The sequence below is a fragment of the Enoplosus armatus genome, chromosome 15, assembly GCF_043641665.1.
Source record: "Enoplosus armatus isolate fEnoArm2 chromosome 15, fEnoArm2.hap1, whole genome shotgun sequence".
NCBI classification, from domain to species: domain Eukaryota; kingdom Metazoa; phylum Chordata; class Actinopteri; order Centrarchiformes; family Enoplosidae; genus Enoplosus; species Enoplosus armatus.
The window spans coordinates 1255605-1384621 of NC_092194.1; the positions used below are offsets into that span (position 1 = coordinate 1255605).

Sequence of the window (129017 nt, forward strand, 5' to 3'; positions counted from 1 at the left end):
TCTACATTGATGATGATGATGAGGATTAGCATTATTCAAATGTCCATGCAAATTGTATCTATGAAGGCAAAAAAACAAAAAGGCTGGAAAGAAAAGCAAGTTGGAAGCAGAACGAAGCATCTATACTGATATTGTGTTAAACTCACATTGTACTCCGACATGATTCCAATCCAAAGTCACAAAGCACTGACAGCATGGAGCTTGGAGACTGTCATGAATCCAAATTGGCTTTTTTTTTATCAGAGCAGTTCTTTCAGTCCCCCAAACACAAAACATACCCTTATCTTGGGGGAAAATCTATAAATCTATGCATTTATTTGTTGAAGTTGCATGGAAACGGTAGCATTTTGCTTCCATAATTCAGCACCTTTTTCCAGCTGTAACAGGACGTTTGGATAATATATAATACAGGGAGAAGTTGTTCAAAAGTGAGCAAGTGAACGTTTTGGAGGGAATTCATTTAAAGTTTGCAATAGAATATCAAGAGAAAGCTGCATTTTATAGCTACATGCATTACTAAAATAATTACGTAAGCTATTAGACACAACATTTTGTTTGACATGTTTTTGTTCCATTCTAAATGATACGACATCGCCATAGCAACATATCGTCCTGCCGTTCTGTCAGACTCTGTTTGTTGGTTTTTCCCGTGCCGTCCGCGAGGTGTTGTCCGCCTGCCGCGAATCCATGTGAACGCAGCACAAGGCTGATGGGCCTGAACGACCCAGGCGGTTTGTCCTTTTTCAGGATGAGGGTTAACATCGAGGTCCATTCCTAAAGTGGTCTGCAAAATATGTCGCGAAAACTCCCCTCATTCCTTCGCCAGTTTGTTGTATGTTATGTTGCTGTGAGTTTCTTGTCTTGGGTCCCTGTTGCCAGTGTTTTTTGGACCTTACTGTTTTGGACTTTGCCTGTTCATTGGACTTTTGATTCTTGCCATCTCCAAGGTTTTTGACCTTTGTTCTGTCTCACCATCCCATAAGTCTTTGTGGGTATGGTTTTTAAATTGTTGCTCTAGCTGTTTTGTACTTTCTAAAACAGTAGTCAACAAAAGACAGGCTACTCAATAAAGAAGGGTTCAACCTCCAGTGACGTGAAGAGGGGTCAGTATAAGGAGGACAGATACTGATATGGGAGGGATCGGACAGTGTACATGTACTTATAGCCCAGTCCGGTACTGCATCCAGAAGACATCAAGTCTAGAAAGGTTTTATGAGGTCGGGGGGAAACCTGTAATCCTCCAGCACTGATTGTCCTCCAGGCGTCCAACAGTTCTAAATCAAGGCAAAACTCTTCTTCTTTTTTGAGGAATTTGACCGAACTTAGGTGGCGACCGGTCCACTCCAGGGATCAGGAACATAGTTAAACTCAGTAGACCGAGTGCTATATATGGGGTGGATATCAATGAGTTTAGGAGAGAAGGTGGCTTCATGTGTATTAGGGCCATAAACAGACCCTATCAGAATATGTTCCCCATGTAGGGATCCTGAGACAAGGCCGGCACAGCGAACCTCGTGGTCCTTAATGGTCCATGCTAAGGTAAAACCTGCATAGGAGGCAGCCCTGGGTAGCTTCTACAGGCTCCGTGCAGTCCCAACAAGCTCCGCTAACCAGAGGGTTGGGCGGCAGGAGCAGCATGTAACCTGGGCGGTAAGACCTGGGGCAAATAAAAAGTATAATAACTGTAATAACTGAGGGCAGCCCAGGTGAGCAGAGCAACACTTGTTAGGTGCTCAGAATTTCTCTCACCTGGATCTTGGCAGCTGGACAGTCAGAGGACGCCGTTTAGTGAGATTCCAGTCAGTAAAATCAAACTGCATTTGTAAAAACAAAAGGGAGGTGAACATTGGACAGCCCATTTTAAAAAGGCTCTGCTCAGAAAACTCCAGCTTTCATGTGAGTAAAATGAGCGAGTTCCAGCCTCTAGATGGAAGATGGGGAGTCGTGGGAGGCGGGGGGGGGGGGGGGGGGGGGGGGGCTTGTGTAATGACATCATTGGTTGGAACATTTTAGCGCACACCCCACGGGAAACACGCTGTACTATGGGGCAATGAAATGAAAGAGATTTTGATATAAAAAGGTGATAATGACGCGAGGGGCTTTTCGTGCACAGCGCCGCAGTCGAGCTTCTTCATTTCAGGCTGCGAGTCCTCACAAATAATAGATCCGCATTTTATGTGAACGTGTGTTTGCTTTCCGTTTTGTGGGTCTCTGCTTTGCCAGTGTGAGAAATGTACATGACGCCGATTGCGCATGTTGAGGAAATCAGGATCAAATCTTTCCGGTGTACTGGACTGTGTGAGTGACATTAAGGCAATAATAAAACTTTCAATGTACGGTATTATGTGAGGAGTAATCACCATAAGTCACGCATTAGTGATGCGTTCATTAGGCATTATGATTTGTACCCTTATTATAAAGCCGATCAGTTTTTCAATAAAAAAAAAAATACAAAAAAAAAACACCTCACCATGAAATACGAACTGGTGACCAGATTACAAAGAAAATCAAGCCATCGTGGGCCCACACTCACACCCACCCACATGCAGGCTACTTAAACAAGGGGCAAAGTGATGCAGCTGACTCCGCTGTGAGGCACATTCGATCAAACGGCCTTACGCAGCTACAGTACAATAACACCAATCAAGTCTCCAAACGGGTCTGGACGGGGTTCATTGTCCTGGATAACGGCCATGCTTTAAAGGTCCCACGTTGTAGAAAGTGAGTAATGTCCATGTCTTGTTTGACTATGAAGCAGCTCTGGGTGCTGTATAAATACCGGGAAAGTATCAGAATGCTCGGCCCACGGCGAAAAATGAAACACAGCAGCCGTATGAGACGCATGAAGGGCGGTGAAATTGAAAGTTGTTATGTAGTTTCAATGATTCCAACATCACAGGACATTTCATGTCAGAAGTTTCAGGGTTCGTTAACCTCCTCTCTGGTTCACACGTGGATTGGGAGTCGAGTTGTTGCTGTATTTGTGTCTTCACAACGCTGACATTGTTAGCGATAGCATGAATCGTGTTAGCGTTACTAGTTCGAATGAAATGATTCAGTTATCCACGAACGTGCATGGATGCAGACATGCGAGCTGCGGGCCGTCAGGAGGTCATCGGATGTCTTGGCTCTGTAAGTTCATCAGCTGAAAGTCCGAGTCCGGACCCAGACGCCGTCCTGTACGGACCCGGGCGCTTCTGTTTTAACCGGCGCAGCTTTTCTAGTCTGTACGGCACTGGTTTAGCGGATCAGGACCAATCGCGTACGACTTACGCCAGCCCACGTGACGCTGCTCGGCCAATCAAATCTGTGCATTCCAGGCGATAAACATCTCGACTCTGAATCCAGACGGACGAGAGAGGCGAGAGGCGAGTGACCGATCATAAAGACGAGTGAACTGAAAAAAGGGAAACTCAAGCTGCTGCTACACTTTATTTTGTTTTTCTAAAATTAAGCACTTTATTTGATTTGACAGGCAGTTGTTGATGACATGCAGACGTTGATACAACTGCCAGGCTACTTCAATATATAATCACACAAAATCACAACGCGAGTTAGACATTAGGACGTTCCGGACCTTCGCTTGAGGACATTTTCTCTAACGTTTAGTTGAATACCCCCCAGTTTAGAGGGTAATGTTTGAGCATTGCCGTGATGGTCAGTCGTGAACGCACCATTAAACCTACATAATACGTAATGTCCTGAGGGCATTTTTTTTTTTAGCTTACCTTTCCCTTTTCCAATTTCCTATATGATTATTTCCGTATATTACCATTCATTTTCATTGTATTGTTGTATTATATGGTATTTGTTCAGCACCTTGTATTGCAATTTTGCACAAAAAAAGGAGCTGTATAAATACAATTTGATTTGATTCGGCAGCAATACAAATATGTATTATAAATAAATATATATATATAAAGTCTCGACCGCAGACGTCATCGCGTTGGACAGCCGCCATTAAATTTTTACATCCTGCACAAACGTGGAGCTAATCTTGACCGTGGCCCTCGTGTGGCAGCCGCCATTCATTTTATGCCTTGCTTAAGATTAAGTGCAAAAATAAAGAGGAAATGTCGTGCTGCTGACACGTTGAACCAACATTAAGGCCGCTGCACAGCCAATTTCACGCTCCATCGGAAAAAGAAGCCCTTGGTTAATTAGTGAGGTGGAAGGCACGGCGGCCCCCCCTCTAATACAAATCTAACGATCCATCCCGCCACTATTAAATGAGCAGCCGCGCGACAACGTCACTCCATTCACAGAAAGGTACGCGCTTTTGATTAAATATAATATGAATAGGGATATATCATCGTTTCAACCGCGGTTCAAAATAAACGTCTCCCCGCCTGTGGAAGCCAGGTTTGAGCTCTGGCTCCTCCAAGTCCAAATCACAACCCCCGACAGAGGGGCTCCAATGATGATGATGATGATGCAGGAGATGAGGACCATTTGTTAACCGAGCAACCGGCTCTCCACTTGACTCCTGGTTTGCTGCGAATGAGCACAATGTGGCTCTGGAGATGCAAAATTCAAGACCTCAAAACCTCAGCAGCCAGTTGGATGGGTTTCCATGACGTGTTTGTTTGTACATTGTATGGTTGGTCCTGGCATGTTGCTGCACTGGTGTGTGTGTGTGTGTGTGTGTGTGGGGGCTACCTTATGTATAGATAAATGAGTTTCATGAGATTCATTCCTGAACCGTGTTGCTTTCGTTTTTTTCCACAGTTCAGTTGAATAACGCAGAGGATGGGATTAAAACTCGCTTTGCGGTTTGATTACCATCCGACGCCATACGTCCAATTTGTCTCGCAGCGAATCCACTCCACTTCAGCCACGTTCGTGTGTGCAGCTTCAATTCATGTAGCACGCAGCATGCAGGTGCCAGACCGACCTGCTCCCGCTGCTCCACCCGCTTAGCATCATTGATTCTTTTTTAAGCCAAATTATTCTCCACAGATCTCGTTGACAAAAAAACAAAAATACATACAAATGTCTTTTTGACACATTTCACATATGAGCTCATCCGATTTTGTGCGCACGCAGAGTGACATCAGCGTGATGGAGAACGGACCCGTGCCCTTGTTTCTGTCTGTAGTGAACGGTGGCGCGCGCGCGTTGTGCTGACTTCACCAGACTCGAACGCATCGCGCGCGTGGCGTTTAGTGGCAGTCAGTGAAGCTGAGAAGCTGAAAGCCTTTTGGAGATATCTGCCGATCGCTGCGAGGCAACATGGAACCGCTTCACAAAATGACCCTGGCTGTGAGATGCGACAAACCAATCCCCCCGGCAGTCAGATATGCTGCACGTCCGCGCTGCATCCGCAGATGCTGCATTCATTCACGCAGCAAAGCGTTTCAGATTAGCTATAGTGTAAGAAATATAAGGAGCCTGTGCCAAAACTCCAAAAAGTCGTTCTTTTCTCATCATAAAGGCTGTGTGTCGCGCAACATTATAACTAAATACATATGCCTATCACATAGATGGTCCGTCCGTCTTTATTTATGACCACCGCGAGTTTAGTGTCAAACTGACTCGCGACACAATGTAAGCAGTGGTGCAACAGGCTGCGGGGTGGGATATCTCAGCAGCTACTGGCCAGGTTGCCATCAAATGATTGTGTAATGACTTTGTTGTCATTACCACCGGTCACCCCAGATGTTTCCCAACCAGCCAGGAGCGAAATGTACAGATTTATAACTTATTTAAACCTGCAATGACTTATTTTGGCCACTTGGGGGGGGGGGGGGCAACAGTTGCTTATTCCCAAAACAAAGGCATGTTCAGGTGACCATCATTATTAATATCGCCGCATTGAATGAATGCTAAACACACGGAAATGGATGGTCTCTTCACCCATGCCATCTATTTACCTATTAACCCTTCAGTTATCAGTGTAGCTACAACCATAATGTAGCTTTAATTAAATATATATATATATATATATATGTGCGTGTGTCATATGCTACTTTATTTATATTTCTAATTCCTTTTGTGATTCATTTCCGCAGTCACAGGGAAATAAATGAGTAAATGAAACCTGTTTTTCTGCCTAATTCCATTAAATGTGCCTTGTAGTTTCACACTTTGAAATTATTCTTTTTTAAAAAAAAGTGAAAAGCTTGCACAAAGGTGAAAGTGCCATATAAAAGGTTGCAGTGGAATAAATGACTTTCTCTGGGTCAAAGGCCGAAACAGAAATGCTAAGCCGAAATGGAAACACCTTTTGTGCTTGGCTTTTGTAAGTTCAGGAGTGCTAGAATGCAGACACTACGACTTATTTGGAGTGTACATACTGACATGATGAAGTTTGGCTCTCTGCCTGCACCTTTGCAGCCTCGTCATCTGGATGGAACATGTTTTTTTAGGTTGTTTTTTTTTTTAAGAGAAAGCCAATAAATGTTGGTTTTGAAATATGTTATTTCCTGACGCTAGTCAGTATCACTGCATAGTCACTATCATGCTGGTGTCACAGTGATGTAAAGCTCCATGGAGTACCGAATAGAGGTAAAAAGTGATTTCCTGGTGATGAAGATACATTTCCCAGTAGGAAATGAAAGCAGTGCTATAAGAAAAAAAATAAAATAAAAAAACTCATTTGAATGTGATGTAGTTCCCGAGCGCTGCCCTTCATCGTGGAACTCAAAACTCTCGTCGCAAGTTAACTTCAGAGGCAAATACTGTCGGTCACGGCGGCTTCTGAGCGTATTTGAACAGTCGCTATCAAGCCGGCGGCGTGCATTTAATTTGTGAATGCGATATGGTGGTCGTCACGGACGGGAGTATCTGCTCTATTCATAGCAGTGACGGATGATGACGCTGGTTGGTGTACTTCACGCGCTTCCTCTCGCCGTTTTCCGGCACTCGGACCTGCAGAGCTGTAAGCACACAAGGCAGACATTTCCAATCCTGCATTCCCACGCCAGCTGCTGTAGCCATGTAAAACACTTGGTTAAGGTTAGGGGGAGAGGCAGATCGTTACTTTCGTCGTGGCCCAGCCAGCTCTTATAAGACTATCTCTTGTGTTCCAGCCTGTTTTACCTGCCTGAACCCATTTTCTGACCCTTTGCCTGCCTCTTGTCTGGACTTATCTGCCGTGTTTCTGTGCTTACCTGTTGCTCGTGTTATCTGTAAGCTTTGTTTTCACTCCATCTATTAAGAAATACAGAAGTACAAGAAGTTGAAAGGTCACCAAACTCTCCTGCCTCTTCCTGCCAGCTGAGAAAAAAGAAGTGGACACTTCAGTACGGGCGAGAACGGGCTGTGGCTGGGGTGGGTCTCGTCTCTTAGTATCCTCTGGTCTCTGCGCTGGCAACTCACTCACTGATGCTCAATAGACGGGTACCAATGATGTTCTGGGCGGTAGGGCCCTCCTGTCCCGGGCCATGCACATCCCGCGCCGGTTCATAATGTCTACAAAGTTTATAAAGTGTCGTTTATAAAGTCAGGACGCTTACGACTGCTCCTTCAATCCCCGGACCGGCGGGACCGGCGGGATAAATGTGGGAAAGGGAAAAAGCAAGCAGCGCTTGCCCCTCCCTCATTACCACCAATGAGGAGCCCTTAACCCCCAACTGTTCAGTGGCCAGCACTTCAAAACTGTCGTTGTACTGGGCAGCTTCCAGGTGTGGATGTGGGACTGTGTGAGTGTGATCGAGGCTTTCCTGCTCTCAGTGAAACTCTCCTGAATAACCCCCCCCCCCCCCCCCACCTTGGTCTCTCTCTATGTATAAATTGAGATGAGACCGACAATCGGTCCCCATTTTCCTTCAGCTCAAGACTTCAGCAGCAACTGACAAAGCAAGTTGTCCTCCAGCCCCCAACACCCCCACCCCCCACTCCCCACTCCCTCTTTCACTTACATAGCTGCTGCAGTGGAGGATGTGTGGCCAGTCTGGGACTCTTTCTGCATTGTTTCAGTGGGTTGAGCTCTCTTGGCCACTACAAGTTGCACCGACTGAGCAGCTCCACTGGAGGAGCAATTGAAGGTTCGCTTACTTGCTCACAGGAACCCTAACAGTAATTTGACTGAAGGGTGTCATTCATTCACCTTATTTAACTATGCTTTGCCACCTAGCCCAGGGATTTAAACCATTAGCCTTAGGTTGTAAGCTACAAGGAGACACAAACATGTCCCCCCCCTCCCCTTCCACTGTGTGCTTGCTTTAACGACATAGCAAAGGTACGGTATACGTGTATTCTGGAGGATCCTTGCTGCTGCTCCCCACGCTCAAAGTCAATATTTAAGAGAAGCTTGTTTAGTGCCTGTCAGAACGAAAAGAAAGTCTTTCATGAAATACACAGTAACGTGTGGGGAAACAAAATGGCAGGGAGGGGGCCATGTAAAATGTTTTAATTTCTTGAGGGGAACCGTGCCCGATTCTATAACATCTGGCACGGCTTTTCAGAGGGATTTATTCAACCGACCTCAAGTGCCTCAAGGAATCAACAGAAGTATAAACACTTAGTATTAGTAAAGCCAAAGCCTTTGTGAGTTACGTTGCGTTGGTTCAAAAATTGAGTGCAAAAGAGGATATCAGATGGATATCGAAGCTTTCTCAAACACAACTCCACCAACACAGTTCACACAGCACGACATCAGTTTACTGGTCACTGGAAAAGCACTGCTCGGTTTGTGAAAACGGCTGTATAATGTTTAAAGTTGGAGAAACTAATGACACAGAAATCTCAGCTTGGAGGTTAAGGTCATTAGATGAAATAAGTTTAGGAGTTGGTCTTCCCAAGAAAAATGGCCGAATTGGTTGGATTTCCGAAAATGTCCCAAAAAACGTGGAAGAAGTTGGGTGATCCGCCAAGTCCCCATACTGGGTAGGTCGAGGTGGACGGACGGGTTTCCTACCAAACGCAGAAAACACAACCAAATCTCAGGACCACTGCACATTACAGTTTTCAAACCCCCAAAAATAGTTCAATATGATTCCGCACAAGCCCAATTACCACCGCCTCGCCCACATACTGGGGTTTTATAAGTCATCCGTTATCAGCCTCTGTTCAGTCTCTCTTGGAGTTTGCTAGATTCACGTTGGGATTCAAAGTCGAGGCACGGGAACCAAACAAGAATTAGAGCCCCTCCTGGGGCCGCCCTGGTGATTTAAAAGGGAGGGAAGACAGAAGCCCTGAGCTGTGGCTCCGCAGTGGATTCACAACTCACGAGTTCGTCAAGACGGCCCTTCAGCTACGACTCAATCATCCATCCATCTACTGCCGATTCGCGAGTACGCACCTCTGATCAAAAGGGCGATGGATTCAATGGCAACCAAAGTCAACTGCTTCAAAATGTGTCAGAACATCCACAAAAACGTTTCAAACCCCACGCTAAATACTCTACTTCCTGCAGGAAGATTGACTCCCTTAATAATAGTAATAATAATAATGTGTCCGTTATGTGAAGAAGTGAAAATGAAGGGTGTGGAGCTTGGGGTGGTGGTGGTGGATGGGCGTGTAGGACGCCTCATAGGAGTTCTGAAATCGCCGTAATTCAGACGTGCCTACATGAAGGACTCCAAAGAGAAACAATATTTCATTTTCATTTTGAGATGGGGGCCCTAAACATCGTCATGTTTCGATGTAGTTTACTTCAACCACTGTTTTGTCATGAATCTCACCCCCCCAGCATGTGTGAAACATATATGATCATACTATTCTATTCTATTTATATAGCGCCAAATCACAACAAAGGTTATCTCAAGAGACTTTACATATAGAGCAGGTCTAGACCGACTCTTTATAGTGTTATTACAGAGACCCAGCACTATGGCAGAAACCTCGAGCAGAACCAGACTCTAGGTGTGTGTGTGGGGGGGGGGGGGGGGGTCATCAGCTTTGAACGGTTGGGTTAAGAGAGAGAGAGAGGGAGAGAGAGAGAGAGATGTACCGCAACAACAGTAATAACAAAACTATAAATAATAGAAATATGACTAATAATAATAATTGTATGATGATCCACAGGAACCTGCGAGACGGGAAAGCACAAAGAAACTCCAGGGGAAGATATAAAGTTAGTAACATGCATTGAAAGCTCGGTGCATCATGTGAAGCCCCCCCCCCCCCAGCAGTCTAAGGCCTATAGCAGCATAACTAGGGGGGCTGATCCAGGCAGGCCTGAGTCAGCGTTCATGTAAAATCTTCATTTTAAAAGTAGCTGCCATGCATAGATATTGTTGACAGCGAGAATTGCTTTTGCATCATAGTTCCATGTCGACTTTCTTGTCTGGCGATGGGGGTCGGGATCAGTCCTGTGCTAACACGGTTTATATGCAGCATTAAAATAGAGGGTCAGGACTTGGTTTAATGTGAGGCATCTGTGTTTGCGTGCTTTGCAGACTCTTCCGTATTGCTGCCAAGTTTGAGACGTTGGAAAATCCAGATTCCCTGGTTGTATTTACCGCATGGACATGGATGTGAACTGCATATACAAGTCCAAAATGGTAATTAAGTGACTTCTCAATGAACCCAAATGAATGTCCTTGGTGTCCATCTGTCTGTCTTATCATGTGGCTTTTATAGTTCTGTTTCGCTGATCCAGAGTCTTAAGATGCCACTGTCTCAGACTTTGCAAGAGGAGGCCTTGAGCGTATCTCATCACAGTGCCGTGCAGTGGGGGGAAAGCTGGCACTCCAAAGGGGCTATTCACTTTCCTTACACCCTCCCAAAGGGAACAGTAGATCAGTCTCCAGCAGACCTGCTCATCTCCAGGGAGCCGTGCCCCCCCCCCCCCCCCCCCCCCCCCCCCCCAGAGGACAGCAGAGCAGCTAATCCGTTATTCTTATCCGTGGGACGTCTCTTATTATAGGTTAGACTATTTCAAGAATACAGTCATCATGTATAGGACTCACCTTGCGGGTGACGTGACACACCCCCCCCCCCCCACACACACACACACACTCACACACACACTCACACACACACACACAAACACAGCAGTGTTAGTCCCCTGATTTATCACTGACACCAGGGCTGTACCGCTGTACACACACTACATCCTACCACACAGTAATAATGTGCAGCAGAATCTACTGGAGCTCAACAGTACAACAGGACCGATGATATGGTGTCCATCAGAATGGACTACTGCCTCTAAAAATGTGGTTCAAAATAGTCCGGACTTGTCAGGCTTCACAAAATGGAAGACCAAGAACCCAAGAGTCAACGACAAAGAGTAGCACAAGTGTGGGCTAGAGCTCAGTCTTAATCAGAGTCAAATACCAGGTGATCCGTCCACAAGGGCAAACAAATCCAAACGGGGGCTAGGCAAAAGGGGAATTCGTAGTCCAGCGGTAGTTCCTGAGGGGGGTTAGGAGTTCAGATGTAGCATTTGGGTCTTTTGTCAGACTCATACTTAGGTAGTGTCTTCAAAACCACGACATCATTTTTGCGCCGCGTGACATCAACGTGTGTCTATTGCTGACGTTGAATTGAGCCACCCTGGTTTGGGGCCCCTATGTGCCCCCCCCCCGAAGAGAAGTAGCCCTGCAAAGGTGCTGGAAGGTTGGGCTTGAGTATTCCGGATGGTAGTGTCTCTGTGAGGCCCCTGTATAAGTTTGTGGAGCTCAACTCAGAGTTGAGTATATACGTTGAGAAAGTGGTCTTAAATGACCGTCTGAACTCTGGGGTCAAATTTAGGTCACTTCCTGTTGCGTTAGACAGACATGTCATGGGTCCTAGTGCTCAGTTAGGCCTCAGCTTTACGGCCAAAGTGACCGCAAATTGAGCAAGTCATAAGCATCTGGAGACACGGGACCAAGCGCTCTACAGCGGTTGGTCATGATCGGACCCCATATGTTACAAACCTCTGCAGCTCAAGCTTGTCAGCATTGAAATATGAATATTTCTACTTTCCATCGTCATTGGTAAGAGTATATGAAAATGTGTCTGTTCTCTTCAGATCTTTTTTTACATAGGAGACACCTAAAAGTAGTTGATGGGTGTTCACGATTAGACCTCACATGCACAAGCCTGTGAACACTCAAATATGAACCTTTCGGGCCTTCCAACCATCATCATTGGCAAGAATACATGAAAAGGTGTATTATACAGTAGTTGTGCAGCACCCAGAGGAATTGAGAAATACACCCAGTAATCTTTCAATATGAACACCCCAGTAAAATACAAAATCCCCCACAATTCATTCTTTCCGGTGCCTGCCAAATAAACATTTCAGTGATCTCGTTTTATTGTGTTCTTTGCGCCGTCTTGCTCAGTCCGTACTTCTTAGTGTCCAAGGACCTCCACTGCCTTCTCCTTTTCTTTGAGGGGCTCCTCCTGGATCTTTGCTACCTCTCGCTTTGTCCTTCTTCACCCCTCGTCTGACAGCCACTCCCGGGAAACGCTGCTTCCCCCCCGTGGGTCCTTTTTTATTAAAAGAAAATAAGGATTGGTGACAAATTGCTCGGCATTGATACGGTCAATCATGTTTACCTGAGGTGATCATCTGTGCAGACGGGGATCCGACCTGCTTTTTTGCTGTTATAGCCTAAAATCATATATATACACACACAACTTTACTCGACAGGTCGCTATCACTGTATTTCGTCGTAACTGTTTGTTTCCAATCACCAGATATCGGCGTGTTGACTTCAAAGTGGCTTGACCGATGAAAAACACGCCTCTTCACCGGGTTGATTTTGTCAAACACAGCATTTTCTGAACGACAGCGGGAAAAACAAATGCAAACGAGAGCTCAAACGCATATTGGAGTTCATGTAGCTTCATCTAGCTGTAATTTTTATTTTATTTTTTTTAGGATTGTTCAATTGGAGTGCTCTCACATCAGGAGGGACTCTCTTCTGCAGTCGTGTCCTTCTGTGAGGAAAAAAAGGTCAGAGAATTGTTGAAGCCTTCTAGAGATCACTTGCTTCAAAAGAACGCTTAATATTATATTTTTTTGGGGGGGGGGGGTTTGACATGGCCCTTTTTATTGTAAAAATTGGACCCAGTTTCTCAGTAGAAGTCCCTTTATTGACCTTTACTGGAAAAGAAATTGTTTAACCACGTATGAGTTACAGTTTTACTTCAGTTGTACTTCCTGCGGGTGTCTTGAGAGTCACAAGATCCAGTGTGACAGTGGCTTTAGTCCGTTGTAGGACTCGGGATGGGGCTCATAACATAAATGTAAGAAAAAAGAAAAAAAAAAGATATATGAACCAGCTTTGTATTGACATGTATTGTTTACGAATACACAGAACTAACAAGGATGGACTACTTCAACCTCCAATTAGCAGGTTTTCTTCTGCTGAGGTGTTAAAAATGATAAGTGTTTATTCATTTATTATCGGCTGTGGGGATTTATTAGCCATTTTAGAACAGGGGGTTAGGACTGGTCTTTTAAATGAGCCTCCACCATCATTAGATTCACGACAAGCTTCTGCTACTCCTCGTGACCTTGCTAAAAAAAAAAAAAAAAGCTCTTCCCACCCTCTCCAGATGAGCCCACCATCTGTTTCCGGGAAAGGATAAAGACACATTTTGCTCAATTTGGGTCGAAAGATTCTTGTACGTGTGGAAGCACTGAAAACTGGTGACAGCTCTCACCTGTCTTCGCAGGACGGGGCGGGGGCGGGGCACCCCAAAACCCCCGCCGATCGTGCGTGTCCCATCCTCTCCAGATGAGCTCTCCATCTGTTTTTGGAAAAGCGAAAGGAAGATCAAAAGATTCGTCACAATTGATGATCACAAATGATCCAAAACGTGCCCTTCCTTCGTACCGCATCATTTCATTCAGTGTGGTTTCCGCATCACCCACGCCCTCCTCTTCAGGTGAGCTCACCATCTGCGTCATAGAGATCGAATCACGACACTTCACCTGTGGGCAGGGGCGGAGCTAGACTCTCAGCTTCCCCTCTCGGAGGGGGGGGGGGGGGGGGGGGGTGGGGGGGGGGGGGGGGCGGAGCTAGACTCTCAAGGGGCCCTTCCGATAAAGAGTCATTTTAAAATTCAAAACTGATCTATATAACAGCTGATGTGACCTAAAGGGCTGGAATCCCCTCAGTCTTCTTTTCTTTTTTTCCCCCCTTTGTCAGTCAGTGTGCATTGAGGTGAAAATGAGTTTTTTAGCCTGGCAGGCTTGTGAACGCCACAATTTCGAGTCTCCAAATCCCCCACAAACCGCAAGACTGGCAGTGAAGAGTGACAGGGTGAGGGAGAGAGCGATGACGCGCAGGTTGACCCCCCCCCCCCCCCCCCCCCCGATTGTTTGCTGGTGCTCGTTTTTTTTTTGTCTCTTAAGTGTCTGACAACATTATAGAAAAGAATTGCGACAGTGTGAGTAAGTTTTGTAACCCAGAAACAGCTGTTGCAATCTCTCTGGTGATTGTTAAAATCGATCCTTCACAGCGTGAAGGGAGGCCCATTTAAATACTACTAATTCAAGTACATCCACAACGCCACAGGGGGGCGACACAGTGCCGACGTTTTCAGAACCCAAATTTTAGTTAATAAATATACAAATTGTGAAATGTTTCGCTCCCCTGTTTGTTGTCCCGGCTCAGCCTGCTGTAGTTTAGTGGTGTCCGTTTTTGTGTTCCGCCGTCCTCCGAGGAACAAAATCACCTTAACAGGTAAACAAACTTTTATGGTCCTTCTCCTTCATGATACAATCGTCATTTTTGCGCCGGTTTTATAATTGTAACTGTGAGTGAGGTGGCTGTTAACAGTTCTTGACTATTCGTAGTAACATGGTAGCTCAGCAGGGGGGGCCCCCTACCTATCAGGGGCCCTGGGGGCATGGGTTCTCTGTCCTCACTTTCATCCTCCGCAGAGGAGATCTTCTCTCTCTTTTTCCTTTTCTTTGCCGCGTATGTCGAAATTGCCTGGAGCGTGACCTCTGCTGGGTCATCCGCTGTGCAAAGCCATCGGTAAAATAAATACAAGTTGATGGATACTACAACATAAATAGGTTTGGCTGCTGTGTTGGCATCATGACACATAAATGTCGCCACTCTCTGGTAGGTTTTATGTCCCAGTTGCCGCTTGGCCTGGAGGAATAAATCATGTAAAAAAAATTTAAAACATGCAAGACTAAAATGCATGCAACTTTTCAAGTGTGTTCAGTGTGTTCTGACTTGTGTTTTGAGTTATGTAATGTGCGTAGATGTGAGCGTTATTCAGTTTGGGGTGAACATATGCCGACCCGTAAAATCATAGACGCATACAATTTTACCACATTTCCACATTAAGAGACCCAGAGAAGCTCATTTGGTGGAAGCCCACACAGCAGGAAGATGAGCCCCTGATAACTGCACTCCACCAAGGCTGGGGAGGGTCTGGAAAAACGAGAAAGTAACGAGAGCGACGTTATATAGCCTGCGTGTATTTTAGGCTATCGTGAGATTGCATTAAGGTCAGCGAGCTGGCTGCAACTTAGCTATGGCTGCATGGATCTAGCGTCGGTTGCTTCGTAGCGTTAGCTGACAGCTATATATATATATATGCATGTATAGCCTTATTCTGTTTTGGCAACAGGATGCTGACTGCCGTGCGCTTTCTGAAAACCGTATGGAACCTTTTTAAAGGAAACGCAAGTGTGCTTGCTCCGTTCGTGGATTTCTTTCACCTCCGCGAAACCTGACCCGAGAAACAACCAAATAAATGGCCAAAAAAAAAAAAAAAAAAAGTCCAGGCTGCTCAGCTCCACTAAAACTGGATCCACTTAGCTCGTCAGATCTTGGACAGGACAGCCACGGAGTAGGACAGAGCGAGGGCCCCGGCTCTTCAAATGAGTGACAGGTAATGGACCCAAAGCTGTCCATAATTCAACCTGATCCAAGAGGCTGCCGTCCTTTGGGGCGTGCACAAGTATGCACAGCCGCAGAGTAAATAAATCAGGTCTCCGTTTCAACAAGTCATGCCCCGCTGGGTGCAAAACGAATATTCAGACTCGCCTGATTGCAGCTGGAGAGCCAATCAGCATCGCAAAAAAAAAAGAAAAGACAATTACAAAATGTAAATACTGGACACACTGTGTGTGAGTGTGTGAGTGTGTGGATGAAAAAGCAAATTCAGTGGCTGATGCCTTTTTTTTTTCCGTCAGATAACACTGACATCAAGTGGCCGGTTGTAGGAATTTCACCATGTAGGAGCTAAACTGCCTCCTGTAGTCAGAGAACTGGCTCACTGGGAGTCGTGGTGGTGTTTTTAGAATGCCCCCAGCCAGCAGGGGGGTGGGGGGGGGGCACTCAAAGTGTTTTTAACTGAAGAGACAGAGCAACAGAAAAGCAACATGCTCCGCCGTCTTTGATACTTTTTTGTCCGCTGACCAGATGTGGGACGAGGGATCCAGTTCATCTCTGACGACCGTTTCATTGTAAATAATTTACAGTGACTGGATGATCATTAAATGTAATTTAATTTTTAATTTTTATTTTTTTTTTTACTTCATCACAGTAAATCAAGTGCAAAATGTAAATAAGCGTATTTAAACGACACGATTCAAGTGTATTTTTGGTCCCTTTCGAAGTTTTTATGACATTTTGATCCCGAATCCGGATTTTGTTGGATGGAAGTGATCCCAATCCTACTAAAAATAAAAAAGTTTTGAACGACACAAACTGAGGGGATTTTACCCAGATTAAAAACAGGATTTGAGCTGAATCCAGACTTCCTTTTTTGAACGAACCCCTTTTCAAGATTCGATCCGATCCGACAGCCGTAAATTTGACCAACTGGCCCGCAGCATGTTATCAATTACAGGTAGTAGGTTTGTGAACAACTATTTTTCAGCCATAGAGGCCACTTCCCTGCAAAAGTGCAAGAGGCCGACAGAGAAAAGTCCACATGCAGTTCATAGTTGTCATATCTTCATTGCGGTTCGCGCTGCTGGCAACCATTCAGCGCAAACAAAGGCAGCAGCAGTCAGTTCGGGGAATTCTCATGCACATGAGAACAGAGAGAACAGCCATCGATTACTGGCAAGATAACACACTTGCAGTGTTAATGTTGATGTAACGGGCTTCACATAAACGCGCTGAAAGAAAAAGGCACGGGGGAAAAGAAATGTCGTCAAGTCGTCGAGACCTGTTCCCAAAGTTGTTCAAGTCGAGTTGAGTTTGTCAGCACGTGTTTTCTTAAGTTTTTCCAGGACCCTTTTTTTTTTTTTTTTTACCTGCGAGCGCTGTCCTGGAGTCAGTTCCGCATGAAACAAACACAACAAGGGCTGAATATGCTTGATGTATTCATGTTTTATGTACCTTTTTTTTTTTTTTATGTTTTATGCTAGTCCGCGCGCCTAAATCTCTACTGGCCGCAAGACACATTTCCCCTCAGGGACAGTAAAGCTCAAGTTGGGGAGGCATGCAAGTTCCCAAGAGATTTTTGTAAAAGCACCAGGAACTGGCTGAAGCCATTGCCACCTTTAAAATCTAACAAACAGAATCATTTCTGTATAGTTTCAGGAAGACGAAAGCTGCACGAAGGAAGGGAGAGCACCATTACTGGCAGCAGGTGGAAAATATAAGATAAGGGGAAACAAAGGTCTCTAGGTCATTAGCCAGAAATTTTTTTTAAGTAAGACTTTTCTCCTTTATTCCTTTACTTAACTCAGCCCCCTCCAAACCCTTTCCCCCCCCCCCCACTCTGAAATTACTTTCATTCAGACATCCTTGGACAAATAAAAGTAAAAAAAAAAAATCGGCAACTATTTTGATAAACTGATTGTTTCGGTCTTTTTTTTTTTTTTTCTCAAGGAAATAAGTGACAAATATATTGAAATACGAATACAAATATTGTCGTACACTGAATATATTTCGGTTTTGGACTGTTGGCCAAACAAAACAAAGGCATTTGAAGATGTCACCGTGGGCTCCGGGAAAGTTGCATGTTTTGACAATTTTTCATGAAAAGAATTGTTAATCGCTGCCCTAATATAGAATATAAGGTAGTTGCCCCCACCGGGTGGTAGGAGTGTGGATCTCTGCAGGAACCGGGAGGGTTATGAGTGAGGAGGAAAAGTTTTTCCAGCTGAGGAAGACCACATCGTGATAAAGAAATCAGGATGACATTATGATTCTCTATTATACACTTCAGTTGCCTTCGTCTTCTTTAACATGTGTTTCTTTCTGGGCAATCTGTGGTTTTATTAAAGAATACGTATGTATGAATAATATATATGCAAGTGTGAACGGACTTCACAGGGAAGTAGGAGACACCTTGCGCTCAGCAGGAAGTGAACAACGTTTGCATATTCATATTCATAGATTCTGGAGTTTTTAAATGAGCGAGAAGGAGTAGCTGCAGCTTTTAAGGATTTTAATGAGGAAATTCTACTTTTTTTTGTGTGTGTGTGTGTGTGTGTGTGGAAAAAAACATGCCTGACACACATTATTGTTCCAAGCAGACTATTTGAATACGTGTAAGAAGAAGTAAAAAGAAGAGTTCATTTTCTTTCTTTCTAAGAGAAAATGAACAAATCAGTACAGATTCCAACTATGGATTTTTTTTTTTTTCTTGGCTTTTAAAAGTCATCTTGATTCAATAGTAGCAGTATTACAGTCAATTCGTTTTAATTTGGGAAGTGGGCAGCGGCAATGATTGGGGGCTGGGGGGTGGACGGGTAGGAGGAGGCTCGACTGAAAAAGAACAAAATGGATGAACGTAAACGAGCTGTTTCCCCATGTTTCTGGTCCTTTATGCTAAGCTAAGCTGAGCAGCTGGCTGGCTGCTGGCGTCAAGTGGTATCCCACCAAGAGATGATGAGAAGGCGTGTCGAAAACACTATTCCTTAAAGTGAATGTGGCTGTTATGTGGTAGGCCCCACAGTAAGTACATAAGTATGAGGGAGAGTTTCTAACACTTGGGTAATGACCCTAAGTGGACTCTTCCTTATTTACCGTATGTACAGGGTGATGTTTCTACCTATATTCTAAGGCAACACAAAGGTAAATGATTTTAAATCTCCTTCCACTCCACCAGAAAGAAGAAAAAGGTCGGGATGCTCCCAGTCCTCATCACCTGTCGGACAACTTTGCTCAGCTCTGTAAACAAAGGAAATAAGAGCGTTGAATCTCCGCTTCCTCTAAACAAGTGTCTGACTTGTAACAACAACAGAAAAATGCTAAAACGCTGGCACACAGACCTGCCAGAACTGGAGTTTCATGTTCTCTCTGTCAACTGGTCAAAGCAGATTTTGTTGTGATTTGGCGCCATATAAATAAAGTTGAACTGAATGGAGTTGAAAAAGGAGAAGTTCAACGCAGGAACCTGTACGAGGTGATGAGCTCCAGCTGTCTCATAATCTACGACAACACCAGTTTTTTTTTTTTATTATCAGGATGTTTGGTTACATTTGGTTTAGGACAAGAGGCGGCACCTGTGCGACTGGATGCTTTCCACATTCCACACTTCAGAGTAAACGCCTTAAAAACATGCTGCACTTCCTTGTGCTAAGAAAAAATTCCAGTCCAGCAGAGAGAGAGAGAGGGAGAGAGGGAGAGAGAGGGAACGCCCATGTGGAGGTAAGACTGACGAAAAAAAAAGGTGCCTAGAGTGACATGACACACATCACCAGGATCCTTTTGGCTTCTCAACATGGCATACTATCAAGGTAAGAGTCAGGTGTTGAGCGAATGACTCATTTTCATTTTATGTTAAGAGAGTCATTTATATTGCATATTATATTTATTCCTCTGGATATACTTTTTGATTCATTCTGGGTTTTTTTTTTCCCCAGCATAGTTCATGTGAGTTAAAAACGGTTCAAGTATGGCCTTAATTCACACCATTTATCTGATTTTTTTCTTTATTAGTGTGTCATTCACAGTGTTGGGCGGTGCCTACTTGGCAACACGTTGCAGTGTAGGTTTTTGTTTTTTTGTAACATATGTTGCAATGTGTGCAGGCCATATGGCGTGTAAAGGATTCAAATTTGAAATTCGGTTATTGCAGCTACAGTACAGCGCTAACACTCACCGGTAGTTTGATGGACTACCGATTGATTAGACTGGTCTGGGGACGTGGTAGCTTTGTGCAGGGGCTGCGGTGGGGTCAAAGAAGATCATTTTCCGCCGTGGTGACTCCAAAGCTGTCATATTAACACGTTATGTCCTTTTATCTGGTGATCCCAATTTCAGGCAGTTAGTGAGTCAGAATGTTTCGTCTCATCAAATTACACCGTGGCTTTTGGGGAGCCCTATGTTTTTTTCAGGGGGTGGGAAGGTACTGTACACATGAATGCGCCCACCAACATGCAGAAATATATATATTTTTTTTTCAGTTCATACAGTGAATATTTAGCCTGGGACAACAAAGAAACAGAAAGATTATTCACCGTTTATTTCAGGAACCTAAATATGGTTTTCTGTAAACCATTGTGGAGCAGTTTACTGAAGCAGAGCAGGGTTATATAAAGCTACACAGCTAATCGGCAATGACGACTTAATCTGGCACCAAAGTAGAAACTCAACGCAGGCGTCCCACCGGAGGGAGCTCGGAGTAGAGCCCCCTGCTCCTTCGCGTCGAAAGGAGCCAGTCGAGGTGGTTCGGGGCATCTGGTCAGGATGGGCTCCTGGGACCCTTCCTTTCCAACTGGTTTGGAGCCTCCTGGGGTAGACCACAGAACACGCTGGAGGGATTACACATCTCATCTGGCCTGGGAACACCTTGGGGATCCCCCAGGAGGAGCTGGAAAACGTTGCTGGGGAGGGGGACGTCTGGACTACCTTGCTTAGCCTGCTGCCAAGCGGAAGAAAATGGAATAGAAGGTTATTTGTGATTCAAATGCCTTGAGTACACTGTTGTGCTGTGAGGATAGATGTTCAAATCATTCTTTTAATGTGGGCTTGATGTTTGAATAACAAACATATTTTTATTAGATCACTAATAGACCAAGAGAGTGGATCACACCAACTACTGTTGGTTCAACAAATTCCCAAGAAAGGTTCAAGACTTTTCTGTTCCCCACTGCATTTTATTACATACAAGTTTGGACTACTTCTTCATATTTTTGCACTGCGCTGTGGCTACACTTTGAATTCCACTGTTTAATCTGCCTTAAGCCATGAGTCGAGAGACTTATTTGGCTTGTTGGACAGCAGAGCATTTCCAAACCAGTCGGATAACATCAAAAATGCATCGTCATCAAGCTAAACAAAAGCTGTTTTTTCCTTGTAACCTGACTGTCGGCTTGAAGTGGTACCGTCTCGTGAGAGGTGACTCTTATCTTTCATTTTCAAGAATGTAGTCAGCTGAGACATGTTTTTTTCTCTCCATCTGGAGTCTGCACACAGCAGCTGTTTGACAACGCAGCACTGTATGATGAACGGTGTATCTCTCTCCAACAGGGTTCGGAGGTGCCACGGATCCAAATGAAAGGAGGGTCGTTCTAGTCGGGAAGACCGGAGTGGGCAAGAGCGCCGCGGGAAACACCATCCTGGGGAGAGAAGCGTTCGAGTCGGAGCTGTCTCCTACTTCCCAGACGTCCGAATGCCAGAAAGCCAAGGGGGACATTGGTGGTCGAAAGGTCGCTGTCATCGACACTCCGGGGCTGTTTGATACCAATTTCACTCAAGAAGAAGTGTTGAAGAGGATCAAGTTCTGCATCTCCCTGTCTGCCCCCGGTCCTCACGCCTTCCTGGTAGTTCTTCAGCTGGGCAGATTCACCCAGGAGGAGAGGGAAACCGTGAAGATGATCCAGACCACTTTTGGTGAAGATGCAGCAAAATACACAATGGTGTTGTTCACACATGGGGACCAGCTGAGGAAGCAAACCATTGAGGGCTACATTTCAGAGAGCCCTGACCTGCAAGCCACCATTCGGACATGCTACAATCGATACCATGTCTTTAACAACGAAATCAAAGACCTTGAACAAACCAGTCAGCTCCTGGACAAAATTGACAAGATGACTATGGCTAACGGTGGAAGCCACTACACCAACGAAATGTTCGTGAGGGCGGAGGCAGCCATCCAGAAGGAGAAGCAGCGACTCCTGAAGGAGCTGCAGGCGCAGAGGCAGAGAGAGCTGGATGAACTGAGAGCCAAATGTGCGGAGGGTTCCTACCGTAGGGAGGAGAAGCGGCTGCATAGGAGATACGAGTATGAAGCCAGAGCCCGGGCCGAAAGATCGAATGAGTTTGTCGCTGCTCCGGTAATAGCTATCGCAGCGGCCTGCGGCGCCGCCGTCGGGGGCCTGCTCGGAGTTGCGGCAGGCCCAATCGGTTTGGCGGTCGGAGCTGCAGCCGGAGCAGCTGTTGGAGCTTCCGTCGGTGCTTTGTCAGTGAAACTCTCAGAGCATTGCCATGTGCAATAAGGACTGTAAAGTTAATGATGACGAAGAAAAATATAGTCCTCTACTCAAGTGTAATCTGCAATTGCTTCTCAGTAAACTCTTTGCACAAACTCTTTGCACTACAGATGACTAATGATCACTTTTTGTCAATAATTGAAATATATATATATATATATAATATATACCTGAAATAGGTAGCACGAATCAGCTTGTATTATGCTGCGTCTTGACTGTTTAATATTTGTGTAATATGATTAAAATAATTCATGTATTTACCATGATGGATCGTGACTAAATGATTGCGCATGTACATGTGTAGCATTTAAATAACTGTGTATGAGGATTCTGCACGTTCATTGCTTGAATTGATTTACAAATATATGTTAGATAGGAGAAGCGAATGTTTCCAGGCTTTTGTAACTACAGACGACTCTCTCTTAAAGGATCCTCGAAAGACCAAAACCGATAACGCGCGGGTCCGTCTCTCAATGCGCTCTGACTTCCTGTCCGTGGCTCTCCGCTCCAAGCCCATTGGTTCCTACGAAATCTTTGAAAAACAGCTCACAAATATATTGTTTCATCTTTCAAAGAAAGACTCGTTTTTTTTTTTTAGCGAACTTGACTCAAACAGGAGGAAGCAGTGCATTTGTTTTCAGTGGCTGATTAATCCACGTTTGGTGCTCTAGTTAGTCTAGTATTTCTGGCAGCACGGTATATGTGGGTTTTTAAAATTGTATTATTATTATTCTGTATGTGGTGTGTTGCGACGGACCTACACTGATGTAAACAGTATGTTGAATAGAGCCTTGCTGTGCCAAAGGTTCTAGATTAAAGACTAAACTTAGAAAAATACCCTGCGAATACATTAGTTGCTATTTCTTTTACGACCACAGTTCAGAGGGAAATATTGTGCCTCTTACTTTTTATCTGGCAGCTGTAGTTACTGGTTAATTCATAGATAGACTGAACTGCCTGTTAGAGCTCATTAATCAGTACTACTTCGGTAAGTGAGTTTCAGTTGTTGAAGTCAATTTTCATGCAAAAAAAAATGACTTGGACGTTAAACATTAAAAACATTTCATGGACGCTTATTAAAGGTCAGTATTTGCTGCTTTAGCTGCATTTGGTTGCATTGGTTGGACAAAACAAGCATTGTGAAGATGGTGTTTTTGGGCTCTGGGAAATTGTGAAGGGTTTTTTTTTTATTTACAAACCAAACAATGAATTGATAAATCGAGAAAATAATCGGCAAGAATGAAAATGATCATTTATATAAGAGAGTTCAAATTAGCTCTGGCTCAATCAACTACAACAGCAAAATGCTAATAATCTAATAATGCCGCTTGTAACAGTGGGTTGCCGTCACGTACATAATTACTCCCACAGCTACAGCGGACATATAATGCTATGCTACTATGAAGGCCTTTCTATCGATAGTGAGTTCTGCTTTAAGGTTCAGTATTGTATACAGCGCAGCGGCAAAAGAACAGAAAGCTGAAAAGATGTTGCTGTGTTTTCTCTCGACAGGATCTCGGAAGCAGAGGAGCGGTGAACTCCGAATCATCGTGGTGGGGAAGACCGGAGCGGGGAAGAGCGCAGCGGGAAACACCATCCTGGGGAGGGAAGAGTTTCAGTCTGAACTGTCCTCTTCCTCCTGGACGTTTCGATGCAAGAGAGCTGAGGGAGAGGTCCGAGGTCGAAACGTCACCGTCATCGACACCCCCGGCTTGTTTGACACAAATTTCACCCAAGAGGAAGTGTTGGAGAAGATCAAGAGGTGCATTTCTCTGTCTGCCCCTGGTCCTCACGCCTTCCTGGTGGTCCTGAAGCTGGGCAGATTCACCCAGGAGGAGAAGGACACCGTGAGGATGATTCAAAGAACTTTCGGCGAGGAGGCAGCTAAATACTCGATAGTGTTGTTCACGCACGGAGACAAACTAAAGACGCAAACGATCGAAAGCTTTATTTCCAAGAGCGACGAACTCACAGAGCTCATACGGGCGTGCCACGGGAGATATCACGTCTTCAACAACCAAGCGAAAGACCAGGGACAGGCCGCTCGGCTCCTGGAGAAAATCGACCGAATGACTCTGGAGAATGGCGGCGGGCACTACACTGCACGGATGTTCAGAAAAGCCGAAAAGGTCTCCAAGGAGGAGAAACGGAGACTCGCAAGGGAGCTGAAGGCAGCAGAGCAGCAGAGGAGGAGTGCCCTGAAGGCTGAAATTGAGAGAGAGATTCAATTAACAAGAGGGTCAATGAAACACGGTAAATGTCTCCTGCAGTAGGAGACGGAATGGTATTCTGGATATTCAGGAGGAAGGGGATGTTGTGGATAGATAGTGGTGAGCTTTTAGGGCTGAGGGCCCTTTTAAAATCCACTGACTAAAGGTCACTTTCTACAAACCTGTACACAGCCGGGGAAGCTTTGGTGGGACCGCGTCTCCCCAGGATGCCTTTGTACTGCATACGCATTTGTGTGTTGATTTATGCCTATGGAGTTGTTGGAGTTCTTGTACAGAAGTTTTATGTCTTCCTGTATCGATGGCCGAAAGACCAGAACGCCATGGGCATTACAGTATTTTTGGGGTTGTAGCCAACAGTTATTTTCAGCATGGATTAATCGACCTATTATTGTGTCAATTAATCAGCTGGTCTATAAAATGTCCAAACCCCAAGTTTAGTTCGATGGATCGATGGATCGTTTCGGCTTCACAGTATTTTGCAATGGCTTTGGCTCAGTTTGGCACAGTCCATGTGTACGCAAGTGCTAACCCCCCCCCCCCCCCCCCATACACACACAATTGGTCGGACACCACCCACCAGTACACCATCCTTGCAGCCCCCTTAAACATGCATGCTGTCCTATTCCCTGCTGTGGACAAGTGGACCAGCGCAAGTGGACCAGCGTACCCACTCACTCTCTTATTTTATGCTTTCCAGCATTACAATATTACTGCAGCTTCTTGCATTTTGGATTACCACCTACGTACCTATGGTTTGGTGCCTTAAATAAGAGCTAACTTTGAGGTAGATACAGAGGAGGAAAAAAAGTCAACTGATGCTGATCAAGTACAATCGTAATCATCATTTTGCAGTGTAGGTGTGTCGGTTTACCTTGAAACAGGAAAGGGACAAACACAAAGTGTTGACACAAGGTTGGAAGGTTTATATGTAGGCCTGTATTGTATAGACTTCAGGGGTTTAGCGTCTTGAGCTCTCCTGTGTTCATATTATATTCTATTGCAATTTTGTTGACTCGGATTTTGATGCAATTGTTTATGTGAAAAAAAATTTTGGATAAAGATGGTGTCGATTTATTCCGTGTATTTTTTTTATAATGTGTTGGGCAGCTTGAATATTCTCTGGTGCTCTTTATGAAGTGGTACATTTGGTGGTACATACGCGTAAATTGTTATATTGAGATATTTCAGTCAGACAGTCGATATGTGTGTGTGTCAGCCCTGAGACAGTGCAAGAGGCAGGTGTAAGTGGTAAGTGGGCTTCACTTCTCAACCTTAAATTAAAGATTCACACACGGATGGCGACCGAGCTGCCATGCAAAGTATCAGAATCAGAATCAGAAATACTTTATTGCACAAGTTAAAGGTGCTCCCATTCAAGAGTAGAAAAGTAGCATACATTTAGAATGAGCAGTATTTACAAATAAAGACATAAAAATAAAAAATATATATATAATAACAGTGTATATGTATATGTACATATATGTATTGCACTGGTAAAATGCTCCGTTGTGCATTTGGGAGGAATGAGTCTCCCACTGAAGGTGCTCTTGTGTCCGACCAGTACGTCATGGAGAGGATGTGAAGACATTGTCCAAGATGACCCGCAGCTTGGACAGCATCCTCCTCTCTGACACCACCGTCAGAGAGTCCAGCTCCACCCCCCACACAACGTCACTGGCGTTGCGGATCAGTTTGCTGCCCCCAGCATGCAGCAGCATAGAGGAAAGCACTGGCCACCACAGACTCATAGAACATCCTCAGCATAGTCCGGCAGATGTTGAAGGACCTCAGCCGCCTCAGAAAATAGAGACGTCTCTGGCCCTTCTTGCAGAGGGCATTAGTGTTCTTCGCCCAGTCCAGTTTATTGTCTATGTGGACTCCCAGGTACTTGTAATCCTCTACAATGTCCACACTGGCCCCCCCTGGATGGAAACAGGGGCCTCACTTTGCCCATGATGAGAATGTATGCAAATGCATATATTTCTGTATTTTCTATTGCATGTTTAACATGGTATTATATTTTATAATGACTTAGAATGTGCTCTGTGTTCATTTGCATAAATAGGGGAAATTGGTAGTGTTAGAGCACTCTCAAAAAAACAACAACAACAAATCTTTAATTTATAATATTGAAAATGTATCCAGTGAAGTGGAGCCCAATGATTGAGGATTGACACTACAATGAAGGACTAATGATGCTTCACGCCCCCATGCCTCTAGATTTACCCAAACAGTTCAGCTGTATATTCATGCTGGTCAAGTCTGTTTGGGCGGACAACAGTGACACCCGGTGACTGTGTCCTTTATTGCACCTCATGGAAATTTGGCCACAGCACAGACTGGCTCACAGCAACCAATAGAAAGTCTGGCTTGTGAGAAAATGGACGTTAATATTATGAACACACATGTTGCATATTGTTCACATATAAAGCACTGGTTGAACTTCGCCAGCGTGTAATGCAGTAGACGGGCACAAACCTTCTACAGAGTGTACGTTCCATATAATTTCTGCCATTCTGTTAATCGCTTTATGATTAAGCGTATCATTTTGTAGTGGGCTTTAACACACGAAGGCCAAGCTGCCATTGTATGTATGTATGTCACCGACAGTTGCCAAACTACACCGAGTTTTCATGATTTGGGTGTCACTTTAAAAATGTCCCAAAATGTTTTATAGATATCTTATGATACTCTTTTTATTTCCTGTTTTCAAATGTCAATTTTTTTTTAAACGAGACAGATTAATCAGAATCAGAAATACTTTATTGATCCCCGGGGGGGGGGGGGGGGGGGTTGTACAGTACCGGTGCTCCCATTCAAGAGTAGAAAGTTGCATAATTTAGAGCTAAAAGTATGTACAAAAAATATAAAAATAAGACATAGAAAATAAAAATATACACATTTACAGTATTTAAGTGAAAAATAAAGTAGAAAATATATACAATAACAATGTATATGTTAGTGTATATATATATATATATGTGTGTGTATATATTGCACTGTTGATAAAATAAAGCAGGAAAAAGTTTTAAAAAAACAATCATAGTTTGTTGTATTTTGTTATCGGTTTAGAAAAACGCGTTAACTAGTAAAAAAACACTATTTGAAATGAAAGGTGCTTAGTTTACTGACTTGTGCTGAATAGGATGTCGCGACCACGTGACCTTCGCAGCGCTGTCATGTGACGCACAGAGGGCTCGAGCGTCGGCGCGGGCGTGCATTGATCTGTGGCGCGCGGCGTGCGGACAGCAGAGCTGCCAGCCAGTCGACGGCCAGGATGGGCTACAGAGCGGCGGCGGCGGCGGCGGTTGTCGTGTTCCTCGGTTTGTCCCTGGACCTGTGCTCCCCTCAGTCGTACGTGCTGGACGACAAAGCGGGCCTGGGCAGAGTTTTAGACGGCATTGGGGGCCTGAGCGGCGGAGGGGTGAGTTCTGTCGCTTCGCAGCCACTTCCTGGTGCGACGCCGTCCGCGTGAGGGACGTCAAGTCAGCCGCCTGATAGTATTCCTGTTTCCGTCACGTAACGTTTTGTCCGCTGCTTCCTTCAGGCGACGTCCCGTTTGCTGGTCAGTTACGCCGAGCCGTACCGCAGCCAGATATTGGACTACCTTTTTAAGGTATGATACGAGGCTTGTCATTCACACAGTCCAGTTTAAAGTACCGGGAAACTCACTGTCATGCCCTTTTGTTTGTTTGTTTGTTGTTTTTTTGTTGTTGCTCTCTTCAGCCAAACTTCGGAGCCTCTTTGCACATACTGAAGGTGGAGATTGGAGGAGACGCTCAAACGACTGGTGAGTGATGTTAAGTGACACTGCAGCTTTCTTACTTGGTTTAAATGTTTCAACCGATTTATTCATTGCCGGAAAATAGTGGGAAAAACGCCCAATAGAGGTTCCATGACCCCGAGATGTTTCATTAATAGGGGTTTAAAACTGAGTCGAGCTGCAAATCCTCACATTGACGCCGTCGATTCATTTTCTCTTACTTAAAATTATATAGTTATAATTTGATAAATGAATTAAGTGTCCACACGAACAATTAGTGATGAATGTATTGACCCCTGGAGTTCCCAAATGTATCCCAACGTGTGCAGGAAATACCAGGATTATTAAGTTATTTAAAAATAGTAATATAACCTTGGTCAAATAATCCGAAATGGCAAGTATAACATTACTTTTAAAATGTATAAAGTCGTGAACAATGGGGGCTGAAATATTCCATCTATGTAGTGGGAATATTTGCTGTTATACACTAAATATGAAACAGTGGTGGCGAAATGGCTTCATACTTGCATTGAGTTGAACCCCTGTGCTCATATTCATATTTTTCCCCAGTGCTGATTAGATTTATAGATCACGTATGGTAACGGAATGTACAGAACAAACAGACCTCGAGCAGTGGGAGCAGTAGAGAGAGCAGAGGAAGTGTATTGCATCAGGGCCATGGATAAAACCCTGGATAAACTGTGCATCTGTAGACGATTTACTGAAACGCTATCTCGTGGTGTTCGAAATTACACAATTGACATGTTCTCTTTCTCCTCCGAGATGGAACGGAGCCGTCGCACATGCACTACGAGAACGACGAGAACTACTTTCGAGGCTATGAGTGGTGGCTGATGAAAGAGGCCAAGAAGAGGAACCCAAACATCACACTTGTAGGTAAGAACGAAGTGTCATTCGCCCTGCCCTGCACTCTGGAGAAACTCCCACAAAAAGCTGGCAAAAAGGAAGATGAGATCACATGAGAACGTAATGCTAAGACACTGAGATCAGTTAATGATCGCCTCTGTGAAGGGATATTGGATGTACCATAAAGGCTTTTTTAAATGCCTATACTCGTTACGTATGGCATAACAAGTTCAGTCAGTGTGTATTCATTCAAGTTAAGCAGTGCTGAGTGGAAATGTAGTTTTACCGGGCATTCAGGCTGAAAACAGACTCTGTGTGTGTGTGTGTGTGTTCATGTAGGTTTGCCCTGGGCGTTTCCTGGTTGGGTGGGCCACGGTAAGAACTGGCCCTATGACTTCCCAGACATCACTGCAGGGTATGTGGTGAACTGGATCCTCGGTGCCAAGCAGTACCACGACCTGGACATTCAGTATGTTGGGGTGTGTACTCGGTTGCTTTGAGCCTCCTTCCTGCTCAAGCTCCATGCTATGTGTAGTAACTGCCCTTTTTACATCAAATCAAGCAACAGGTCACATGTTAACCTGGACGAGTTTGCGGGTCTAATTTAAAATTCACTTTCTCCTCTTTAGATTTGGAATGAGCGAAACTTCGACAGCAAGTACATCAAGGTAATCCCAACCTCCCTTATCTTTCCAATGTCCTGTCGTTGTGTGTGTGCGCTGTGGGTAGCCTAAACTGTGAATTAAAAGGAAAGAAAAACAGCCACCAACGCAGAGTTGTGTCTCACGTGAGAGACGCAGTTTGATTCAACAGTGGTTGAGATGATGTTGAGTCCTAGCTGGGTTCCTCCTGAGGGCATGTCTTTGTTGCCAAGGTGCTCCGGAACACTCTGGATAAAGTTGGCCTAACTGGCGTTGGCATCGTCGCGGCAGACGGCGATTGGAGCATCGCTAATTCTATGATGGTTGACCCGTACCTCAATGATTCTGTTGAGGTGATAGGGTAAGTACAATCGGCTCGAAGTCACACTCAAGAGGTGGCACGCAATTGAAACCCTATAAACTTTTAAAACGATATAAAGGCGTGGGGGTTTCACCATGTGCTGTGAGTTCACTGGAGGACAATTTGATTGGCCTGGCAACTGATTGACCAAACACGTGATGCACAGATGGTGAAATGTGAAAGGTGTGAAGTTTTCTTCTTCTTCTTCTCTATAAATCTAACTGCCGCGCTGAATCAAAGCTTGGATGTTTGTGGCTGTTTTTCGGTCGGACTTGCAGACTGAAATGTGTCGGTTCAATCGTAGACTGTCACTTGATAAGCTGCATACGTGCATGCTCCTGTATGGTACGCCCATGTGCATGGGGAAAGTCATTCCCTATATATTTTTCCCCCCTCATTTTGATGTATTTAACTGTACAGTAATTTGCTGCCATCATGAAAAAAAAAGTGGTTTTAAAGCTGCACCTATAAATGTTTTTAGATTAATAGTGTAATGTGAAAGGTGTTGCCACTATTGACAAACCCACAGACAAAAATAATCAAATTATTTATTTTCCGGTTGAATTATCCAGTATTGATTCCTAAATGATGCTGTAGAATTGTGAAGAGATGCTGTTAGTCTAGTTAGCTATGCCTGTCAGGTAGCAAATCTAGCGGTCACATCAAATTGGGACTTTCTGAATTCAAATCCAGTTGAATAAGGAGATAAAGTGCTGATATTCAGCCTTAATAATCACCCAGCTTTGCAGTTTCCCTCAACTCCACAAAGCCTTTTAGCCCGTTTTAGGTAATTGTTTTGGTTTTTGGTGAACATAGAGGAGCATTTAGCAGGAGTTGGTGTGTTAAGCTTGGCTAGCTGCCCCGACGTGCCCAAAAACAAAAAAAACATTGTTGAGTTTTACATGGTCGCAGCAAAACTGTAAAGCCCGACAAAGTCAGACCTGTCACAGCTGTGAATGTGTCTTCCTCTGCTCTCCGTCTTCCCATGTGCGACTATGACTATGGCTGTACCAGCTGCTGCGGTACACTCTGGATAAGAGGGGTCTGGAGGGGGTCAGGATCATAGCCAGTGACAACCTGTGGGAGCCCATTGCCCTGTCTCTGCTGCTAGACCCCGAGCTCAGCAGAGCTGTAGATGTGATAGGGTAGGATCACCCCCCTTCAGTGCATGCACGGCCTCTTGTCGCCATGTGCTATAACATAAGCTTGTTGTTGTTGTTAGAATCTGTCTCTAACTTGCTTTAAATAAATAAATAAATACTGAGCCATTAACAGGTGATACTGAATCTGTAGTACTAAAGTAGCACTTAGTCTTTACCTGGCATGACATGATATGTGCAGTACTAACAATAATAATAATAATAATAATAATAATAACTATGCCTGTGATTGCAGCGTTTCTGTTGGGTGTGTGTGTGTGCATGATTTTAAGATAACATTTTAAGGTAAGGTAACGCACTTCTCAAACACATCTGTGTTTAACGTTTTTCTTAACATAAGCAGCCAAACAAGAACTTTGGCGAAATAAAAAATGATGTATTTCATTACGAAAGTTGATAATCAAATCAGGGTCAAGATCTGATTGTTGATTGATTTGGCTGCCTTGGCTTTTGGCTAGTTGACTGGCGCGTCCGTAATACCTACCAGTACTGTCCTGCACAGCCAAAAACCCAGTAACTCTGTAACTCTTTGGTCAAAAGTTTAGTTAAGACTTGAGTCTGACTTTAAAACGTAGCCTCTAGTAGCAGCAGTCGCGCTGCACCGCTAAAGCAAGAGAGGTAAAGTTGGGTAATGTGAGCCGCGGCTAGCCGCGGCTAAAGCTAAGGCTGAGCTTCCGATCCCTATCTGTGATTTTAGAAATATCCGTTTGGATGAACTGCACATCTTGGGATTCCCATTTGTTACTCCACATGGCTATATTGAACCATGGTGGACAAAAGGAAAAACTAGCTTAGCAGAGTGGCAGTAACGGCAATGTCCGCCTCTGACTTACGTGGAATTCATGCAATTTCTTCAGGCAAAGTTAAGTTACCTTTTTTAAATCACACATTTAAATGTATTCAGTTGTAATTGATGTATTTCTATTATATTTATTTCAACAGAGACATGTTTTATCTCCTATGAACTATGGACTGAAGGAGCAAAATAAAGGAAATAAACTCTCTTAAACAAACTAGTTCAAATAGACAATAAAGCTCAAAAGAGCACATATTGTTAGTAGATACTGTCTTCTTCCCCTTTCCCTGAAGATCATCCAACACCCACCTGACACCCACACGTTAATAGACCTCTGTTATTTCCTTATCATATTGAACTTGACCATGCGTGTGTTTTGCATATGTGTGACGCTCAGGGCCCACTACCCAGGCACCACCACAGTGAGTGACGCCCTGAAGACGCAGAAGAAGCTGTGGTCGTCGGAGGACTACAGCACTTTCAACGATGAGGTGGGGGGAGGCTGCTGGGCTCGCATCCTCAACCAGAACTATGTCAACGGACTCATGACGGCGTAAGGACATACACAAAGCAATACTTTGTGGTAAAGTAATGAGCGATTCTGACCAAAATGCGTTTACTTCCATTAGGATTGCAGGATTTCATCAAATGCTTTACCTCAAACCAGTTTTTGGAGAATTACTTTAAGTCATTAAAGCTACAGTAGGCAATAATATTGAATTATAATTTCGGTTGAAATAACTCATTTTGACCATTGCATATCACTAACAATATTTAATTGAAGGTGTCTGTGTTTTGATTCCTCTCTTCCAAAGTGATTGGCCAGTTACGTGCCAATAACCCTGATTGGTTCTTTGATTCAGACCTGGTCCAGTTTTTTTTTTTTTTAAAGACTAAATACAAAGGGGGCAGGTGCTCACAGACACCGATTTCTTTTAAAGGAGCCCTTAAATTAGATATTGTGAGTAGAATGCAATGGTCAAAATTAGTTATTTCAAGTTATAATTGAATGTAGCTTAAATTCATAACTTGTATGGAAGAAAAGTAAAAACACACTTGTTATCAGTTTACGGAAAGCAAACACAAGCCAAAATATTTCATGTTTAAGGTGTAATGAGGTTAGGAGTGACCGTCACTATGCAGGGAAAGCCTGGGTTAAGCCCTGACTGTGATTCTTCTTCCAGCACCATCTCCTGGAACCTGGTGGCCAGCTACTACGAGGAGCTGCCCTTCGGCAGAGATGGGCTACTGACGGCTGAGGAGCCCTGGAGCGGCAACTATGTGGTGGAGTCCCCTATCTGGATCACAGGTCTGCATTACATCTCGCACTTAGATGGATAGAGAGGATTTTTTTTTTACATTAACTGTCCTGTCCTCCATTCAACATGTTGGACACAATAGCCAACCATAGACCAGATAAATGAATTTACATTTATGAAGAGTTTACCAGTGTAGTGCCACCTCAATTACTTCCTGGCGAGGAGTATTTAACCCATACCAGAAGATTCTGTCGGGTAATGGATCCTAAACAAGAAACTATGCTTACCTACATTAATGCAAGTCAAGTTGTGCGTCACATTCAATGTGGAGTCTGAGCCCAGGCGGCGCCCTCGCCCTCGGTTTCCCAGGCAATGGAGACAGCCTCGCCTTATCAGGACAGCTGCCCCATGACCAGCCTTTCCTTGCAGGCCAGAGAGTTGAACTATTGCTCCATGCCCTACTACTTTTCAGTGTACAACTGACCTGAATGTGACCGTGGTGGAACCACTGTGTCATACTTCCTTTTCAGCCTAAAGAAGGAAAATGCCTTCACACTCTGATTATCTAATAATAAAGTGTTCATTTATCTGGTCTATCATTTGCTTCTGCTTTCTCCTAAAAGTCAAAAAGCAGTTTTGTGAGTATTGTGTAGAAAAGAGAAGTACAAAATATATTCAGACGGAAAAAAGAAAAAAAAAAAAAGAGCTCTACTATGTAAGGTCATGGAAATAACTAGGGTAATCTTAAGCTGTTGATTGTGCTGGGAGCCAGTGTAAAGGGGACATTGGTTAAATCAAGTTATAAGATACTGTGCGATGCTTAGCTGTTTGATAGCGTACAGGATGCAGTTTGGACTTTTATTGTCGAAACAGGAGAAAGGCAGCTTTGTCCGATGTCCAATAATATCATGGGTTCGGTTGCCCTTTTTATTGGGAACCGCACAATGTCTTACTAAGTCTGTTGCTTTCTCCATCTTATCGAACAATACAGAGTAACTGCAAGTATATCAGACTCAATGCGTCGCAGTGGCTTACGGGTTAAGGCACCAAACATGGCCGGGGGACCGCCTGTTGCTTTCAGCCACCCCCCTTGTTGCCTCTTATTAAATAAACTGGGATACTACTAGCAGAATTTGAGGGTGGACTAACAAATAATACAAGTTTGAGTTAGCTATTCACATACAAAACATTAAGTCAAACCCTTTATTATTATTATTATTATTATTATTATCTTTGTTATTATTGCAGCTGTAACTACTATTATCAGTCATATTTCCATTATTATTATAATTATAGCTGCTATGGCTACTGCTAGTACTGCCTCTGTCTGTCTCTACGTCTCTCTCTCTCTCTCTCTGTCTGTCTATGTCTCTCTCTCTCTCTCTCTCTCGGCGCTATACAAATAAAATTGAATTGAATTGAACTTTATTGGGCTACACATTTTGGATTCTAGAAAAAGAATCTTTCTTCTGCTCTACAATAAAATGTCCTACCTGTATTTCCTGTTTGACACACACCCACACACATACGTTTTGGAACCCCATGTGGGATGGGCCAGATGTTTGACCGGACACAGAAATAGCTCATTCACTTTTAACTTTTTAGCTCTTGATATCAGAAATCCTTTCATAAATGAATGGCTCAATATTGCACTTGTATTGTTTTCCTCATAGCCCACACAACGCAGTTCACCCAGCCTGGATGGGCCTACCTGCAGACTGTTGGACATCTGGCACAAGGTGGAAGTTATGTAGCCCTGACTGACAGGAAAGGAAACCTCACTGTAATCATAGAAACCATGGCAAGTTAGGCTTTCCTATTTTTATTTTTATTTTTTTACGTTTGGCTTCTAACGTCTTCATCTTCTGGTTCTGTCATTTGAGATACTTGTTTCAAAATGGATCTTTTAAACTACATTTTTAGGTTCCCATGTTCAAATGGCAAAGCAGCAAATGCACCCAAAAACACTAAAACCGCTCTTGAAATGACATGAACATCTTTTTTCACATTTCCCTTTTTTACAGACTCACGATCATTCCGTGTGCATAAGACCTCCACTCCCTCCCTTCAATGTGACATCCCAGAATGCAACTTTCCAGCTGGGCGGATCCTTTGTAAGTTCCTTCCAAGGCCTTCGTTGCACTGTTAAAAATCAGCGAGCAACACCTTTTGTCTTATTCAGGGGTCATTTCGTTTCCCTAGGCCTCCATCAAGGAACTCCAAGTGTGGCGGTCGCGGTTTAACTTCAAAACAAAGAAGCCCTCTTTCTTTGAGAAACTAACTCCACTGAAGGTACAAGAGGCAATTCCGAAAGTACTTCTGAACTGTTGGCGCTATTCAACAACTTCCAACACAGTTGTTTATTTGTTTACGATATGATTTCAGCTTTTAGATGGATCATTCACCTTAGATCTGGCTGAAGATGAGGTTTACACATTAACAACAATTACAACAGGACAGAAGGGCTGTTACCCTGACCCACCTCCTTCTGCTCGCTTCCCTAAAGTCTACAAGGACAACTTTAACGTTGGTAAGTATAGCATATATATATATGTACAATTCTGATAGGTGTACACTTTTAAGTGCAATAGATGACGTTTTCTTGGCCAACTGAAACAAAACCAGAGAATTAAATCCTTTTGGAAAAAATGGTATGAACAAAGGCAGAATAAAATTCATGGTGCAAAGTTCAATTAAATTCTGATGTGAAGTCTTTTAAATGTTAAGAGAGGGCCATAGTGGAAACCATATCAAGAGGAATGATGTTGATCTTAAACTATAAACACATGTAGTACTTGTATTTGTCCATGTACTCTGACCTGATATCTTAGAAACACATATATATATATATATATATATATATATATATATATATATATATATATATATAAAAAAGAAACAAAAGGCCTCACTAGTCTCCATCCATCTTCTCCATCTCTGTACGTGACCTCCGGTAGCAAACCCTCCTTTCTCAGAGGCCCCAGACTTCGCCGACCAGACGGGGGTGTTTGAGTACTACACCAACCTGACTGACCCCGGACCTCATGTCTTCACCTTGCGCCAGGTTCTGACCGAGAGGCCGGTCACATGGGCGACGGATGCCGACCAGACTGTCAGCGTCATAGGAGACTATCAGTGGTGGGGTGATGGCACCACATAGTGTTCGTTTAAAGAATGGAACTTGGCAAAAGCGCTAACCGTTTCTTTCGTTGCGTTACAGGCAGGACCTGACGGTCACATGTGACGTCTTCATGGAGAACGTTAAGACCGGCGGCGTGTTCATAGCGGCCAGGGTGGATAAAGGGGGCCAGTCAATCCGCAGCGCTAAAGGAGTCTTCTTCTGGGTGTTTGCAGATGGCACATACAAAGTTACCAATGATCTTGGTCAGTCCTTGCATTAAAATGCCTTGTCAGTCACAGTTGGGAGTGATAGCAGATTTCCCGTCCTTCATGGAATTTGTTGCATTAAGAAAAGTATCAGAGGTATCACCGGACTCTGAAAGAGGTCGTCTCAGAACACTGGTTTTAACTTTTTATTTTTAAAATATATTGTGCAGACCAACCCAAGTACAAGGCTGAATATGTGTCATTGCTCTACCTCCTTTATTGGCGTGTGTTGGACTGTTTTGTTCCTCTTCTTTTGTCAACAGCTGGACAGACCGTACTTGCAGAGGGACTGTCTGGTACCCGAGCTTACGGCTGGAACACCATTTCACTTACTGTGAAAGTAAGTGGAGACTTATTGTTGTTGTTGTTGTGGTGGTGTTTGGAGGGGTTTGCTGCCGACACTCCTTTTTGTGTTTGTCCTATTCAAACGTATTGAAGACCAGAGACAACAGCAGCTTGACTGAATCCAAATACTCATGCTCATGAGGACTTTGAGACTACATTAGATTCATTTAGATTAGATTAGAATTTCAAGTCGGAGCCCTTTTGCCTAAAAAGCAAAAATACCAAAACATCCGTGTATATTACCAGCTTCTCTAATGTGAATATCTACTGATAGTAAAAATTAATATGTTTTGGACTGACAAAGACGTTTAAACAAGTCAACTTGGGCTCAGAGAAATTGAGAAGTGAGACGTTTCCTGGACTAAACAACGAGAAAACAATCAGCAAATCAATCGACAATTAAAAGAAGCGTTAATTGTAGCCCTACTTGAGAGTGTTGTTTTGGTAATATTTAGCCGTTTCTAAGGTTATATAGAGAGCTAATAGCTTCAATGGCTTGAGCTTCTATTTGCATTTTGTATATGTTGGGTCACATTTGAAGTCCCATTGATAAATAAAACATGAACCTTGCTTTTGAGCGAAACAATCTTGCTTCATCTGCTAACTAGACTGGTTGTTTTGCCGGTTGCTCAGCTGTGTAGGAACTGAATGGACCTGTCCTGCGGCGACTGCATGTTAATGTCGGTTACAATGTAATCACATGATAACTGAACCTCTCAGCCACATCTCCCATGTTTTTTTTTTGTTGTTTTTTTTTTGTCACATCCATGTGACTGACTGTCAGGATAAAGCAAGCAGATAGTCTATAAAATTCCCTGGACCTTGTCACTATGATTCCCCCTCTCCCCTGCAGGGCCAGTATGCGTCAGGGCTGCTGAACGGATACACGCTGTGGAAGAACGCCGCGGTTCTGACACCGAAGAATGGCTGGGCTGCCATAGGAACGCGCTCATTCGAACTGGCTCAGTTCGACAACTTTGCTGTGGTGGCAGATGAACGAATTTGAACCGTGAAATAATGGATCTCCACTATGCTGTGAACGTCGTGATTAACTTATTGACTTGATCAATGCATTGATTTTAACACTTCAGCGTGCTAAATTTAGATGGGATTTGAAAGGTCTCACACCAGAATTGAGGGAACAAGAGGGCACATAATGTAACATAACATAACACCCTTGAAATCTGCTGTCTGATATGATTGTAAATGATTTTGCACTACTTGGTTTTTATGGAATAAAAAGTTTTTAAATGTTTTATGTTTTTGGAAGAAAACCCTGCTTTGTAATGATTTAAAATCATGTGTAGTAAGGGCTGAAATGAAAACTAAAAAACAATTTTCATTATTGTTTCATCTGTTTGAGAGCTCACGGTCCATTAACTCGCAGTGAAAGGCTCTATTTTACATCTGCCCATAGTGTTTCACATCAAAGATCCGTACGGTACAGTCATTACAGCGGTAACCATGATCCAGGCAGTGTTAACATATTAGTAAAAAACTACCCCGAAGCCACGCTTAACAATATTTTTATATTGACATTGATATTATTTGAGCAAATGACAACTTTGACCTACTTTTCAGCTGTGCTCATTGTTTTGTTTTTACTGCCTGCCGCTTCACTGTTTGCATCAGATCACTGCGCACCAAGCGGGTTCATTTGGCTTCAACAGCCAACGTGGGACCTGTGCGTAGGCTTCAGAAGTAAAAAAAAAATCCCAAAAAAACGATATAAAAGTGCATTTGGCCACACGGAGGCATGCGTTGCATGTCATAAGGCGTGTGCTGGAGTTTCTCCACCCCTATACGACGGAAACCGCGTTTTTAAAAGGCCCGTTTGCGCCACGTACACCAACAGGTAAATGGGGAGCATTTCGCGCTGCCTGAGGGCCGTCTCCACGGCAACGGGACAGCAACAACACTTGCTAGCGGCGGCGCACAGGTTTAACACGGCGCAAGCAGAGGATGGAGAGACTCAAACAGTCGCCCAAAAGAGTTTTTATCAACAACATAGACTCGTACGCTTCTAAGTGTATTGCCAAGGTGAGTACATCCAACGCGGAATGTCAGAATTGAACTCGTCAAGCATGGCAGTGAAGCGTCAATGTGAGCTAACAGATGTAGCAGCAGGCGCGTTCGTGGACAGCTTCGGTCGGCTAAGCTAGTTGAACATCTTCTTCTTCTTCTTCTTCTTCTTCTTCGCAGGTTCTGTCCGAATCTGTGGTCGGGCCCGAACCCGAAGGAGGGACGGAGGCCGGGGAAGAGGAGGAGAGGGTGATTTCCAACCCCAGCGGAGCAGGAGCGTTTCAGGTCGTTGGGACAGTTTGTGACACGTTCGAGGGGGGCAGACCGTATGTGCTGGAGGAGTATTTAGTAAGTAACCTAATTAATGCAGAGCTGTCCGGCTCTGTGTAAATGATCGTTATTAATGTTCATTTGTGTGTGTGTGTGTGTGCAAGCGCCTGAGCAGGGGCGAGCTGCTGTCCAAACTGAAGGACTGCGACGTTGTCGTCTACAACATTACCCAGCATGCTGATCAGGTGGAAGAGGCCTCCTGGGCTGTCTCAGGTGAGCGGTTCTTCAGTCCCTGTTGGGTGGTTGGTGGCTTGGCAGACTGTTCATAGTTTTCTCCAGACTGTTCACGCTTAGCTGGTTTGTTCCACTTCCAGACAGTCCTTAAAGCTACAGTAGGCAATTTTACGGTCACTAACAATACTTAATTGAAGGGCTCCTTTAAAGGAATGTGTGTCTGTGAGCACCCTTTTGTATTTAGTCTGGACCAGGTCTGAATCAAACAACCAATCAGGGTAATCGGGCGTGTTTTGATTCCTCACTTCCAACTGGTACTCGTACACACTCCAGTCCATTACGTGGGACCTTCTGTAGAAGGCCTTGAGTGGGTTGCACCAACTGGTCTTCACTAAGCCAGGTCGTAACTGCTAAGTCGGTCTCCGTTAAGACCAGTCTTTTACGCCGGTTGCACCAACCAAACTTAAGCCTAGTCTTAACTATGCCTGGATTTAGCGCTGCGTGTCCATGAGAATGCCTCGCAGCGTGCGACGCTGGGATACGTTGTTAACAGTCTCCCACTGTCGTGCAAACTAATAACTTACTTGCTGAGATTCGGAAATAAATGGAGCTGCTCAACCTGCATAAGAATATATTCGGCAGATTCGGCCAGCCTTCGTTCAGAAAGCGATGTGCGCAAGAAGTGGAAAGACCTCCTGGTGTTTTTGGAGAGGACTCCCCTGCATCGACCATCCGCTGGAAGAAAATGATGTGGTTCACATTAATCATACCAGCGACGAGAGCAGTAACGTTGCTGAGGACTGTGAAGGTGTGTATTCCACATAAACTACCAGTTTATGTATTTATTTAGTTTCATAATTGGTAAAAAAAAAATTAGTAATAATATAATCCGCCAATAAACTCTGCTTCTAGCTAGAGTGTAATAACGTTAGGCTAAGTTTTAGAAACTGTAACATAACTGCAGGGCGGATTTAATGAATTTGCTTATTGATTTCAGACTCGCCCGATACCACTCCTCCAGAACGTGGTCATAGCAGCGGCGGAGCGCCACCTGCGAAACGGAGGAGACAGGGCGATCTTCAGCGGATTCTGCTGGAGAAGGAAATCCTCAGAGTGGAGGCGGAAACTAAGAAAAATAACAGGCGGAGCAGGAAAAGCTGGAAAGCTTGAAAAACAAAGAAATGCATTAGAAATACAACTGCCCCAACAACAATAGTAATAATAACAATAACAATAATAATAAAATAAAATATTCCATATATCTTTATATATATATAAAGACTAACCCTAACCCCTAACCCCATGAGGCGATGGTTTAAAAGACGAGAAGTGCATGTGTCAATGTGTCAGCACCATGGATAGTCATTTTTCTTTCTCCCTCTCCGCCCATGCGGCCCATGATGCTGTCCATGGTGCTGAAAGCATTCATCGGGACAGGTCACCGCACAAAGCAGAGCTGACCAAGATGTGCACCAACTTTGGGACTTAAATCCATTCCCCCTTTTTTTTGTTTACTTTATTCGTACCCTTATTTTTAATCTTCGTAACCCGTGTGAAAAGGCTTAAGCCTGATGGTGCAAACGGCGTAACTGTCAGGTTCGACTTAGAATGCCAACTTACGACCGACTTAGCTTAAGACCAGGCGTACGCCCTGTTGGTGCAAGCGGCCCCTTGTTTGTTGAGTCGACTGGTTGTTCGATCGGGACCGGGTCCAGTTTTTTTAAAAGACTAAATACAAAGGGGGCGGGTGCTCACAGACACACATTTTTTTAAAGGTGCTCTTCAATTAGATATTTTTAGTGGCATGCTATGGTCAAAATTCATTATTTCAACCACGTTATAATTCAATAATATTGCCTACTGTGGCTTTAATATTAATTCAGAAATGAATATTATCTGCCCTGTAACGATTCATTGAGGTACTGTCTGTCTTTCTGAATGTAATATTGCTTTTACTTTAAGTGTGTGCTGTATTTTCTGGTACCTACTATCAGGCGCGGCATCGATTCATTTTTATTGAAGCAGTATATACGTTACGGAGAGATTGATCTGCAGATTCCCCTTGTGTTTGCAGCTCTCCATAATGAAATGGGCCATTTTTCTGGACCAAAGACGTTCATCCTGGTCTCCACTGTGATGACCTGGGCGTGCAGCAAGCCGGTTGATCCTGTAAGTGCACACACACACAGTACCTCTGGCTAGCCTGACATGGTTATCTTTTTCGTGTAGCATGAAAATCCCCTTTTATTCCTCTTTACATGTCGCAATGAAGGCCGTAGGGCTGGAACAGCTGATTCCTCCCACCAGAGAAGTGGTTCCCAATCTTTTTTGGCTCGTGACCTTCACAGATTTCATTTGTTTACTGGCTGTGACCGGTTCAAATTATTCAAATAATAAGTGCATCCTGGTTTGTCCCAGGTCTGTTTACTCACCAACTCTGGCCATATCAGATTTAATGTTTAAGCGGGATGCTTTGTCATCTGTGTTGCATAACAGGACGATCCGGAGCTTCCTTTCACCGATGAGATTTTCTGGAGAAGAAGAGCACATCCCAACTTCAAACGACACATTGACCTGGAGAAGAGGGTGGTCAAAATGGGCAAAACGGTCAGTTTCCTCGATTCCTGAGTTGTTACATTTTGTACAGGAGGCACATGCGATTGACTCATCACCCTGTCACACCCTGTTGTTGCTTGCAGAATCCGGCGCTGTTCTCGACCTACGTGGTGGCGTCAGGACTTCAGTACGGGATGGGAGAGCAGGTCTTCCACTTCTTTTTCAAGGTGAGATTACTGCAGGCTACTGTACATTGTTACTTTGACTAGCAACAAGATCCATTTTTAGTTCCCTTTTATACAGATGTGTCTCTCTATTTCTCATGGAAACTGAAAGTTCAAATGGGAGTTCCATTTGGTTCCCAGTAACTGAAATCCAACCAGGGACCCGAGTCTGGCCAGGTCCAAATTATACTTAGTCCTATTGGGTCAAGCACAGTGTTAATTTTGTCACCTGATTGTGATTTAGTGAAGTCAAATTTCAGTCATTTCACTTTTGCTATTTTTAGTCAACAAAACGAGACAATTAATTCGAGTTAAATTTTTTTATGTCCTGTAAGCATTTTGAGGCTACAGCTGTCGCCATCTTTGTTATGTACAAAAAACAATGAGGGGGAGACATCAGCCCCTGTCTATTCCATCCCTGCCTCCCAAGTCTCAAAAGTCAGACTAGACGAGATGCTTTTCCACTTGCAGATACTGTTCTGTGCACTTGTATCACACCTGGTTTTCGATGTTCGCAGGTTTTGAGACTAATTAAATGCCATACGAATCTCTACAAGAGAGGTAGCGAGTGCAAAGTTAGCCCTACCTCGAGTTTGAAATATACCAATATATACACGACTGACTCAGGTCATGCTAACTACGCTAATGACAGATCTTTTTTTTTTTTTTTTTTGGCTTTTTTGCCGCTAGATGTCAAACAAAAGCCAGAGCCTAAATCACATTAAGTTGCTGTGAGCTGTAAATTCACCACCTCGAAGCAGAACCGGGCAACTGCCTCCATCTTACCAGGGACTCACCCTGGGTCCTGGTCCACAGCTTGCCTGTACCCGTCGCAGAATGATTTTACTCTAGAGAGCAGCGTGAAAGTGAGGAGCTCTCACTCTGCAGCTATTTCTGGGGACGGAAATGTCCCTGGGATACCTGGCTCCGGTCAAAGTGTTGGAAGGACCAACAGGCCTCATCACAAACAGTGCAAAAAGTGTGAATTTGCTCCACATGTGTAACTAATAGAAATAATCTGCATTATTAGACATCATGGCTTGGACGTGACATACCGGTCTTTGGAGACGGCAACAACATCGTTCCCACAATTCACGTCAATGACCTGGCAAGGTTGGACACATGCGCGCATGCACACACACACACACACACACAGTACATGTAAGATGATTGTATGTATGTATTGTATGAGTCCTGCTTTGCAAAAGGCTTTAAGAAATCTGATCTATATTACCTTAAATTGGCATCAATGTATATCTTGGAAATTAGATATGAAGTCAATATTTATATGCTGTGAACAATGTCATTTGTTTGTGTTAAAAGAGTGATTCAGAATGTGATCGAACATCAGCCCAAGCCGTATTACCTGCTAGCTGTGGACCACTCCACCAGTACCATGGAGGACATTGTGAAGGTGTGTGTAGCAGCAGATCAAAACATCTTTTGTCACAACTTCATTGAATTACACAAACAGAAGAATGTATCAGGTTTTATAAGTGCTTGCTCGTGGTGGGAACTGTTGGGTCTCTGTAATAACATCATAAAGAGTCGGTCTAGACCTGCTCTATTTGTAAAGTGTCATGAGATGACTTTTGTTGTGATTTGGCGCCATATAAATAAAAATTGAATTCATTTGAAAAGTGAAATTCCACATATGACACTGTACTCACCTACATTCATAATATATGTTCGTTCATATAAATTATGATATAATGACACGTGAGTTGTTTCTCCACCAGGTAGTCGCCTCTGTTCTTGGGCCAGGGAAGATCCAGAAAAAGCCATTTGAGGAAGCCTTCCTTACCCAGGACCTGAGTGTATGTTGATGCCTAACTTACACTTACTTCACCTCAACTTCATGTTACAGCGATGGAGGACAATAAGTTAGCTATCTAGCTAGCTTAGCATTAAGAGTTGAAGCAGGGGCAAGCAGCTAGCCTGGCTCTGTCCAAAGTTAAAAAAAAATATACACCCACCAACAAAAGCTACTAATCACACAATATATTGTTGTTTTGTTTAATCTGTACACAAAAGCAAATGTAAAAATCACAATTTGTGCTTTTTAGGGGAGTTTTGTATTGGAACTATTTGGAAACAACAGCTGGGTGCAGCGTTGGTGTGCAGCTTCCTGGAGTCTTGACGTCACAGTGAGATTGCCAGGTTTGGGGTCATTGTGCCTGTACAGAGACCAAAAACCAAAGCCTGTGCTCTAAGACCATATCGGACAACCTGCCCTATAGCCGGAGACGCTGCACCGAAGTGCTGGGCGGATGGACAAACTGCTGTCCGTTAAGAAGTAGTTCCAGCCTGACAACCCCAACATGTCATTTTTATATATCTGTTTGTGTACAGATTAAATAAAAGAGATACACCCAGTTAGTTAGTGAGCTTTAGAGGTGTTGGTTGGTGTACGTTTTTTTACTTTAGACAGAGCCAGGCTATCTGTTGCTTCTAGTTTTTATGCTAAGCTAGGCTAACAACGTCCCAGTTGAATTATTCCTTTAAGATCTGTCCGTCTGTTATTTCCCCTTGAGGTAATGGAAATTGATTCCATGACGGTCAACCTTCGCATGGAGAGTGTCCATCTCAAGGAACTGTTCCCTATCAACTGGTTGTGTGAGTCTGGTCTGGTGGAGAACATAGAGCTGGTGGTTGAGGAATACCGGCAGACCAGGGGACTGCTGGTAGGTGCTATGCAGAGAGCAGAAACCTGTCCCTGAATGTCCAATGAATACAACTAACATGATATGATCATAGATATAGTGTTGCTACTTTCCCCTATGTCCGAAAGTTGTAGATAGTATGATAATAGTTGTAAGTGTAAGTGTGTTCTCTCCAGCCCATCCGTCTCTGTGTACTGGGTCCTCCTGCGGTTGGGAAGAGCACAGTGTCCAAACGGATTTGCGAACACTACAAACTCCATCACATCACACTGAAGGAGGCCATCTCTGAAACCATCTCACAACTGGTGAGCTTCTCCTAAGGCACACAAACGCACATGAGCTAGCAAAACAGACATCCATTTCCAGCACATCTACGTCTTTTACAATTCCAATTTCCATCCCCATTTCTAGGAAGACGCTGCGAAGGACGCTGATCCAGATGCAGAGAATGAGGACTCTGCAGCAGAGGCCCAGGAGATGCTGAAGGCCCTGAAAGACAGCGTGGAGCAGGATGGAGGTATGTGCTGAGACAACCAGGCTTTACCTGCCCGGTGAAGTGTAGGATCCAGTGTTTTCGGAGCTTGGTCCCTTCTATCAGAATCAGAATCAGAAATACTTTATTCTAGGGACTAAAGGTCAGGATATCCTGGACTCTGATGCTTTGATTTTGACCATTCTTCTTTTAATCTGTCTTTAACAAGTCCCCTGACTTTATGGACGTGCAATACTAAATCATTGAAGGTCCCATATCAAACTGAACAACCTCCAAAAACTTGAAGAGTCGTCCTGAGCAGACCGCTCCAATAACTCAGACAGACTGAGTGGGTGGATGAGTCAGTCCCTGTACTTGGTGGGTGGTGCTGTGCCTGGAGCAGATGACCTGCTGGGGGGGGGGGGGGGGGCTGAGTGCGGTGACTGTATAGTTGTGACATCACAACCTTACGGAAGTCCCGACGGCTCGTTTAAAGGCACAGTGTCTCAATACTGGCTGTGTGCATTTCTCTGTGGACTGAGCGTTTTGATGCTTTCCCAGTATTTATGCAGCGCCGAGACCTGCTTTATAATCCAACAAGACATGGACATCTCACTTTCTACAACATGGGGCCTTTAAGATTATTTTGCCACAACATAATGTCAACTCTTTTGTCCATTAGGTCTTTTGGATGACCAGCTGTTGGTGAAGGTGGTGAAAGACAAGCTGATGTCTAACCCATGCAGAAACCAGGGTTTTGTTCTGGACGGCTTTCCCAAGACATATGAAGAAGCTAAAGAGCTCTTCTACAGTGAGAGACCGAATCACACACACTCAGTACAACAGGGATACATACATACATGCATACACATCCACATGTTTTCTTTTTTTTTTTTTTAGCTGAAGAGCTTGAATCAGAAGATGGGGCGTCCCAGATTTCTTTATACGGCAAGAAGATTATGCCAGGTCTGTGTAGTGCACTCATTACAATCCTGTTATTATCCATGAAGAGAGAGAGAGATTAAAGCATGCTCGTAGACCTTGTAGCACTCAGAACCACAAATATTTCACCTTTCAATAACCACAAAAATATCCAGAGAGATTGAGAGATTGATAACCGGCCTTGAGCCTTTGAGTGTCCGGTGTTGCAGTATTTGTGATGGTTTCCTTGTGTGTGCCACAGAGCATGTGCTGTGCCTGGATGCGTCAGATGCTTTCCTGAAGGATCGGGTGATGAACCTGCCCGAGAGGCTGGTAAAGGCACACGACTACGAGCAGGAGCACTTTCTGCAGCGACTGGCCGGATACAGAAAGAACAGTTTGGAAGATGAAACTGTTGTCAACTACTTTGAAGAGCTGGACATCGCGCCTCTGTACCTTGGTAACACCATGGCTCATGTCTAATCCTGTGTGTGTGTGGGGGGGGGGGGTGTTCGCTGGTCGGGCTGTACGTTTAGCATTCATCAGTCTGCCGTGCTGACAGCTGATGTTTTCATCCTATTGTCAAACCTCGCTGTGTTCCTTTTGTCGTCCTCTGCAGAGATCACCGGCAGCAGCGAGCCTGACTGCCTGCTTCTGATGCGGAAGATCTTTGACACGGTGGGCCGGCCCAGGAACTACGGCCCCAGCAGCCGGGAGGTGGAGGAAGAGGAGAGGAGGGAGGCTGAGGAGAGGATGAGGAGAGAGGCCCAGGAGAAAGCTGAGGAGGAGAGGAGGGAGGCAGAGGAGGCCAGGCACAGGGCTGCACGCTGGGAGGAGTGGGTAGGTACCATAGACTGTGTATAAAGTTGGCCGACGCGTCTCCACTTCCTCCCACTGTACAAAAATGAAGCCAAAATACCACGGATATGGCCAGTGGAGCCGGGTGTACGGGCGGGGTATCGAGGTCCCGCCCGTACACCGGCCTGACCCGATCGCGACACACAGTCTCAATCTCAGCTGTCAATCATGACGTCTCACCCCCCGTTTTTATAGCATCAAATAACTAATTAAAACCAAACTTATCAGAAATATTAAACAATTAAATATTGTTAGTGACGAATGAACAAAATGAGTTATTTCAACCTGAAATTATAATTCAATAATATTGCCCACTGTAGCTTTAATAATTAGATAAAGGATCAAGATCATAATATCGTACAGTAGCAGTAACAGTCGTTGCCAAATGTAATAAAAATGTATTTTATGAGTTGAATGAAAACCACAGATCGCATTTGCACAACGCCTTTTCCTCAGTATATCTGGCCCCCCCGGTCAACTTAGTCAGTTAAATCTGCAGAAGAAGAGAGCAGGGCGTCAGTATCCAAGCTCAAACATCAGGTCAGTTGTCAAAAGGCTGATGAACAAACAGACACAGTCAGGTACTTGATGGAGGAGAAAATTGGAGATACTGGGACTCATGCAGAGGTTATGATGTTCCACAAAATGACACATTAATACTGCACTCACACCTCTCTTGTTGTGGTCCCACTGTAACAGAGTTAACTGATAATTATGGTTTAGTACAACATGGGTCTCGTTTTTTTTTTGTAGTTTTGCCCATCACTTCTATCAGTTGATGATACGATTGCACTCTGCAAAAGTGAAAGCAAGATAAGATAAGATAAGATAATCCTTTATGAATCCCTCAGCGGGGAAATTTGCAAGGAAAGAAAACATGAGCAGTCAGGCAATCAGACTGGTTTTAAATAAACTTATTCATAAACGGTACAATTATCACCCTAACTGTCCATTTTAAGCATCCATCACAGATTGCGGACCAACTTGCCTTCAACTTTGACCTTCTGTACTCACTGTAGATGCATGCAAAGAGGTGCTTTTCCTTATTTTCTGTCATATAAATAGTGTTACAATGTTGGACATTCCTATTAAACCTTACCAAAGTTGCCAAATAATGAGGAAAACGTATGTAAAAGTAATCCCCGTGAGTGCTCTGAACGCTCCCTCCACTTTTGTGATATACATCCCGGATTTCCTCAGATGGTCATCTGCTCAGGGCACAGCAGTGACAGCACGCCCACCAAGAAGAAATGAATAAAGTTGTGTGTTTTTGTACAGTAATCAGTGAGGCCCAGTCCCCAGAAACACTCACTTACCTCTTGTCTTATTTGTGGTCTGCTAAACGGGAAGTTCATCAAATTCAGTGCCAAATATCTCTATGGGAGGCGTGCCTGGAAGAGACTGGAGCTCAAACGGCTTGTGTCAGACAGAAGGTGAACTGAAGGGCCGCATGAAGGGCCACAATAAGATGAATAAGGACTTACTTGATGCTGTGAATCATGCAAAGTTGCTCTAGCGGAGTCCCAGATTTAAGATATAGAGCTGAAAATGAGCAGAATAGCTCCTCTTTAAGTCTTATGGCGTTATGGTTCGATAGCTAGTTGTGTTTGATATGTTGGAATATCATGATTGATACGTGTGTGTGTGTGTGTGTGTGTGTGTGTGTCAGACCAAGCGTTTGGAGGAGACTAGGCAGCAGGAGGAGGAGCTGCTGGAGGCCCACTCGGTCCCTTTGAGGAACTACCTGACCGAGCACGTCATGCCCACTCTGACCCAGGGCCTGATCGAATGCTGCACCGCCCGACCACAGGACCCTGTGGACTTCCTGGTATGACACTCGAGGCCGGTTATTTCTCTGCTGCTTAGCGTCTGACTTCACTTCGTCTAGACTTTGACGACGATCGTCTCTTTTGATTTTTCTCGTTCCAGGCGGAGTACCTGCTAAAGAACAACCCCTTCAACTACTGACAGTAAGAGGTCATTTCTTTCGGTTGCTGGTTTGAAACCAAAACAAAAAGAACTGAAATAAAATACATTTTTTTCCCCCTCCTAATACTCCTGAGCTCTTCAGTATATTATAGACCGAAGCTGAAATTACATGCGGAATCTGTAATAGAAGAAAACCTCCCTGAGACTTTTCAGCCATCACCTGCCAAGTGTCCCTCGGTTCATGCTGGGATTTTGATTAGGCCTGATTTGTAAGTGGCCCATTCTCCTGCCCCTGTTGTATTTTTCACACAGCTTTGTTTGGGCTCCTGTGTGCCGGCCATTACTTAAAAGCACCCTAAAAAATTGGATGAAGGTGCGTACGAAGCCAAAAGCCAATTAGGAAGTTAATTTGCGTAATGAACTTGGTAAACTCCAAAGTAGGCACGCTCGGGTCATAATTGCTTTGATTTGGCTTCCGATATCCAGGAAGAATAAATGTTACAAATGGTAACTAATTTGTGTCTCTCTCATGTTGCCACTCGCGACTCCAAAGTGTACATAATTGGTTGCGACGGAACACCAAATTATTTCATTGTACGTACTAAATCACCACGCGGGGAAATTAGTTGAGTTCATTTGGGGAGACAATTTGGCGGCGCCATCTGTGAGTCCCAGGTACAAACACAACACGGAGGGCTTCCTGAAAGTGAAACACACAGATTCTGACAGTAAACATGGTAAACACGATGTTCTCAAGTATTCCATTACCTGTCGTAGTGCAGCAGTCTGAAGATCGTGCAGTGACATTTGATTGCGAGAGAATAAAGTGGCCAGGGTGTGAGAGTCACGTCTCCCCGCAGAGAAGTGCACACAGCAGCAACTCTGGTTTCGCTTTCACTCTTTGGGAGTGGACTTGAACGCACCATCCAAGCACGTCAACCTGATGAAGCCGCGATGAGTGCATGGTCAGCTTCAGCAGCAGCTGCAGTTCATTACCTCTCGTTTCAGCAGATATGCCTCTGAGGTGTTCGAGACATCACCCCTCATACATTCTCATACGGTTTCATTTAAATAACAGCTTGAGCTAACCCCCCCCCCACCCCCCCACCCAAGAGGTAAAATTATCCAATATTTCACCAAAAGCCATTAAAATTAGAGAAACATTCTGAAAAGATAGAGACAAACCTGTGTGGCAGAACTTTGATTTTCTTCTTTCCTTGGATTAAACTAGCTAACTGTCCATGAAGTAGTTCAAACTGGCTGCACCTGGGTCAGCAACAACAGTCAAATGCTGCTTATGCATTGAACACTTATGTGCTTTTACTCGAGTAAAATTTTTGAACGCAGCACTTTTACTTGTAATGGAGTGTCATTACATCGTTGTGTCGGTACTTTTACTTAAATAAAGGTTACGATGTTGGTGCTCTATTTATTCAACGGCTTTCATTCAATATGAATCAATTGCAACCAAATGACCAGGCAACCAAAATGCAGCTTCGACAGCAGTTACGTATTCAAAGATGATATTTTGATGGCTGGGAAATAGTGGAGTTTCCGCTTGATAATTGGCTGTAAATAGACAGTGACAGCACCTGTTGCAATAAATAGGCCTGTGTTCCAAGGATGTTCCAAGTCACAGATGACCAGATGACCCTTGACCTTTGGGCTTAGACCTCAGCAAAGCCCACCCCCCCCCCCTCAATCTTGGTCTGGGTTATGTGTTTGGATAGGTCTGGTTTGGTTTAATGCCAGGAGCTGAAACATTGTCTCCCTCCCAAGTGTTTTACTACCAGCGTTGCACCACTAGGTGGCAGCCTCAGCTTATCTATTAAAAAAAAGGTGCCGGCTGTGGGATTTCTCTGTTCTTATTGTTTCGATGATCTGTGATAAAAGGTTTTTTTTTTTTCTTTTAAATAAATGTCAAGTTTAGGATGTACGACGGCGTCCGTCCACGCTGAACCTCGGCCTTCTGTCTCTTTAGTCATGACGGGTGTCAGTGCTCATGATGACAACCCAGTGCAGTTTGCTTGTTCCATACAGTATTCCACTGAAACAGAAAACGAGGACAGTTAACACGAAGCTTTCATTAACTGACTCCAGCACTGTGTCACCGTTCAGCAGCACATATCAGCAGACGAACATCTCCTACTCCTGCAGCTTAAAGTGATTTAATCATCCCTTTACAACCTATGTGCAAGGCCCGAAAAAAGGGGGGCACACCGCCAATTTTCCACATATAGGTCACAAGGGGGGCGTTACTGTGAAAACAGGTGTGTACCGCGTTCTGTGGCTCGGAGAAGACCACGTTCATGACAGGAAGCTGGGGAGCGTTTACCATGCAGGGAGGGGTCTAACAAAAACACTCGCCACTGCTTGTTGAGAGAATGAATCTTCTGGATCTGATCTGGAACTTCTGATGATCTTCGTCAGTCCAAGCTGAGAAGATGAGGTGGAGACGTTCTTCTTTTCTTTGGTTGCATTATGGGAAATGTAGGATCCAGTGTTGGTTCCTATACTAGGGACCAAATGGCAGGATGTCAGGATTAAAAATGAAATGGTAAATGGTCTCACTTATGTAGCTTTTCAACCTCCACGGTTCAAGTCTCGTTCACCCATTCGCACACCGATGGCGGCCGATGTTCTGCTCTACCTCCCGTGCGACAGTGCTAACCACTGCGCCACCATGCCGCCTATTTCAGGATTTTATATTTGTATCACTTGCGAATTCCCCCCCCCTCCACTTTATGGAAAATGCAATATATTAACTCGCTATAAATACCCGTTTGAATCGCTGAATTTCACGCATATTTACCTTTAAATAATCTGCAGAGGCGTGAGGGTTCACGAGGGCCAAGCGTGGGCATCCGCGTGTGCAGCTCGGAGCTTCATGGCTGCGTGGAACCGGAAGCCTGGATGGTACGAGCCGACTGCATGTGTCCTCCATGTCTGCTTTAATGTAACGGGGGGTCATATGTACCTTGTCTTTTGTTACAGTTGTACAAAATCAATCTGGTTACAGTTTACCTTTTGGCTGGGAGGACCTCCAAACTCCAGAATGTACATACTGTATGTTGAAGTTCCGAGCCCCTCCTCCTTCATTTCTTCTTCTGTGGTATAAATTGTGTATTTATTTTATTCTGTTTATTATTTTATGTAGGTTGTATTTCCCTGTGTGTGTGTGTGTGTGTGTGTGTGTATCAGGTGTGTCATACTGTATATTTGTCTTTATTCCGTTGTTAATGTTTTGCCATGTCGTGGCCCCTTTTTCGTACAATTCCCCTGTGGGAGAGGAGCCGGAGCAAGCTGTTATGAAAAAAAAAAAGAAAAAAAAAGAATAACATGGAGGTTGTATTACCCCCACCTCAAACATACTCAGCATTTTGTGGTCGCCGTCTATTAAATTCAGCAGCTTTTCTCCTCAAATGAACTCCGCAATGACTTAACAGGAGAACTGTGGTGGAATATGGGATCGTTGTCTGTTGTTCGATATTAATGAGCTGACTTGTTGCCATGAAGGTGTGTGTGTGTGTGTGTGTGTGTGTGTGTGTGTGTGTGTGTGTGTGTGTGTGTGTGTGTGTGTGTGTGTGTGTGTGTGTGTGTGTGTGTGTGTGTGTGTGTGTGTGTGTGTGTGTGTGAGAGAGAGACCAAATCACATGGCAGTGACAACCTTTAGCATTTGGCTTCAGATGATATGTGTTCCTCCACCATACCCCATACAAGCCGTCAGCTGCAGTAAGCCGTGTGTGTGTGTGTGTGTCTTGAGTGTGCGGCGGCATCTGGGCTGAATCCACTCTCACTGATGCTGGTCACTGTTCCCTAACACCCCTTAATCCATGGAGGGATGAGACACACACACACATGCTCACACATACAGAACCGACAGACAAGCGCTGACAACACACACCTACGCAGACTTAAAAACTCCAAACTCATGCCCGCGTAGACAAAGACACGCTCTCTGTAGAGACAGACGGAACGACACACACATCAGACTGCTGGTTTAAGTCGTCAGGGGAACCCAACACACACCTCCCCTAAAAAAAAAAAAAAAAGCCCGCTATCGGCCTCGTTCTGAGCACTCGGAGGGAAAATGTGTTTTGTTGCTTAGGAACAGTTTGCCTTGCATCTCGGCAGGGGGTCTCCTTTTGAATACCATTACCCACACACACACACACACACACACCCCTCGATTGGAGAGGACGACACATTTCTCTTTTCTGCCAATATCTATCTTCGGCCTCCACTCGCTCTCCACGAAGGCCCACAAAAGCAGCTTTCATTGATTAAAGGTGGTGCAAGGCAGATTCGGCCGCCTTTTAATGTAAATGTATCAGACGCGGCCACGCGGCGCCGCGGCAGGTGTCAAGGAGCAGCAGCAACGCTTCGCTTTTCTCGGGATGGCAGCCTGAGGAGGTGAGAAGGGATGGCCATGACGATCAAATGAATGCTTTTGAGAGCCTTCACTTGAGAATACACTGCCCCTCTGGAGCCAGGGGCTAATATGAGTTTGTGTCTCTATTGGCACCCCCCCCCCCCCCCCCTCCGAACACCGCCATCTCTCTGTAGATTGTGTATGCACAGGGGTTTTCGAACTCTTGACACCTTGGGCATAATCAAGACAAGTGCACCCGCCATTTGTTCAGCCTATATTTGTTTATATTCTGTCGAACTGTCTCCATTAAAAGTGGCCGAATCGGCTGTTAGCGGCTCCTGTTCGCGGTGCAGACAACTATAACTGGATGGCTTCGATACTGAAGGGAGCTTCAAAAACGTGATGATTCTCAGGCAAGTTCTGCGGTCAGAAGGAGTGGATCAGCAATGGACACGATGATATCCTTGGAAAGTGTAATCTCAAAAATATGTGTTATTATGTCATGACTACAGTAACCAGCATGCACCTGTCCCTTTCGCCACACACAGTATCTTTGCTCCTGTCTCTCCCTCCATGCCCCTCACAGTTAGGAGTAGGGTAGTTAATAATGGTTAATAAGCCCCCCCCAGGGTTGTAGAACTTGATTTCCTCCTTGCAGCAGCTCCTGTGCAAAGCTCTCTGGCGGCTTTGTCAATGCAGGAAATGCCAAGTTCTATGATGGCTTCAACATCTTTCCTTTTCGTTAAAGTGACACGTTCATGTCACTAAACATGAACACATACTGTAAAATATATCATTTGCATTTCCTTATTTCTGTGACCAATATTGCTTGAAATTCACTTTGATAGAGACATATATATATATATATATACATATATATGGGGCCCCTGAGCATCTGGGCCTGGTGGCAGTTGCACGCTTATATCTTTCTTCATAGCCTCTCGATACATCCTCTCTTGCAGTTGTTCAACAGTCGCCCCCCCCCCACTGCGTCACTTCCTGTGAAGACTCTTCAGCTCCGTCATCATTAAACCAACAGACTGTGGGATTTCTTTTTGAGTTGACACACCGGAGCCTCGACTCGCCTGCTCCCCGCTTTCCACTCCTGTCGTCTGTTTCCCCGAGAGTTGGCGCAGCCGCAAGAGCCCTGCGAGAAGCGGCCCCCCCCTCCTCCTCCTCCTCCTCCTCCTCCTTCTCCTCCTCTTCACTCCCAATTTCCCCCAGTAATGAATGGGCACGTGTCATTCCAACAAGCAGGCCAGCTCGAGAGAGGAAGAGGAGCAGTCTGCTTCCTCTTCTCCACTAATTAGTACCAGCAGCCTCTTGGCTTTTATCAAAGCCGAATGTCTTCAGCAACCAATTCAGCGCAGGCTGCGATACATTCATCTCTGTCGTATAGATACTTATGGTCCCCCCTTTTTTCAAGTGCCACATTCAGGTCAAATTGTCCCCTCGATCAACACTGTCCATGAAAGTTGCTGTGGATTAAAAAAAAAGAAAAGAAAAAGGTTTTACACAAAGAATATCTAATGTAGCGATCATTCACGCTCCCCAGAGGATGTCCCCGTTTGTTGGTCTATCTTTAGTTCAGACTAAAATGTCCTGAAAACTGTTGGATAGATCACCATAAATGTTTCCCTCAGGAGGAATTGTAATGACTCTGGTTTGTGACCAAATACCTGCAGAACTCTAATGGCACTCCCATCAGCCTCGGCTGTATTTTGAGTTTACTGCTAATTAGCAGATGTTAGCATGCAGTCAGTGTGGTTACATTGGGGAGGAGTTACTGCTGGTATCTAAGGCCCTGGAAGTAAAAGTCTTGATGGTTGACATTTGGCAGTTCTTGGATGGACGCGGAACTACTGGCTGAAGCATCAGCACATGAACAACTCCTGGTTCTTTGGGGAAAAAAAGAAAAAAAAGTCAAAGGTAAAAACCTGTGTAGGAGGTAACCGCAACTCCTAAGGTGCATTTCAATCTGAAACACCAGTCACAGAGCTTAAAGTACGCCTGCATTGTGCGCGCTCTGAATGGGTATTGCCGTATTTAGAGAAATACTGGCTGTTGATGGGGCTTTAGGGTTTTAGTATTGCTATATTTCACATCTTCAAGCTATCTAGCTATCTAACTACATGTAAACCAAAGCCAAATAGACGCACAAGTATTAGCTTTAGCTGAGCACGATGGACTTACAGAAGACTTGGGTTTAGGGTTGATAACTCGGCCTCATATAGAACTGTGGAACAGGGTGTGGGTTTAGAGAACCGATGTAATAAATCAAGGGTCCTCACTGGTGTCCAAAGACAAACGCGCGTGTGTGTATGCGTGTGTGCAGTGGGAGGGGAACCAGAGGAGAAGCAGAGAGCACCCAGAGGACGCTGCGAGGGGCGGAGTGGCCCCCGCCGGGCCCGGGCCTCAGGACGGATGGATGGAGGGATTGTGTTGACAAGGGGGAAAGACGAAAGGAGGAGGAGGAGAGGCAGCCACACATTCAGCAGGGAGGCTGAGAGCATCGGCCAGAAACTCATCAAACCGGTGGAAACACCTCCAACAGCCCGGCAACAGCAGGACGTGTGTGTGTGTGTGTGAGGTGGATGCTCATGTTTTAGGAAGCCAGCGGTGGGTGTGTGTGTGTGTGTTTGTGTGTGAGCTTGGAGAAGTCGGGGATGTTTCCGGGTGATGGATGGGAGCGTTGAGGGAGGCTTCGTTCAACCATTGTTCATTAGTAAAGTACACAACTGTCCTGCCTAATTGCTCAGTCATAATGTCAGACGGCGATGAATGATTACAGCCAGCGCTGACCTATTCTTTCCATCAGTGCTGAGGAAAACTTCACCTCATCATCATCATCATCCCTCCGCGGGACAAAGGAGGAGACGACGTACCGTGCGCTCGCTTCCAACGGCCTAGTCTGTCTTTCCAAGCAAAGTTGTAGGAACACTATGTTGTGTTCCCAAAATACTTTGTGGGGTCATACATCGTGTATAAATGACATAAAGCGGTATGATCTCAAAAACGTGTTGCTACTAGCAGTTTGTCCGCACATAGGCATGATACTGATGGATATTCATGGTTCCCAGAAGGTCACCATCAGGCCAACCCCCACCCCCCCCTTCATCATGATGTGGCATCTTGAAAGATAATGGCCCGATTCCCACTTAAATTTCTTGGTCCCATGAGGATAAAACCTGTTTTTTGGTTGGCCGTCGCCTTTCCTCTAGCACGACCAGCAGGTCAAAATTCCCACTTGTGCAAATGAAATATACTACTTAGCAGATTGCCATTAAAGGTACTATATGTAACGTCACTTATAAAAATGGGACCCTCCCCGACTTTCTCAGTTGCCTGTAAGAGCCCGTGGACTGATTTCTACGCAAAGGACTCAGGACGACTTTTCCGGGGAAATCCAAAGGGTCTTCAGCTCCCCTACAGCGCAAAACAGTGTGCAACACTAGCTGACGTTAGCTTAGAAATGGAGCCCAACACAAAGTCCACGCTTGCTAACGCAGACAAAATTGCTAGCACCGCAGTCAAGTCATTTTCGTTTCACCCCGTTTTTATAGCATCAAATAATTTTTTATTTTTTATTTTAATTTAAAAAATTGTTTGGCCCATGTCCCATCCGCTAACATGGAGGGGGCGGGGCTTATGACCCAAGGGGACGTTTTGGCTCCACTTTGGACTGTTGGATTAGACTGCATTCGCTTTAGCAAGGTGGACGTTCGCAAGTACATTTCAGGCATTGTTTGCAAGTTAGCTTAGCCAGCTGCCCTGGCAGAAAACAGTGCGTAACTTTGTTTGACTTCGCAGAAGACTCATCCTGCCAATGTTTTCATTCAAGTATCATACTGTAGTGTGATGCTGATACCGTAGTCTATATCTATATATATATATATAGATATATATATATATATATATATAGTATATAAGGACACAGGTTGCTTTATTGTGCATTTTGTGTGTGTGTGTGTGTGTGTGCTGATATTCATGCCTTGCCCTCACACCTTCCTAACTATGATAAAGTAGGCCCGGTCCTGTCATGGACGCTGCCCTACTCCCACTGCCCAGGCATCTGCCTCCTCTGCCTTTGCCATCAGGACTGGATGTGGTTCAGATTGCCCTGGCTTCAGGGAGGGTCGGTGGAGGAGGAGGGAGGAGGAGGGGGGAGGAGGGGGGGGGGGGTCCAATGAGTGGGGCTTAGGCTTGAAACCAGTCCTGGGGCCGCTTTGGCTGGAGGAGAGGGAGGTTGGGAAGCCGCCATGCCCACATGGGTGATGATGGAGGAGGTCGAAGAGGAGGTGGAGGTGGATGAAGACAAGGAGCTGAAACATCAGGTGAAGTTGGGGGTGGGGGGCGGGGGCCAGCCACATGCTGCTGTCAGTCTGCTTACACACACACACACACACACAGAAAAATCACACCTACCTCCCACTCTGGCTTGGGAACAGTGGAGTGTCATCTGGGAGGGTGTGTGGATTGTCTATGTGTGTGTGTGTGTGCGTGGGCATGGATGGGGGGCGGGGGGGGGTTATGTACGGGCGCACTGGGTGTGAATCTCAGATCCCACGGAGGGAAGGCAGAGATCTCCCCTGCTAAATCCACTCGTCTGATCTCATCCGTCAATCACTGGATCGCTCAGCAGCGGTGGTGTTGGTGGAGGGGAGGTGGCGCAGGCTGCTGGATGTGTTCACGTCGCGGGAGTGATGAAACTGATACTGTCACATCCAGCGCCGCGGATCACAGCGCGCAGGTCTACTTCATCTGCTCACAACTTCGCTTGATGCCCTGCAGCCTTCAGACCATAGCGGGGGAGTACAGATCTTGCAGGGGGCTGCAGGTACAGCTAACTCTCACTGTCTGTCGGTAGTGCAGTTATTATCAGGTTACTACATCTGGTACGGCAGCTGGCTTTGTACAAGTTCTGAGCCTCATTTGAGCTTAACTCGGGCCTGCAAATGAATTAATAAAGTTGTCTCACGACTTCTCGGAAACTGTGGCGCGCACAGTTTTGAGCCTTGTGGTGAGTTGTTTGCCATAAAGTAGCAAATAAAACACAGGTGATGTTATACAATATATTCCAATAGTTGCAAGCACTCCTTAAAGGGGACCTATTATGCACATTTCCAGCTCTAAATTTTCATTTTGTGATTTCACTGGAGCAGCTTGGCATGATTCACAGTTCAGAAAAGTCCTGTTTTTTCTTGTTCTGGCCCTTCAGGCAGCCCCCTCAGTTCGCCCTCTGTCTGAAACAAGCCGTTTGAGCTCCTGTCTCTTTAAGCCCCTCCCCCCTCCTCCCTAAAAGCCCACTTTCTTCTGATTGGTCAGCCAAGTTCCGGAAGTCCAAAAACCGTAAACCTAACGTTACTAAGCAGCGTTGAAATAAACATAAACATCGGGTCTGTGCCTGGAGCAGAGATACCATATAAGGACGTCCGTGCCTCTCTGACGTCAGATAGACCCGGCGGTTGGCTCACAGGGATTACTTTTACATTTGTTTACCTCATTATTTGGCGACTTTTTCATCACGTTTCGCAACTCTTTGTTCTTGTGTAACACAAAAAAACAGACCGGTTTCCTTCAGTGGTTCCAAACCTATTTGGCATGTGACCCTTTAAAACGTCGACGTCAGAGAAGGCTGAGAATCCAAGCATCACTTTGTATAGCAAAATGTTTTGTTTTTTTTCCTGCTTTCGTCTTGCGTTTAATCATCTTGTGAGGGTCAAAAGCCCCACCTCCACCTCCAGCATCCACTTGTAGGCTTTGACTCCACAGCACCCTAGTTATCAGAGTCATTAGCATTATTACCATTATTACCCTGCTTTGCTTTACTTGGTGTTTCCTTGTGGGGAGTGATGAGGTCAGAGACCAGACACCAAACTTTAAAGACCCCATATTGTGCTCATTTCCGGCTCTATGTTTTTACTCTGGGACTCCACTGGAGCAGCTCTGCATGATTCACAGTTGAAAAAAGTCCTTATGTATCTCCTCCTGGCCCTTCCTGCAGCCCCCTCAGCCCCCCCCCCCCCCCCCCCCCTCTGTCTGAAAGAAGCCGTTTTAGACAAACTGAACAACCTCCAAACACTTGAAGAGTAGTTCCTGAGCAGAGCTGGAGCAGATGACCTGCTGGGGCGTTGACGCTATAGTTGTGACATCACAACCTTACGGAAGTCCTGACGGCTGGTTTAAAGGCGCAGTGTCTGAACACGGGCTGTGTGCGAGGGATACTTTCCCAGTATTTATGCAGCACCCAGACCTGCTTTATAGTCAAACAAGACATGGAGATCTCACTTTCTACAACATGGGGCCTTTAACACCGCACATATATTGCACGTAAGTTATACAGATGGAAGTGAACAGAGGCAGCGTAGTGTGTGATATGAGATTTTATTGTAAATATCAGGTAACAGGCAGATAACGGGTGTCGAGTTGTGTTTAAGTGTCCTTTCCCGAGCACAACTGCGAATTCCGACTGCGACTGTGTTCAACTCTGGAGGACTGCAAGTTCAGACGCTGTGTCGTCTGCGTTCCGAGAGGCCTATAGTTTTGTTCGACGGGCAACATCGAGCGCCGAACCGGCGGAAACAGCCCGTGAAGCGTCCTTGTGCGTGGGGACAACCCAGCCTTCTCTTAGTAGCAGTGGACGCTGGTTGACTGTTGCTGTACGCACTGTGCTCGATTGTTGCACGTTGTGTTTGCTGCTGAACGTCAGCTGATTAATGCAGATGGAACTTGGCTGGGTCCGTGGCTGCTACCAATGTCAGAGTAATGACGCTACATCCCGACACAGACACACACACACACACACACACACACACACACACACACACACACACACCTCTGAGGAGTGTCCCGCAATGCATCACTGTGAACATTAAGTGATGATGGAACACAAGCAAACAGGGATTTGCGATGCAGACACACACACACACACACACACACACACACACACACAGAGCTCTAGTGTGAGTGTTGTGGGGGGGGGGGGGGGGGGGGGGGGGGTTCAGAAGGGTGGGGTGTTCTCTTCAATTCTAGGTGATTCACGTTTGAAGTGGGCTTGCAAAATTGCTTTATGGAAAGTGGCGAGCGGCTCGGCGGGAACATTAGGCGGGAAGCAGCGGGGAGGCGGGCGTTTCATTAGGGAGCTCTGCTCCGCCTTTATTACCCGGATTTGGAGTTTTATGGTCATCATTATTTGCGAGAGAATCATTATTCCCATATATATATCTGCGAGTCAGCTGTTTGGGTTCTGGGACACTGGGAGACGGCGCCTGTGCGACTGAATCCATGGATGGTTTCTGTACAAGGTTAACCCATTTTCCCTGCTGTCGGCTCCTCCGGCGGGGTGACGTCTCAGGGGTCTCCCGCGGCGAGGTGGGAGCGGTTGGCGTTGGTGAGGCAGCGCCGGGCGACCTCGGCCTGCAGCCTCGCCCGGGTCTCCGTCAGGAACTCGTCCTGTGGTTGACACACACACACACACACACACACACACACCGGGATTAGCAAAAGGAGGAACCGTTTAGACGTCAAATATAGAGGGTTTCATAGAGGGTTGAATGGTCCAAAGACCTTGAACCTGGAGTCTTTAAAATGCAGCCGTCGTCCAGGGAACAACTGTCGTAACTATCTCAGTCGCCATCATATTTCGCCTTTTGCCTTTCGACGTGGTCACTGTGTCAGATGATGCCACCATCTGTCCCTTTTCCGCTCATATAATATTGAAATGCAGAAGCGTTTTTCTCCGCGGACTTTTGATGCTTTCACAGTATTTATACAGCACCCAGACCTGGCGGTTTCGTAGAGTAGTGGCCATTAGAGGGACCACAGTTTGCAAAACCAAAGAAACAAGTGTCTTTTTTTGCTTTTAATTATGTACACATCGATTTCGTATCCCAGTGGTTATCCCGAACCTTTTTCTGGCTTGTGTAGCCTTAAAATGAAGCTGTCTATGTGTGACCCACTCAAATAGTTTGATTTGAATTCTTTTTGGAAGAAGAAGAAGAAGAAGAAGAAAACGAAAGCTAAAAAGTCCTCTCGTCACCCCTCCAGTTTATTCTGCGACCTCTGTGGGGGCTCCCTTCCTGTCATTAATAATAATAATAATAATAATAATAATTAAATCTGCTTTCGTGTCATTGAGTGAGAGGTAGCCTTCCAAAATCAAAGTTTTTCAAAGCACGCCGGCTGCCTTCAAAATGAACCTTTTTCCTTGACAAAAAAAAACAAACTGAACTTTCTAAGCTGCAGCATGCGCTTCTCTTTTCTCCTCCCTCCCTCCTTTCTGTTCACCCCCCCCCCTCCCCTCCTCCCCTCCCCTCAGTGGCGGCGGTCTGCAGCAGAGCAGTTAATAAAGAGATTGATTATCGGCCTGTCAGGAAGTGACAGTTGGACAGGGCTGCTCTGCGTGAATGACAGGGGGCACGCTCACCACGCAGCAGCCCGCCTGACACACACACACACACACACACACACCCACACCCAGATGCCTTTGCCAACACCGGGGATAGGTGAGGTGGTGGAGGAGGTGGTGGGGCTGGATGGGTGAGAGGCAGGCATGTGGAGAACAGCATTGCAGCCTTCTGCTGGTGGAAGAGGTTTGTGTGTGTGTGTGTATATTGGTAGTGTGTGTGTGTGTGTGTGTGGGGGTGGTCAGAGTTCACAGCCACTGCCTTCTGGAGAGAGAGAGAGAAAAAGAGGGATGCCAATGACACCATACACAAGAGCCAAAGGGGTCAAAAGAGACACACACACACACACACTCACACACACCCACACACACACACATGCTGCTGGGTATCTGGGAGCTCACAAGACAAACCCAGGATGCAGCTGATTCACACCAGCAGACACACAGGTACGCTGGTAAACACCAGTGGCTGACCACAAAACCTCAGACACACACACACACACACACACACTCACTCACTAAGCTTACCCCCCCCCCCCCCCCACACTTGCTGAGCTGCGGGCTAAGCTTTGGCGTCGTGGCCTAAGTTGAGTCTGCTGAATCACGCGACCCAAAAGTACGTTACGTTGCCTCATACTCGACATATGCGCACCTTCGTGAAAGAAGCGACCACAGACACTCGGGGGGGGGGGGGGGGGGGGGGGGTCTTTGCGGTTCCTGGATCTCAGCTCCCGGGCTAGATGGAGGGAAGTGTGCCTGAAGCGCAGCCGCTGCTGTTGAAGTGAAGGTTGAACAGGAAGCAAACACTCAAAACACTTTATAACCTCCAACCTGACACACTATGCATATATATCACCGATGTTTCCTCATTTTTGCTCCTCGTCTCTTAGGCGGCCCGCGACGTAAAAGTGTTTTAAGTTTAAGTTTAGAGCATTATATGTCATTGTGATGATCGGATTATTAAAGAAACGATATTGGACCCGCTGATCCCAGTTAAGACTTACGAAAGCGCTTGGGCTCGGGCAATGCAGTGTTTATGCAATGTTCCGGTAACGCCAGTGTTGACGCTCTGGGGGAAAAAGAAAAGAAAAGTCACCATCACTTTGTTCAGAGTACAGCTGCTGAAGTTCTTCTTCTCTTAAGAGGAAATGTAAGAGAATGCTGCTGCATGAGGCCCAGAGTCCCCCCCCCCCCCCCCCCCCCCCACACCCCCTCCACCCCTAGAAAACACATCATCAGCTTTTGCATCAAGAAGCGCCTTTTCACTACCCGATTCCTTCTTGTACATTTTCGACGTGTAAAGTCGCCGCAAGTCTCGCGGGAATGTCACGCCTTGATACATTTTTTTTTTTTTTTTTACTACATGGAATAGAGGTGCCAGACTTTCAGCAAAGCAAGACTAATTTACCGACTTCACAAATACACCCGACAATCCACGCTACCTTCTTTTTTTTTTTTTTTTTTGCACTTGATCGGAAAGTGGAACAATCAATACCTCTAGATTGAGCGAGTAAGCGGACTGCTGAGCCTGGAATCAAGATGTTTTGTTTTTTTTTTTTGTTTTTTTTTACCGACAGAGAGGCGGAGAGTGTTTCACACCCAGAGAGGAGAAATAAGAGCGTGTGGGAGGAGGAGGAGGAGGAGGAGGAGGAGGAGACGCAGATGGACAAGTGCTTTTTACGGCTGAGTCTTCCTCTGGCTTGGTGCCACGGCCACAGACTCTCTTTGTTTGCCCGGCTACTAAACTAATAGAGATAAAGGCAGGTTCCTGCTGGCCCTGAATTAGAAAGTCATTAAGGAATATAAACACACATGGGAGCGCGCGCGCACACACACACACACACACATATTTACAAGTACACATGCGCATAAGTGTAGAAATGCAAAAGGTGCTTGTGCATGGGCAAAAAAAAGCACTGTGTGTGTGTGTGTGTGTGTGTGTGAACAATTTCGGCGGCTGCTTCTGCAACATCAGTGCGGAATACAGGCTCAAAATGACACACACACACACACACACTTCTACACCTTCTGTCAGTTCTAGAAAACCAAACAAACTCTTGTTTCCCGACTTGGTGCCAAAGGGGGGGGGGGGGGGGGGGGGGACTCAATTACTTCTTTCTTCACATTGTCCTCCATTTTTCTGCCCTGTCAAAAAATTTTAATGTGAGTGTCAAGGGCTCCATTTGACTGACTGGTGTGTGTGTGTGTGTGTGTGTGTTTTCTATTATTATAGTTCAACCGGGGCTGATGGACATCTTTGATGGCTAATACTCAAAGTGCTAGTTCTCAGTGTAGAAATGATGTAGCCTTAAAAGAAAAAATGTCCTTAGGACCAGCAGTTACCAACCTGAGGGTCGGGGGTCCTACAAGGGCGTCGCGAGACGCCGACGATGATGATGATGATGGATGACGATGAATGACGGCGTATCTATCGCCTCACGTTTGGGTCAAGAACCAAAAAGAAGCTCTGGCGTTGCACCGCATTTCTCTTAACTGTCAACAAAGACTCCACAAACAAACCAACCGCGCGTCAGTCCGCCTCTCGGCACTTCCTGTCCGCGGCTCCGTAGCCCCGAGCCTCTAAAAAAAAAAAAAACCCTCACGAGTGTGTCGTTTCATGTTTCAAACAGGCTTATTTCTTTGTCTTTTTTTTATTTTTTTTATTCATTTTATTTCACTAGAGACGGACGAGAGCCAGTCTAGAAGGTTCATTTCCACTGTCCCCGGACCGATGCAACAAAAAAAAAAGACACCATAATAAGCACAGTACACCTCCGCCAATGAACAGGTGACGGAAGATCTTTTTTACTTCAGTAAAATACTATATTATTATCGTAAAAATGTGCTGTGGTATAGTTGGTAGACATGAGTTTCACAGGGCACGCAGGGTAACTATAGTAACTAAATGTGGCGCAGTGAAAAGGGCAACATTTGCCCCTGAAATTTAGTCGAGATGGAAGTTTAAAGTAGCACAAAATGGAAATGTGAAAGTACAAGTACCTTAAAATAGTGCTTAATTACAGTACTTGAATAGATACAATCCACAGTAAGCAAAGGGACACGCTGGTAAACGCCCCCCCCACACACACACACACACAAAACTGTCACATATTTGAATATTAATCGTGGACGTCATACTTTAGTTGAGGCGTCTTATCAGCTTGTTAAATACATGAAAAATGTTCTTGGGAACGCCGGGTCAAGTGTTCTACAGCTGTGGCCAAAGTCGGACCCCTAATTTCGGCTACAAGACGTTTGGGATTGGGGGGTGGGGGGGGGGTTTCTGATTTGAAAACTCTGCCCCCTTTCCTCCTCGGCTGATGTTTCCATGTGGGGGCTTTCTCTCTCTCTCTCTCTCTCTCTCTCAACATTAGTTAAGATGGCTGCCGGTAAACGAGCGTTTTTTAAAGCCCTCCGAGGTCTCAAACCGGCTCATTTGTCAGCTCTGCATTCCAGAACAACAAGCCTTTACAAATGGAGTCGCTATCCAAGTATTATTAGCTGGGGGGGGGGAAGAAGCGACGGCTCCGGTGTCTTATAAGACATTGGATTCGGGAAGGGACCACTGAAAACACACACACACACACACACACACACACACACGGAGGGGTCAACAGGGGTCAGGCTAAAGCCAGAGGACGCGTGGACGTTGGAGCGTTGAAGTCTCCCATCTTGAAATCGGCGCGGGAGCTAAAGCTAAAGACAGAGAGGGGAAGGAGGACGAGTCTCTGTCGAATGCGAACATGTGCCGGTTCATTTTTAACATTTATACACACACACACACACACACACACACACACACAAAGCATAACAATACCTGTGCCTAAACCGGGGGCTCACGGAGCATTAAAATGCGTTCATAAAAAGAGAAAGAAAAACAGCATATGGAAGCCCCAGCAGACGGCGGGTCTTATTTTCTCTCTGTGAAAATTCATTACACATTCTCACAATGAGCGTGTGTGTGTGTAAGAATTCGCCGTTTGTTCCCGTTCTCGGGCTAAACAAAAGGCACATGTGCTCATTTTCAGAGTGTGTGTGTGTGTGTGTGTGTGTGGGGGGGGGGGCACACGGCGCAGGCCTGATTTCAAAGAGCACAACTTGAAAGACGACAGACAGCTATTTACAATATTTATACATTTAGGATGCTGATACGATGCATATTACATGTCTGTCTTCCACTGCGCGCGCGCGTGTGTGTGTGTGTGTGTGTGTGTTAGAGACGACACAAACAGTGGGGAAGGGGAGTCGCTGGTGGGGGGGAAAAAAAAAAAGGTTACTTTGGAAAATTCTCTGATAATTGGCGCCTTAAAAGGAGCTCATTTTTTAACTATGTCACCACGACTGCTCGATGACAATTAATCTGTTTGCGGCTGCTTCCTTGGCATCTGTGCCAATTACTTTATATGCTAATATATGTAAATGGCATCTCAGATGCCAGTTTCAAGTGTTATGCGAGTGGCGTATTGTGTCTCTTTTTTCTTTTTCTTTTTCTTTTTCTTTTTTTTTTAAAGTCATATTGTTGAGGCTGATCAACGACGCGAGTGCTTTAAATTTGGAGGTGTGTGTGTGTGTGTGTGTGTGTGGAGTTATTGATTTTCATCACTCCGCACCGACACTGCAAACCAAACACGTTTTACCGGCTCACATATGATACACTTTCAAATGAAATTCCAGGATTTGTCTTTCTGCCCACCCACCCAACACCACCACCACCACCACCACCACCCCAAATTTGTCCTCCTGTCAGGGGGGGGGGGGCGGGGGGGAAAAAAGTCTTTAAATAAAATATGAATTTACACAAAAGATAATTGCGCCGTTTGTTACTTATTGGATCAAGCAAATGAAGAAAAAGTTGCTGTCAGGTTTAGCAGATTATATTCATGATGTACAAAAAAAAAAAAAAAACAACTTTCATTTTGAAATCTTAATTCTGCAACAAAACAAAACTTTTTTTTTTTTTTTATCACTGTTGTTAAATAATAATACAAACCTGCCGTTCTTGGTTGAGTCGGAACAGTGCAACATTTTTTTTTGGACACGTTTTCCTTCATGCTGGTATGAATTTCCTTTAATTAAATGCCCCCCTCCCCAAAATAACTCCAAATATTAGCATAAGCCTGGTGTCGAGGCTCTGTGAGGTTGGGGTGGGGGTGGTGGTGGGGGGGGTTAACACTTTATTTGAACCCCATTTTTTATTTAGTGTGTACCACTCTACAGCAAATATAAGGAGAACCTTTTAGGAGTTTCTTCATGTTTCTCAGTAAAACTCCTCCTATGAAGCCCCCCCCCAACTCCAACACTGTTCATCTACACATTGTGTGCACATTACTGTGAGTGTGTACTGTGTGGGTTTTTTTTTTTTAAATCTCTATATATACGTGTATAAACCTGCAGATGTTTGGAAAGACGTCCGGGGTAAGTTGGGGGTGGGGGGGTTAAATGATTTGGACATGAACAGATAATACTCTCACAATATTCCCGCCAAACATCACGTCACTCCTTAAGAGTCACGCTCGCGTGGCCTGGGGTCAGTTTCAGTTTCTCTCAACACGTGCCTATGTAAATAAACTACTGTGCATACCTGTGAGTATATATATAAATATATATATATATACATGCACAAAGTGAAATAAGAAATCATTGCAAAAATAAAAAATAAAAACTGTCTAAATGTATGAAACCTAGTCTTAAAAAAAATTGGACAAATTTAGGATTCAAGTCATCAGTAAACACTATTTTGGACACTATTTCGGTCAGCACCACAAAAAGGCATCGACGTCTCAAATACCCAGCCGAGGAAGTTGCGCGTCCATTTGGCGTTCGGCGCTTCCGGCCGGAGCGTCGAGCCGATCGGCCGCTCGCCTCGTCGGGGGAAAACTCCGGCAAAGCGAGGGTCGGCCTCGGTTATTCGACCGAATGTTAACCGAATGCACTTTGAGCGTGTTCTCCGAGAGCCTTTAATTCCCCTCTTTCTATAAATGGCAGTAATTACCAGCATTCCCCTCACACACACACACACACACACACACACACACACACACACACACACAGCTGCTTTAAGGTGCTTTTCTATTGTTCCTCAATCCTCCACATCTCTGTGTGTGTGTGTGTGTGTGTGTGTGTGTGTGTCTGCAGCCTTCTGTCACTCCAACTGAAGATGTCACTGTTGTATACCGAATGTCTGCTCTCTGAGGCTGTGTGTGTGTGTGTGTGTGTGTGTGTGTGTGTGTGTGTGTGTGTGTCAGATGAGAGAGAATATGTTTTCATGTTCATCAGTGAGAAACAAAGCTACGTTGTATTTAAGGCGTTTGACTGTGAAGTTTTGACAATGCATGTTGGGGGGGGGGGGGGGGGTGACGACAGACACACACACACACACACACACACACACAAAAGAAATCCATTAGAATTAATCCAGCCGGCTGATCTTTAAATAAGAGATGAACACGTTAACGTAAACTCGACACAACTAAATTACGTTTTTTGGTAATTTTTTCATTGTCGAGCAAATTTTTAAGGTATGAAAACTGCCACTTGTCTCATCAAGCTTCTTGTAATTTGGCACCTTATTTCGTCCTAAAAACGACTTTGGAGTTTTCACTGCAGCGTCACACACACACACACACACACACACACACACACAGATTTAACAGGAAAATACAGGAATAACAGGTAGTATTCCAGAGCCGAAGTATTCATTGCAACAATTACGAAAATGGCTGTGTGTGTGACTGGTGTCATGGCTTGGGGAGGTGGGTGCGCCCGTGTCTTCTACTGTGCATGTTGGGGGGGGGTGTGTTTCTTTTTTTGTTTTGTTTTTTTTTGGTAATTACAACATCAACATATTTGGTATGATTTGATAATTACATTGAGGTTCGCCGAGAGAGACGATTAGAAAAAAAAAAAGAAGTCAAAATAAAAAGTCACAAGAGCGAAAACAAGAGCGCACACATCTGCAGCGTGTGGCTTTCACTCGCGTCAGTGTGTTTGAGCCGATTTGACATCCTATGCGAGGTAACCGGTCCTACAGGCTTTCGTTTTGTTTTTATCACCATTTCAGACTGATTTTTGCGCCTCTCGTTAAATTGCTCTGTTTTTGCACTGTGGTTTGGTTGGTGGCTGGTTTTTCGACATAAACCTTGGCTTCGTCGTGCGGCTCCAGGGCCCGGAGTTCATCCACAGCAGCTCGACCTGCGACCTAGTTTGATATTGAGCCTGCGGAGGAATAATGAGAAACTGAAAAATCAGGAAGCATATTTTCATATTTCTCATCCGTATCACTATGTGATATATGATAGGATCACTGATTAATGTTTGTATTTTTTTATAACTGCAAGTCCACATTTTTTTTTATTATTTGGTTTCAATTTTATTTTAAGTTGTTTTTTTACTTATGTGTGTGTGTGTGTGTGTATATATATATATGTATATATATATATACATATATATATTCGACAGCAAAATCACAATTCTTTCTCATTGCTTTGGTCATGTAAAAGTCTGTTTCCCATGCCAGTATAGTTGAATTTGAAGAAGGTTACGATTGGAAAACTTTGCCCCATGCTTCCATTCCATTCAGGCATTTTACAATACTGTAAAAACAGAGCAGCTACGACACATTAAATACATAAAATACATTTGCAGCAGCAGCAGCAGCAGTGCAAACGGGCTGTGATTTTTAACAGACCGAACAGATAAACACTCAACATTGTTAGCCACAGATCACGGTTGCGTTCCCCCGCAGTCGACACCAGCTTTCCTGGGTTGTGTTTTTTTTTTTTTTTTCGAGAAGTGCCCGAGTGTTGCATTCAGGACCAACTGGATCAAGACTTGACTGAAAGAATATTCATCCTTAATCCACACCAGTTACTGAGTCCATGAATGAACCTTGAGAACGAAACGCGCTCCGGGCAGTGGATCCCGTTCCATTTAAAACGCTTTATTTTGGCATCTTTTTTTTTTTTTTTTTTATTCTCCACTTCACGATAATTACAACAACAACAAAAAAAAAAAAAAAAAAAAAGGGAACAGACTGTAGATTTCCTTGGAGCATCGCCACGTCAGCTCAATCTTAAATTACAGGTGACGGCGAGGCGAGACGTGACTATTGAGATATTGATAATTGCTGATAAATCAACAAAAGTTCCCAGTCATGTCAGGATTTACCCACCTAGGCACCCCCACCCACCCCCAAAAACCCTTCCTAAACCCTATCATGGTCATAGAGCTCCATCATTGTCAAATGTGGATTCATCTGCTGCTGAAAATAGTCCCCAACAAATGTTTGAATAACTTTTGATAAAAAAAATCAGCTGTTTTAGGAAATTACTGAACCCTTTTCTAAAAAATTAAACTATATGTGAGGTGTTTTGGGTTTTTTTCTTTTTTTTACAGATCTGCGTCTTCAATAGGAACCAATGGGCTCGGAGCTGAGAACAGCAGACAGGAAGAGAGAGCCTCATTGTTTAAACTTTAAACGAGTTTGTATCTGAATATACTCCGTGAGAGCGTAATGACTTAAAACTAAAAAAATATATATATATATTTATAATATATATATATAAAATTAGCGATGCAATCCAAATGGGGAACCAAGGACAACTAGACCCGGTCCGAATAGACACCAGGGCACACCTAGGCCCATTCCAACTGCAGTCAAGCCAAACAGACCCACACAGAGAGAACGTCAACAAAAGAAACGTTGAAAAAAAAGAAAAAAAAAATAGCAATACCATATATTTTCCCCATATTTGCACACACCCCCCAAAAAAAAAAACCCACATTTTTTTATGATGCACCACATAAATCAGAAGTAAAAGTGGGTGCACTCAGCTCCACTTGCGTATGTGACATACAGACAGACAGACAGACCCAAGGCCTGCAGTCAATACAGTGGGACTATTCCCCCACCGGATCAGATTGAATATCATCTGGATGTGGCCTGAGTCGGGGGGGGGGCCCAGGTCTGGTCCACGATGCTAGGAAACAAAAAGGCCCATGAGCTATCTCTAGTCCGGGTTGGTAACGCAGCCTTGGCCCTTACAATCCAAGGCAGTAACCTGTGCCACCTGCGGTTTAAACGTGGTATTTTTAAACTTAGGTCTTACACGGTTTGGTTCCTTTCGGCTCCGTCAGTGTTTGGCTACCCTGACCTTACAACACCCCGCCTACCTGCTCTCACTCTCTCTCCTCCCTCCATCTACCCTGCATTTATCAGGCGGTGTGACTTTCTAATCCCTCTCTTCAGCAGCAGTGTGTGAAAGCTAACACTCCCCACCCCCCCCCGTGTCATCATGGAGGGCCCTGGGCTGCTGATTATCTGGAGAGACCACCGCAGAGACCCCCGGCCATGCTCTCCCAAAGCCAGCGCCACTTTTAATTCTGCCTAATTGAGCTTCGCACTTATAGAACTTCACCCGAAATGAACACAGGTAAAAAAAAAAAATACATTTAAAAAAAAAAAAAAAAAAGGTCTGATGTTCTGGCTGCAGGAGATTACACTCCGTCTTTTTCTTTTTCTTTTTTTTTTTCTTTTTCATGTTGACAAGTTCTCTGTTCCTTTCTTTACACGAAACTCTTGTAGAATGCGGAAGCAGAATTTTGTGGAAAATAACAAAGCCGCAACCCTTCACCTGTTATACCTTTGGATGGGCCGCCATGAAATGTGGTCCAGACCTTCATGTTCCCTGCACTGGTGATGTCATTTGGAGTCTGCGCAGTGGAGATCGGGGGGGGGGGGGGTAGCTTTTGGGGAGCTGTCATGTCGTCCATCTTTACAGGATTTTAGAGATTCACACAAATGACAAGGCAAGTTGTCTTCTGCCATCACTTCAGTTAAAAACAATCTGACGATGAACCACAAAGAAAAAGTAAAGTGCACTTGTCATTTGCTTCCTTTCAACCCCCCCCCCCCCCCCCCAAAGCTTATTGAAAACTCCTTAAACTGTTTGCATTTCGTCTCCTCTTCAGCTTTCTCGCCGCCGCCGTTTAATGACTTTGAGGGAGTCGACAGCGGGGCCGCGGCGCTACCTGTGATTGGGTTTTCACGCAGGTGAATGTGCAATCCAGGGCTCGGTATGAAAGCCTCCGCGTTCCGTGACATTTCCCAAATGGACTCCCTGAGGGCAAACCCCCCCCCCCCCCCCCTGCGATTGGGTCAGGCGGACGTATGGGCGGGACCTCGCACCCGGGATATTTTGGCTTTTATTTTTGCACAGCGGGGAGGAAGTGGAGACGGTGTCGGCCATTTTTATTTTTATTTTTTTTATACAGTCTATGGTGGAAACCATATATTGTATGTAAGAGGAGCGCATGTATTTACAATGTAGAGGGACGGGCAGAGCAGAAAGGAAAGTCGCTTCAGCCCGAGCTGCACAGCCATATGTACGGAAAACCTTTCAGCAGACACCCTCAACATGTTCTCTGAGGTTACCGTGTTGGAGAGGTGTGTGTGTGTGTGTGTGTGTGTGTGCGCGTGTGCGGATGGAATATAGGCCACCCACACCTTAGTCATGCCAGGTCATCTGTCAGAGAGCGTCTTAATCGCCGTTAATAATCAACGCGCCACCTGTCATTATCCGTTTTTCTCAATAACTGGTGGAACGAGCCTTAAAATAGCGGCGGGTGTAATTTTGTGCTCTGCGAAAATTTGAGAGGGGTCCAAGCGCCGTCTCCGTCTCCGTCTCCATCTGGGTCTCTCCCCTGCCTGCCTGAGCGTGTTCTCTCCAGGTCTCCAGAGCAGCAGGGAATGGCAGCGACACTGTTTTGTGTTGTTCAGCAGCTAATGACTAAACTCCGTCCGCGTCCTCCTCGACCACTGGCTCCTGTTCGGTGACCTTTGACTTTGTCCCAGTGGCTGCTGTGAGGGCTTTTTGCCGAGTTCCCCCCGTTTGCCGAATTTCACTTCAAACTTTAAAAACCCGCATGGTCCAATTTGTTGAGTGACTCTCTCTCGGTGTTACTTTTACGTCTTTGGACTCGCACGCTGAGCATCTAATAAACCAGCCGCGATATTAAATGGACAGCAGCCCTTTCCCTAGCTTTATGAAAAGAGACGCACGCTGAAAGGTCTCCTTATTAATCACATTTCAATTCGTAGTAGCAGACAAAAGGTAAGACATGCGGCAAATAAAAGAAATAATGACAGACTACTCCCGCGCTGTTGTTTTTCCTTAAGGGCACCTGCATTGCTCATGCAGCGCTCGTCCGGCGTTCACACAGCTCCCCGTTTCTGTATTGGCCGTTGACGTTCTCTTGGAGCGGTTCGCATTGGATTTGATTTGATCAACCGCGTTTGCTGGGGGGTCTTGAGAGCGGCGTGTCCCTCCCCCCGCGCGCTCGTACTCTCGTTTCATTTGGCACGTGCCCAGCGCTGATCCGGACTTCAGTTCAGCCGTATGTTCAGCCTGTTCGAGGGCTGGCGATTCGGCATTCGTTTTAAAAGATTTGTTCGTGCTGACCACCTCCGGCGTCCAGAGGGAGAACCTGGTTAGCCTAGCTTAGCATAAAGACGAGGAGCGAGGGCAAATTGTTTGTTTAATTGGTTTAATTGTTCACTAATGGGCTTTAGAGGTCCTCAGCTAGCCGTAGCTACAGTCCGCTAGGACGGCTAGACTTCTTACTCTTGGAAAGACGCGTGTACTTCCTCAAATAACTATACCTTGAAAGTTTGCTAAAGAGTTCTATCTTCTTGAAATAAATAAACCGTTACCGCGGACTGGAGAAAAGCTTTCGTGAAGTCACGTGCTGAAGCTCGGCTTTGGGTTTACCCGAGAAATCCAAATTTCGGCAAACTTCAGTCGTCGCTTCCGTCGCACATCCTACGGGCCACAGGTGCCAGGTCGGCCTCGTATCCCCCGCGCTCATTCATGCTCTGACATGGCACATACTGTCATGATACTACATGCTTTGCAGAAACAGTGACATGCAAGATGGCTGCTTTCGATTTTTTTGCTTCTGTTTTCCATCGTAACTAAAAGCTAAAACATTTATCCAACTCTACACTAATTCTCAAAACTGTACAAGCAAGTATCTAAAGACTGCGGAGTGTATTTTGCTGGACAGTGAGGACATAACCCATTGATCCCTGATGGGGTGAACAAGGGGACAACTGCAGTGAAGCCTAAACTACAAGGCATTGAATTTGGCTGGCCTCCTGTCAGTGCTTTCATAAGCTGCCTGGCGACACAGTGCGTCACGGGGAATGCCAGGACACTGGTGTCCGTTGCCAGCATTGCCCGGAACCACAGAGGGGTGTTTGGGGAGTGTTTCTCTGACCTGTCCAACAGAGTGAAGGGGGGGGATTGGCATCTGCTTTAATAAGGCTGCCCACTCTCTATTCACCATGCCACCCCCACCCCGACACATACTCCCCAAGCTGTGGAATGGGCACTGGCACTAGAGGAGAGGTGGCAGAGGTAACAGCTGGCTGCAGCCGTGGCGGCATGGCCGTGGCATGACCACAGCTTTATTAGTGGCATCCAGGACACCAGCTGATCCTCTCCCAGGGTCCCTGTCACACTGATGTCTTCATCACTAAGCTGAGCAGACAGGCCGGGCCTGCCAGCCAGTGGAGGTGACAACAAATCCAATTACCTCCTCTCCACGGTGCCTAGACCAGACTTGAGGCGGGGAGGGGGGGGGGGGGGGCAATGGGACAGTGGAGGATGTTGCTAGGAGAGAGGATGAGGGACATGCAGTAGACAGGACAGTAAGACAAGAGGTGGTCATGACGATACACCAGGGTTACTGTATTTTTCATGCTGTAACACATCAAATTCAGGACAAATGCTTTCTGACTACAGCCACGTGGGCTGAAGATGCACAAGCTGACCTGAGGACTGCAAACCAGACCAGACCATTCAACACCAACTCTAAACAGTTCTCCCTCCGAGGAGCATGAATGTGGACGGCTTCTTCATGGCGTCATTTGTGAGCTGCTGGCTGTAAGCGGGGGCAATTGGTTTTGGATGTTGAGACTTGAACTTGCATGGCTGGCGCTGGGGTTTCAAGATCCCCAGGGACCCACCTAATTCAGTAGGGTCAGCGGGGACCGCAAAAAATATACACAGTATCTTGCGTGCAAGACCTGAACCTGACTTTCGCCCCCACTTCTTTAGGACCCGTTGCGACTGGATCTCAATGGCGCCGCCAGATTTGATCCCCGACCATCGGCTTGCTAGGCTAATGCAACGCTCCACGGCAGCGGATGATGAGCGTCATTAACGCAACACGGCTGGCGTGGAAACAAGAAGAAGAGGGAGAAGAAGTCTGTTTCTGCTCTCATAGAGTACGCTGTACGTGTCAAACAAATGCACCGCCGTTTGAATATTCTGAAAGTCACCGCTAAGACGCTGTCAAAGAAAAGCACTTCTCCCTCCTTGCGGATCCATCCAGGTGAGGATCGCTGGCCTTGAACGTGCCCAAACCGGTTTCGCCCCACATCTAGCAGGGTACGTGGACCCAAATGAGCTGACCCAGGCCAGGTTTTCACATCCGGCTAGCGTCCTGCTTTTAAGCATTAACTCAATTAAATCCCCATAAACAAATTGGTTCCCGCCGGTATTGATCGGCGGTCGGCGCCGCTTTCCTCAGCGAGGACGGAGGGAGGGCCTCGAACAGGGGGGAAAAAAGCAAAAGGAGGCAAACCGCCAAAGCAGGAATCCTGAGCCGTGAAGTCCCCCCCCCCCCCCCCCCCCCCCCCCTCCCCTCACTCTGTCAGTCTCCTCTTTCCACCAGAGCCCTGCACCGTGCTGGAGTCTCACCTTATCACCCGCAAAGCTTTAGTGTCGGGAGTTTCGCCTTCAGTCGGTGACTTTGGTGCCCAACCGGGGAAGATCATTCACCACTTCCTCTCCTGACATCCCTCCATACAGGGATTGGGATGATCGATCCATGAGCGCAAAAAATAAAAAATAAAAAATGAGAGGGGGTACTGGGAGGATGTGTGTGTGTGTGTGTGTGTGTGTGTACCGAGGGAGTTGGAGGGGCTTCTACTTTTGAAGGTGGTTGAAGTCTTGCCAAGATATTTCATATTCATAGTTAAATATTCAGCGCGCATGGTGGACAGGGGCAATTTCTGCAGTCAGCCCGCCATTCAAAAGTGAAAGGGATGTGGCTTGTGGATGAAGGGAGTGAGAGAGATAGACACGCATGGGGCTTCATGGTAGTCAGATGAGAGGCTGCCAGCTGCTGATGGGTGACTGTTTGAGCGTGGCGCCTCAGGACATGCCCGTTGAAAGGCGATGCGATCCGATACCCCCACTTATGCGGGGCTTATATACATATGCCCCCCTTATGCAGAGGAGGCCCGTATCAATTGCCGAACTTCCAGTGTTTTGGTCATTATGCCGAGTTGTTTGAGCGAGCGTCTTGCATGTCTGAATGGGGAATGTGGACTTACTGGGCTATGACCACCGAGAAAAAGCCTCCTCTGCATAAAACGACCCTTGTGGCTCCGCAAAAAAAAACAAAAACAAAATAAAAACCCCAAACTGTTGGATCGCAGTGTGTGTGTGTGTGTGTGTGTGTGTGCGTCGGCAAAGCTGCAAAGTTCTGATTAAGCAACTCGCCACTAAAACTGTACATTTGATGTTACTGTGTGATATTATGCAAACAGGCAATGAGCATTACCTTCTGCATATCTTTACCAGTGCCTACTACTTTTCGCCTTTTCGCGGAGCCGCAAGCGTCAGTCTGCTGAACTGAAGTTCGGCATCGACACGAGCGATATTGCCGTACTTTTATCTGCAAAAGGATGGAGCAAGAGTGAATTCTCCCCGTTTGGAGTTGCTCTCGTCCACATCATCACGTGTGCAGCCGTAACCGCCAAAAGATTGCTGTTGATGTCGATCTCCTCGTGTCACCTTCAGAAAGAAAGCGGATTTTTTTTCCGAAATGTTGGACCATTTACTAGACTGTGTGATTGAAAGCCGCAGAACCTTATTTTGAGTTCCGCTTGAGATCAGGCACGACACAGGGCATTAAAAATGACGCGCGAGGCATCTCGAATCTCTCATTTGATGTAATGGTGCAGCTTTAGGTTCATAATTAAACTCCATATTGAATATACAGCGCTTAGCAAACGTATTAGACCCCCACCCAGTGTAAGGCGTTTACTTGCATTCCTGAACAGAAACATTTGTTTTAGTGGTTGCAAAGAATGCAAGCTGTCATCAGGGCCAAAGGAGGTCGTACAGAATATAAAGATTTGTGGTTAATATATGTGAATAAGGACTATTTAGTTGTTCCAGTTTGTTATTTGCCTAATAAATAACAATACAAGTTTTAGTTTGAAACAAGTTTTTGACAGATTTCTAAAATATTTGTGTTTTCTCATTTTTATGGCAGGTGGTCTAATAAATTTGTTAAGCACTGTATATGCGACGTTTTTTTTTTTTGTTTGTTTGTTTGTTTTTTACAGTTTTGTAACTTTGAAGCTACTTGAGGGGAAAATCGCGGGACAAGATCATGTTGCAAGAGCTTTCCAAGTGACACTTGTTAACACTCCGCGGTTAAGTGTGGATATGCAAAAAGTTCCGTTCCAGCTCGACTGTGGAGTGGTGTTTCCTTGTTCCCACCTGAGTTTTCCGTCACCTCCAATTGCTGAGAGGATAAAAAAAAAAAAAAAAAAGAAAACAAACAAACAAACAAACAAAAAAAAAAGAAATACAAAAACACATCCCTTCTTCCTGTGATAGCGCGGGGTCACACCTCGTGGTCTGGAAGAGTGGGAGTGATTAAAAGTGACGAGGAGACATGTCGAGTGTTGTTCATCAAAGAGCTTCACCTCGCTCTGTATCAGAACCACGGGGGGGGGGGGGGGGGCAGTAAGTGACTCCGCTCCCCTCCGGCCCCAATCGAGACCCCTGAAATGCTGATCCCCCCCCCCCCCCCCCCCACCCCCACTCCCCCGTTTTCCCCCCGACTACACGTCCAAGTGATTAGACTACACCCCCCAACCCCTCGCTCACACACTCACACACTCACACACACACACACACACATAGGCTCACACACACACACACGCTCAGAGGGGCTAATTAAGGCTTTAATATGCAAATGAGAGCCGCAGTAAATTACACAGCTGGCAAATATGCCTGTTTTTGCCTGAAAATACATCAGGAGTGCAGCGAGGAGTGTGTTGCTGCTGTTGTTGTTGTGTTTGCAAAGAGACAGGGGACTGCCCCCCCCCCCCCCCCCCCCCCCCCCCCACCACCACCACCACCAACTCCCCCTCAGCAACCCAAGCCCCCGTCCCTCCCTTGTCTGCCGGAGTGACTCATCCAGCTTTTGTCCCTTTCAGAGGTATCAGGAGAGGAAAGTTGACTCTCTCTTCACAAGTAATGTTGCATTTTCGTGAGGGACACAACTGGAATCTCGTGGCTTTGAATATTAATGTTGCGTAGACAATATGGTGACGCTCACATCGACTAGTCTGCATGGTCCAGCTTGGATTTGATTGCAGGCTCGCTATAAAAAAAACGTTCTGGGAAAGCTGACATAACACTAAACAGCCTGCTTCTGTTGCTAATGAGGTGCATGGGTCCAAAATGTAAAATAAAATTGAAACTAATGATAAAGTTTGTTTTTTTTTAGTTTTTTTTTTACATTGAGTACATATATTAAGATTTCTAGTGTCATCCGTCCATGCGGCTTTGTTCGTCCAAGGTTTGAGAGGTAAATAGAATTTTGTTTGTGGAGCTCAAAGCATTAAATGAATCAGGGCCATAGCTACAGTTGGGGGCACTGATGTCACAGCCCTCTGTATTTTCTGGTTTTACAAATTTTGGGGGGAAAACACTGGGTTACAAACCTGGCAAAGCATGCAACGGCCCCATGCTCCAGACCCCCCCAGGGTCCCCCAAATACATAATGGGGTGGATAATGTTATATACTGTGCATTTCCATGGCTTTAATTTGCTAAATTCAACAATATATCCATGCCGTTTCAACACTTTGTTGTTATTCCAATCACTGCGTTCGTATGCGTTAACGTCCCAGCCAAACTGTATTTTGCAGTGACATACAAGTGACACAAGATAGGCAACGGCTGCATCTGAAGTGCTGTCCACCACGCAGCCCTGCAAATGTTTCACAATAAAAGCCGTGGTGGGAAATGAAGTGCTAGAGGGCTTTTAATGTGAAACAGATACAGGAAGTGTTGAGCTTGTATTAACGGAGGGAGGAGGCCTGGTGCCCTCTGCAGAGGAGGTAAATAAAGGGGGGCCCCGGCCACTATTTGAGAATTTTACGGTATTCAATTAAGTAACACATCCAGTTTGGAACCATTTGCCACATTTTCTATTCGTAGGGTACTGTCTCAAGTGTTTTGAATGCCCACAAGAGCACATATTTGAATTCTGGATCCAATGCTGGCAGTGTTAGTTCAGTTCAGTGAAACTCTCTTAACTTCCTGTATCTCTCCCCTAAAGGGTGACGTTCTTCTGCCAGGTCATCAGAAATGAGATGTTCTCTGCTTATTCACTTGGCTTTCCTTTTACGCTCTCCGAACTATGCGAGCTGCGCGGCGTGGTGCGGTTCCGGTAGGTGACTGACTGACTGATCCGGTAGCAGTGGGAACCCTGGTCACCCTGGCTGCTCGTAGCTGTGCTCCCCCACCCCGCTGCCCTCTGAGGGGTTGCTCTCGGGGGTTTGTTCTGCCTGGTTGCTGTTGTCTGCCCACGTACTCCAGATGCTCCCCCGGGCGCCGGTGTCATCACGATGCAACTGAAAACCTGAGTGCCAACTACATGCATGGCCGGGCCGTCCTGTCACCTAACCACCCTACTGGGACTGACCGTGACAGGGAGAGTCCCCCCCACCACTCCCCCGAAAACACACCAAGAGACCTCTTTGTTTCACGCTGTTCCTTAAAATAAGAATTCCGAGCTCCTTCAAATGGTGCCCTCTGCGCCGCGCATTTCCCGCAGCAATCTCTCCGCGGACGGATTGCAAACACGTGTATCTTTTTCCTCGGATGTCACTCACATTAGCAGAAATGCTAAATCCAAAAAAAAACAAAAAAAAAACAGAATCATCGTGTGCTGGATGCAATGAAGAATAGCCAGAGCCGAGCCAGTATATCAGACATCGGCAGCCGATCCGATTTCCACGCAGAACGCGTTTCGTTATGGCCGCACATTCGAAGCTTGAGCTTGAACCCTGAGCCTTATGTAGAAAAGCACTTAAATTTGCTCTTTTATTTGTCATTTGTATCCCATGGTTTCTATGGGGGTATTTAAGGGCAACAGGAACTTGGGGTTCAACAGGGGCCCACGGCTCAAATTTGCTCCCGGGCCCCTGTAAGTGGGTTAGTCCATGATTTGTCGTTTTTTTTTTTTTTTTTACGCCACAAGAAATTTCATGGAAGTAAAGAAATGCTCTTATTACACTCCGATTCACTCCGGTTCAAGCCACAGAGGTGTGCTGTTCCTATAAATATGTCCATTTGAGGAGGTCCAAGATGACGACTGATAATATCTTTTTTTTTTTTTTGTTGTGTGGATCAAATAAGAGTTTAAAACAAGGTTTCAAAGAGATTCACGGCATCAAATCGAACACATACACTCTGTGGCCACTTTACAGCAACTGTCCCGCCATAAAGTCCACGTTTATGATGCCTGTAATCATAGGCAACAAGTATAAAGCCCTGTATTTGTTGTTGACACTGTCACAGAGGAGTAATTCAACTCTGTTTTGCCATCGAGGTCACAGTTAGTGATGGTGTTGCACTGAACTGCATCACATTCAGAGGCTAATATTCTGAATTTGCCCGTTTCTGGCGATGTCAACAAGAAACTGAACATAATCAACGTCGTGAAGTCGAATTTGTCGCGTTAAATTGCAACAGATCGTGCAGGTGTGCATAATAAAGTGGCGACTGGGTGTATGTAAAGAAAAAACGCTTTAAGCATTAAAACACTTTGTTGTCCCTTTGGCCTCCTCTCAAATAGCTACAACTGCTTCTGTCACCCCCCCCCCCCCCCCCCTCCTCCTCCTCCTCCTCCACAGGACCGCTGAAACAGGCTACTGCACCTCCTTCCTGTCGCCGCTCCCCTCCTCCTCGCTGCTGTAATTATCACTCAGCGAGACAATCGCTCTCTAACAGCTACACCTTGCTGACATGCGACATTCAGGAGAGGACACTCTCCAGCAGCGTTATCGCCCGGGCTCCTCTGCCCGGAGAGCAGCTGACGCTCGCGTCGGCCAAATCCGAAATCAAATATTGAAGCATCGAGCAGGTAAACAGGCCCCCATTCGTCCCGACCCGCGATTAAGAGAGAGCGCCGGGGCAGGGGGAAGTTTAGTTCATTAGCTGGGTCCCCCTGATAAGGGTGTATAAACAGCTCCACCTTGCAGTGGCTACAGAGAGAACTTGCCCCTCGGAAAAAGAGAGAGAGAAAAAAAAAAAAAAAAGGCTGCTTTCCACTAGGGCCAGGGTGCATGAATATTTTAGATGGGTAAATAATTAATAATTAACAGCAAACAGGCCAGTGATCAAATGGAGCAGCGTGGCAACAGACATGAAAAATCAGACTCTTGTAAACAAAGACAAGAGGACCCAGATTTCCTCCCCTCTTTGCCACTTTCTTTTCTCGCCTTTTAAATATGCGCATCTTCAATCGCCCCCCCCACCCCCCCTCTGCATCGCCACACACATACAAAAGGCACATGTATGAACACACAAACTCCATATCAGCGACTCTGTCAAACACACACACACACACACACACACACACACAGACGCACAAAGTGCTGCCATAACCCCCTCCGTCACTCACTCACATTCATACCCACATTTATTTTCCGTCAGAAGAATGGAATTTTCACGTATTCCTTTGGCGGCCCGGGGAATGTGACTGAGCGAGAACACTTGATCTGGCCACCCGCTGTTTTCTGATGGAAAGATTTGCTTTTTAATACAATCGTCACTCCTCCCACCTGGATATGCCACGCCAAGACAAATCCCAGCTGTGTGACTCCAAAACCTGACAGAGCTTAAAAATTCCCTTATTACCATTCCCTTAAAATACCCAGCCACGCTAACTCCCACCAATGGTGGAAATGCTAATCACGTCTCTTGGCGGCTTAGAGGAGCATGAAAACAGGAGCCGCCAATATGGAGGCTTTGGTGCAATGTGCGGAAAGTGAGGAAGAAGAAGAAGAAGAAGACGACGGCGGCGAAGAAGTCCCAGCCATAACGACACACATTCACAGAGGCATCATGGCTCTTAAAAGCTGCCTCTCCGAAATCTGGCACATCTTGCCGCTTGACTTTAGCCAGAGGAGACATTTCATAAAAAAAAGAAAAAAAAAGAAATCAGGTTTAATCGTGTAAACAACGCGCAGACAAACAGGAGGAAGGGAAAAAAAACAAACGGAAAAAAAACACTGCAAACTAAAATAAAACAACTTTGGAAGCTGTGCACGGATCGCCTTCAGAGTTAATTTTAAAGTAAGCATTCCGTTCCTTGGAGATTTAAATTAATGCTTTAATATGCAAATAAGTTAGCAGAGATAAAATCATGACAAACAGATGGCAAGTGTGGGTAATTATTTTGTGAATCCAGCAGGGGCATGTATTAAAGTTATGGCATCGTTTTCCTCAGGCCTCTGCAGCCATGGATGGTAAAGAGGGGAGGGGCGGCGGCGGGGGTGGGGGGGTGGGGGGGGAGGCAAAGTATCACTGATGAACTGAGACACCGGTGACTTAGTTGTGTCTCCGAGTGACAAATCTGTGACCAGAGTGAGTCGGAATGTATCACGGGAGACAAGATGTTGAGGAGTGAGCCTTCCTCGAGGAGTTCAAATGGAAGCACAAATAGCCGTTTAAACAGCTGCAGAGCTGAAACGCCGAGCCAGTCCGTTTTTTACTGCGGCGGCACCACCGCCGCCGGTAGCCCGTCCTCCGCTTGCGCCAAACGGAAATCACGAGGCCAGGACCCCGCTCTTCTAATGCGGGATCGGATCCAGGCGGTTTGAGGATGACACGGACTAGCACCGGTCGAATAACAGCGCGCTCTTGTTTTGAAATGAACGGCAAAAATGAGCAGGGAGTCGGCTTTGGTTCCCGATCCACCTCAGCTGTCCTCAACAAACCTGCAACTTTTGAGCTTGAGCTTAAGGACTTGTTGCACAACAGGTCCAGATCCATTTTAAACCAGCTTTGACGAACCGTAAAACCCAGACTCCTGTTAAATCATCAGTCATTCTAACCTGGATAACTTAGTTTTCCATGTCCATTTTTTTTTTTTACGCCTTACATAATCCTGCTGACAGAGGAGCAGAAAGAGTTCGCCAGCTCGAACGTCCGTTTTTCGGAGCCCTTCCAGGATTCATCGTCCATGTTGGTTTAAAAATTGAGGTCGGAAGTTCGTTCTTGACCTTGAAAACGGTGGTCAACCAAAACAACAACCATCTGTCCACACAATGAAGTGTCCATAACAAGGCTCTGAACCCCCGAGTTGCTCCCTAAGGGCAGGCCAGCACCATCAACTCCATCTGCTAATGAAGTTCATTTAGTCTATAAAATGTCCGAAAATTGGGAAAATTGGCTCGTCACACTTTACCAAATTGCTTCTTTTGTCCAACCTGCAGTCAAAGACTCTTCATTTACCGTCATTTTCCAGAAAAGCAGCAAATCCTCACATCGAAGAAGATGGAAATAATGGCCGAAACAATTTATCGAGTATCAAAATAGTTGCCAACCAATTTTCTTTCGATCAAATAATCGACTAATCGAATCGCGGCTCTACTAACCAGTACCCAGAGTAACAGCTCAGTCATAGTCTCAAAACGTCAGATCGGTAACTACGGCGACAGCTGCACCTACTTGCTCCTGCGGGGGTGTGTGGTCCAAATCCAGGCCAGCGAGAGAGCGGTTGATCCTCAGGGCCAGACACAAGGCCATCAGGCCTCCAACCTTCACCTCGTTCCGACGGAGGTCCAGATGCCGAATGTGACGACTCTCTGCGAGGAACTCTGCCAGCGCCACAGCACCTTCACCGCAGGAAACACAAGCCGCGTTGAAGCGTTACGGGGGCAGGGGGGGGGCTCGGTAGTTTAGGTGCAAGGCTAATTCGATCTTGAGAACCTTACTTGGCTTGGCACTCAAGCATCAGCTCTGCCTCTAGAAATGTTTCCACAACTTATTTATACCTGCCTAGGTAAGCATGCTAATGCTGTTTAGCTACACATAAGAGCATGACAGGGAGGTGATGAGTTCAGAAGCTCTTTTTTAGGGCTGATAGATTAGTTGAGTCATTGATTAGAAAGCAATTGGCAGTGACAGTGATAGGCAGTTTAGTTTAATAATGGAAACGATTGGTTAGTTGCATCCTTATCTCTATTCAAAACTGCACTTGCGCCGTTGTACCTTCGCAGGTGACGTCGGCTTGGGCCAGCCCGAGCTGCAGCACCGAGCCGTTCACCATCAGAGGCTCCCTGATGACCTGGATCCCCTCGTTTCCAAGGAGGTTCTCACCCAAATCCAGGACCTGCAGGACCTTCAGCACTGGCTGCGGAAAAAAAAAAAAAAAACAGAGGTCAGGTTCCAGAGGTCACATTGGTTGGTGTTCAGCTCCGCCCTCCGGATCCAGGTGGACTTTTGGTACCACTTTTGGGACAGAAACTGGAGACTTTTAATCACTGTTTTTACATTTGAAAGCGAGTTCACACGACTTTACAGTGTGCAAGTGAGTGCGGAAAGGCTTTATTATCATTATCGTTATTATTATGCGGTGATTATTATTCCTTCTCAGAATGTTTCCTCTCATGTTAAAATGCTCAGAACTTCTGTTTCCACTCTCCAGAGCCACATTAGCATTGAGGGCTGATTAGCTGGCGCGTAAAGCTGGGGGTGTCTGGGGCCCACGTTGCCCAACAGCTTGAAGAGGAACGCGCCACCCACTCCTCGGTTGCCCCCTCGCCTCGCCACCCTTGTTAAATTCCTCTGGTCACTGCTCTGAAGAGAGAAGGAGCGCGGGGGTGGAAAGGAAGCCAGGAAGGCAACCGACAGACCCGGAGAGCGTATTCTTCTGAGTTAATTTGCACCGCGGTGACAACAAACACACTTGAGAGGGTCCGCCCCTCCTTTTTTTTTTTTTTTTTTTTCCCCTCACTGCGTCGCAGCACACAGAGGAAACGCTACATCCAACGCGTGGCGAGAAGCTTCTCCGGTGAAGAGGGGAGGAGGAGAGGGAGGAAGAGCATCTCGAATGGATATGCACGAGGGATAATAGCAGACAATTAAAGAGGCGACTGCGTGGTTGAGAGTGTGTGAGAGTCAAGCATGGTTGAAGCCTGTCAAACGTAAACCGCGGGAGGGTTGGAGTGAGAAGTTTGAGGGGGGGTGGGGGTGGGGGGGGTAGGAGTGTGAAACCACCAAAAACACAGTATGCTTTCACACATGACATGCCGGCTTTAAAAAAAAAAACAAGGCGGAAGCACTTGGAGAGAGCCCTGCATGACATATTCACCTCAGAATAATCCTTTAAATATGAATAAACTTTTTTTTTTTTTTAAAGTCAACATAGACATTATTTGCTAAATTCTAAAAAAAAACAAAAAAAAAACGACCGGATTGTGGTCCACATCTGTTCCCCCTTGTCCTAGGCCTTCGAAAGACAAGCCCGCGAGGATAGAGCGCACACACACACACACACCAACCAGAAAGGTTAATAACAGCTCTCCTCGTCGTCATATTCGACACAACCAGCCACGGGTCTAATTATCATCATTATGGCCTGCAAGGACATCTACTTATCCTGGTGACTGGCAGGCCGTATGAGCACCCCTCCTTAACACACATCTATTATTTAATCAAACTGTTCCTTCTTTTGGTAGCACTTGAGGAGACAGGGGAAGTGTGTGTGTGTGTGTGTGTGTGTGTGTGTGTGTGTGTGTGTGTGTGAGAGAGAGAGAGAGCGTACCAGGCAGGCCTTTAATTTCTAGCCTTTTGACTTCCACAATCGCCACTCACATGACAGGAAGGCGCAGTTTATGCTGCCAATCAGGCGGAAGGAATGCATGTTATTAGGAGTGTACAGTGAAACAGTGTGGAGGCGGGACATTTTCAGAGAGAGGGAGGGGGGGTCTCCCGGATGGGGTCCCCCCCCCCCCCCCCCAGCGCTCTTCATTTCCTCAACGCCGGCGAGAGGAAAGCAGGTATCAGTCAGTCAGACAGTTTAGCTCAGCTAGCGCAAAGCTAGCGGGTGGGGCCTTTTTTGATCGCTTCACAGTCGGAAATAGAATCAAGTGGACAGCTTCCAACGTTGCAGACACACACACACACACACACACTCTGTGTCTTTGTCATTTTGACTTGACTTGATTTTTGCACAAACGGGGGTAACGGAACGAATTCAGGGAGTTGCACGAAGATTGCATTGACTCGTCACTCTTGGAAGTTTCCACCAGGTGGCACCAAAGTGAGGAATTTGGAGGCATCGACATTCAGTCCGCAGCTACGGGGCCGAAGGCATTTCTGCTTAAGGGAAAGCTCTTGTTCTCTGGCACTGGAACGCGTTTGTGTGCCGACTGTTGGCATTGATTGATCTGGTTCCAAACTAAAAGCCGACGTCGCGTTTCCTCACCAGAGCCTTGGCCAGATGGACCATTCCACTTGCAGTGATCTGGTTGTTCCTCAGCAGTAGGACCTTCAGACCCGCCGTCTGCCGCCTCAGACCGTCACACAGCTCCTCCAAACCTGGATAGTAAAAAAAAAATAAATAAATAAACAAAACGTGAAAATATGGTGATCAGCAGAACGCGTTCAACTTAACTGCCTGGCACTGACGGATGTTTAGTGGGAGTGCCTGACCTTTTCACGCGTCTATGCTGAGCGGATAATATTAAAGCTGGACTGCGCGAGCGGGACCATCCATGTCCAGTTGCTGGGTCAGTCTTTAACTCCCTCCGCTTTTTTTCTTTTTTTGTACGGTTCAAACGATGTGTTAACGAACCACCTCCATCTCCAAGCTCAAGCCAGCTCTGTCCGGCATTCGCGCCTTCGTTACGTCGCGACTGGATTACTGCAATTCCCTAATGATACCTAGGCCCGTCCCCAGTCCTAGCCTCTCTCTTCATTGGCTCCCTCATTTCAGAATTCGGTATAAGACCTCACTGATTGGCTTTCGAGGGTCTTCACGGTTTCATCCCCATCTTATACAACTGGCCTTACTCGCTGGCACTCAGCTCCTAGATCTCTTGGGTCAGATAACACCTCATTTCTCTTGCATGTCCCGCGGCCGAGGCTAAAGCTAAACAAACAAAAAACAAGGAGACAGAGCCTTTGCGGTCGCTGCTCCACAATTAATTTGTTGCCTAGTCCACAGTTCCGTACTCCAAGCTACCGACACCTCTGTCCCTGTTCTTTCTGGAACTTGGTATATATCCTTATTTCATTGCTGTTTTAGACCCACATCATGATGAAGACTTTTTATGTGCTGAGATGAGCGTCCTACCAGCGTCTGCGACGGCATTGTTGCTGAGCTCCAGCGTCTGCAGAGTGGTGTTGTAGCGCAGCAGCTCTCCAAGCTGCAGGGCGTCCTGGTAGCTGTTCAGCAGGTTGTCGGTAAGGTGGAGCTCTCGCAAAGCCTTGTTTGACTTCAGTGCGCCAACTGCAAGCAGCAACAACAGATAGGAAATGCTCTGTAAGCTATAGCAGTGATGAGGGCCGCGACGAGCCGACGGATATTTGCTCTTCTACCTTTGGATGGAACCACCTTCCCGCCACCACCCGCAAATTAAGACTATATAGATTCTTTTAAATTGATATTAGATGTGATCCAACGTACACGCGTGCCCTCTTGAGTGGCAAACACGGGGACGGACTGATTGGCGGCGAGTGAACTTGAGCATGAAAACGACGAGCAACAGCGGGAAAGCGCCGCCTCCTGCAATTACCGCCGGTAAAGATCAAGTGGCACTCCTTCGGCGTTCCAACGCGAGGGGGCCATTGTTGAAGCACACGAGACCTTCCACAGCACCTGTCAAATTTCGAGGCCCTCTCTTCAAAACGTCAGTGTGCATGCCATTGTTAGAATGTCCCCACTCCGGCACTTTATCCCGTCTTTAACGCCGTTTCGGAGAGACATCTGTATTTATGTGTGCATTCCCTGTGTATTCGTGTAATGTCTACTGTACTGTGGTGCACATATGTGTCCGCGTTGCCTGAGATCGAGATCGATGCCGCAGATTTGATCAAGCCTGTTGGGCTGCATGTGGAATGCCAACATTGTCATCAGGCACAGTGGGAGCCAAATGTTGGAATCGGTGGGATTGATCCGGTCGACTCCACCGCGAGCGCCCAATCCCGCAATCAGAGGCCCCTCCGATCGAAGGCAATGATCCTCAGCTGGGACCCCCCGCCGGGGAGAGAAGGAGAGGTAGCAGCGGGCTCCGGTAAAGGCAGCGAGGATTGGGGGGGGGGGATGAGAGATGAGCGTGGGAGGGGGAGGGGGGGGGGGTGCCTTGTGAGACCCGAAAAATATCAAAGAGATCCAGGAAATGGCCGAAAATGTTGGAGGAGCAAGTTGCTGTCAGGAAGAGTGGGCGGCACACTGCGTTCATTCGGTTCTCCCCCTGCTCCCAGCCAAGAGGGGATGAGAGGGCTGCGTTCAACGCTTAGATTTGACGGTTTGTCCCGACGAAAAGTCAGAAACAGAGATTGTTTTACGGTGACGTCTGGTCATGTCCTAGAATTTCAAAAAAAACAAACATTTTATTGTGTTTTTTATTTGATTCATTCATCCGTGTGTGTGTGTGTGTGTGTGTGTGTGTTACTGCTACAACCCTATCTAGCTCAGCACTTTAAGTCTATTATTAAGTCTGTGTGTGTGTGTGTGTGTGTGTGTGTCCGTCCATTCATGTACAGCACTCAACCCCCCTCTGAGTGTTTGACCGTAGTGAGTGTATTTATGTGTGTATATACTCATCCAGTAATTGTGTATATATGTGTGTGTGTGTGTGTGGGGGGGGGGGGGTCCAGTATTCCCACTCCCCCATCCCCCCACCCCCCCTCCATTGCCACAGATGCTGGTCAGAGACGCAGCAGCAGACAATCACTGAAGGTCAGAGAGCACAGACCTCGCCGAAGTCGCTGTGCTTTGTTTTTTGTTTTATTTCAAATGAGAGTGTGTGTGTGTGTGTGTGTGTGTGTGTGTGTGTGTGTGTGTGTTGAATTTGCATGGGTGTGTGTAGATATCAAATGTACAATGAAAAAAGGATGTGTGTGTGTCAGGTTATACTTAAGTTCAAAAAGACTATACATGCCTCCAAAATGCATAGTAAATATGTAAATGTGTGTGTGTGTGTGTGTGTGTGTTTGTGTGTCCTGGCTGCCAGAGCCTTTATAGATGTGTGCAGCAGTGTGTAAAGTGACAGGTAAGAGATTAGGCCTCTAATCCGGGTCCAGCCCTGCAGAGAGGGTCGCAGGTCAAAATCTGGTCCTGCTGGCCACAGGACAAACACACACACACACACACACACACACACACACAAACACACATGTACAAATGCACGTAGGCACACGCTTGCATTTATACTCACAGCCCACACTCGCACAAACGGACACGATCTCGGTGTATCATGGGTGAGCGTTCAGAAGCTCAGGAGTGTTTTTCAGCGAGCAAAACCGCGCGCGCGTGTGTGTGTGTGTGTGTGTGTGTGTGAGTGTGTGTGTGTGTGCGTACGTCATACCCAGTGTGTACAGTGGCATGCCGCTGAGCTGGGCATTGTGAAGGTGCAGCGCTGTGAGCCGGCTGGTCAGCAGAGCTTTAGACAGAGACTGGGCCGGGTAGTCGACCACGGGCACGTTGCACACATCCAGCCTGGACAGACGCGCACTCTGCCAAACACAGCCAACACACACAGGCGCATCAGAAGGTCTAATCCGCCACCAAAGAGGAGGGGAGGGCTGACGGTGAAAGAAAGAAAGAAAGACAGAAAGAAAGAAAGAAAGAAAGAACGAGCAATCACTATGAAAGAAAAGTGCAGAGGGTGGAGGTGAGTAGTTGCACTCAAACACTGAGAGTGACGACGGGACGCTCAGGCCGGTACTGTAGGTCACATGGGAGCGGGTTTGGGACAGTGGCTTGGATAGGTGTAGAATGGTACTGGAAGTAGCTGAGGAGAGGTTTGGAGGGGGGGGGGGGGGGGGGCATTTTGAGAGTATCTGGCTCCCGTATCGCGACGTATTTCCGAGCGAAACAGGAAAGGGCGAGGCGGGACATGACGTCGGGAGGAATTTGATTGGAGCGCTGAAATGTGGGGCGTGTCCTAACCAAACGTACCATGCTGCTGCTGCTGCTGCTGCTCGCCGGCTAGCTAACGGAATGGTAACGGCTCGGTGCCGCTAAAAAGTTGAAGCTCGATTGACGGTGGATGTCACGATGTTCTTGGTTGAAATAGATTGGCTCTTCCCGTAAAACTAACTCCCTGTGTCATTTTGTTAGATAGTTGCACGATACGCCTTTGACCACACAGTCGCGAGAGTCAGCCGGTAGTGACGCGTGGACTTCATACAGTCAATCGGTTACGCCCGCTAATGCTATCTGTGGGGCTTGCGACGATTGCGGGGAGCGCGTTTTGATGCTCCGCCGAGGGGGGGGGGGGGGGGGGGGGGGGACTTGCTCACCCTGTTTGCCCCGGCCTGCGTCTCCCACCCGTGTAATGTGCAGCAAACTCACTTTCTGGGATGTGCATTATCCCCTGGAGAAAGCCTACGAGAAAAGATTACCATTCCACGGCGTCAGCCAACCTGCTTTATCAAATGAGCGAGGGCCCTCCAACACGATGTTCCCATACTGCTGTTGTCAGAAATGTCAAGATGGGTTGTAGATTCATAGTACAAAATCATATCCAGCAAGGACGATGCTCCCTGGAAGAGAAGGGAGAAAAAAGAAAAAAAAAAAACATAGTGAAGGAGGACAAAATGAAGAAAGCAAGGCCCCAAATTTGACAGGAATGTTATGAAGTTCTTTTGGAGGGAGAAAAAAAAAAAAAAAAGGATCGCCTCTAATCTGATCCAGGGGAAGGCCTGAATATGAAACTGTATTGGAATTGGAAGACGAAGACGAGGAAAATAAGTTTTGCTCATAAAACTCACATTTTCTTCCAGTTGGGCTGCCTGCAGATTGATGAAATCAAAGTGCAGCGATTTCAGGACGACTTCCAGAGCTTCACAGGAGCGCTGGTCTAATCGCTCACCTTGATGGAGGCAGGCAATCAAACAGAAGATAATTGGGAGGCTGTTTGCTAACAGGCAAAAATTGCGCAGCTCTAAATGTGCTTTATCCTTTCTTCTTCCCCCTGAGATGAACATTTCAGCAAAAAAAAAAAAAAAAAAATATCACGACAAAACAACTTCCTTTACAGGCACGGTTTATCTGTGTGTGTGTGTGTGTGTGTGTGTGTATGTGTGTGTTTTGTCTTCTAATAAAGTGCTGAGACTTAATCAGAAACAGAGAAACGCGCACGTTCCATGATTGGGCTTCAGCGAGTGAATGCTCGAGCGTCCATTGATTGACACTGACTGACTGCAGAACATCGGAATCAGTGAAGTAACTCGCTCATGTGCGCCGACCAAACTTCCAAAACCTCTCAGCGTGGGTCCGATTACTTTACCTCCAAAAGCATATTGGGACGCTCAGTTGGGCTCAATGAAGGCCTGTTTCGAGCCGTCATTGGGAGCGGCGCTGTTCCAGAGTCGGTTGCAGTGGACGCCGAGAGGTGGAGCTCGTAATGTGATTACTGTGACGTTTATTTATAATAATCTTATATTTGATGCGTGTTCATTAATGCAGTTAAGATCGGGTAATCTGACTACTGTTGCTTCCCTGACCCCTGATGGGGAGTCACACTCCGAATCAAATGCATGAGACTCAATCTGGGTTCATTCTTGAACTAGGATTAGTTTTAGTTCAATGTAAGGAGTAGATTTAGTTTAGGTTAGAATTTGGGTTAAGATGCGGATTTGAACTAGGATTAGTTTTAGTTTAATGTAAGGAGTAGATTTAGTTTAGGTTAGAATTTGGTTTAAGATTTGGATTTGAACTAGGATTAGTTTTAGTTTAATATAAGAACTAGATTTAGTTTAGGTTAGAGTTTGGTTTAAGATGCGGATTTGAACTAGGATTAGTTTTAGTTTAATGTAAGAAGTAGATTTAGTTTAGGTTAGAATTTGGTTTAAGATTTGGATTTGAAATAGGATTAGTTTTAGTTTAATATAAGAACTAGATTTAGTTTAGGTTAGAGTTTGGTTTAAGATTTGGATTTGAACTTGGATTAGTTTTAGTTTAATGTAAGAACTAGATTTAGTTTAGGTTAGAATTTGGTTTAAGATTTGGATTTGAACTAGGATTAGTTTTAGTTTAATGTAAGAACTAGATTTAGTTTAGGTTAGAATTTGGTTTAAGATTTGGATTTGAACTAGGATTAGTTTTAGTTTAATGTAAGAAGTAGATTTAGTTTAGGTTAGAATTTGGTTTAAGATTTGGATTTGAAATAGGATTAGTTTTAGTTTAATATAAGAACTAGATTTAGTTTAGGTTAGAGTTTGGTTTAAGATTTGGATTTGAACTTGGATTAGTTTTAGTTTAATGTAAGAAGTAGATTTAGTTTAGGTTAGAATTTGGGTTAAGATGCAGATTTGAACTAGGATTAGTTTTAGTTTAATGTAAGAAGTAGATTTAGTTTAGGTTAGAGTTTGGTTTAAGATTTGGATTTGAACTAGGATTAGTTTTAGTTTAATGTAAGAAGTAGATTTAGTTTAGGTTAAAATTTGGGTTAAGATGTGGATTTGAACTAGGATTAGTTTTAGTTTAATGTAAGAACTAGATTTAGTTTAGGTTAGAATTTGGTTTAAGATCTGGATTTGAACTAGGATTAGTATTAGTTGAATGTGATTATTAGTATTTGGGTTAGGGTCAGATTTGTGTTAGGGTAACGGTTATGAATAATTGAATTCAAGATTAGGCACTGATTCAGGTTCCAATTAGTGCTTGTGCTGAGATTAATACAGGATTAAGGTTTAGGTTTACAGTTATGACACTTGGGTCAGGAAGTAAAATAAAAAAATTGTTATTAGTGATATTAGTGACGTATTGTGGGTTGTTTCCAGTATGGACACATATCGAGAACTCGCTTGACGAATTTGAAACCGAAATGGCAGATTTCAGATGGAAGTTCTGCACTGTTGTTTTGTGACAAACGCATGAAAAGGAAGTAATTAAACGGCCGCAAACAAAAGGATATGCAATCATTTCATTTAACAAGATCATTTCAATAAATCAACACACTTGGCTTGGTACCAGTCTTTAAGGCTTAATCTAAGTGTGTGTGTGTGTGTGTGAGAATGAAAAATATCCCACTGAGAGGTTTTGCTATTAACTGGTGTCAGTTTGATCAGAAAGGAACTTTTGTTTCGTTGTTTTCTTCTTTGTGCAAAACAGAAAAACGTAAAAAAAAAATGATGCTGGATATCATTATTATTACATATATCAATATCATTTCCGTGTTTTCCACAATTTACACTCGAACATGTGAAGAAACATTGCGAGATCGCTCCCGCGGATGTCACATATAAAGTCCTCAGTCATATTTAATAATGAGGGAGCGAGGCGCTCAGGCTTACCTTTGAGATCCAGACATTTCACACTGCCACCTACACACACACCCTGCTGAGAGAGAGACAGAGAGAGGGGTGGAGGCAGGAGGTGTGAGGGAAAGGCGCGAACGCACACACACACACACACACACACACACACACACATATAAATATTTGGCACCAGCAGTGCGCACCATCCCAGCCTCCCCCAGTCTCTTTCTGCACGGCCTCTCCATCCATGCCACACTGTACCGGTTTGATCAGGGGTGTGTGTGTGTGTGTGTGTGTGTGTGTGTGTGTGTGTGGTGGGGGGGTGGGGGGTGGGGGGGACTTATTTGGACGCCAGAGCATGAATTATGAATTTCACACAGTTTACCGCCGCCGTTGATGGTGACACGGCGTCCTAATTAACCAGTGTATAATAATTAGAAACAGCTGGTCATCAGTTGATGTGTTCATTTGCCAGAGCCGGCGCTCCACATACATCTAATTTGACTGCATCAATCACCGGAGGTGGCAGATTTGCGCGGATGGTTGGAAAACGGCAGATTTCTTTTCTCCTTTTTTCCCGACTGACGAGCAAAACAACGGGTGGGGTGGGTGGGTGGGTGGGTGGTGCTGGTGGGGTCGTTTTTGTTTTTTTTTTCATTTTTTTTTTTTATAAAACGAGACTCTGGGACATGGGGGATCATTGTGGCCAGGGTCGGGCACCTAACCTCTCATCTCCGACAGCAGAGCCGAGAGTTCTTCACATGGGCAACTCGTCTCGAAACGCACCTCATCGTGGATCAGGGGCGGGTCAGAGGTCAGAGTCACTGTTGTCGCCCGCTGACGCCCGCTTAAGAACGCAGCTCTGGGGAGACATTTGGGTGTTTTAGCGTGAAAGCTGAATATTCATTCCACACATCAGCCGGTGGAAGCACCAATTACCACCAGGGGGCCCTAAAAGTGAGCAAATTAAAAAAAAAAAAGGACTCTCTCTCTCTCTCTCTCTCTCTCCGCTTTCCTCTTGTTCATTCGTGTCTCTCTCGACAGGAAGGGAACTGTTGTAAACATATTGCTGTGTAGTTTTTATTGAGTTGATTTGTGTCATGTAGATTGTTGCGCGACACAAATGACGAAAAGATGCTCAACAGTTGTTTTGTAGGGGGGGCGTTGGGGGGGGAGGGGTATCTCGTGTCTACTTTGCCTTTAAAGGCCCTGATAAAAAACCAAACGTGTTCTGAATCAGTTTCTCATATGAACACAAAATAATTATGTCCTACGACAGATTTTTTTTTTTTGTTCTTATGAGTATCTCTCTGGTTTAAAGTGGGCGGGGCAAAAAAAAAGTCTCACATTTCCGTCCACCAATCAGGATGTAGATCAGCATGCGATGACAGTTGTGAGGACTGTTTGCTTCAGCAGATTAGCTGAGCTTGTGATTCAAGGCGCCCCCCCCAAAAAAAGTCTTCTCCCCTCCGCCCTGTCACCCCTTTATGCCAGTCAAAAAACATTGCCCCCCCCCCCCCCCTTGCCCAGTCTTGGTGCCGGCTCGCTGAATCGGCAGCCTTCTTATTTTTGCGAGCGGTGCCTTGTTGCTCTTGTTGCTAAATATGATTCATTGTTCAAAGAGACATGGGGAGTACAAAAAAAAGGGGGGGACTTGGAAGGCTTCCCTCGCTCGGAGAGGAGGGGAGAGGAGAGGAGAGGAGGGGAGAGGAGAGGAGGGGAGAGGAGGGGAGAGGAGAGGAGAGGAGGGGAGGGGAGAGAGGCCATAATGTGCTCCTGTTGAAAGAATCAGATGGATCAATGGGACATAAATTGCACTGTTTATGTATACAAGAGGCTGGTGGTGTGTAATTGGTAGAGGTGGTTGGAACCCCCCCCCCCCCCCCCCCCTCCCTGGAATCATCTTAACCGACACACACACACATATATACACAGTACACTTACACTTATGCACAGTATGTGTGAATGTGTGTAAGTGTGTGTGTGCTTTCTATATATAAATGAAGCTGGTTTCCTGTCACTGCGAGCTCAGACGAGGGGGGGGGGGGGGGTTTGATTACAGATGTCTTCATTCATTTGATGCCAAATTATTACCATTATACCAACAACATGAAAACATCTTTATATATACATTTGTTGTCAAGGTTGGCAAAAATTAAAAAAATGGAAACCAGCACCAAGAAGAAAAATAAAATCGGATTTATCTTGAATTATTAGGTGAAAACAAACGGCAACCTGCATTAGAAAAGTAGTAGCTGAGTAGTCGTCTCTTTTATGACAAGCAGCACAACTTGGGCCTTGAGACCACCGAAGCCAAACCGCCTCGGGGGCGGAGGGCGGGGGGGGGGGGGGGGGGGGGTCTAATACAGCATGGTGAATAAAAAAAAGCTTGTATATCTCCGACACGTGTTAAATAGTCCCATTTGTCCTCGCCCTTTTCTGGCTCTGCGCCCAGTGTGCTTGGAAATGGGATCCAGTGGCTTTAGAGTTTCAGCTTTCAAGATCTCCAGCTGGAGTAAAGGCATGGTTGGTTTGTTTTTGGGTGGGGGGGGTGGGGGGGGGGGGGGGGGGTGAGGGGGGTTTGGGATGTCCAGCTCACTCCATTCATCTCTTTCACTGACTTTGTGTGCAGTTTTGCTGTCACCTCTGAATTCTTTTTTTTTTTGTTTGGTCTGTCACAACAGCGACACACACACACACACACACACACACAACCCCCCCCCCCACCACCACCACCACCACCAAAACTGTGTGGCTGGCGTGTCCGGCTGGCGACTTGCTTGTGAAAGCGTTTTGTTTCGTGGCACAGAGCCAACGACGGACGACGCTCAGTAACTGGCTGGCTACCCGTATCACACTCCCAGAACACACACACACACACACACACACAGACACACACACACACACACACACACACAGCACTTCCTCCTCCTAACAACAAATACAGTGGCGGCTGTTTTTTTTTCTTCATCTTAATGAATTTCTGAACTTTCCTTCCCCCCCCCTCTCTCTCTCGCCGCTGCCTCGTGGTGAAAGACGGAGGGGAAAAAAAACGCAAAGGCTGCCAAATCACTTGATGTGTCAGGAGGGAGAGAGGACAAAATGGAGTGATAAAAAAGGAACACACACACACACAGGCAGAGGCAGCGGGAAAAGACAGAGAGAGAGGGGGGGGGGGGGGGGTGGGTGATCTGGTTTCCAAAGTTGACTTCCATGGAAGTCATCTCTGGTGCTTTCACCAGCCGGCCGGAGCTGCTCTGCCTCTCCGGTAGGCTTTGTATTATTTCCCCTCCTTAGCCCATTTAATTAACTGACAACAAAAAAAGAAGGAGAAGAAGAAGAAGAAGAAGAAAGAAATATATAACTGTATGTATTTGATTTTTTTGGGGGTTCCACGTGCATTTTCGGAGCTCTTAGGGGTTAAAGAAAAAAATCAGCATCTTTTTTTTTCTTTTTTCCTGCGGATGAATTATTTAAAATAACACAACCTTTTTCTTTTTTCTTTTTTTTTTATCTCGCACTCCTTTGAAGGCGGCAAATTAAAAATGTAAATTGTGTGTGTATGTGTGTGTATCGGTGTGTGTGTGTGGGGGGGGGTCATTAATATGCAAATATATGCATCCGCCGTTAACAATTAGCAATTAAAGCCACAGTGTCTAGAAAGAGCATGGGCAAAATTAGTAACTTCATTTATCATTTCGAGGGAAAAAAAAAAACAAAAACAAAAAGAGAGAGAGAGAGATCTAAAAAACAAAAACAAAAAACATAATACACAAAATTCTAATCGACAGGAGTTCCTTACTGTCACTGCCTTTGTCCACGCGCACACGCCGCTTTTGGAAAACACATGAACGTGCGCGTTTAGCGACTTAATTAATGCCACTCTGTGTAAAATACACTAACCACCTCCTCCCTTAAATGGCTGATGTCAAAAGTAATGTACACATTCGAGGTTGAGAGGCGAGCACGAGGGGGTTTGGAAGGGCGTGTGTGTGTGTGTGTGTGTGTGTGTGTGTGTGTGTGCGTTGCACGGCAGCCTGAACTCAAGTCTCAGATGCAGCTCTGCAACTTCCTCGTCCACTTTTGACTCTATTTTACCGCCACCTTTCATTCAGGCTCTCACTCATTCATTTAGTTCTCTGACTATTATTATCTATTTCTACGCTAATACAGGTGTGTGTGTGTGTGTGTGTGTGTGTGTGTGTGTGTGTGCGCTACTGGATGTCTTTTCCTGAAAGAAGTGTCTGTCAGCGTTCACATTGGAGGGAAAGAGAGAAACACAGGTGGTCTGCATCAATGACTGCTTTTGAAACATCATTAGAAATAGTCTTATGTAACAACAGAACACATTTTGGACTTCTGGGTAATGGTTCTAACGGTGGGCTGGAGATTGAGGTCCAGCTTTTATTGTCATCGTAAGACGAACCCCCGTCTGAGAACACACACACACACACACATCACAATGTATGGACAAGCCACATACAAGAAATAAGAGCCGGCCATGCAGGGGATTTGGGGCTTTAGCCATATTACGCTGTACAAGTAACACGCTGCCTTTTCCTCCTTCCTTTTTTTTTTTCTTTTCTCTTTCTCCAAAGCATCGAACGGGATAGATACCTTTTCTCCCAGACACCCCCGCGCCTTTAAAGTCCGATGACACGGCTCATCTTCCCGACACGGAAAGACCAAAGATGTCGGCTCCATCCCCATCCGGGGTCATCGGGAACATCCGTTTTGGTTTTTTTGTGTGTGTAAAGTTGTCGAACGCACTTCCACAACGACGGCGGGGGCGCCGGGAGCTACGCTCCACCCTCCCTCCGAGGAAAGAATACTATAGCTTTTGTCATTTATGCGGGTGAACTGACTAAACAGTAAATCATGAAAAAAAAATATGTTGACTTTGGTGACGAGCGTCCCCCACCCCCCTTCTGTGAATCCAGGCCCGTAATATTATCCTACTTACAAAAAGCACTCATATTGCTCGTGCGCCCGCCCGACCGTGCAAATTCAATTCAGCCTAATAGTGCACCACCAATAGTGCATTGCACGTGCCATTCCGTTTAACTGCGGCCGCTCCGAATTCAATTAGAGGCGGGAGAATGTAAAAGAGACTCTTTCCGCGCGTAGACGAGGGTTTTGCAGTTGTGCACGCTGTGTTTCCCCGAACGCCATTAAAGCAGAGTCGTGTAAAAACTATGTTATCGCGTTTTAAATAAAGCACTTGTGTGGCTGTGTGTGTGTGTGTGTGTGTGTGTGTGTGGAGGCCTTCTGAATGGCAGACTGGAGTGTGTTTGCGCTTCTCCTCTGTTTCCCGTACGCCATTACAAATGCGCCACTAAAACCCGGGCCCCCCTTGTTATCGCCCTCGCCTCGGCCTGTAATGAGAGGAGCGACATATGTCCGGTACCCCCCCCCTCCACCACCACCCCACAGTTTCCTGATAAGCGCTCGCGTTCAAACGCATGCAGGAACACACTCCTCCTCCTCCTCCTCCTCCTCCTCCTCCTCTCTGTGCTTTTATTTTGCATGCAAAACCTGCTAACAACCAGCCAAGGAAAAAAAAAAAGTGTGGCACTTACTTAGTGACATTTACCTCGCTGCTGACTATTCCGCGGGGAGGGGGGGGCGCAATAACAATCAGCATGCATTTAATTTAAAAGAAAAAAATGTTCCCTTTAGAATTACGCAGGCAGGGAGAGATATAGCTTTCTGTGTGTGTGTGTGTGTGTGTGTGTGTGTGTGTGTGTGTGTGTGTGTGTGTGTGAGAGAGGAGCTATAACAGTTGTGTCGGCAGACTTCCGCAGTGCAACATTAATGCTAATCAAAAGAGCTGAGAAAGCAGCGGTGGTCTGTAAGAACAGATTTTCTCTTGTCTTTTCATTTGTGGAGGGATCCCCCCCCCAACCCCTCCCCTTACCTCCTCCCCTCCTCAGAGGGATTTATCCCAGGAAAATAACATTTTGTGGGTATTGAATCTGACCCGATGAATTTCAGAGAGGCACAGCGCTGGGCCACGCGAAGGCCGGCTCCTTGCTTCGCTGTAGGATAAATAATGAACGTTAAGTTGCCGTAATTGATTTCTCTTCAGTCCACTCGACTGAATAATCTGCAAGGGAAACAACCGCTAAGCTATTCATTAGAAGACTTGCCAACATGCAACTAATTCCGGGCTTATTCTCCAAACGCGGCGGAAAGAATACAAACTCGTCGCCGGAGCCCGCCTTGATTCCAGAGTCCTTCTGTTGTTCGGGAGGGGTTTGGAAAAGACTCCACTTGAAACGCTTGTTTGTCCCTGTAAACTGAAATGAATCAATCAATGAATTTAGCCATCAGCACACACGCACACACAAACGGATGTGTGTGTGTGTGTGTGTGTGATCTAAATGTATTTCCGTGAACTTGTGAAGAGGGGGGGGGGTGGGCTGTGATAAAAGATTTCTGCTAGATTTCTGGTAAACATGTATAGTATTCTGTTATGTGACTTTAATAACAAATCGATCTTGACTTTGGAATGAATCCAAAAGCAATGACTAAAGGGCTTTTTTTTGGGGGGGGGTGGGGGGGGTTCATGTTCAGCTTTGGAGTGACCGTGATGGCCAGCAGAAATGCAGCCTTAAATAAGCCAAAGACCAATATGTGAAGCCATAGAAACAGGCAGGGTTTAATGGTCTCTGTCAGGAGGAAGAAAAGGCTTTGTTTGTTGTGTGTTAGGTGGGACTGAAGAAGAGGTCGGTTTGAATCTATATATGATGATTTGCTTTGCAGGAAAACGCTCTGCCTTCCTGCCGACGTGAGCTGTGTTTTAGGAAGGGAACGTCTTTTTGTTTGTCTGAAACATGCTGTATGCAAGTGGATATATTCAGGTATAGTGTCTGCATGCATGCTGTATATATAGTGTCTGCATGCATGCTGTATATAATGTCTGCATGCAGACTGTATATATACTGTCTGCATGCATGCTGTATATAAGTGTATATATATTCAGGTATAGTGTCTGCATGCATGCTGTATATAAGTGGATATATTCATATATAGTGTCTGCATGCATGCTGTATATAAGTGGATATATTCATGTATACTGTCTGCATGCATGCTGTATATAAGTGTATATATATTCATGTATAGTGTCTGCATGCATGCTGTATATAAGAGGATATATTCATGTATAGTGTCTGCATGCATGCTGTATATAGTGTCTGCATGCATACTGTCTATATTGTGTCTGCATGCATGCTGTATATAATGTCTGCATGCATACTGTATATATAGTGTCTGCATGCATGCTGTATGCAAGTGTATATATTCATGTATACTGTCTGCATGCATGCTGTATATAAGTGTATATATATTCATGTATAGTGTCTGCATGCATGCTGTATATAAGTGTTTATATATTCAGGTATAGAGTCTGCATGCATGCTGTATATAAGTGTATATATTCAGGTATAGTGTCTGCATGCATGCTGTATATAAGTAGATATATTCATGTATAGTGTCTGCATGCATGCTGTATATAAGTGTATATATATATATTCAGGTATAGTGTCTGCATGCATGCTGTATATAAGTGTATATATATATTCAGGTATAGTGTCTGCATGCATAACTAACTTTTGGACAGAATCCTGTGTAGGCTTCGCTGCTCTAATCTCTGACATGGAGTCGCTCTTTTGTAGCTGTGTAAGCACTCGGGTGCGTTTCTGTTCAATTTTTGATACCTTTACCTATTAAATACCAAAACAACGACCAATCAGTCAATCAAACGATGCCCCCTTTCTCCGTGGGGGGTGGGGGGGGGGGCTTGAGAGAGACAAACCTTACAGCACCACCTGTATTAGCCACTAACGCCTTTCGCAGTTATTTCTCCATTTGAATACAAATCACCGCAGTTAAGCCCCTCCGCTCGTACCAAAGCAGACGCGCAAGCGGCGGAGCTTGATCATCTCAATTACCTTTGTAATCGCGGAGCGGGGCCAAACAGAGAACAGGGAGGAGGGAGACGCAGACTGCACAGTTTGCACAGTGAAAATGAGGGAGTTTTTAAAGCATAAGCGGCCTCAGACCCCCGCCGGCTCCAACCTATTATTGTTTACCACTCTCCTATGAAGATGTCACCACCAGCAATACTGTTTTATCCACTTACAACATTTCAAAGGAGTGCAAAGGGGCCCAAGGGTGCAATAAAAAAAAAAAAGAAAAAAAAAAGAAGCTTTAAATAGTCTTCAACGCTGGTCCTCGGGGGAATCGCCCCTCGCCTGAAAAGACCTAATTTAATAAATTTACTCTTTAGGCGTTCCGTCTTTTCGTTTTGCATCGTCTTATTATGGATTCATTCGCACGCAAGCCCTTTTGGTCTAAATATTGCCCCTCTTAGCTAATGCTTAACCATACATATTTTACTCTTTCAGGAGGACCACCTACATTCATTTTTTTCCTAATGCATCTGGGTTCATTAGCACCTCGGAGATAATACGACGGCTGTATGCGTAATGTAAGCACTGCTAAGTCTCTAATTTTCCACAAATAATTCCCCTTGATCTCGAGTTAAATTTATGCGGCGGGGGGGGGGGTGGTAGAGAGCAGCGTGCTTTAACATGGCTGGTCCAAGTAAAGTAAGTATGTACATAAAATGAATTATAAATGGCAGACTGTTTCAAGTGTGGCTAAGAGAGAATAAGTGAGTTTATTTTATTGGGGAGGGGATGTGGAGAGGGGTGTGTGTGTGTGTGTGTGTGCCATGCTTTTTCATGCTTGCACTAGAGGGTGTATGCAAAGTGTGGCGGTAAAGCATGTGTGCAAAATAATATAGACCAATATGGGGGTTTCTGATATCAGAGCGACCCATGTAGAATTAACATTAACATCTTTTTCCTCTTCATTTCATTTCTTTCTATTTCAAGAGAGAACGAGCAATGACGACAATCAGAAGGCTTTTGTTGTGTGTGTGTGTGTGTGTGTTCAGACGGAACACGAGACGAGTTTTTTTTGCACGCAAAGTCAATGAAAAGACGCGAGCAGGCCGCGGCTGGACGCAAAACTGATGCGAGGCTGCAATCCAGTAGGAGTTGAAAATGCCTCAACTCCATGAACTTACAGACAAAAACGAAACAAACGAAAAAAAATAGAGTTTGGAGGAAAATGAGCAGAACTGGAGTTCCTGGTCAGGGGCTTTGAGCTGTTCTCTTCGTCTGTTTTTGAGTCCCCCAGAAATACCTGTCCAATTAGGGATTATTAGCAACGTTACAGGTGCACATAGTGGTTTAGATAATCTGGCTTCATTGTCGTCTTGTGTTTCTTGCCCCGTTGGGCCTATTTGTTGTGATGTTCACCGCGTCAGTTTTTTCCAACCATTGTCGCTTGCATAGGCTGTATATAAAGATGGCCGACGCGTCTCCACTTCCTCCCGCTGGACAAAAATGAAGCCGAACTCTCCCCCGGATACGGCCGCTGCCGTCTTGCGCTGGTGACGTCATTTGGAGCCCGAGTCTGCACAGTGGTGTGGGGGGGGGGGCGGTATTGGTAATCGCAGCTGTCAATCAAGACGTTTCACCCCCGTTTTTACAGCATCAAATAACTAATTCAAACCAAACTGAAAAAAACTTGAACTAGACACTTGAACAAACATCAGCGTGATGAGAAAAACCTACCATGTTTGACAGAAATCATGTTTGGGAAAAACAAGGAGGGGGCCCACGTTGTGAGCCTTGTTTTTTTTTTTGGGTTCGAAGTCACATGATGGACCGGAAAATCACTTTGTTGTAGCCGGAAACAAGACGCGCGAGGAGTCGGGGGGGCTTTGAGACGAGTCCGATAACGGGACACAGGCTGTATCCAATGAGAGCCCAGCAGGAAACTGGGGCGGGCGCACGCACACGCACACACACACACACACACTGACTGATCAAAACCATTTGCATCAGATCGCAGATCTCTCCAAGCGACTACACCTTGTTTGAGATCAGCTGCGTGGGCCATCACGACAGCAGCCTGCATCATGTTTTTTACGTTCACAGACCTGCGCCAGCTTTTGGTGTCCATGTCCGCTATGATCTAGTGCAATTACTGTACTTCCTCGGGCACACACATGTCGGCACTGTGTCGGGAAATACAGTAACTTAGTGTGCAGCGGGAATGAGCAGTGATAGCCACTGAACAGCACCACCCACAGACACCCACACTTCGACAGCGATATCCGACAGAAAGACTCGCCGTCACGCTGTTTGATTGACGCTGCACAAAAGACTCACCTGGAGCTGCTGCAGGATGCGCGCTCTGGGTTGGACCTGGTGTCTGCTGCAGCTCTGCCGGTAGGCCGCCGTTACCTCTGTCAAGGTGAGGCAGCTGTCAACTAAAATAGAAGAATACACTCATTCAAATGCTTTAATGTCTTCTGCAATCCCAGTGAGCCACCAGCAACCATTCCAAAGTGCTTCAGGGGCTCGGAAATGCCATACGGTAAACTGTGCTGCGCTTTGAGTGTGTGTGTGTGTGTGTGTGTGTGTGTGTGTGCGTACTACAGGGACGATGGCAGTCAGTGAGGAGTGACAAGGACATGAATGTCTGTCTGAACAATAAATCAACCAATCAGGCATCTCGATTTATCAGCCACAGCCTTATGGGATGGAGCATTCCAGATGTGAGAGACTACAGAGGATTTCACGACTGAAACACTTAAACATTTTGATCCTTGGGTATCCTTCAAAGGCTTGTATTGCATTTCAAACATTTTTAGTTTGGTACATTTAGGGGCGATTGGGCAAAGATAGTCAAATAATCAAAACCTGCACCGTCGGTTTTAGCTGGGACTTTGAGCCAGGAGAACTAGAAATGATACCTAAAAGGATTAAAGCTACAGTGGGAAATATTATTGAATTATAGTTTCGGTTGAAATAACTCATTTTGACCACTGCATGTCACTAACAATATCTTATTGAAGGGCTCCTTTAAAAAAACATATGTCTGCGAGCATCCTACCCTTTGTGTTTAGTCTTTTAAAAAATTAGACCAGGTCTGACTGAAACAACCAATCAGGGTTAGCTAGCACATAACTGGCCAATCACTGCGACTCTGTACAAACAAGGGCGTTCTGCAGAAGGTTCCACCTTAGTACTGTTGGTGGCTCCTCCAAAGTACCGTTGGTGGCATGCAATGTTCAAAATGAGTTATTAGAAATTATAATTCAGTAATATTGCCTGCTGTAGCTTTAAATGAACAGTGGATCGCAGTATCTTTTCAAACATTTATGCGAAAATAAGATTTAAAAAAAAAGAGGGGTCTGTTGTGTTTTGAGCAGGATATTTGCGACTTTTCTTTCTTGTGATTCTCTCCGCTAGAGCTGGAATCATTTCACGAGGTGATTAGCTTAAAGACTTGGAACGTGGGGGGGGGGGGGGGGGGGGCGGGGGCTGCCACCCTTTGTTCAGCGTTTGTTGAAGCTAACACCTCTCAAGTTCACCAATCAACACACTGCATCTCATTTGTTTATACATGCACGACATGCAATGACAATCATGCATTTTTCTGTCGCCCGGCACGCAATAATGTTACGATACGCCACCAGTTTTACGCACTTCATTGACGTGCTCCCGCCTAAATTCTTCAAGTCCAGATGAAACCAAAAATTCCCTTTTAACCCATTTAAATTCACATCCCAGGTCACATTGTGTGCCTATCTAACGATATACGCCACAAAAAAAAAATTGTATTCTTATATCAAAATCATCATCCTGCTTTCTTCCTGTAAAACAAATTGTGACGTGCGCCTACATGAGCTTGAACCAACTGATTGCAACCAATAACATCGTGGCATCCACCCCCATCAATCGATCGATCTTCAACTTTTAGTGGCGAAGAGTGAACGTTCATCAGCAAATAGCATGGTACGTCGGTTAGGACACGCCCACCTTCAAATCAAATCCCCCCCCCCGAAATGTTACGTCCCGCCTTGCCTGTCCTGCTTCATCTGGAGATACGCCGTCTCAAAATGCGATTTCTTCAAATCAACTGAATGTGGGCTAAAGACAAACTGCACGCATGTCCAAAACTGTGGGTCTGCTGCGTCTAGGACTGCGAGAACCGCTCCTCCAAACTACTTCACGCTGCACTTCCTATAACAAAAAGAACGTCCGCGTTTTCACATCATGTAGGCGCACATTCTTATCGATATATAGGTAAAAAAAAACTCAGATACAGATGAGCAAAGGTCACAAAATCAGACATAATAAGCGTACCCATTCTGTCCGTGTTCCTGTGCTCAGCAAAGCCGGATACTATCTGTTCATCGGGGGGGAAGGACACATGCTTCTCTCCTTTGCTCCTCTTCTTCTGGTTCTTCTTGGGTTTTTCCGCTCCGTCATCGCTCTGCTTATCGCTGTCGCTACAGCTAGTCATCCCTCTGTGGAGGAGCTTTCAACTGGGATTCGAAAAGCAAAGGGGTCAGTTCGCTTCAAGCCGTAAGCACTTGACGAGTCACCGGCCGCCATAGCCTGTCGCCCCCGGGAGCCATGGCAACGGTTACCCAAGTAATACTCATTCAAAGATGGGGCAGAAATGTAGACGTACAAGCGGTCGCACCCGTCGGCCCTCTTGAATGTGAAGCGGAGCTGTCTCTCCGCTCCGTGGTCACTTGGAAAGACACGACACTGAAGAACCAATATCTTATTCATGAGTTGTGCACTGGGTTGCAACTGAAACCCGGTATGTTTGTATCAAATAACACATGCAAAACAGGTAAGGCTTCTGCACATTTACACGCCCTTTTCAAATTCAGCATTCACAACAACAACAACAACACCGAGGGGACGACGCGATCTCCTCGATGGTGGCAGGTGTGGTATAGGAAAGTATATCTTTAACCGGAGTTTGTCCTGGTCCAGCTCGTACACGGAAGTGCGAGGGTCCAAAGGTCCTTTTCATAAGATCTTTATTCATGTTTAAAAGCTGCACTACTCAACATTTTCGCATTAACAATAGTTCAAATGACGATGTGTAATGTGAGACGGGCCACTCGGGAAGACAAAGTCACCTGTTCTAGCTCATTGTTTTGGTTTTCTGGAACTCCGCTCTTGTTTTCGGAGCCAATTCCACTATTTTCTGCTTTTTTTTTTATTTATCAGCTGTTGACACGCCAAAGAAAAGAACCTGAGGCTACAATCACATTTATCGAAAACTCTTGAAGCACAAAGGGACACGTCAACCGCAAAAGATGTAAGCAACGCAAAACAAATCTACACAAATTACATGTTCAAGAGCTCTTGGCGTGAACAAAATACAAACGTAGTCAAGTCATTTGTATACTGATCAACAATCGACATGAAAGAACGAGAGGGACCACAGATGGGTGGAACTTTTTTTCTTTTGTAGCAGCAACAATGTCTCCCCTCGGCGATGTCCAGTTGGGCTCGACTCGATCTCTCTGTATGTTCACACTGGCCACTCCGCCCGGAGGACTGGTTCAATAGGGTGCCGCAGGGACGACGCGTTTTTGCAGGCCAACCCGGAAGTTAGCATCGCCCTGGTTCCCTCGACTAAAAGCCGATGGGATTTTCCCCACGGGATTTGGGATCATTGCAGAAAACAAGCTCCGTGGCGAATTTCAGGCATCTAACCAAAACCCCTTTTTTTTTTTTTTTAAAAACCCAACCTATTGACTTTGAGACAAGGGAACTGGAAGTGTAAAAATGCGAACTCATTACTGGGTTGGACAAAAAAAATGTAATTTTGACCAGAGGACAGAGACAGATTACCACATTGATTACAGTTCTGTCCGAGGGGAACATGAATGTCTGTTCAGAATTTCAAAGCAAACCATACAATAGTTGTTGAGATGTTCGGACGGGGCCCTAGGTCAAACACGTGGCAATTAGTTGGCGAAAATTTGATTAATAGCACTTTTTTTTTCTAATACCATATGCTCCACTAAAGCACATTGTGCACAAATTGCGTTATTGCATCATAATCTAATTTTTAAGTTGAAATCTTTTTACGTATTTTACGAAATATAACCTTGTCCACAAACTAATTACTAATTCATGGTTTGGTAAAAATAACAATACATATTTTCATATATTTATTTTATTATTATTATCGCTGTTATTATTATTGTTTGTTCAGGTGCATGTGTAACGATCGACAGGGGGGAAATACTTCTTCCTTACCCGGAAGCGTAAATCCCTACGCAGCGTAAATCGACCAATAGAATAGCAAAGTGTCGCGACGCCACTTCCTGACCGGTAGTTTTGCGGGAAGTTTGGTCCTCACACGGCTCAACACACAGTCAACGCTGAACAGCAAAGTCGAGGTGTGTATTCATCTTCTAATTTTCTAAAATTTGTAAGCGGCGGTTTTCACTGACAGCGTCGCAGGCATACAGTAGCCTTTGTGCTAGACGTCGTCGTGGAACAGCTACCGTGAGATATCGATGCTAACGAGACAGGGCTGTTAGCATGACAGCTAACCAACGTAGCTAATGTACCCGGTTCGCCGGCTAACGTAGCGTTTGTCCACCCACTCTGCCCGTATCTGCTTTTTTTGGGCGGGGGGGGGCTGTTACCTGTGTACTACACTCGCTGGTGGTACTGACGGTAAAGGCATACGGACTCGGGATATAGTTAACGTTAGCTAACTTCGCTAACGTCAGTAAATGGAACAACATGGCATCCACGTAGCACCGAATGTGAAACCTCCCGTTTGTCATTTATGTTCCGGTGAGTTGAAATTAGGTCACACGAGAACTCGTTTGTCCTGCTCTTATATAGCACTTGAACCGCAGACGACTGTGCGTTTCAGATGCCTCCTAAAGCCAAGGTGGCGGGGAAGGGCAGAGCCCCAGCTAAGAGGAAGCTGGCAGAGGAGTTCCCACCCGGAGAGGTCCTGACAGACACTGGGAAGAAGGCCTGGAAGCTGGGGGCTCCAATCGGCCAGGGAGGCTTTGGTCTCATATATTTGGGTAAGCGTGCAATGCAACCCTGTACAGTGCCAAATATAACCTGCAAAGCATGACGTCTCATCTACAAAGTATTGAAACGATTCCTGTTCTTGATCCCCAGCCGATGAGAATTCTGCCAAACCCGTGGGTGCGGATGCTCGCTATGTCATCAAAGTGGTAAGACTCAGAACGTGTGCTGACGTGGCCCTGTTTACATGTTCTTCTTCCATGTACGTCACGTCTGCGTTCGGAGCCCACTTCCCTGAGTGTTTATCAGTTCCATGTTGTTTACAGTTTCTGTTTTCTTTGCCAAATCAGTTTGTTCACCCTGTGTACATACTTTTCCCCTCTAATCATAGTGTGAGTAGACAATAGATACAGTGGTGGGGTTAGCACAAGTGGTCAGATTGTATGTCGGCAAGATCAAGTCCATAATTTGATTGAGACGAGTTGAGACCAGTCAGACCCTGACTGGATGTCTGTGTGTGTGTGTGTGTGTGTGTGTGTGTGTGTGTGTGTGAGACAGAAGAGTTAAACCAGTCTGGCTGGTTCATCTACTGTAAATGGTGAATTCGGCACAGAGCCAGTAGAGCCGGAAGAGAAATCACACTTAATAACAGCTGCTGATATTTGAGTGGGTTTATGCACTTGCGAAGCCAAAAAGCAAGCATTCCAGTCTGGGTTACTTTTTAATAATCACTAAACTGTCAAGCAATGGTTGTGTATCATGCTGTGTGTGTGTGTGTGTGTGTGTGTGTGTGTGTGTGTGTGTGTGTATATCAGTATCACCATATAAACTCGCATATAGATGATCGTGATAGAGGATTTTATCCATATTGCCCTCCCCTACATACCGCGACGCCCTCTGTCCCCTCGTATGTGGTCTTTGGAACTTTCAACAGAAGACGCTGGACAGCACATATGCCAGTCTCTGTCGGTGCGAGCTATTTGAAGTTGACGTTGGCGTGTGTCAAAGCCCTCAGGCTGCGTTCAGACCAATAGAAGCATAGCAGACATCGCAAAATGCTTCTTCTTCCTTCATTTCATTGAGTTTCAATGTGTTTATAAAGACGGACGACATGACAAGTCCTCCTCCAAAAGTGCAACCAAAACATCTCGATCATAAGCCTCGCCCCTCCTCCATGTTAGCGGATGGGACATGGGCGAAACGTCAAATCATTTTTTCTTTTTCCAAAGATGGTTTCTGTCATTATCTCTCATCATGTCTGTTCTTATCACGCTGATGTTTGTTCATTTTTCTGATGAGTTTGGTTTTTGTACACTGGGAGGAAGTGGAGACGCGTCAGCCATCTTTATATGCAGTCTGTGGTTGTCACAGCTGGGTACCCAATGACAATGCACTAGCAAAAACAAACAAACACACACACAAAAAAAAAAACAGGATAATCTGACAAAAAAAAAGTGAGTTTTTCCCCCCAACACAATGCAACGTCAGTACCAAGGTGCTGCACTGTGTAATCAAGTCTCATAGTATTATAACCCGCTGTGTCTGACAAACCTTCAGACTCATGGAAGTATCAGTCACACTGGACCGTTCACCCTTTGACCTGCACCCCCACACCAACACAGTCCCTTGTTTTTTGTTTTGTTTTGCAGCGCTAATTTTTGACCGACACACATGTACTTGTTATTTTGCCCACAGGAGCCCAGTGACAACGGACCACTGTTCTCTGAGCTCAAGTTTTACATGAGAGCTGCTAAGCCTGATCTGAGTAAGCCACCTCATCACTCCTTATAAACACACACACACACACACCTAGAAGTATGTCACTAAGCTAAAGTTAGCCCTGTGATCATAACACAACACAGTCTCTCACCACCAGGGCAAACAAATAAAAGAAAGCCAACTTTCTTAATTAAAAAAGACAATCTTGAAGCCGAGGCAGGAGGGGCTCTGCAGAGGAGGGGGGGGAAGCTTTTGGTGGCAGCGCCATTGGCCCCCGGGCCACAGCTTTGCATTTTATATAATAACAATTCAAATGTCAGTCTCCCCTGACAATTAACTGTTATATTACTAAGGAACCAAAGGCTCATATTTTATTCATGCTGGAATCTCACGTTGTTGGTAAATATTTGTCCCAGCAGCAGATTAGCTTGAGGCCGCGCTGCCCGACAACCCCCCCCCCCCCACACACACACACACACACAGAATTATACTTATTACTTTGAGCGTCACAGCCATCACCTACTTACACCAGCACCAGTTAGCAGTGTGTGTTCACAGGAAGTTGTAGTAATCAAACTGCCTTTGATTTACATGGTTTGCATTTCATAGTTTTATTTATACGCACATTGTTTTCAGGACATCGTGGCCAGAAAAAAAAAAAGTCCATTTCCGATAAGTTTCCTCTTCTCCTGCAGTTCAGAGCTGGATGAAGTCTCGCAAGTTGAAAAGTCTTGGAGTTCCCAGGTACTGGGGCTCAGGTCTGCACGAGAGAGGGGGGGCGAGGTAAGACTCAACACCCATCCAGACGCGCTTGGTTTGCTTTTTTTTGGGGGTGAAAAAAACGTATAATTTTTCAGTTTTAGTTTCATGAAGTTAATATCTTGCAAATGACGGCCTGCAACGTGCCAAAAAACATAGAAGAGGTACAGTGTACAGAACAACTTAATGAAAAGATTAAAAGCAAAATACAAGTCTTGTGTTGTTTTAACAGCTGGATTTGCAGAAACAAGTGAAAGAGCCAATGTGCTGTTTGACCTCTTTTGTAAATGCTATAAAATTTGCAAACATTTGCCCTTAGCAATGTGAAATTTAGCAATTAAAAAGAAAACAACTACTAGTTATTTTCAGCTGAGACCTCCATATCATATATAACAGTATGTTTACCAAATAATATTAAAGTTTCTTCAATATGGCACAATAGTGATTCCAAAAAAAAGCTACATCAAGCGTCTTGTTTAAAAGACTTAATTCAGTGAATTATTAGATGAAGATTGGTTTAGAGCCAGACATTTTTTATTTATTTTTTTAACATACCATATTATCCACACAGCTGTTCCAGTAGGAAAAGTACACTGAGTTTGCGATTTAATTGATTTGATTATGTCGGGAATGCAAAGACATCCAAACGTTTCCTACAGGAGTATGCACTTTAGTTAACACATTATGATTTAACCCTCGGGTGGCTGCCTAAGTTGGTCCACGTATACCAGAGACAACTGTGTCGGAAATACTTGGTGTTAACCCCCCAGATGTTAAACTCCAAACGATGGCGTGCAAGTCTCAAAGGTTCTTGATAACATTCAGCAAGGAGCTTGAAGGTATTTATATAGGTGATAATATTTACTATGCATCTTTTGGAAGACCTGCAGACAGTGCCACATGTTTTGGGAGCCTTTTTGAGAAATCTAGCCATTAGAAATAGGGTTCGCCTGATGCAAGTATTGTTTGCACCTCCCCAGGTACAGGTTCATGGTTGTTGACCGGCTTGGCACAGACCTGCAGAAGAAGTTCGAAGAATGTGGAAGGAGGTTCCCCAGAAAACTGGTCCTGCAGCTTGGCCTTCGACTGGTTTGTAATTTCATCATCAAATGCTTTCATTTTGCTCGCAGTTAAAGTGGTGCACGACAGAGCACGAGGGGGGGGGGGGGGTAACAATGTCCTGTTTTAATAATAGTTTTAGAATGACTTTGAGGACATTATGTGCGAGGGAATGCTTAAGTTAAAACCCTTTTCTAGCTCTAAAATCTTCCCCGCACACAGAAAACCACAAATACAGGTTATGTTGCTACATCCCCCCCCCCCCCCCCCCCCCCCCACAGTGTCCAACATTAATGGTGGTTTTGTAGTCTCATATTATCGCTGTAGTCTTTACTAGCGTGTGATCTGACTGCAGGGTGACAGGCGTGTTGCTGTTCCTGATTCCTGGTGTTTTTCTTCACGTTCAATACTAATATCAAGCGCTTTCCTCTTGTTCAGCTGGATATTCTGGAGTACATCCACGATCACGAGTACGTGCACGCCGACATCAAGGCGTCCAACCTCGTGCTGAGCCACAGCGACCCCAACCAGGTCAGTAGAAGTTAAAGACTTCCACAACTGTAGCATTTTCAACGCCGCGCTCCTTCATTTCCGGGGAAGCTAAAGTGCTCCTCTGACCCCGGCACTGCGGCTCGAAAACACTGAGATGATTGTGTTTTTTGATCATAACACGCTTGTGCTGCTTCATTAGATTCAATTAATGCCTGGAGAGGAGGTGTGCTTGTGTGTGTGTGTTTGTGTGTGTGTGTGTGTGTGTGTGTGTGTGTGTGTGTGTTTGTGTGTGTGTTTGCATTTGCATGTGTGTGTTCCAAATGGGCAGATTAGATGGCAGCAGCTAAGAGCTTTTTCTAGCAAACAAGGCAGGGGCAAATATTTAATTTGAAGATTAATAATGTATCATTGGTGGTGTTATTAAAGAGCTATTTATAAATGACAATTTAAAAATTGGGCCCCTCGGGATTTTGATATTAGGTAAGGTTTTTGTTTTGTTTTGTGTTGTTTTTTTCCCCTGGAGTTACTGGGATGTATGTTTGGTTTTGTTACTGCGTGTTTCTTTAAGGCAAATAACCAACTATATATAGTGTATACGATCACAATGCGGACTAAGTAAAAAGAATGAAGCTTGCGTAGGTGGAATGACATTGAATGATTTAAATTCCAAAAGGGTGGAATCATCTGCTCCCCATGTTCTCTGTTCTCTGCATGAACAAGTACATTTACTCAAGTACTGTACTTTTTACTCCATGACATTTATCTGACAGCTTTAGTCACACTTTGCAGATTCTGATCAACAATACAAAATATAATCAATACACAAATGGTGATATTATTATATCAGTAAGGCTGTATTGGTCCCCAGGGGGAAATTCTTAAGCTATCAGTATCTAAAGTAGCATACCGTATAAAATGTATATAAATCATTTCAATGAACTCAGCTGCAGCATTAAAGTGATGAACACATGAATGCATCATTAATTATAACCCAATAATACAGTGTGTAATATTCTGAAATGGGCCGTTCTGCATAATGAGTACTTTTACTTTTGGTACTATATGCAGATTTCGATGCCAATACATTTGTGCTTTTATTTAAAGGTCCCCGTATTGTAGAAAGTGAGCTATCCGTGTCATGTCTGATTATAAAGCAGGTCTAGGTTGCCGTCTAAATTTCTGTGAAAGGATCAAAACGCTCAGTCCACAGAGAAACGCGCACAGCCGCCGGGACTTCCCCGTAGGGAAGGATGAGATGTCACAACTATGCAGTAGAATAAATATTTTAAACGAAAAAAGACGCATAGCAGATCGAGATTATGGAGGTCTGTATAAAGTGTTAAATTGCTTCTTGGTCTGTGCACGGCTGAATCTGTGTGTTTTTGTGGCTTGTAGGTTTACTTAGTAGATTACGGCCTGGCATATAGGTACGCGCCCGACGGTGTCCTGAAAGAGTACAAGGAAGACCCCAAGAGATGTCATGACGGCACCATCGAGTTCACAAGCATCGACGCCCACAAAGGAGCATGTAGGTACAAACGCACGACTAGTAGCTTTATGACCCCCAAATGCAGTTTTTACAACCAGGCTGCCAGGTCTTTAACTCTGTGGTGACACGTGGTGAAAAATACTTTGCTTCTGCTGCTGACTGCGGTTGTTCGGCTCCAGCTGCATGTCGGCGGAGCGACCTGGAGATCCTGTGCTACTGCATGGTCCAGTGGCTGTGCGGACGCCTGCCCTGGGAGGACAAGCTGCAGGACCCCCTCTACGTCAGAGACTCAAAAATCAGGTGGGGGAGAAGCATCATCTCTTGACGAGAGTTCTCTCGGCAAATGCACAAGGCTTTGTCTGCTCAAACCACCCGGGCAGGAAAAGCTTTCGCACTTTGGAAAGTTCATTATCGTACAGAGCAATGTAGCAGTTTTACCTTTGGAGCAGAGTGGGGTGTATTAAACGGAGAATCTTCTCATCGTGCTGCTTTGTTCTCCCTTACAGGAGTCAAGAGAACATCTCTGAGTTCATGACCGAGTGTTTCTCTCCCCAAGACACGCCAGGTAAGAAAGATACACACACACACATTTTCTTCACACCGAACATTTTCACTTGTGACGTCGCCTAGGTTGCAGCCTAAAAAAAAAAAAAAAAAAAAAGATATCTGAGCAAAGCACACATCGCATTTCCTGTGGCTGTTAAACAATATAAGTCTCCCTGTGGAGAATGCACAATGAATGCAAAGCAGCAACAGTCGAATTCGAACAGGTCATTACAGTTCAAATATTAACACCCCCCCGAACGAATGCTTTTAACAAATTTCCCTGCTATATAGAGAGAGGTAATCACAGAATGTAGAAGCAACCAACTCTAGATACATGCAGCTTAGCTAAGTTACAGCTATATTAGTTACTTTTTTATAGTCATATACATTGTTTCTCTGTTGAATTTCCAGAATGTTCACTGTATCACAATATAAAGATTTTAATCATATTGCCCATTCCAAGAATGACTTTAATTTATATTCATCCACATCTAATTATAATCCTTTAAACCGAGACCTACTTGGTTCTCCTTTAGGATAGAAGACCAATAACAACACACACGGCAGCAAACCCGTTTCAGTGCAGACTGTATATGGCGACGTTAACGTTTGTTGTCTCACTGTGGTTAAGAGTTGCCATTTTAATGCCGAAGGCAGCGTGTCGGGTTTTCCGACGAAACGTGAAGCGTCGCACCTCCTTCCTTCTGCTCTGCTGAACTCAACCAAACTGTTGTTTACAACTCCATCTCTGTGTGTGTGTGTGTGTGTTTGTGGCTGTGTGTCAAGTCTGAGGAACGTCACACCGAACAGAATTAGGCAGGACACTGTGACCAGAGTACAACATCATGGTGAAAGAGTGTTGGAACAAATGTAGGCAAGGGAAAATATACTGTGTAGGGTTTCCCCCAGAAAAGTTGTTGGGCCCCGGTGGCAAAAATCTTTTGACGGGGTCCGGCTGCTTGAAGTAACCTTTCGATATAGCTATTCGGCTGCTCTTGTTCTAGCGGCGTTACCGTGTACGTGGTTCTCGGCTGTACCAAGGACGAGGTGCTCGTCGTTGGCGCTTTGTCGACCCGAGGGTGGGCTATCGTTGTTGTCTGTACATCCTGCCCGATCGGTACTGCGCACGTGCAACTCTCAACAGAGATGAGAAGGAAGCGAGACGGCTCATTTGTTAGCTACTTGCAGTCCGATGAGGTATATGATATGAGTATATATGGTGACTTGTATGTACATCCCGTCTACCTCCAAGTACGTCTGTGCACACCTGGCATCAACATGCGTCTCTACATGCGTCTCCAGTGACCACTTCCCTGCTCTATATGCAGTAAACACACACATAATTTCCGTTTGCAAATGCCAAATGTGTTGTTGTTGTTGTTGTTATTTTTAAGCTGAATTGGATGCATTTACTGTTTGTCGGACCACAAATGAGACAAGAATTAGGTTGGAAAAAACAATAGATGATGTTGGTTGCAAAGGGGTGGTAATACAAGCGATCTATTCCACCACCTCAAAGCAAAATACGTTCTGGGAAAAGAACGTGTCCTCAGCTAACGTCGTCGAGCAGCGGTGGCAAGAAAACAAGGCCGGCTCTGCAAATCAGATCAGAAATCAGAAAATCACCTTCTCAGGCATTTTCCAAAGGCTGTCCTTACAAGAAAGAAATGTCAGGGGTGGAACGACATAACAAGTGCCATCACTCTGTACTTGTGTAAGGACCTGGTTCCTTTTCAAACTGCTCGATAGAAAGGGCTTTACTATAAATATATCCTAGCAATAGAGTTACAAGCACAGCAATACTGGCATAGATGCTAGTGGCTAGTTGCAGGCTTTCAGCGTATCACGGACCGGTGCTTCATGTCGCTCCTTTTGCGCCGCAGATGAGATCCAGAGGTTCATGGAGGAGGTTAAATCTCTGGGGTACCAAGACCAACCGCCTTACGAGAAGTTACGCTCCATCCTGCAGGCTGGGCTGAAGGCCGTCCAGGCCAAAGATGATGGCAAACTGGAGTTCATCGCCGTCAGCGGCGCCGCGTCACCTCCTGCCCAGGTCAGCACACACTTCTATGCTTCCTCCTAGCTTCATTTTCTTGTAGAATTATCATGTAGCTGAGGACCACGTTGGACCGCGCAGCCCTGAAAGACTAGTATTTAGCTATGGCGGGCCCTTTAGCCAGGCTACCACAAAAGTGTTTAGTTGTGTTGTGTTTAGTCACAGCTGCATATAGGGATTGGTATTAGTAGTAAAATTCACTGAACAGCTGAATCCAGACATTCGTCCATTCTCAATAGTCCCTTTGTAATGTTGTCTGTTTAAGCTTAAAGATCGGTTAACGAGGGTTGGCTCCCTGCTTTCTGCACTCCCAACACAACAAACTCTTCTCTCCAATTCGGACTCCACCGTCGCCTTCCTGCAGCAACTCGCATCTCGCGGGGATTTCACGGCGAGACTTCTCCTTGACTTAGAATAACAATCTGAGCCTGTTGGTGGCAAAAACTTGGTACAGGCAAGAATGCAGATTGAGAAAGACCTTGCAAAAGGGTCTTAAATATGTATTGATGCTTAAATGTACATGATAAAATGCTAAAAGACTAAAGCTGTGGCCCGTCACAGCTACAGTACGCTAATATGTCTACATTCAACATCTAGTTTATTCACAACACAGACTTCTATTTATTTCATGCTTCTTCCAATGTGTCTCTCTCTCTCTCTCTGTCTCGCTCTTACTCTCTCGCTCTCTGTGCATATGGAAGATGCCACTGGGGACGTGGCGTTGCCAGCCGAGGGGTTACCGGGCCTCGGTGCTGGTTATTGTATGTAATTATCCCGCCAATCTGTTCACCTCAGCAGACGCCGCATGGTGATCATGAGGTAGCAATTGTCAAAATGGAGGCAAAGATGGGAGTGGGGGCAGGGGGGGGGGTGAGTGATAGTTCAGGCTGAGAGTGGAGCTTCATTATGGAGGCCCGGAAAGGAGGAGGACGGACGGAGGAGTTGATTGCCTTCATTAAGTGCGTGACACTCTCAGAGGCCAGACCGTTTCCCTCTTTCTCTTTGCTCAGCAGACCCCTTAGTCGCTTTGATTTCTGCAGAGAAGAGAGATGATAAAATCCTAATTTATGGAAAACCCTTTGCTGTATTAGCGGCAATTCTGGGAAACACTCATTTTTACGAGACAGAGGAAAGGAAAGCCGGAGCGCAGAGTCAAACCTTTTTCGTGGCTTCACGTCTGTGAGGCCTTGGTGGCTGGCGAGATGGCCTCACCTCAGTCTTCGCCTCTTCATCCCTCTCACCATTGCACAATGCCGCGGGGCCTCGACTCTCCACTTGTTGGTTTTATTCAAACATTAAAAGCTTTGTTGTACTTTGCATTTGCGCCCCTTAGGGATAACTTTCAGACTGATTAATATCCATCAAGACATTTTCTAGCTTCAGCTCCAGTAATAGAAGCTGAAAACAACATGTCACGTTGTGACTTCCATGTAGTCTTGTACTTGGGCCTTGTTCGCCCACCTTCCAGTTGACGTCCCTTCTCTTCATTTCGCCCTCTCTCCAGAGGGCCATCAAGAGAAAGAAAGCAGCAGATGAAGCAGGAGAGAGTGAGGCTGATGGAGGTCTCATCAAGAAAAAGAGAGTCACAAAGAAAAAAGGTGGGTATTGTCTGTCATTTTGTCCTTTTCCACTGCAGGAGCTTTTAACGAATATGTGTAGCTCTTGTCATGGGTTGTTCTCTGCCCACCTTGTTGCTGACTTAGTGATACTAAATCCAGGTTCTAGGTACTTTTAGGGGTTGCCAGCAGTGCTGTCAATCGCGATTGGTCGAGCGGATGTGACTTCACAACTAGAGCATTGACTTGGACCACCGTGAAAATTTAAAAAAAAGAACAACAGTGGGACATCATGGTGGCCAGGGGGTACACCACGTAAACTGCAATGTCCCAGGTCAAATCTGACCGGGAACCGTTTGTTTAATTTCATCATAAAGACAAAAGTGAAATATTGTTGGACACACCATGATGTCCAGGCCCATGTTAGTATTTAGGGAGAGGTGGCAGTAGTTAGAAACCGAATGTGTCCGGCAGAAATGGGGATACCTGCATTCCCAGTTACATAAAGTTTAGACTTACCAAATTCAAAGACATAAATAATGGCAAGCGATGTCAAGTAAGTGTGTATATTAAGGAGGTAGTGTCTGTTAGGGTAGTAGGCTTTACTGCCCTCTTTTAAATATGATGAATTTTCTCCTGCAGAAGTCAATGGAGTGAAGAAAAGTTCCAAAAGGACTCCTAAACCAAGGAAAGTACCCAGCACTGGAAAACAGGGTGACCCCAAATCCAGACTGGTGGACATGGGCACCCAGACGTCACCTGGACTTGCCCTGAAAACCAGAAACAGAACCAAGAAAAGCAGCTCCTAAGCATCCCCCCCCCCTGACTACCCTCCTCCTTCCATCCTCCTGTCTTTCCTCTGCATCTTAAAAAGATCCCATTTTTAAGTTTTATATGGTAGGTGTTTCTATCTGCTATGCACTGATAGATGTTGATATTTGATTGTATTTGGTGTGGTTGAAGCCAGATCCACTGCAATAAAGGGGAAATTAAATTGTTCATCTTTTGTTTTTTAATTAAAGGTTTCAGGGTCCAAGTGTGATGGAAAGAAAACGACAATTTATCAAGTTCAAATTCAGTGATAATGGCCATTATGAAATCATAAGAAACAGACGCGCGAGAGGAAGCCCTAATCGCTGGCTGGATTAAGAAGTAAACACACCTTTTCCAGAGGGAGCGGGGGCCCAGGTGTCAGGCGAGTGAGAGTCCCCAGCTGACTGCCCATTTGGAGTTTATCTTGACGAGGCCTCCTCTGAGTAAACCTCTGTAACTCAAGCTTGACACTTGAGATCGCACGGAGGCGTTCATGCTCAACGGGCGATCCGTTGCAGTATTCTGAGTCATAAACCAACATCTCGGCACTAGAGCTTGTTGTTGCTGAGGAAGATTGTATCTGTTTTTTATCTATTAAACGCGGTAGGCGGTCTCCCTCTCCACGAGTCCAGAATCATGTGGCTGTCCCCTGTGTGGTCTCTCGCGGAAGGGTCGTAGAGGTGCTTGAAATGATGCACCTGCTCGGCCAGACTCGTTTCACAGACGTCCATCGTGTTGAAATGTTCCGTCACCTAGTTACAAAAAAAATTCAGAGGCCGCTTGCAGGGCCTTCGGCATGGCGCGATGATGTCATTTTGGGGCGCACGGAAGCTCGCGCCAGAGACACAACAGCGACCGTAAATCCAGCTTCTGGTCTAAAGATTCCATGGATCCGCTGGAGGGGACAAACTCTCACACAGGCTACGACTGGGAAGATTGGAGGGGCACGATTAGGAAATGTCTTCCTAAGTTGAGTCCCGAGTAGTGAGCGCCCGTTCACAATTCAGGCTGAAGTGTGATTTGGAGTAGTTGTTCGATCAGAGATGTAGCCATGCCTTTGGGTACTCCAGTGAAGTCACCTGTCCACCATCTGCTAATGGTTTCAATTAGATGATTAGGAATGTTACCGGACATGTCTCGTGCTTTTACGGTGCAGTACGTTCAATATCTACACTCAAGTTGACAGTCCATGAGGTGCATAGAGTTTTTTTTGTTGAAAGTGTTTTTAGGGAGGTGTTGATTCAACTCTCCGATCATTTTTTGGAGGAATGCGGTTTGTGGTGCTGTTGAACTGGACTGCGTCTTACTGACAGGCGTTTGGTGTCATGCCGTGATTGATATTTTCCAAGTTGTCAAATCATCAGAGGTCTCTTTCCTTCAAAGAGTGGACAGGAGAACATTTCACGCATGAGAAGCTGCTGACGAGCTGTCCATTTTCCCTCCATCCACTTTTGTCCTCGAGCTCATGGACCGCCGCCCAACACCACCCTCATTAACTCCCAACAGCCCCCTCCCACCCCTCCCCCTCCCCATGGAGGAAGACATCTCCACTAATATCAGTGTTGTGAGGGCCTCCGGGGGCCCCTGTGGCGGGTGGTGGCTTGCCATCGATTGTTCCAGCCTCTTCAGGAGTAAAAGAGCCCCCCTGCCTGGCTTTCCCCTCCACCTACCACCACCACCCCCCCCCCCTCCCCTCCCAGACACTGACCTTGGGGGCGCCACAGCCACGCTCCCGCAGTAGGGGGCAGTAGTACATAATGATAGCAAATGGATGTAGGTTGGTGGGGGGGCTGGTTTTGGAGAGATGGAGGGTGAAAAGGGACAAGCACTTAAACACAACACTACCATCTTTTCTGCTCGCAGAGAGAGAGAGAGAGAGGTGCACAATTTCACCCCGGCCGGCCTTTTCCCATTGAGCATGGATGGGTTATCCGCCGGCCGGCCTGGCAGGCAGTTGTCGTCCATGTGTTTGCTGTGGTCGGCCTCCGATCGGCGAGCCGCTGGAGCGTGAAAGCCTCGCAGCAGTGGCCTAACCACAGCTTTTCACGACACGGATGCCAGCCCCTCCCCGGGCCCGCCCGCCCAATAACTCAATAACATTTTCCCCCCCGGGGCCGGTGGGTTTCCTGTGTTTGTGACAATTGTCAGTATTTTGGCGGGGTGGGGTGGGCCAGGTAGGGGATCCAAAGTGTTCAAACTTCAAATGGAAGGTACAGCTAAGGCAGGTTTCGTGCAGGGGCCAGAAGTTCAGATGTCAGGAAAAGTAGACTTGGGATTTTTTCTTCTCCCGCCCATTCCATTCCTGTTACATGTCCAAATGCATGTAGTATGTTAACAGAGACCAGAGACGTACAGTGTGGGAGGGACTCATTGGATCTGGTGACTTTAGACTCTTGTAACGACTCGTGACGTCACTTGGACTTCACAGCCTTTCGGCTTTGGAACGATGAGATATCCTCCCCAAGCCCAAAGATTGTAATTTCGGTTTTAAAGAAAGTGTGCAACAAATGGAATTCTTCACTTCTCTGACAATGGATATATTTTGAATCAATCCAGCAGCAGCAGCAACCAACCGCACCGCAGAAGCAGTGCGCAAAGGCGTGTTTGTCAGCACAAACCAGCAGTCAAATACAGAACTCGTTTCGGACTTGAAACGGAAGGAGGAAATTCGACACGACTCGGGACTCGAGGCTCGCTTCTGAGTACAGTGTCTTGAATTGAATGTGCTTCATTTAAGCATGGCGGGAGAGGACACGTGCTGGACGGACACACGCGTACATGAGAGGGTCTTTTCCTGACTTGAACCAGTTTATCTTAATTACTAGACTGTTACGGGGGTGTGCCTTGCAACTCGGCAGCCGTCGAACTGGTATTCCCCCTTTTTCCTTTTTTTTTTTTTTTTGGTTGTTTGTGTTGTGTGCGCGGGATATGTGGGCGTGCAGCGATTCGCATGTGTCCACCAGTATCCATGCCAGTTCCTGCCGCAGTCCCTCTTGGAGGGTTTAGGTCCTGAGAGAGAGAGAGAGAGAGAATGTCACCTAAAGGAAACCGTATGTACGTTTTCACTACGACACTTGTTACACCCCCTAATTACCCTGATTGGTTGTTGGATTCAGACCTGGTCCAGTTTCTTAAAAGTCTAAATACAAAAGGGCAAAAGGGGCGGGGGCTCACAGACTCACATTTTCTTTTAAAGGAGCCCCTAAATTACATTTTGTAAGTGACACACAATGGTCAAAATTACTTATTTCAACCGACATTATAATTCAATAATCTTGGCCATGCTGTAGCTTTAAAATGTGAATGCTGTGTAAACCTTGAACCCTTTTGTATAGTCAGTGAACCAGCCTTTTAAACTGTTTTTAGTTTCTGATACTTTCTGATAAATCCCTACAAAGAACACTGCCTATCTTTGACTTATGTTTAATATGTGTCTTTTTTTTTTCTTTTTTTTTATTTTAGGAGAAAACTGTAAATAAAGGGAATGCAGAACCTGGCCTTGAACCTTGTTTTTCCAGCCCCCGAGTCGTGTCTGCAGGCGTTACTTTCTCCTCCCTAATACCACACCGCCTTAACCCGACATTTTAGCAACTCAGCTCTTCTCGCGCGTGGACTGTGGTGGCCAGTCCATAAGATACGTCAGGTGATGTGGTCCCCCCCGAAATCAGCCAATGCAGCTTTAAAAGTTTCTACTTTCAGTCGAAGAGAGTGAGTTGAAGCAACAGGTACTGTTCAAAAACAACACTGTTAACGCCGTGAACTATTCGCTAAATCGTGCTATTTTCGTGGACGTTAAGTTATTGACATTTGGAAGAAAGAGTACGTGTATTCTGGCATTTTCGCCGCCTGTTGCGACACAGAGAATTAGCTATAAAAAAAGGCCCTTTCATTGTGTTTTAATCTAAATCACATGGACTCCTTTGTCTTGCCGATTGTGAATAATATGCTGTGTCAGTGGCCTCCTGTGCCCCCCCACCCAACCCCACCCCACTCCCATTACATTCCCTGGCTCTTTCAATTGTCACAGCTTAGACGGTAAATCTGCATTTCACCCTCACGGAAAACAAAGTAAAACAGAAAAAAAAAGTAGAATAAAAAAAACTCCAACAGTTCACAATCATCCACACCTACATCCTCCTAAAGCTCCTGGATGAAAAGATGCAATGGAAATTTCACTCTGTTTGTGCAGTAATTTCGCCCCTCCCCCCCCTCTTTTTTTTCTTTTTTCATCAAAAAACAGCCCCCCCCCTCCTGAAAGACAAAAAAAACCCACACACAAATATGCACACCGATTCCAGGTGTGTGGGTGAAGTTACGGTACATTTGCCATTCTAGTTGTGTGTAAATATTAGAAAGCAGCGGGCTCCTGGCGTGAAGAGAAGCCAGCCAAAGCGGCGGCACTAAGACGGGCGTCCTTATCGGTATTGTGTTCAGACTCCGGCGTGCTCCTGCTGTTTGTAATCTGCGGCCGCCGCTGTGAGCAAAACTGGACAGGCATTTATTGTCCCAGCGGGGGGACGCTTGACAAGAGAATGTTAAACACTCCGCTACCTGCAATTTTCAAAAGGCGATAGCAGACATGATAAAATGTACACACTCGTTTAATTTCATATTTTTTTTTTTTTTGGGGGGTGGGGGGCTGGAAGCAGTAGCAGCGAAACGGGGAAGTTTGGGGGAAAGAAGTCTCACTGTTGTTGATTCCCCGTGTGTGTGTGTGTGTGTTCACTGAGGAAGAACAGGATGAGTGTCAACAACTCTTCCAAGAGAACAAGAGTGCCTGAGCAGGCTGACCGCTGATTCACTGCTGGCTGCGGCGTTGTGACCGTGTTCATCACACACACACACACCGTAATATGTAATATAGTACTGTAGCCCGCGGAATTAGATTCCACACAGGACACAATTCATTCATTCTGGGGTTTGTTTGTTTGTTTTTGTAGCTTTAATGCTGTCGACAACATTTGCAACAGGTCTTTTTACCATAAGGTACTGAACACTTCCTAACCCAGAAGAGGCTCAAGTGTTTAACCTTTTAAAATGCTTCATGGAGCATGTTTGTGGTTTTGACAGTAAAAAAAACTGCTTTTTTTGGGGGGGGGTGGACGATAGATTAGCAGTGGACTTCAAAGATGCAGGCCGCAAGGACCCAAAAGTGACGATGTGATGATTCCGGTGTTCTCGACCGACGATCGACTGCATTTCCCAGAACGTAATTTCGTAGCTCTTTTAAGGTTATTGTAGGATAAGAATTTAAGTTCAGGCTCAAGGAAGAAGCAGAAGTATTTGTCAATACGCGAGTGTAGAACTGGAGGTGTGTGATGTGGTGCGGTGTCTTAAGACGGGCAGGTCTTCTTAATAGCGGTGACGCCGCCTCAGCCCCACGCTGAGTTCGCACCCCGACGCCAGCGACCGCCGGAAGAGGCTCAAACTTCCAGCAGTTCCGACCAAAGCCCGGACCGGTCGTGGGTCGCTCGTGCCTCCGCTTGGTCGCATTCGGCAGGGGGAGTGGAGTCAGCGGAGACGCGCGCCTCTTCTTGCTCTGAATTCGGCTGCGTGAGCGATGGCTCTTAAATTGGGTCACAGCCGCTAATGGGTGCCACGCTGGGAGGCGCCATTAAGGGGAAATAAACCTATGTGGACGTATTTATGAAGTCGTTTGCACCTCAGGCCGCGGAACATCTATCGGAGGCTAATCGGGGGGGGGGGGGCTTGTTGGCTGCTTGATGAATATCGCACTTTGTAGGTTCAATCCAATCAAAGATGGTTGTGGTGTTTTTTTTTTTGTAGTTTTACAAACATTTTGCACATTTTTAACCTGTTAGCTACATTAGCTAATCCACGGGGTGGAAGGGGGGGGGGGGCTGATTTTCCTTTTGGATAAGAGAAAGGATTTCTGCAAAGTTCACATTTATTTGGAGGGTTTCAGAAGGCCTCGACAACGGAAAGTGGCAAATGCAAAGTTGGCATGACCTGCAGACAGAATGGCCGTGACTCTTAAGAGGGAAAACGAGGTTGAGACGTAAGAATTTCCCTTTAATCTTCCAGCATGTTCTTTATGTTCCTGGCACATCACCCGAGCCCTTCATACACACACGACAACACCGCCTTCTTCCAACTCTTCAGACCCGCGGACAGCATGTGTGTCACGAGGGAGAGGAGGGGCGGGGGGGGGGGCCCGTTTTGTTCCCCCGGAACGTCTGTATGTGGCGACGGGGTCCGGCTGGTAGACTGGCCCCAGGCGGGCACTCTCCCTCTGACCGTGGTGGGCTGGGCCGCGGTGAGGAGGAGGGGGACTTCTGAGGAGCTTGTCAGCAGTCCGTGGGGAAGCCGTGCTCTCTCAGCGAACACCGACGGCCGGTGGGGCGCCCCAGGCAATGTCCCACACGGGGGCCACAGAACAATGTTGTGGTGAGGCTCTCTGGGCCTGGCGACATCAGAGCTGTGGTCAGCTGGAGAACAGATCCGTGCATGACTTTTTCCCTTTGTCCTCAGACTGAGCCTGACTCTTAGGTTTTATTTTTCACATCATTCGAAATAAGATGAATTAATCTCGCAGTTGGGATTCATTTGTAGAGTTTACGGGGTAGTTGCTGATTAGGGAACAGTGCTTTGACCAATCACATTGAAATTGAGAACCTTTTGCGTCACTTCTTCAGTCCAACTGAATTCATTCAAATGATACTGATAAACTTTATTTATGGTGCTTTGCGATGAATAGAGAGAAACAAAGTAAACGCATCATAAAATGAACTGTTGTGTAGGCCGTACAACATGTGTAAAATCACAGAAAGGCCTTTTTAAAAAACCACCCTGACCCCCACCGGCAGGTCATTCCAAAGTCTGGGAGTCCTGACTTCAGAGGCCCTCATCGCCTTTGTGAATCAATCTGGACCCCGGAGCAACAAGGAGGCGAGGCGAGGCCTCTCAGGGCTTTGAAAGTGATCTGCGATGTCCTGAAATTCAATTCTGAAAGCGACCGGTATAGCCAGCGGAAGGAGGCCAGGATGGCTGAAACGCTGAGTCCCTAAAAAAATTCCTGACAGCAGCGTCGTCGCGAAGCGTCACGAGATTTTGTAGTGATTTTCTGTAAATAGAACTGGAATTGAATGCAATCAGAGTGTCAAATAGCTGTTGTTAGTAAAAACCGCACCGTTGTATGAAGGCTCATGTTTGGGGCAGCAGAGTGACACCCAAGTGGTTCCAGGGTTGGAGAAGGGGTGGGGGGGTGGGGGGTGGGGACTGATCTGTGAGTACAAAGGGAGAATTTCCCCAGACGACTCCCTCGTTCCTCGTCTTACATCCACAACGGCGGTCTCTATTTGCATTTTGACTGAAGTGAGTGGAAAAGCCGGGCGCGAACCAGACACCGAGTGGAAGGACCTCGGAGGGCTACGAGATAAACAACAGCTACAAGAGAGAGGAAAGTTTCAAACCCGCCTCCCCCCTCCCCCCCCCCCCCCCCATGCCAGCGCCCCGCTTCATCCCGCTGTCCATTTAAACTGCTAGCTGCACACTGACGCCACCGATAGGCGGTGATTAAATGAGCCAGGCTCGTTCTTTGCCCTGTAAACCAGCTCTCCCGGGCCCAGTACTACATGGAAATTCAGCTCTTGAGGATCCACTTTTCAGATGTCTGCCCGGAAAAAACACACGCCCGCTCGCAGCCCTCGTGTGTGTGTGTGTGTGTGTGTGTGTGTGTGTGTGTGTGTGTGTGTGTGTGTGTGTGTGTGTGTGTGTGTGTGTGTGTGTGTGTGTGTGTGTGTGTGTGTGTGTGTGTGTGTATATGCATATGTGCACTTGTACATGGAAGTGCCGGATTTGGGGAATACATTTGATGAATCTTTTAACCTCGATATTTTCTCCCCATGCACATCGTGATCTGTGATTTGAGACGCTGGGTCTGATAGTCATGATTTATTTATCTGGGCATTCATCAGAGAACGACTTTCAAAATGTCTGGCAGCCTCAAAAAAAAAAAAAAAAGTGGAATCTTAAGGTTGTTTTCGGAAGACGTGCTTTCATTTATAGACTTTTAAAGTGTTTCATTGCAATCATTTCATAAAATGGATGAATTAAAAAAAGAAAGAAAGCTTAATCAATACAATTTGCGTTATAGGATATGTGAATATAAAAACAGTTAAGAGGAGATTGGTACCGCTTGAGGGCTGGAGTCAGGATGTGGTTAGCCTAGCTTAGCATAAAGACTGGAAGCGGGGGGGGGGGGGGGGTAGCCTGGCTCTGTCCAAAGTAAAAAAACAAAACAAAACAAAAAAACTAGACACATCTTGCAAATTAGACAGCTTTTAGAGCTGAAATGTAAACATACAGGACTATATTTCTTGCCTAACAGCAGTTCGCCCGTCCGCTTTCTTTGGACCGCCCCTGTGAAAGCTGCATTAAACTGTCATCTTTTCGGTTTGTTAGGGTTTATTTACACATCCAGCAGACGTCGAGGCTGCATTAGCGCCGTGTCGGGAGTCATGTTTGTGTCCGCCTGACGAATTCGAGTCACGACAGTCACTCGCCTTCACAGCAGAGCCGCAGCCGGAGCAGATGAACAAATGAGCTGAAAGAGGCTCAAACGTTTTCAGGCAGGGCAGAATCAGCAGTGCATTAACAACCCGACAAACGGGTTGGTTCAAAAACATAATTTATTAGACAGAAAATGACATGAATATTCGGGGGGGGGGGGGGGGGAAACGTCAGGCCACCCAAGCTAATCACCCGCCATAAAACCATCCTACGGCCACCTAAATGGGAGGGAAATCGCCCCGAAGGTGGCAGCGTTTCTTTCTCGGATCCAGTTATCACACACGTACCGGCCCAGCCGGATGGAGAAAAAGGGTCCTTCAAAAAATATGCATTCCACAATTGGAATCGCCTTCAGAGGACCGCGCGCCGCTGATGACGCCAGTGTGGACGGTGCGTTTGTTTTTAGGCACCCCAACAGTTGCAACAAAGCGTCCCCTGCCACGTTTCGTTTAATGTGACGGTACGTGGCGCGTTCTTTAAGGTGGTTTCGGGGTGATGTAGTTTAAAAAAAAAATGTCTTTTTATCTGTCGCCTTCAAACGCTCCCTCTTCCCATTGTGATGGATGGATGGATAGATGAAGGAGGGCGGAGGCCAGCACCCTCCAGGCTCAGGTTTCCCTCCTCCACCTCCTTTTTTTTTTTTTTCATGCCACAACCCTGCAACCTCGCCTCACCCCACGCCCTCTGCCAACCCTTGCCCTTTCTCACCATTATGTCCTCATCCTCACTCGCCCCGCCCTACTGGATTGGCTTTGCACAGGAATGGCCGCATAGAGAGAGAGAGCGAGAGAGAGAGAGGGGAAGTGAGTGGCCCCCTTCCATCTGCCGCGACTCCAGGATCAAATAATAGGATTCTGTCTGAGAATGGAAGATAATTGCGGTCTGTATTCTGCTCCCTAAGTGTATGATATTAACCCCACGCTCCCCGCTAGCCCTGCAGTGAGAGGCAGATGGCTCTGTGTTTTGATATCTGAGCCGGGGAGAGGGAGGCCAGAGGTCAAGTTGCAGTTCAAATCCAAAGGAGTGCCGTTTCCTCTCCCTCCTTTAACCTCCCTGATCCCCGAGTCCCCCTCCCCTTCTTCTCCCACGCTGGTGCGAATATGGATGTCATTCAAAAAAAAGAAAAAGCGACATTCCCCAGGACCTCTGCTGCAGCCGACCCCCTCGCAGCCTCCTGACAGGAGTGAGAGGCAGGTAGCCTTTAGCCGGGGGGCGGCTAACCCACTTACGTACGCGGCGAGCGGGCATGCAAAGGTGTCGGGGGTTTGGGGCAAAAAGGTGGGAGTGGAGTGGCCGGATCAGGCAATAGATTCAATCGTCAGGCTGCATAGTGTAGCAGGGGTCGCCCGGCGGCCGGGGAGGGGTCGTCCACGTCTGTTTGACTGAGGGAAAGAGGACAGAAGCCAGTGGACAGGTTGGCAAAACCACGAGGTGAGATTAAACTGTATTTGGTTAAAAGGTTGTAGTGAGAAAACTGTTTTTGGATTGTACTCAAATAAGACTGACAGAGCTTTAGGG

At 45.7% G+C, this 129017-nt stretch overlaps 5 protein-coding genes across 8 annotated transcripts; 4 read left to right on the forward strand and 1 right to left on the reverse strand.

Annotated features, from left to right (window-relative positions):
• The first annotated feature begins 19416 nt into the window (after positions 1–19416).
• LOC139297856 (GTPase IMAP family member 8-like) lies at positions 19417–25540 on the forward strand. Its single transcript, XM_070920666.1, has 3 exons — positions 19417–19555; positions 21291–22256; positions 23714–25540. Exons 1-3 carry the CDS (start codon positions 19540–19542, stop codon positions 24523–24525), a joined length of 1794 nt encoding a protein of 597 aa, XP_070776767.1. The 5' UTR covers positions 19417–19539; the 3' UTR covers positions 24526–25540.
• A 2231-nt stretch (positions 25541–27771) lies between these two features.
• On the forward strand, positions 27772–38317 carry galcb (galactosylceramidase b). Of its 2 annotated transcripts, none has more exons than XM_070919884.1 (17): positions 27772–27907; positions 28031–28099; positions 28210–28273; positions 29030–29143; positions 29453–29592; positions 29743–29781; positions 31130–31260; positions 32469–32624; positions 33256–33380; positions 35004–35131; positions 35355–35444; positions 35533–35622; positions 35716–35860; positions 36288–36468; positions 36551–36714; positions 36981–37057; positions 37916–38317. In XM_070919884.1, the coding sequence occupies exons 4-17, from the start codon at positions 29050–29052 to the stop codon at positions 38066–38068; spliced, it is 1713 nt and encodes a 570-aa protein (XP_070775985.1). In that variant the 5' UTR covers positions 27772–27907; positions 28031–28099; positions 28210–28273; positions 29030–29049; the 3' UTR covers positions 38069–38317. The 2 variants fall into 2 exon arrangements, with proteins under 2 accessions (XP_070775985.1, XP_070775986.1); XM_070919885.1 differs by lacking the exon at positions 31130–31260 and adding an exon at positions 29988–30115 and having other exon boundaries at positions 27791–27907.
• A 44-nt stretch (positions 38318–38361) lies between these two features.
• Positions 38362–49272, forward strand: ak7b (adenylate kinase 7b). Its single transcript, XM_070920667.1, has 19 exons — positions 38362–38368; positions 39002–39102; positions 39265–39432; positions 39519–39627; positions 41663–41757; positions 42085–42195; positions 42288–42371; positions 43399–43481; positions 43692–43782; positions 44108–44185; positions 44903–45052; positions 45208–45336; positions 45443–45548; positions 46186–46314; positions 46404–46469; positions 46687–46884; positions 47044–47264; positions 48952–49110; positions 49212–49272. The coding sequence occupies exons 1-19, from the start codon at positions 38362–38364 to the stop codon at positions 49248–49250; spliced, it is 2124 nt and encodes a 707-aa protein (XP_070776768.1). The 3' UTR covers positions 49251–49272.
• Positions 49273–60933: 11661 nt separating this feature from the next.
• Positions 60934–105974, reverse strand: LOC139297858 (protein phosphatase 1 regulatory subunit 37). Its single transcript, XM_070920668.1, has 11 exons — positions 105815–105974; positions 103832–103932; positions 93621–93666; positions 91095–91195; positions 90747–90866; positions 89687–89834; positions 87451–87606; positions 86581–86693; positions 84363–84504; positions 83820–83986; positions 60934–61035 (listed from the first exon to the last, which is right to left on the reverse strand). The coding sequence occupies exons 1-11, from the start codon at positions 105972–105974 to the stop codon at positions 60934–60936; spliced, it is 1356 nt and encodes a 451-aa protein (XP_070776769.1).
• Positions 105975–107831: 1857 nt separating this feature from the next.
• Positions 107832–119153, forward strand: vrk1 (VRK serine/threonine kinase 1). 3 transcript variants are annotated; one of them, XM_070920428.1, is made up of 13 exons: positions 107832–107883; positions 108372–108531; positions 108632–108687; positions 110174–110243; positions 110893–110980; positions 111937–112045; positions 112454–112546; positions 113903–114035; positions 114176–114296; positions 114503–114561; positions 116426–116595; positions 118103–118196; positions 118797–119153. In XM_070920428.1, exons 2-13 carry the CDS (start codon positions 108372–108374, stop codon positions 118961–118963), a joined length of 1320 nt encoding a protein of 439 aa, XP_070776529.1. In that variant the 5' UTR covers positions 107832–107883; the 3' UTR covers positions 118964–119153. The 3 variants fall into 3 exon arrangements, with proteins under 3 accessions (XP_070776529.1, XP_070776531.1, XP_070776530.1); XM_070920430.1 differs by having other exon boundaries at positions 118800–119153; XM_070920429.1 differs by lacking the exon at positions 107832–107883 and adding an exon at positions 108229–108289.
• The last annotated feature ends 9864 nt before the right edge of the window (positions 119154–129017 follow it).

Excerpts from the sequence above, each read along its gene's own strand:
- LOC139297858 (XM_070920668.1), bottom strand. The coding sequence starts at position 105,974 with ATGACTAGCTGTAGCGACAGCGATAAGCAGAGCGATGACGGAGCGGAA. Across the intron at positions 103,933-105,814 it reads CAGGAACACGGACAGAATGG|TTGACAGCTGCCTCACCTTG; the intron begins GTACGCTTATTA and ends CTTCTATTTTAG. Across the intron at positions 91,196-93,620 it reads GAAATGTCTGGATCTCAAAG|GTGAGCGATTAGACCAGCGC; the intron begins GTAAGCCTGAGC and ends GCCTCCATCAAG.
- ak7b (XM_070920667.1), top strand. Across the intron at positions 39,103-39,264 it reads CTTCTAAGTGTATTGCCAAG|GTTCTGTCCGAATCTGTGGT; the intron begins GTGAGTACATCC and ends TCTTCTTCGCAG. Across the intron at positions 41,758-42,084 it reads GCAGCAAGCCGGTTGATCCT|GACGATCCGGAGCTTCCTTT; the intron begins GTAAGTGCACAC and ends GTTGCATAACAG.
- galcb (XM_070919884.1), top strand. The coding sequence starts at position 29,050 with ATGCACTACGAGAACGACGAGAACTACTTTCGAGGCTATGAGTGGTGG. Across the intron at positions 29,593-29,742 it reads TGGACATTCAGTATGTTGGG|ATTTGGAATGAGCGAAACTT; the intron begins GTGTGTACTCGG and ends TCTCCTCTTTAG. Across the intron at positions 29,782-31,129 it reads TCGACAGCAAGTACATCAAG|CTGCTGCGGTACACTCTGGA; the intron begins GTAATCCCAACC and ends TGGCTGTACCAG.
- vrk1 (XM_070920428.1), top strand. The coding sequence starts at position 108,372 with ATGCCTCCTAAAGCCAAGGTGGCGGGGAAGGGCAGAGCCCCAGCTAAG. Across the intron at positions 112,547-113,902 it reads GCCACAGCGACCCCAACCAG|GTTTACTTAGTAGATTACGG; the intron begins GTCAGTAGAAGT and ends TGTGGCTTGTAG. Across the intron at positions 114,562-116,425 it reads CTCTCCCCAAGACACGCCAG|ATGAGATCCAGAGGTTCATG; the intron begins GTAAGAAAGATA and ends TTTGCGCCGCAG.
- LOC139297856 (XM_070920666.1), top strand. Across the intron at positions 22,257-23,713 it reads AGAGCATTGCCATGTGCAAT|CGGCAAAAGAACAGAAAGCT; the intron begins AAGGACTGTAAA and ends TATACAGCGCAG.